The 144,179-nt window shown below is 38.9% G+C and overlaps 1 protein-coding gene across 1 annotated transcript; it reads left to right on the top strand.

The window, feature by feature from the left end:
* Window positions 1–24,806: 24,806 nt before the first annotated feature.
* UNC5D (unc-5 netrin receptor D) lies at window positions 24,807–87,552 on the top strand. The gene is made up of 16 exons (XM_010167177.2): window positions 24,807–25,083; window positions 30,082–30,225; window positions 33,160–33,263; window positions 54,726–54,906; window positions 55,169–55,336; window positions 55,573–55,737; window positions 59,371–59,403; window positions 65,247–65,432; window positions 67,367–67,744; window positions 69,759–69,843; window positions 72,585–72,753; window positions 74,444–74,671; window positions 78,159–78,308; window positions 83,423–83,587; window positions 85,368–85,546; window positions 87,348–87,552. The coding sequence occupies exons 1-16, from the start codon at window positions 24,807–24,809 to the stop codon at window positions 87,550–87,552; spliced, it is 2,817 nt and encodes a 938-aa protein (XP_010165479.2).
* Window positions 87,553–144,179: the final 56,627 nt, after the last annotated feature.

Genomic DNA, 144,179 nt, shown 5'->3' with positions numbered 1-144,179 from the left:
ATTATGAAAGGAATACTAATTCCTTTTAAGTGGATTTAAAGTAGACTTAGAACCTCTTATTTAATAGCCATGGGAGGATAATAAAGCTGTATTTTTCACCCTGAGGAGGTTTGTTCTTTTTCTGCAGTTGCAGTCCGGTCATTAGATCTGCAAGAACAACTGCATGATTTTTTTATGAAATCTATAATTGGCATTATGATGACAAAATTTAGTGATCAGTTTGCCCAGGAAGAAACATGTTAGGGGAGCAAGGATCCCCTGCTGCCAGATAGATACTGTCCTACCAAACACTAAGAAATACATATCTGAGAATTCCTGTATGTATTGGATTTGGTTCTCCCTTCTAAATCTTCCTTAGTGCCTTGCAGCGAGATCCTGCTGTCATGGAAATAGAGGGTTGTACACAACTCCCTTAGACCTCTCCGTACCCCAATTATACATTGACCAATGTCCTGAATTTAAGGAGAGAAATGGAGATGCAGGGAACAATAATTTGCCACAGTAGGTGCATTGCAACTTCCACTGAACTTGCTTATTAGAGCACTGGAAGTACCGAGCTGCTTATCCATCTGCGACAGTGTTCGTGTGTGTCTGGGATAATCAGAAACAGAAGGAACCAAGAAAGCTAAAACACCATCAGCTCTACTGGCCCTCCTTTCTAGAAGACATTTGAAGAAGAGTTGTATAAACAGTATGGTACAACAGAGGGCACAACAGGAGATAGAATCATTAGAACAAAAGTGACCTGAGCACACAAACTCCTCGGGAAGAGAAAACCTTCAGGCCATGGAAGCTGCCTTTCTAGAAGACATTTGAAGAAGAGTTGTATTTTATACAGTATGGTACAACAGAGGGCACAACAGGAGATAGAATCATTAGAACAAAAGTGACCTGAGCACACAAACTCCTCAGGAAGATAAAACCTTCAGGCCATGGAAGCTGAAATAAGCGTTAAGGAGAATGTTTTTTTAGTGAAGGGATGGGAGACACGTAGTTCTTTTTGGCTGATAAACTGGAGAGAATAGCTTTCTGTGTGTTTGTGAAGTTCTGACAGGTCATTAATTCTGGAGAAATTGCTCCAAAGCTGCTGATGTGTGGATGCCATTTCCAGATATCTCATTAACTTCTTTACTGTCTAGGTTAAATGCTGATGTTCACTAGTGTAAATCCAACTATGCAGCTGGTGAATATAATTGGTTTGTAATGTGTTTTAGCTGGTATGTTAGTCTGAGTAGGGGCGGGGGGAAGGAATGATTTTTCAGTGGAACAATTGTAATTTCAATACCACATTCTGAAGTATAAAATAAATAGCTCCTAGTCGAAGAGGAGGATGGTGAAGTATCCATCTGGTAGAGGCATACTATTGAGAAATGCTCACTAACCACTTTGGCCATTAATTTTGTGGATGGACACATAGAAATAATTATTGTTTAGTTTTATTGTATTGCTACCTTTTTTTCCCATTGCTGGAAAAGAGGGAGATGTGGGGCACCCCTTCCCCATGACAGAGAGGAAGAGGTAAATCCTAGAACTCCAGAACTGAAGCAATAAAGAAAGAACTGTCTAATCATGCTGGCTACCAAAATGACCTTCCACTACTTAGATCTCCATACTGGGTCTTTTGCTAGTTGCAAGCAGCAGCAGTGTCTAGGAGTGCATTTATTTCTGGGATAAGAACTTAAAAAAAAAAAAAAAGTATTGTGTTAATAGTGTGAAAAATAATAGAAAGTTTCCAAACTGTTGTTCAGTTCATTGTATGCTAGTTGGACCCCAGAGAACTCCACTATCTCCTTCAGCTGATTATGCAAATATGAATAAATATGTGAATACCTATTCCTACTTTTTATCCTCTGTAATCTAATGTCTCCCCTGACACACTACTCTCAAATTATCTTCAGTGAGTAATGACTTGCATTTAGCATTTTATACCAAACTGTCATATAGATCATTTTCTGTAATACTTTACATAAATTAGGAATCCTCCCCCATGGAATGTGTATGGCTGCCAGAGAGTTTTTACAAGATTAAAAGTGCAAACAACACAATTCCGGTGTAATTTGGAAACACATGAACAGAATAAAATGTTAAAGTTGGAGGTTACAGTAAATTACAGTGTCATTAGTCAAAACCACTCAGGAAGTCATTTGGCTTTCCCAAAATACGATTATTTTCTTTGGTGTTGTAAACTGGTAACTCCTAGTCCTTATTCTGATAATTGTTATTCAGTAGCCTTTATAGGTCTGTCTGGAACCTCATAGTCAGATGACCTCGCTACACAAAATACAGATGTGAGCACTGGTTTGTCTGGGGGCAGATGTGATAGTTAAAGAGGATGGAAAGGCTGCAGTCATGGCACACTGCTGAGAAAGTCTCCTGAGGCCGAGGTGAGCAGCGCGGAGCTCCTGTGCTGAACAACAAGTGCACCACTTACCCATAGGAGTACTGTCTGGAAATAGGACACCAGCACTCAATATTTTCCTGTACAGATAAAGGTGTCTGAATCATGTGTTCCTCTGAGAGCAAGTTTTTGTTTCACATAATTACAATTCTAGCAACTTTCAGTGCTAGGCTAAACTTTATTGCTCATTTTCTCTGCTGGAAGTTGAGTGTACAAAATGGGACACACACACACGACACCTTTAATTCCATATTTTCCAAACCTTCAAATCTCTGAAGTATTATGAGCTAATTTTCAATTGTTCTGTACTCTTTACATTTATAGGATCCATTTTCACAGCACAAATACAAGTTGGGGCAGGGTGGGATTGTACTTCATTGTGGAATAAATTATATAATTGATTGCCATGTCCTGGATTAGGAAAAGTACATGAAATCTGGAAGTGTCCAGAGTATGTTTTGCTCAAAAGGCTGCTATTTACACTCATTATGAAATGTGAAAAATCTGAGAATTTGATGTCTGCAGGTACTTTATTCCCATGAATAGCAGACTGATGACAAATGCTGGGAACTGAGAAATTTTTTGTCTGAATAAACTTTTAATAGTAGGAGATCAATGGTTTCCATTTCTAAGAAACTCCAAAGGCTTTGGTGATTTTTGAGGCTGGATAAAATGCTGAGTGATAGGGAGACTTCAAGGTACAAAGTACAGGGTTTTTTTTAAACACATAGCAAAATGCTAATTTTTCTTTGACTCTAAACAAAGTGCAATTTAAATATGCTCATAGTAACTGTAATACATTAGAGAGTGTTGCTGATAATATGTGGAGTTGGTTTTATTGCCATCCAGTGTTTTTCAGATGTAAGGTCAACATAAAGCTGGTACTGAACAGCAGGTGATTTGTGCATGCAGCTGACTGAGAGCTTTCAAGAATGAAATTTGGCCTTCTAATTCTTGACCTGAGCTGGTGACCTTGGTTTTTCTCCAATTAATAGTGTGATGTCTTTAAAATAAAGACATAACACTTACCCAGTTGTAAATAATAGGGCAACATAAAATGAGGAAGATCATGCCAAGATAAAAATAAATCTGTACTCTAATATACCTGGTAATGTGCCTGAGCTAGACAGAATATAATTTCCAGGCAGGTCATATTTTGCATTTGCCAGCAGATCACTGAAAGCAATGATAGATAAAGTCTGAATCCTGCTAGAAGGCTTAAAGTGTCTGTTCTGTGCTTCTACTAAACATTAGCATCCCACAATGGAATCAGTAGAAATGAAAGCGTGCCAGCTCTAAAAAATATACTTCCTAACTCGATGTCTGAAGTTAGGGCTTCAGCAGGTCCATGATGACAGATTACAGCAGAAGAGTCTAGTCCCATTTCCTCCCGTCCTTTCTGTCCTTCTGGCAGATGTTGCCATTCCACAGGTGGGAAAATCAGATTTCTTCATGAGTAAGTCCTTTGGCATACGTGGGAAGACATTGCTTCTAAACCAGATGACAGGGACATGAAATGGCCCATGAAATCAAAGAAGAGTTAGTAAGAGGTGTAGAAAAATAGTTACAACATTGATATTTAGAAAAGGAAAATAATAAGGAAAGAAGATGGCAAAACCAATTAGAACTATTTTTTGTGTGCTGCAAGCAGAACTATTCATGTCTTGGAAAGGAAACCTGTATAAAATGGTGAGAAACTGTCTTGATCTATAAGCAGTAGCTATCACAAGCCACTTGAAAACCTGTAACACTTTTATGTGCAATAGAATATAATTTCAAATTAGTTGTTTCCTTTTAAGAAACTCTTTTATTCAAGGGAGAGAATTCAGGTTTTTTACCTAGCATTAAATGGCAGGTTTCAAAATTTTAATCAAGCACATGGACTCTAGGAAAAATATTACTCTAGGGCATACATTCAGATGTAGATAGCGAAGCTGAGCATTGTGTTGGCCTTTCCTCCTAATCCTGGTATAATAAAGTTCTGACTCATTGCACTTGGAGGCTCCTCATACTGGGGAAGGTATCAGGAGAGGGAGATTTCTGATAGCTGTTTCAATGCATCCTTAGAAAAGAAGCTTTGAACAAGGACTTGGTAGGATTTGTGGTACCTGGCACTCCAAAGAGAAGCATGTGAGAAGGAGGTTCTAGCAGGCTCTCTTGCCATCAGCTCCTCCTCTTTATTACATTGCATTTATTTTCCCTTCTATCACTTCTGTTCTGTTGCTCACACTCCGTGGCCCTATCAGTCCATTCAGAAGCAATCTCAGGATTTTGGTATGGCCCTAGCAAAGTTGCTGTCACAGACCTGCCTGCTACTGGCAGCAGTTTCACAGAACTGTGGATTATTTAATTCCAGGTGCGTCGTGGCTTGTCAGAAGTTTGAAGTTTGAAAAATTTATGAAGTTTGAAATATTTATGAAGTTTGAAAAATGCCTTTATGTGCCTCAATTTTGTCATAATGAATATTAAAAGGCAGCAATTCTTGCATGCTTTTTCTGTCTTGCACTCCCATCCCTTCTATGTCCTCTGTTTTTCAATAGCTCCCAACTGTTATCCTGGCAATCGGAGGGGGTTTATTACCTGCTGTGTCATCAGCAGGAGGTGATATTTCACAGTGATAATATAGTTCCCATAAAATGTGACTTTTGGGAAACAAACTGGGCCAGGCCATCTGAATTCTCCTAAGAGCATCTATGTTTAGCTTTTCCTGTTTATATCACTACAGAGAAAGTGGTAAAAATTTATATTGCTTTTAAAATGAGATTAAAAGTCCAGTGAGTGTGACTGCTTTCCAGGGGACAAGGAAGAGAGGGAATTATAAGAGTTTTAGGTGATGGAAGAACCAACAGTAGGCAAAGAGGAAGGTTCTGTGGAACAGCAGGAGAGGAGGAACAGTTCAAGGGAGCATCAGGAAAGGAGGTGTTGAGGGAGGGAAAGAACTAGTGTGTATGGGGAAAAATCTGTCATCCAACTGCATGTGCAGCTGCTGAGCCTGTATTGCTGAATCACGTCTGAGAGGGGTATTTGCCTTGTGTAGTGGGAAGCAACGAATCTTGGTTTAAGTGCAAAAAATACTTGATAACTATCAACTCTCTTTTGCTTGGCCTGAACTGCCTGGCACTTGGCAGGATCACAGCAGTGTCTAGAGGGCTCTGTCTGAGATTGTGTTAGAAACCAACAGCATAAAAAGCCACACGATCACTGCAACACAGCGAGGAGTTCAGGGGCTGGGATATCGTCCTGCATTGTGGAGAGGTTGAATTTATCTCCTACTTGCCTCACCTGGAATAGCCTCCTCTTTCTCTTGTTCAATTTGTGTTTCATTAACCACGTAATATAGAACAAGTTCAACGGGAACAGGTCCAACAGGTGAGGGGAAAGAAGAGCAAATTCTTGACCCAACAGTTGCAGCTTCAATTCAATAAATTAGCATTTTCAGAAAGAAATTCCCCAGCAAATGGATGTGCACTTTATAGTTTCTGGCCCCCAGTGACTCAAGGGACAGGGACACATCTTACAACCTCTGTCGCGTTTCATAGCCTCAGCTATTCGCTTGACGTGTCCTTTGAAAAGCAGAGTAAGTGCCTGCTCCATAGTTTTATAGGCAAGCTGATCAAAATTCAGAAGTTTACTCAGCCAGGAGACTGGGATTATAGTCCTCCTTTTTATTCTTTTTTGTCTTTGAAGTACACGTCTCTGTCCACAGAAGATGCCGCTGCCAGTTAGAAAGTTGTACTCTGGTGAAAATTTCTGTTTTTAAACCAGGAAGGAAGAGCAAATAGGAGTGTGACTGTCTCAATTCCAAACATAAGACTAATTTAAAATTCAGAACTCCAAATTGAAATGTAATAAAAATGAGAAAGACGGGATTTGATACTGAAATTACTCTTTGACATCAAAATCACTTGCAAAAGTAACAGTATATTGTTACCTTAAAAAACTGAGGTTTGATCAAGTTTCTATTTGAGGATTTTTAATTAAAAAAAATAAATAAATAAATAGAATTTCCCTGCCTTGCTCTCAGAAGCTTCGGCTGGAGACCAGAAGGACCTCATTAAAGACAGCTGAACATTTTTTTCTCATTTTGCTACTTCCCTACTGATACTTTTATTACTTTTCCCTGTGGTGCTTGACAATGCGTGTGTTTTGTGTAGTGCATTACTAAGCATAATAGGAAAGCATGTGGGGAATAAAAAGGAGTTATTCTTGAAGCATCCATAACATCAGCTAATTTATGTATGAAATCTGCCAGCAATATAAAGAAACTAAGCAGTTGTATGTTTTCAAAGACACTTGTGCATTTTGATTATGCAATTCCAGAAAGAAATCTTTCATCTCTTTGCTTGGCAGGGCCAGAAGCATCTGCAGTGTGATAGGAAGGAGGACGGGAAGAACACTTATACTGTGGTGGGTGATGCTAATCAACTGTAGAAATCCCTTAGATAAATCCCTGTCTTGATCGTGTTGCTGCCTCCTCCTTTGGCCTCTTTCTTTGGCGTCCTGTGTTGTGCTGTACTGAGTGCCCTTGCCTGATGGATAAATGCTGATACGCTCTCCTAGGGCATATAGTCCTATTGGCTAATATTAAACCCCACACTGAATTGCCACCTCCACCCTGTGGAAATTAGAATGTATTAATGCAAGTAAATGTTTCTACCCGAGGAACAGGTTGTAGTTATGCTGTTTAATGTCAGGAGAAAATAAGGACTAAGTCTACCCTTTTGCCCAGTCCTTGCAAGCAAATCCTAAAAGTTACTTCTCACCTCTGTAAAAATCTCAATTGAAGAACTGACCTAGATAATGAACTTCTTTTGTGCCCAGAAACAAAGTGAAATAGTGCATTCTATCCTCCTCTGTGCAATTTTTTTTCCTGTTCTTACAATAGTTTGAGCCCTGTACCTGTGGCTTTCAAGAGATCTAACCTCATCTTGGCCTCTCTTCCCGAGCGTGCATTGTGGTGCATTCTGCCATTGAAATAGCGTTTGCACAGACTTTAGGCATTGTGATTAATAATTCAGTATTATGCCAGATATGGATTAGAGGCAAACATTAGTAAAAATAGGAAAGGTCGTTTAAACGGCAGGCAACGAGATTCTACAAATAGCATATGTCTGGCAGCTTTGCTAAGCCCCATCTCAGAATAAATTGGTGTTAAAAGCCCACTGGGTGTCCATCAAAATCTGTGAATTCACTGTGAAAATCCCTCATTGGCTACGTGTGCATTGTCACTGTGTGTTGACTTTACATGATGGCCTGTATTTCTTCTGAAGTGCAGTGTTATATTAGAAATGATCACATGCATCTATTAAAAGAGATGCTTTGATTTGTCAGCGTCTCCCCTTTACCTGTACTTACTGAATTTGGGCTTACATAGAAATAAATTCTTCTCCCTTAACCTTCCTGTCTCCACCATCATTTCCACAGTCAGAGAAATCATTTCACTTGAGAGACTGTACTTGCTGGTTTGTTTTCATAGATGGAGGTTAAAGTGAATTTTCTCTTTCCCATTTTCCATTTTAATTTCTGGGCTTCTCTGCTGCTCTCACTCTCCTGTCACTGATGGCTTCTAGTGTGATCTGAAGGGAGTTCACCACTCCTGTTTATTGCCCTGGAAATGGAAGGAGTGCAGCATTGTTCAGGTCACCAGTCCCTCAGAGAGAGCTAATAACATCAGTCCTCTACCTTGTTAAAATCCTACATTTGCCTAACTGGAAAACACAATTTGTAAAAAATTCAAAAGATCAACACATACAAACATTTTTACAATTCAGTTGACCAAAGTCTGCAGAGGTTTCGTGACCACAGCAGCCACATTGACAGCATTGATTTCATTTACTGGCCTAAATATTCAGAATTGTGGTTGTTCATTACCAGGCTCTTGGCTGGTTTGTTCCAAATATTGCATATTCCTGACACAATAAGTTGTGTATTGGTTGGTTTTTTTCAAAGTTAATACTGAGTTCTTCTGAAATTAAGCTATGAGCATAGAAGCTGAACACTTCTGAAAATCAAATCTTAGTGCATCCTTTTTCCTCTTTTACTTTGTTTTATGGACAGAGTACGAGATTTTATATCAACATAATAATAACTTATTAAATATTCACTGTCTAGTATGCATTACTTTAAAAACAGATCAATAAAAAGGTGACCAGAATGAAAAAAACCTGAATGATGTAAGTTTTGCAAGGGAAAGCCCCTTTTCTTGCCCACACTGCTTAATTCATACATGTTGATTTCATGGTGATTTTTTTCCCTTGATATTATTCTTAATTAAGCCTCAAAAAAGAGACAGAATGTGCCTTTGGGGGCTAAACTCGATTTAATTAACAATATATTCTACCAGATTTCTTGGGATATTATTACACTTTTGCTTCTTGCCTCTAAGACACACATTTCTTGTTTGTGTAGTTAACAGATTAAATAAAACTATAAAAAGGGTTGTATTTTTAACTCCAGAGTTTTCTTACCCCCACATGCACCTTTTAATGTTTGAAATTAAGCAGCAGGGAGATTTGGGCTGAACGTTTCAAGGCCATTACAGTTAGCTATACCTCTGAGATCCATTCGGCAGCGCAATGCTAACAGAGCACTTAATCTGCGTCACGGCAAAGACTCCAGGGTGCGTGCCCAACGGAAGGCATTTCTTTACCAAATTAAAAGCACAGCAAGTAAAGGCCTGGGTGGTATTTAAGCATATTTTATCGACTCCTATTCTGCTTCTATTTACTAAAGTTCTCACTGATGGAAGATGATGGATGAGCTGATTGCTTGGCTTTTGAAAAGGTGAAATACATCTTCTCTGATTTATTCTCCTCGCATTGACAAAACAGCTTTTGGTGTAGTTGGAGAGTGTCCAAGTCCAGCTAGATACCTAGAGTCCTGGCAGCTTCTCTCACTGCTGTATTGCACTCAAGCTTGTGTATGGCTCATAATGGAGATTATGACAGATTTCAGATTTAATGTCAAGTCCAGTGTTAAAGCCAATTATAGATGTATATAAATCTATAAGCCTGTCTGTGGATAATAGAAAGATTTGTGTATTCGGTTCTTGACTTAAATGAAGTTATGCAACTTGGTACCAGAGAGGGATCTGGCCCGTAATTTCTGTGCTTACGTGAAATAGTTATGTACACAAATAGGTTACCAAATTTTACCTAAACATTATTTAAGAGTACCCAATATGTTACACTCCTTTGTATATGTGAATTGACTTTTGTGTGTTGTGAATGTACTGAAGCTGTTTTATTTGCTTTTGGTTAGACCCTGGTTTAGTTGAATGGTGATGGGCTTGGCTGTGCCCATAGTTCAGATTTCTCACAATATACTATGGAGTTTTCTGATTAAGAAAATTACTTAAAATATGACTTAATATAGCACTGTGAAAATGAGATAAGGTTAATCATATCAAGGGCTTATTTTCCAAACTCATGTATTTAAAATTCAGCCTAAGGTAGCACCACTAATTTTACTACACTGGAAAGAGTAAAGACTGTATCTTACCTTTTACACTTTATATCTGTGTCTCATTTGTACCTGTGGACTTTTCAAAATCTAGATGGAATTTAGATGTATATATGTTCTATAAAACCTATAAAGTAGATGTTAAACACGTGTGAGATCTAGCATTTCAGTGTTCCATAATGCTTTCATATCTTCTTAGTGAGTCCTTTTTTATGGAAATGCAGATTTTTATCTAGATCTCTACATTGTCTCCTTCTCTTTTCAAATACCACACTTTACCATGATTTTGGCTATTTCCTACAGCTCATGATTTTGCAAATTCCTTTTCATACACTGATGTTCACTGCAAGGCTACATCAGAGCTGTCAGACTTGACAAATAAATCTTCTAGTCTTGGAACAAAAGGGCTTTCAATCACAGAGCTGGTGATAAACATACGAGGTTAATAATACTGCTTTTCTTAGGGAGAAGATGACTCAAACAGCAAAGAGTTTATCATCTCGCAGACATGAAAAGGATATTGTTCATAGAGCATTTGAACATAGTTCTTGAATAATTCCACATTCTTTTCAGTGCCTTTCATCAAAGATAAGGGAAGATGTTCTCAACATAGCTGATAGGGCTTGAGGCAGTCCAAAACCAGTTTGTGATCACTTACTGGATCCAAGTGTCAGGTTCAGTGCGTATGTGTGCGTGTTCTTAAATATGTGAAGGTAATAGTAGGCTGGCAGATTCTAATGGAAGTGTTAAGTGTCAATTAGAAATCTGTCTGTAGATTCCCAGCTTTAAAAAAAAAACAACAACAAAACCACAACACCAACAACAACCACAATAAAAATCTCCACTCAAATCCTTCTTTTTCAGAATATGCACTTTTTGCACTTCTACCTGTTATTTGTTCTGTTGTCTTTGTGGTGCTCATTTCCTTTCTTACAGCTATAATGGTGTTCCTATTCGGTATGCTGTAGTTTCCAAACATAACTAAATTACAGGATGCTGTGTTAAGCAGCACAAGTCATTGTACTGACAAGAGAGAGCTTTACTGTGAAGAGGTTGCAAGATAAAAAGCACATGGAGTGAAGGAAGAGAAGTGCCACTTTACAGATCAGAAACTGAAGCTCAGAAACAAGTTACTTGCTCAAACTCAGATTCACCTTCTCTTTGGCAGAAACTGAAGCCCAACCTCTTTGCCTTATACAAGAGGCCACTGGTGGGTAAAATTTTTAATTTTTTTCTGAAATAATTTTAAAATATTGATTTATACATATTTATGGAGGTTTCCAACATTGGGAAATAGAGAAAGAAGCAAATGTTACTGAAGCTTACAGGGAAAATCATATTGTATAGAAATCAGTCCACAGATTTAAAGAAGTTAAATGATTTGTTTTCTTCACTGTCTTAGAAAACTCTGTGATGTTAAGGTAAAAAAAAAAATCTGATCAGGGTCCCAGTGGGATTTTTTTTTTTAATACACATAGCATTCAATTAATTTCTTTTTCTTCTAGTTTCATGACTGTCGTCTTAAGAATGTGCTGCTTGCTGAATAGAGGGATTTATAGTTATTTTAATTCCTTTTTTCTTCTTAAAAATGAATAATAATAGTCAGGCTTGCGTCCTGCTGCCAGAATGGTAAGAGGGAAATTTCACTGCAGTCATTGTTTTGGAAGGTAGTCAGATCCCACGTTATTGGACACTACGTAAATGAATAGATGGATGTAAACACTGTGTTGGGGATTAGTTGTCAATGTCATCTCTTACGACTTAGTTCAGTGACTCATGTATCTGTGGCAATATGTTTTTATTCACCAGCATTTGCTTATTAAAGATAAGCCAACAGTAGCATTTGCAAGACTTTTTAGGATCAGTTGGCATTTAGAAGGGAAGATAAAAACCTGTACACTTTGTTCAGCTTTTAAAAAAAGAAGATTGCAAATGCCTTTGTCTCTGACAGGCTGGCTAAGATTTGAGCAAAGGTTTTGTACATTATTAATAAAGAGATTGTTAGCAGTATAATGTGTTTCTATTCTCAGTTCCCAACGTGAAATATGTGAGTGCTTGTTGATTTAGCAGAGCTAATTCCATGTGTGTGACAAACTTGCTGAGGTTTTTAAGCATCACAATAGATTTACTATGCTTTTGTAATAAGTATTTGTCTTTTTGAATGTATTGTGTATTATATATTGTATTGTGTCTCACTTTGTTTCCTATGATGTAGACCAATGGGATCAAGCTGGGAAGCAATAGGAACTTTGAGTGTTACAGCACAGACAGGTTGCAGGGAGTCTGTTTTGTCTGTCCAATATTCCATGCTGCTGGTCCTAAGTGTTTTAAGGGGAGGTGTATAGAGGAGTGATACTGACTCGAACTCTCATTCATGTATCTAAATAAAATCCTATTTAAGAGTTAAATATTCTGTCATAAATTGATACCAGCTTTTCGGAGGTCAGATGTATCAATCAATTCTTCAGATTAACTAGACTTAGCAAATGAGTGAAGCATAAGTTGTAAGTCAAGCATGTGCTCAGATCTCATTGACTTTTTAAAAGCAATATGAGTGCTGATGTGTGCTAAATTGGAAACTTAATGCTGTTTCACTGTCATCAGTTTGAATTTATTTTTAGCTGTTCATACAGCATCAGGAAAAGAAAGTTCTAGACACTTAGTGTCGTCATAACAATGAGGAAACTAACCCAGGCTCTAAGATCGTTGTGCTGATATTCCTCTTGGAAGTGTAGCATCTTTTCTCCTTTTGCAAACTGATCATTAGAGGTCATCAAATAAATAGTAATGGAATAGAAAGACAGAGTTTGCAGGGTATAAATATGTGCTACTGCTTTAAATGGTAAATGAGGGGAGTGTTGTTGGATTAAATAAACTAGGGGAGTGTTGTTGGATTAAATTCCTGGTTTTTATGGTGTCCCTGACCAGGACGTCTCTTTACCTGCCAATGAAAGGCTTGGCAGGTGAGGCATGACAAAACCCCAACTGTGCTGGGCTTCAGTGGGGACAGCTGTCAATGTCGTTGGTATCTTATCCATCAAATTGCTAACTGAAAGTTGGCATTTATTATAGCTAATAAAGTACCATGTCTCTTGACATCGAGAAATTGAACTTAAATATCATGTTTGTGGGGTTTGAAGGAGATGGATTTTAATGTCATACTCTATCATTTTTCACATGCTAGGGAAAAAGACAAGTGTTCTGGGGTGTTATTGCTGCTTTTTGTTTTGGGAGTGGCTCTTGAGTTATGAGTGGAAAAAGGTGGCCATGTATCCCTCTTCCCCTCCTCTTTTAGGGGAAAAAAAAGAAAGTAGTTTGTTATCAGGTATGGTTTTGAGCTATGGGTTATACATACCTATCATGGGCATTATAAAAATCTACAGCATTCAGTACCAGAGTCTGCTTCTGACCTATTCCTGTTTTAGTTTAGTACTTCAGGTTGCATCTAGTTTGTAGGTTGCATTACCTGTAACGACACTGCCTCTCAAGCCATAAAGTAGCCTCCACTTCAAAATTGAAATAGCCCAGCTCATAATGGCGTGAATAACCTGGCACAATGGGTGCTTTGTTGATTTAGTCATTTGGCTTGTTCAACATAAAAATTACTAGCAATTTTAGGATAAGTTATTAAGAATGTAATGCCTTGTAATGTTGGACGAGAAATATAGGTTAGAAAAATTGAATTGTGGATTGGAATGTGAAGGAACTGTATTGTCCTCTGCAGGAAACACAGTCCTTACCAAGACTTAAGGAAAATCACTGCTCTCTGTTAGAGCCTTTTATCTGGCAGCAAAACTATTCGGGTCATGGTGGTTCTTTTTCCATGGAGAAAAAAAATATGGGTAGTTAATTGAGCAATAGCAGACAAAGTTCTAATTTCATGGAATCCCAAAAAAGGAAAAAGCAAAAATACTCCTTTCAAAATCAACTGGAAATCCCACCCCAAAGTTTCTTCCAGTCTTGTTTAGAGGATAAATGAGGTACGTTCTCAGGATGCTGGCCTGGCACTTCCTGAAATGCTGAAACTAAGAGGGCTCATGCTTCCTTACCCAAACCACAGGAATTTTTAACGTCAATAAATGGTCTGGATTTCAGAGCTTGCGTTAAAGAGCAATCAGCTGTAGGCTTCTTTACGAAGCATTCTGCACTGTAAAAGATTGGAAAGTAGAGCATTTACTAAAATTGCTTGAAACCACATGTTGAAAAAGTTGAAAACTATGAAATTCATGCAAGGGTAACACTGGTGATTAACTCATTTGAGCAAACAAGGGGAGAAGGGTGGATGAGCTTTGTCCCTTCAAGGAGTGTATGTACCAGTGTAAAGATTTCAGTACCAGAGGATGCAGTTGATGCACAGAAATGGATAATCTATTCAAACAGAGGTTGCCAGTCTCACCCAAAAGTGCTTGTTTGCAGCATGAACAACTTTGCTTCAGAGCCAACAGCTGTTTAACATGACAAAAGCAGTCAAAACCTCAAATGCCTTTCTCCTTGAAAAGCACCATGGAACAGGATATAGAAAAGGTTTTTCACAAAGTAGCGTGTGATTCAGATGGAAAATGTCGGGGTTTAAAAGTTATTAATCTTTGTGCTACACAGAACTATCAGCTGTAGGGGCGTTTGGTGTAGAAGGCTCTTGAGAGAGAGCATTTTCAAATAGAATTTTTTTTTTTTCTCTTTTGCTTTGTTTTGGGGTTCTTTTAATTCTTCCCCCACCTTAAGATTCTGCAATCCTGTATGAAAATGATGTTTCAAGGCTTTTCTCATTGTAATACTACAGGTTTTATCTAAATATTAAGTACAAGGGAATAAACTGGCTTTTTAACTTTGGTTCAGCACAAACCCTGAAATTTCCATGCTCTTTCTCAAAGAAATAGGAGATAAACAATAGTATTTATTAATACAAAACTTCTAATATGAAGGCATCCACTTCCAGAATACTTTTAAATACTTTTAAAATCTCAAGTAGAATCTCCATACATTTTTGTAAAAGAACATTATTTTTTCTCTGAATTTAGAAACAATAAGACTTACTGTTAATGTTTGCATATCTAGAAACTCTGTCTTGAGTTGTCTTGTAGCTGAAGACAAACCCTACTTTATTCATGCAAGTAGGGTTCATTTGTCTTTGGACAAATCAGGTTCCCCTGGTCTTTCTGATTTTCTGTTTCAAAGCTGTTGTAGGCTCCTTCCTGTTCTTGGCTCTAGGCAATCCTCTGCCCTCAGTATTTGAGAATATCAATGTATTGGTACCTTTCTTGCTGGAATGCAGGGATTTGAGGAGTTTAAATGGACAGGCTGGGAAAAGTTTCTGCTGGGATTATAGGCAAAAATGTTGACGTGCTTTGTTATGCAACATCTGTTATCAAGAATTGTATGTGTTATCAGTCGGTGGTGGAGGAAGAAAGGTGGGGTTTTTTTCCCCTCCAGCATTTACAAAAGCAATTAAACTGACATTTGCCTGCAGAACAGCTTTGATGCTGCAGTAGTTTTAAGAGGAGCAGATTGGTATATGTGTGGGTTATTTTTGCCCCCTCTTTTTTAATACATTATCAGTAGTTGTACAGCAGCCTTATTACTTGCTTGCAAACAAAACAAAGACTTGTCTGGAGCCCAGTTTGAAGCAGGATGTGAATAGCTCTGCAGTAAGCATCTCCTCCAGCACTTGAATTGGTAGTTGGGCACATCAACGCCTTTAGCCTTAATAACGACAATTGATTTGTGAATTAAGTTGGAGGAAAGAGCTCCGTGGCTCATTCAGTAAATAAAATGCTGCTGTAGCTAAGAATAAGCATTGTACCACAGGCACAACTGTGAACTGGTTTTGAATTCATTATAGTTATTATTGCTTTGTTGCTGAGCTAGAAGTCCTTGCTTCAGCAGGTACTCTGTTTTGGCCCAGGGTTTGATAAGCAGATACGTTGGGAGAAATCCTAGTTTACACTCATCATTTGTAGACTAATTGGAGTTTTTAGTTTACCTCAGGTTAGTTTTTCCTCTGGAAGTTAATCTCTGATCCAAATGATAATTACAGTCTTGCCAGTCTAGGGAGAGCAATCGAGATGGAGTGTCTTTCGAGCAGTGCTAGCAGCTGAAGAATCCTGTCCTCATAATTTCAAAGCTGCTTTCAATCTTTGGGAGGTGGGAACATGGAAGGGAGGGCAGCAGATTAAAACTGTTAGTGTGTATTTGATTAGGTTTGGCCTCAAATATATTCTGCAAATTGCTGGGCTCTAATAAAAATGAGTTGGTGATATTTAAAATCAAGGTAGTTACATTATGATCATTTCCCCTTGACTTTTACGTTAATAAGCACGTTAACTTTATCTGAACATAATTCACTTTCTGTGGGTGAATTATTTGTTATCCTTGAAAGGAATCCAAGCAGTTACATACTTTATTTGCTGCACTCTTAGTATCATTATAAAATAATCATTTGGTGTTTTTTTCCCTAATATTCTCACAGATGGAAAAATATCCACTATTTTTCCTTCATCACTGAGGATCAAAATGAGCATTTTAACCTTGCTGTAGTTTGATTTTAATTAATTCCCTTTCTGGGTCATGGGCACTTGAAGTTCAAAGCTATTTTTTTGTATGTAAACTGAAAATTTAATTTAAAAATTCTAAAAATGTCCTTTGGTTTAAAAAAACAAAAAAAACACAAACACAAACCAAACCTTAAGTTTAGACTTTAGCAAGACAGTTTATTTGCCTTTGTGTGGCAAAGACCAGTCTACTAAAGATATAGGTATTGCTATCAATGTAAATGTGAGGTATCATGTAAATATACAGAAAATCCAAGCAGAGCACTCCAGAGAAGCCTTCCCTCACTTTCACCTTGTGCTTGTGTGTGAAGTTGTAGTAGTCACTTCCTCCAGCTGCCTGCAAGAGCTGCTCCATGGTGTAGAAACTGTGAGTAAAGATCTGACTTTGTAATGGCAGCCGCTGTAGCTGGCAGCCCTCTGAGGCACGCGGGGCGTCCGTTAGTGAAACGATACTGGTTAATTTATTCACAGTTCATTTCTTGTCACCTTAAACAGGCCAAGTATCCTAGGCAACAACAAAGCTTGATCTTCAAGGCAATTTGTTGATCCCAAAGGGGATCAACCCCGAAGGTGACACATCTGGTGGTCTTATTACACCATCTGGAAATGCATGGCTGCGCAGTAAAATAGTAAAGCTTCCCTCTTCTCTCCCTACAACCACCCGATAAATATGATGTATTTCCAGGAAACCGTTATTAAAATCTGTATAACTAATGCTATTGCCAGTTAAGAAAAACCCTGCGTAGTCAGCATGTGATTGTAGGTATTTGATATGTACTGAGAATTTTAGGGGTTTTTTGAGGTTATTCAATAATCTATTGAGGCCTTTTCAGTCCTGTTTGTTAGCTAAACATACAATTCTTGTCCTCATCCATTGATTCTCTGTACATGCTAAAGTCTGGTATAATCAGATATTTTCTCATCAGATATTTTCTCATAGCATTTTTAAAGTAATTTTTTTTTCTTCTGATTTGATACTTTTCCCACATTGCATTTGGGAAGATTTTTTGGTACAAATTCATCTATTTAGAATGCAGGATAATCTTTTTGCCTTTAATGATTTATATTCCTTGCATACTGCTTAAAGAAAAAAAATCTAGGTGTTAAATAAATGTATGAATGATTCTTCAAGTTTGTAATCCACTTAATATTTAATAAATGCAATATATCATTTTTATAAATATATATAACTTAGATATAGATAGATTTAGAATACATAACGGATTACAATAGGATAACTCATTCATCTCTGTTGGCATAGAAAAGACCGCTAATGTTTTATGAACTTATTAATCATCGTTGGTGAAAATAAGTGCCCTACCCTCCTGCAACCCATTAACAATGTGGTTTATGGAAAGTTTCTTTTACAAATTAATTGAACTGTAAGTTTCTTGTGCAGTGGCTGCAGAGAGGGCACAACAATGTCATCCCAGTAATTAAATTCTAGAGGGAAAGTGTTGCTAAGTGAAAAGGGCTTTTTTCTTTTCCTTTTTTTTTTCTTCTTTTTATAAGAAGGACCCACTCGAGCTGTGTCAATGGGAGCTGATCTCCATGTACCTCTGTTTCCTTGGTTGCTCTGCTGAGACTGCTCACTGACCCCACTGGGAGGTGGGGTGATAGGTTCTGGTCAGGGTTAAGAGGGGGTGGAGATGGTGAAAGGTGACTGCTTTCCTTCTTGATCTGTGTAGGGGATGTGATCAGTCGTAGAACTGGTATGAATTTTGTCTTAGTCACTTAAACATCTGAAAATGCAGCCCTGTGTAGAGCTGCAGAAGTCCTTTTTGCTTGGGTTATTGGCTAAAGAGTCAGAGAAGAATTAAGGCTGGAATTTGTGGATAAAGGTGTGATGCTTTTAAACTTTATTCCATTTTATATAAGTAAATATATGTAACTAAATTGTGCTTTCTGCCACGTGCACAGAGATTAAACAAGGACTGTGAGCTTTAAGGAAAGTATACAGCCCTTAGCTAAAGCTCATAAGATGTTAAAAGGGAAAGAAGATGGAATAAATGCGGATTGGGAAAATGGCCTTACTCATATTTGTGTAAAGATCCTTTCAGTGGAGGAAGTCCTGCTCACTAGAGGAATAGTATCTCATATTTTTAAAGAACACTGCCACAGCAAAATTTTGTTGACATCATAGGGTATTTCTCAAATGGATTCTGTGTGAGAAGACATTTGGATGATAATGTTGCTGTTGTTTGGTGAAAAGTGTGTGTGGGGGGAAAGTGTTTGTTCAGAGAAATAGAAGAAATGGGAATGTTTTAGGGAAGCAGAGCTTTCCTGCTCAGTTCCAGTTCAGGGACTCCATGTGTGCTCCTTGTCAGGGAGAACAGGTGGTTCAGACCAACATGTTGACTTGCCTTTTCATGGCCAAGTCATATGCACATGGTTGGCTATCGTGGTGCTTTGGACAAGGAGCAGTGGGTCATTAAAGCAGGCTCACTCAGCTGCTTACAACTGTGGCGGGTCAGTCAGTCATTCTCCAGACAGTTCCACTTGTCAGTTTGTGGGTAGTCTTTCGTGCACTGGCCTTTCTGTTGTACTGCTGTTGAAAAAGCTTTTAACCTTTTACAGCCTCACAGACATAAAGTTCCGTAGGAAAGGGCTGCTGAAGAGGTGTTTAAAAGTATGTGTACTGTACTTCACAGCTGTCGATTTTTAATCCTATTAAGACAACTTTTTTCCTTGATTATATATTGACTGTCACTCTCCTTTCCTGATAACAAGCTGCAGACAATGTCACGCAGAACCTTCTAAATAACAGAGGAATGGTGTGTGCAGCTCTGCATGGTTTTACTAAGTACTGGAACACAGCTCTGTGCTGTTTGCTTCCTAGTTTCATGGCTTGCTCTTATTCACATAATTCATTTTCAGACTGACTGCTTACCCTTCTGTAAAATGTAATTGATAATAGGTGCTTCCCAGATTTGTTGTCAGACTTACTTGATGCATACAAAAAAAAAGAGTAATGATCAAAGAAGCCACAGTGCATTTCAAAGCAAAGCAAAATGGAAAAAACCAGATGTATAACAGTTCAAGTATAAGCATCCAGCTTAATATCTAGTCCTGTGCACACAGAGGAAGAAATGAGATTCTTTAAAATTCAGATAAGCAGGGTTAGTTTGCAGCTGAAGATTCTGAGCACACTGCTTTTGTGTGATAATATTTTAGATTTATTTCCACAACTTATTGCACATTCATTTTTTGGAGTTTTCATTGCAGAAAATTGCCAGGAGGAATGGATTTTGTCTTCCTTAGCTGGCAGAACAATTTTCCACCTGTCGCCCAAATATTTGATGAGAAGGATTATGGTACAGCTGCTGGAAGTTTATACTTTATATCCATAGGAAGCAGGAGGGTCTGATGAAACTAATAGACTGATATCAGGAGTTGGCTTGCTGAGATGTATATACAGCACTTGTGACTTTCAACTTGTGCTGAAAATGTAGGCGACCCTATCAGCTAAGATGTGAAATACAAAAATGATTATGGGTTTATAGTACGTTTTTAAGCAATCCTTGATTTCCCACCAGTGCTCCCTTTTTTCAAAGGAACACCTCTCCTTTTAAGTGTCTGACTTGGTTCCTGTGGCATGGGGGTTTTCACTTCCACAGTCAAGTTTTTCAAGTACTGATAGGTCTCTGATTTCATCAGCACAGCAAGAGGAGTTTGAAGGGGTCCAGTCGTTGTAGCTTTTACTTCAACTTTCCCACAAGATGGCATCTCATGAGATGTCAGTTTTTTAAGAGAGTATCTTAAACACATAAGTGGCAACAGCCTCAAAAGTGTAAATTAAAAGCAGGAGAAGTTCTCCCTTCTTGTAGGGTAGATGAATAGCCAGTAAAAAAAAAAAAAAAAAAAAAAATCAGAGCTTTGTAGAATTCTCTGAAACTGATAACATTGTGTTATTGGTCTTCTGTACTCCTGGGTATAAAAACACCATCGCAGAGAGTTCCTCACAAGCTTTTTTGGTAGGTACTTAACACTTAAGCCATGAGTTTTGCTGTGAGGTTCAGTCCATTATGGAAACTGAGTAGAAATAATTTAGCTGTAATATGATTTTACCAGCTTAGAATCTTCAGTGTGATATCAGTAATTTTTTTTTAATAAAGCAAAGTTGGTCATGGAAGATGATTCTTCCATGCAGCACAGGAAGTAATTTAAGTTTAAAATATCAAAGATTAGTTTTCCTAATCCCCAATCAAGTTAATTAAATATTTAGTTCTTTGCCTTTACTAGTCTTATGAAGTTTTTCTTGAATTTGCTCAAAATTACGTGTTTGGCAAAGAGGAGGACCAACAGCTTGTGTGGTGGTTTTCCATTTGTGAGCAATTATGTGCCAGGTTACACAGGTAAAATGGGTTGTATTGAAAGAAATATGTAATGTATACAACAAATGTAGTATCAGCATAGTAGTGATCATAGTATGTGGATGATATCTCTAGAATTGCTGCAGGTGTTGGAGGTGCATGCAGATGTGTTCATTAGTAAAACTAGATTTCTTCTGGTTGTCCAGTAGCCAGAAGAAACCAGGAATTCAATTTAAAACATTAACAAAAATAACATATTTCTCTAAGTTTACAAGTTATATCTTTGGGGAATATACTGAAGTAGAAAAAGCCAGAAACACTGACTCTGAGGTTGCAGAGTCGGGAACAGAACATCAGTCAGTGCCACTCCGCTTGTCCACAGATCGGGATCGCACACGGGTACGGATTGGGCAAGTGAAAATGGCTGTGCAGTAGGTGCTCTGTTGGTCACACCAATTAAGCGGTCCTGTGTCGTTTACCAGGAGTGCTGAATAAGTGCTAATTGGATTCCCCTTCAATGTATAGAGTTTAAAGAAAAATCATGCAGTGAAGCTCATCAGCATGCATGTTTTATTAGTGACCATTCTCACTGTCCCTGTGCTGTCGCTCTTTGCTAATACCATGTCCCTATAGGCTTTAGCAAATCCGTGTACTAGAGGAAATAACAAAGGCATTAAAGGATTTCATGTGGGCAACAAAATCTCGTATTTCCATAAATATCTGAGTGACTTCCATAAAAACCCACATTGTTGCATATGGGACAGAGTCTCTGATTAAAAGTCCCTATTGGACTGGTGTTCAGAACATGAAACAGAAAGCACTTCCTGAAAGGTAATTTTCCAGGAATGAAAAATACAAGAATTGTGTTTGATACTTTGGTCTTCTGTCATTCACTGTTGCTTTAAAACAGCCCTTTTTCTATAACTATGAAAGGCCTGAATCTTGAAAACTGACAGTTATACATGAAAAATCTTAATAATTTCAAATCAAAACCCTTGCAAAGTTCCAGTAGGATTTCAGAATAATTTGAATACAAGTTAGGGTACAAAAAAGATGATGCACGAAATAAAGATGCATTAAGTTAAAAAATCCAAGTATTAAGTGCAATTTAAGAGACTTTGCTTTGGTCAGCAGCTACTGTAGTTATCTCAGCTAAAATATTATTTATCCTGAAGTGCATGTATATTATATAACATCAGTAATACCCTTCTGAACAATATTTTTTGGGACTTGACCCTGGGATTTGTTCTGCTTGATTAAGAATGGGCAGAATCTGGTTCTTAGAATGAGGGAACATCAGTCTGGGCATTATCTTCCTACAATTTAATTAGCACTGGTGTGATTAAGGACTGCGACAGCTCCTGTTATTTACATAACTTATTGTATGTATGCATATATTCCTGGAGACATAAATATAGTCTCTTTATTTTATATTCTGGGATGCTGGGATTCGGTAGTGCACTCCTAGAAGCACACTTGTGAGAACAAGGAATTGCATTCAGTTCAGGTGACCAGGGAGGGAGCTGAGTCTCGTGATACAGATTTGGCTGGCTCAGTACATCTTCCTGTTTCAGCAAAGTACATCTGGATTGTTTTTAGAGAGAGTTTAAATGCCTCATAATAATTTGTCTAATCTTGCTTTGCTATCGATTGCAGTAGCCAAATTGCTTAGGACTTGAAAATGAACTAACGTTTTGGGACAAATACTCCTTTCTTTAGTCTCTTTGTTCACATAACAACGCTTGTACAAGGCTGTTGCATGACCCGTGATTCATGTAGCATCGAGATGAGCAGTGAGATAGACACTGCCATCTGAAATCAAGGGTCTAGATGTTGCTGTGGTCGGGAGGAAATGGCCCATAAGCTTAAAAAAGCAATAGTATGTCAGAAGTCATCCTCCAACAGTTGCAAAAATACAGGGAGAAGGATGTAGCAAATATGAATTTTATTGATACTGCAATATGGTTGAAAGAACTTCAGTGTACTGGGAGGTACTTTTAGGTTTAATGTAACCCACCAACTAGCAGAATCAGAGTAGTGTCTCCTAGAAAAGGAAAATTTAAGTTTTTCAGCTCTGTCAGATGCATGCACATATGGAGTCTGATACAGAAAACCCTTCCTCTTTTCCTCTGCTGTGATCTTTGTTTGGTTCTCAAGGACACTTAATGTAGTTACAGATACACCTCGACTTACCTCTTTGTGTTAAATGTTTTCTTCAGGAGTGAGCCAGTTCCACAGCCCAAATCCACTCTGCTGGTGATAGCATAGGGTATTTTGTGCTTCACTCAATTTATCTGTTGGTGAGGTGAGCTGGACAAGAGCATGGCAGTCCCGTAAGAGGTGGAGAATCTGTTGTTTCAGGGGCTCAGCAGTAACACCCAGCAAGAATGTAGAGCCTTATCATTAAATCCAGATGCCACTTGTGAGAATAATTGTGCCTTTAATTTCAGTGGGGCTGGGATTTCATCCTTAGTGTCTTACCCTAAATAGCAAATTTAGTGGAATAACAATGGGTTATTCTACATTCTCTAGCTGAATGTTCCTGGTAAAATTGGCCACTATTCTTCCTCAACAAGGCACGTTGCTGCCTTGTGAAGCACTCAAAGCATTGATGGGAGCATGGGATTTCCAGTCCTCCCCAAAATCTTATAATGACATTTTTGTTATTTCCTATAAAGCATGGATTTAATAAAGCCTGCAGGGACGCAGTATTACTGCAGATTGACAAGATGGAAATTGGCATAAATGTTCAGTAGTAAAGCACTAAAAAATATGATAATATTTTATAAAGTGCACTGTGAATGTAGTTTAAAACATTGAGCTCATTTAAGAACTATAATGATCTCACAGGACATACACAGTGTATATTTTCACAGGTAGATATACTGAGTGCTAAGACAGAGATACGTATTTTTAATAGAAATAAAGACAAGGTATGTTCTCATAATTCTGTAATCTACTAGACCTGTGAAGATTTTTAGACCTACTTCACGTCATCATAATTTACCTTTAATCTGACTTAATTTCATTGGTTTTGGTTAAATCACATATATGTTGCCCTCAGCTGTTCCTCTTCCTCTGATACTGTATTTCCTTCATCTGCATATGGACTATGTTCTCCTCTGTCATCATCTGGCTACACTGTATGTGTTCAGTACTTCCTAATCTTCCTTCATAAACTGATCCCTTCCGACTTATTTTTGTGGCTGTTCTTTGAATTTTCTCACAAAACTGACAAGCTACTGAAATAAATCCCAGTGTTGCTAAAAATCAATGGGAATTTCCCAATTTTGACAGCAGCAACTAGGATTTTACTCAATTAGAAGTGTTGTAGCAAGGAAAAGCTGGTGTCCCAGTGCTCTATGTTCTATGTCTAAGCACAGGAATTCAGAAAATGAGGCACCTGGGCTTATATATTGGTGACTGAATGTCCCTGGCTCCACTGTCTGTGACAGAAGCTGAGGAAGCTCGCTATCTTGCAGTTTCTGGCCCTACAGAAACTACTTTTCCACTTTTATGTCACCTTAAAGGGGCTGCAGTAAATGGGAACAGTGTAAAGGCATATTGAAAATTTCCTCTGAGTGGGTATGAAATCACAGGTTGCTTGTTCCACCGTTGGAGCGCTGCAGTAATGGCGTTCATATCAATGTATTTCTCTGTGGTTAACACTCTGATCCCTGTTAAATCTGCAGCAGCTGTCTAAAGAAAATTAAATTCAGTTGAAAGAAAGGAAGTTTTGGTAGTTAAGGCACTGGGCTGTCACTCAAGAGAATGAGGTTTAGTTTCTACTTCTTCTACAGACTTTGTGAATGTCCTTAGGTGACTCATTTAATCTTTCTGTGCCTTAGTTCCCCATCTATAAAATTGACAATCCTGACGATCCAGTTTTCTGATAATTCTGATGCTTCTTTTCTGTAAGTTTTCTGGACAGTTCTTACACTTAAATTACTTGATTATTTGTGTGTGTGTTTGTGTGTCAAATTCATTGCAAAGCATAATTCTGACAGCTACTGAGTTCTCCAGGTGTTTCTCTAGTAAAGTTAGCTTTTAATTAAGTCCAAAACAGTATTTAATCAATGAAATGAGATGATACAAAAACTACAACAACATGAAAAATGTGTATTTTCCTTTCTTTCTCTTTCAGGAAATGATAACAGTGAAGCCCTTCCAGAGTCTATCCCATCTGCTCCTGGAACACTGCCTCATTTTATGGAGGAACCAGATGATGCCTACATTATAAAAAGCAACCCCATTGTCTTACGCTGTAAAGCTATGCCAGCTATGCAGATTTTCTTCAAGTGCAATGGAGAATGGGTCCATCAGAATGAACACGTGTCTGAGGAAAGCATGGATGAGACGACAGGTAAGAGCTCACGGGTCCTTACAAAGGGAGTTAAAATGACTGTAGATGTGGGAGGCGTTAACCCAGAGACAGCACCACCAACATTTCCAAGTGGAGACGTAGGGCCTGGTCAAACACTAACCTAGACAGTGAGCTTTCTGAAGGAGGATAACAGTTCTGGGAGGAACAGTAGTTCTGTGTATTTCAGCGACATCATTTGCAGTGGGAACTAGAAACAGAGAAAGATAAACTTTTGTGAAATTCCTGTCAGGATGAACCCTGAAAAACCGCCGATGTGGTGGCTGAAATCTTTCTCCAGCCTCGAGCAGTCGTAGGTATTTAGTAGGTAATAAAGTTAAATTGGAGAAATCCACTGTGTAAAAGTGTGTATCTAAGAGAATGAGGAGGGAGAAGAAAATGATCAACAGATTTTATCATGCTCCCAGCACACCCTCTATCTTTTCTCATTTAGAAGCATCTTGATAAGTATTGCAAACCAATTTAATGCTACACCATCTTGTAATTTCACAATTCTGTTTTGTTATTGCTTTCCTCCTCTTTTTAAATTCCAAGATTGCTAGGCAACTCCATGTCTTGGAAATAGCAGTGTATGCATAACATCTTCTCTATCAATACAAGAAATTCTTCTTTAGAGGAAAAAATGCCATTTAAAAATAAGCTACATCTCCTAAAGTGGTGTTTGGCATTCTTTTTAAGTGACACATTCTGAAGAAATTTCATCCTAAAGACTTTGTAAATGCTAATCTGGATGAATTTTAATTTTTACAGTTACCTTTTCGAAAATAATTTAATAGGCATAACCTTTACTTCTAAAGGCATTGCTGAATCAATAGAGAAGAAATGTCGTCCCTAAATGTTTTTCTTCCATATGGTTAATGAAAATCTGTCTTGTGAATACTGCAATTATGTTTTCTAAGCCTTGGATTAATAACAGAATAAAAAAAGATAAAGTAACATTAGGTGGGTTTTTTTTTTTTTAAATAACACCAATAACATTGAGGTTCAAGACACGGAGGCAGAGGTTCAGAAATGGGATCTGGAATATGAATGTTGCAGGTTTGAATTTAGCCCAGGGACAGAGCTAGCCATGAAAGTATTGTTCTCTGAACATAAGTGTGGTCCAGACAGTTCAGCGTGTCTGTGTGTTCCAAGAAGTACCATAATGTCCTTAGGACACAACAATGCAAGTGAAGGCTGTATATAGGGTAATATGGAAGGGCAGGCATGGATGTTCTCTCGCCATGATGTATCCATATCCATGTATTATTTTGGAACTCAGCCTTCAGTAAACAGGAGACTATTGGGTTTGGGGGTTTTTTAGAATTAATGTGCAGTGCCCTCGTTTCTGGAGTCAAATCTGGGACATAAACGTGTCTGTTACCGAGCCTGCACAGTGTTGTGTGTGCTGCCCGGGCTCCATCTGGGAAAACCTGGACCAGAATTTTTGCCAAGAGCGGTGCCTCTGGTTAAAGGGTGTGATTCTGGGGTGCTCACTAAAGGGAGGTTATACTGCATAAAAATGGGTCTGAACTTTACTTTCTCTGTGTATTCTGCCTCATAAAGATGAGAGCTTGAGCTAGTAGATGCTAATATGATAAAAATGTAATAATTACAGTTTGATTAATTTCCTTCTGCTTTATTTTTCTTGCCTGAATATTGCAGCATGCACCTCAGAATTAGTTTACAAATATTTCAACTTGTAGTTTCACCAGAGGATCAGACCTGCTAAGAGTAACTAGAGTTTTCTTGTCTGATAAATAAAAGGATTACAGCAATAACTGCTGTCAGTGTTTTTTCTCATTTAAACAAATAAAGCTGACAAATGCTGAAGTTCTGTGCAGCTCTGTTATGTTTAGTACATGGAGAGCAATTATTCATCTGCTGCCAGCATTAGTCTATCTGCAGCTAAACCATCCAACAGTGCAGAGAGCTTATTAGCATATCAGTACCATACTCATAATTTTATATTCTGTACGGCTGTGCTGTGTAACAAAAGATGATGGTTATAATTTGCACAATAATTTAAAGGGTTGGACTTGCAGGGCTTGTTAGAGTTACACAAGTCACAGGTAAAATGTTGTTCTTGTTTGTTAAGTGCCTGGTTTTATTTGCTTGGATTTTTTGTTCCGTGTCATTTCCTATTAAAATTTTTTCTGGCGTTTCTTGAGGTGCAAAGGGCAGGTGAGTGTATTTGTTGGGGAAATATAGTGATGATAAATGAGGAATATATACCTCTGTTCCCCGTGGGTTTACTTGCTGTAGTTTGTAAACCAAATGGAAATAGGAGTATTTTCTCCATAAACAAAACTTTCCCCAAATACTTTATGTTCTCCAGAGGTTCCTTCCAACCACAACAGTTCTGTGATTCTGCTGTTTTGGATGCATTTATTTTGTCTATTGGCAAATTGGGACTCCTTTAAAAGGACCTGAATTCCTTCCTGTCCCATTCTCAAAATGCTGAATCAGCTTCTCAAAATCATGTGCTGTTTATTTGTCTGATTCAACCCACATTAAATGTTGCTTCAGAAAATATAGGCTGATATATAAATTAATTAAATAATCTGTCAGTGAAAGGAAGAGCTGGGCTGGAGAATGTTCTGTCATAATAAATCTGAAGCTGTAAATGCCTGTATCGCTGACGACTGCTCAGAATTTTACACTAGCAATGAGCCTAGAAATGGTTCTGCATCTCAAAAAAAAATCATCATCATGTGCTGAGTTTTCTCTTTGGTATCAGTGAAAGTTCTGTAGCGCTGCAGTTAATGGCCAGTGACAGGGATGATTCTCTTCCCCAGCAAGGTGCTACTTAGAGGCCATGGTGGGAATAAGCTGACTGTGGGACAGGAGGGCAGGTGGAGATACTGAGGTACAGGAGGAGGCTGTACCTTCCCTGCAGCACCCAGAGCAGCACTGTGCACAGGGGCAGCACAGACATGCAGGCAGGTGCAGTGTACACGGCTGCAGTCAGCTCACTGAGCGCTGGGTGAGCGATTGCTGACGGGGGACAGGACGTCTGGAAAGGTCAATATTTGTCAAGGACTGAACCATTTTACACCCTTGTTGAAGAAGTCTTTAAGTAGATGGGCTGCAACCTGGTTGGACATGGCTGCAAATTAGCTTGGCTTTGGAGGCTCTGGAGCTTTGATGCTTTGTAGCTTGAGTTGAGATCGTTCAGGGACTGCACACAGCTTGATTTGCAACAGGTCAGTAACGAGAAAGTGTCTGTCTGGCAGTGTCGTGTGGGACACCAAATCATCAGCTAGTTTAAGACCTGCTGTGCCAGGTCACCAGGACTCAGACGCTCTCTAATGGAAGTGACTGTAGCTGCTCTTGTCTTTAACCTGTAAAGATCCCGCTGCAAAAGGGTTGTGTGACTGAGAATCCAAGGACATGTGGCTGGAAACACTGGATGTTTAAATTGAGCTGGTGCACTTTGATCATGGATTTTACAGTCAGTATGTCAGCAGGGAGAGGAGTTTCTGACAGAACTGCTGGGTTCCATGGGCTGTGTTTACTTCATTCTGGCTTGTCTTCACCATGACAGGAAATAAAGGATGTTTTGTAAACGGTTTTACTAAAAATTGCATCAACATATTTAAAAAAAAAAACCACACAAATAAAAATGACCAGGAAACCTTGGTTTGTTTATTACAGAGTGAATAAATATTTGAGTGACTAAAATGATTATTGAGACAACTTCAGAAGCTATCACAGGTTTGTCCGTGTCTCCAGGTATCTGTGAAATGTGGCAAACCAAACAGGCTACATGAAAAGAAGCAAAGTTGCCTATTGCTGGAAAAGTAGCAAAAATTTTGTATTACTTCCTAGTATTTAAAGCTTGTCTGACCTTCCCTGCCCATCTTCACCGAGCATCCTCTGTGGGCCTCATCTCTCCTGTTTACCAAAGGAACACGTTGACTTCTCAGTGCCTTTCAGAAGTGAAATACCCAGCTGTTAATGGTGCCTGAGATTAAGTGGAAGCCAATTTTTATGGAGTTTGGGTTTAAAAATTTCTTGCTTTATAAACTTCACAGGTATGAAATATTTTAAAACTGAGTTGTCATTCATTTCCAGTGAAGGGGAAATTAGTATCTTGGGACTGCACAGGAGGGGAAAGAAGAAAGTAGTAGGCATGAATGTTTTCTATTTTCAGATTGCTGTTTTTCTGGCTAGCTCTCTCACATGATTCCTAATGCCTTTTAACCCAGATTTGGATTATATTCTCTCTTCCCCAAGGTTGTCATGCAGAGGTAGTTGCAGATACAGCGAACGTCCCCAGCGTGTAAAATAAGGTGTCAGGTTTACAAGGCTTCTTGATGCCTTGTATTTACTTTCAAGCTTTGTCTGAAGCAAATGCTTCTGGTCTGAAGGGCAACGCTGCTGAATTTCAGCTGTGCCCAGGAGGTTATGAAACGAGTAGCAGGCTAAGGAGAAACACAGGGCTCTTCCCATCTTTACTCCTGGCTGACCTTGATTATTCTCTTAGATCCTTTTCTCAGCTCTTTAGGTGTAACTGATTCCTACCTCAGGTAAAGAGGTAGTAGTGGCTGGAACAGGCTGGAATTCAGTGGGCACTTGATTATTCCTGTCATACATACATAGTTCTGGCTGTTTGACTTGGTTGAGGGCCCACCAGGGCACTTCAGAACGGTTTTCAAGGGCACTGAGATGTTAGATGGGAACACAATTTTATTGTATATTATATTATAAAATTCCAGATAAACATTCTGGGTGAAAAAGGCACAAGAGAGAAGGTTTCTGAGGGAGGTGTTATATTCTTGCAAAGACCACAGTGAAGGGGTAATTCTTGTAACTCGATGCATTGTGACTTATTCAGCTTTTAGAATTTAATTAGTGGCAATATATTAGTGTCAAAGCAATTAAAGCTTTTCCTTAATTAAAAATGGAATTGTTTAATTACAAGAAAACGTTGGCTAACCTTACTTTTATGCCCAAGATAGCCTGTATCAACTAATCTTCTGTATCTTTCTCTTTCAGGATTGAAAGTTCGAGAGGTGTTCATCAATGTGACGAGACAGCAGGTGGAGGATTTTCATGGGCCAGAAGATTACTGGTGCCAGTGTGTTGCATGGAGCCATCTAGGGACCTCCAAGAGCAGGAAGGCGTCTGTCCGCATAGCTTGTGAGTAGAGTAAATGTTCTGCTATTCCAGGTTCTGTAAGGTACAGAAACACAATATTCTTTTAGGGTTAAATATAAATGGATACTGACAATTGTTAAATTTTAAATAACAACACTCTAGGTTAATGAAGAGTTATGGGGGAAGGAAGGTCATTTGTTTTAGTCTCTTTTGGCATAGAAGATGCATTCTAAGATTTTTAATACAGAGGACAACCATTGTGCTCAGATAGGAAGTGTTGAGTTTATCTCTGTTCTTCATATCTGGACTAGTGTGCTGTTGTGTTATAACTCACAATCAACAGATCATTATTGGAAAGGCACAAAAAATGAAAAATGCAATAAATGCCATCACAGCAAGAGGGACATAAAAAAGATAGAACCCAAATACAATTGTTACTGTGAGACTGTGGAGGAATTCAAAACCTCATCCAATTTTTACCTTGCAATTAGATCTGCTACATGGTTCTAACAGAATCAGAGCCTGAAGCCACCCTTTTACAGCAGTGCTGCTAGCAGAGAATTCAGGAAATTCCTGTCCCCCAGTCTGTTGTGAACTCTCTTCCTTTAAATCACCAGTTCAGGGCTTTAAAGACCTAGTGCCAGGAAATGATGGCAACAGGCTGCGAAGAGCTGGGAGAAATGTTTCTTTGGAGGAGATGAGGGCAAGAGGAATGGATTAGGGAGGCTCAGGCAAGAAACTCTGAATGGTAACTTTACCAGGTAGTGTTGTAGCAATTATTGATAAATCTTTTTCTCTAAGATTATTCTCTTTTAACAGGTAAACTTAAAATAAACATTCGAGATAAGGAACAGGACAATGTAACAACTCCTTGGTTTTATAAATTACAGATTTTTTGTTTAGTTTGAATGTGTAAATATGTGTAAATTCAATTTTTTTATTTTATTGCATTAACTGTCATAACACTGAATGAGCTAATAATTCCCCTGTATCGCTAAGCTGCAAAAGACTGTTATTCTGAATTGAATTTTTATTGACTTTTCTCCGCACTGTGATTTCCCAACCCCATAATATGGCAATATGAGTAAAAATTAGAATGAGCAGAAGCAGGTGGAGCCGTGTGTTGGGACTTGTAAAGCCAGCACTGTGGTACCAGTTCTGCAGACCCCATCCCCAGCTGCCATCCGTAACTGCAGGGATGACGTGAACCGAGCAGGCGCTCCAGGGAGTGCTCTTCATTTCGGCTTTATGTAACGCCCTGAGTGTGGCTGAATGTTTCGCCTGAGAACTGTGTTCCTGTACTGGCCATTTGCTGAGCTGCTTTTACTTGAAGCCACGGGTTTTTGTGAAAAGAACAGCAATTCCTGAGTGCAGAGATGATGGGGCTTGTTAGTTGTCCAGACAGAAAAAGTGAAGAGCTGCCAAGAGACGTCTATAAACCGCCCGCTATTAGTGTCCCGGGCTCACCCCTTCATGGACCTGTGTCATCCTGTCTGGTGAACAACCAAGCTACTTAATTGGGGCATGGATGTCTAACTTGGGGAATACCTTGTAGAGGACTAAAGATGAGAATGTGCAGGTCCAATTTGTGATGGCACACACAGCCCGGAGCTTTTTCACAGCACCTGTCACTGTGATGCGCAGTGTCGTAGCGTCACCTCCTTCTTTCTTTCTTTCTTTCCTTTTTTCTATTTTTTGCCCTTAAAGCCTAGAGATTCTGAATTAGGTGTCAAGTCCAAAGCATTACAGCACTTTATATTTCTCTGGAAAAGCAGGTAAGTATTTCTTTATGATAGTGTGGAACGCAGAGAAAATGAGAAGATGGCTCTTACTCCATTTTTCATCCTAATAAAGGCATTTGTAGGCACAACTGCAGCCTAACTGTTAATGAATGACTTTTTAAGTAGGGTACTGGAAAAAATAATGGTTATCTGTGGAAAAAAAAAAATCAACATTAACAAAGACTAATAGAAAGGAGGATACATGCACTGTGTGAATCTTTCTCTAGTGATCAGCTTGCTAAAATAAGTCTTAATGTATTTTATAAAATATATTAAAGTGTAACTGATTTGGAGCCTCTGCTGTTTAAGGGGATGTATTTCATGAAGTGTAAGCAATGGAGAAAATTAAATCAGTAAATCCACACTGTGGAATTTACAACAAGGTTTGAAGAAAATGAGTATGTTTGTAATGGAAACATCCTAACTCTCAAAGCACATGTTGTAAGTAACATTCCTTCCATTTAATCTTCATTTCACAGCACGCAAAACTTTACATATTGATGGGGAATATCTGGATTAGGCCAGTGCCACTGGATACAGGTTTCCTTTGTGTCTGTTCTGGTTTTTCCAGACACAAGTGCTGCAGCCGCATCAGTGTGACTCCAAGATAATATGTCCTGTTTCTTGCCCTGAATTATTAGCTGGGCTATGGGATCTGAAATGAAGCCATCTTCTAATCAGCCAGTTTGGAATATGTGGAATTGCTCTCAGTCCTTTCCTTCCTTCCCCTACAGCTTGCAGCATGTGGGCAATCTGAACAAAACATGTAGCTTAGAATATTTTATAAAATACCCAGGCACTCATCTGAAGTAGCACGTAGTAGGAAAATTATTCACCCAGTCTTGGTTTCATTCAGTTGGTTGCACAGCACCCTAACAAGAAATACCACCTTGTTCTTGCATTTAATTCTCCTGTTTTGGAAAGGCAATGGCTTGAGAGATGGAATGCACAACTGAAGTTGAGTGTCTCTGCAGTCACACACAGATCATTTCTTAAAGGCGGAGAAATGGAAACACAACTAAAGATGATAGGATCTCTCTGCCTCTCATCTGGGGAACAATTAGCAGCTCTTGGTTGTCCATTGCTTTATACACACTCTTAAGACTATGACAAAGCGGTATTGCTGCTCACTTCTTCAGCCTGCATAGTGCTGTTTGGGGAGGAATGTAATGAATTATTGCATTAAACTCTGCAGATTTACGGAAGAACTTTGAGCAAGACCCCCAAGGGAAGGAGGTTCCTATCGAGGGGATGATCGTTCTCCACTGTCGGCCACCCGAGGGAGTCCCTGCAGCTGAGGTGAGGCTTTGTGCAGTGTCACTGCTGGTGGCTGATGCTTCTGGGCTGGTGAGACATGGGGAGAAGCAAAAAGGGCAAAAAATGGTTTTCAGGTCTAGTGTTGGTTGCAGTGTTCTTCTCTCACAGACTGCTTTAAATACGTATTTTTTTATTATGTAAGTTTTTAAAAAGTATGAATTTTTATCAGAATTCAGGAATGTTTGCTGAAAAATCCCTAGTAAATAATTGGGGAGGGGGGGGGGTTGCTTAGGGGTTTAAACTACTGTTTAAAGCTCTGGTGTTCCTGGGTGAGCTGCGGTCACCACGTTCAGGCTGCGGTGTAGGCTCAGCTGCTGTGGAGCAGCCCCGGTAATACCGTGCTGCGTTTCCAACTGCATGCTCTGCAGCGTGCTCCTTAGCATCTTTTGGTGAATAAGAAAAAAGGAAAACGAGTTAGAAATAAGAATGTTGAGTAGATTAACTTGTATCTAGACATCTAATGTGCATTTCTCTGTCATTAAAATTTCTGCTACAACATCCTCCTCAGTTGTGCGTTATTTTTACTCATGTTTAGTGTTACTAGAAAAATGGATCCTGTGTTACAAAAAATTGCCCATATTATTGAAATGTGTATTCTGGTAAATGTATCTATGTTGTAGACAGAACAAACTTCCAAAGGTATAATTGCCTAAACATCCTTGGTGTGTGAGGGACCCATACTCTCTGCAGAAGGGATGGTAATTGCTGCCTCCAGAAATTCCCCAAAGACACCAGCTGGCAACCTCGGTGACCTTTTTCTCTCAGCGTGCTCTGTAAACCAGGTTTCCTGACTGTGTCCCTCCAGATTGTCGGTGTATCCTGTCTCAGAGAGATTTGCTGTCTCCATGGTAAAAATTTCCACTTTGCTTATTCCTTTCACCCTTGTTCCACAAAAAAAGACAGACTTTATAGTAAGACAAGTGAATGTTTATTAATAAAATGCCCAAAATCAAGTGCAGAGTTACCGGAAAAAGGCTGGAAACAGGCAATTACAAAGTGAAATGAAGTGTGATGTAGCAACTACTTGACAGCAAAATATCTTTCCTAACTGTGGAAATATATCAGACCTGCAGTTGTGGGGGTATGTGTCAGCTTGGGAGCCCAGTTTTCATGGAGGAACTCTGCCTTGCCCAGTGCCTTCAAATTCTGGTTGTCTTCCACTTCCTTCCCTTCCTCTTTTACTCTCCATCAATTTTTTTTCATTTGTTCAATTACCTGTATACTCCCTCAAAACTTTGTAGGCTCCAGTACTCTGTGTCCTGCATTACACTGTTCACTGACGGAGGGTTCTTTAATGCAGTAAGGATGCTAGTGCCTCCCTTAGGAGATCACGGGGCGCTTTTCTGTGTTGACTGTTTTCATAGGCTGAAGAGAATGCTGCCAGGTAAGTCAGTTTGGTTTTGTTACCAGTTCTAAACAGGTGGTGTTTAAAGGTGAGCAAAGAGTTTTCAAGTGAAAAACTATAGAAAATCTATGTGTTTTCTTTGAGACTAAAAGAAAAAAAATATCACAGTACGTATGGTTTGCTGAACTGGCTGCATACATTTGACTGCTCTCCAGTTTCTGTGTAGTTAAATAGCCAAAATACTATCCTTGTTGGAATTCAGCCATTTGGGAAAAAATGGTGATTCTCAGTCAACACCATTTGAATTTTACTGAGAAATTTAGGATTATTTGAACTACACTGCTTTACACTCAACAATTAAACAGGATATCGGTCTTTTATTAAGTTAGGAATTATATCCAATGCAAACCTGACATTTTAATTTCTTTCTACAGGTAAAAATTGTAGAATTTTCAATAAACCCTGATTTACTGATGTTGATTGTAAAATTGTTATTGCTGCTAATAAAGCCTGTAAATCTTAACAGGTCATATTTGCTTTGGACAATAAAATTTCACATAAAGGTTCAGGATTTAAGGCTAATGCTGTGCTCATCAAGGTAAACAGTCTAATGGAATAGTTCAGTGTCTTTATAAACTGGGCACCAGATTCACATAAGTAATGGCACTGGTTTGTGGCAGTAAGCTTGATGTTATAAACTCTTTTGGTATTTTCAAGTTAAACACGACCTGCCCTGTTAAACATGTGGATAAGAAGTAGCTGTGATAGCCAGTAAGTCTGCTCAATAATTGTTATGTGGGTACTGAGAAGTGTGGAAGGTTTCAAAACCCAGTTGTTTGCTGGCAACAAATCTGTGGTTCTGATCCAAGAATTTATTTCGTTAGAGTTTGGATGAAGCTCTAGATGAAAACATAAGGCTTGAAATAACTATGGACAAAAAGCTTGTCTTCTGTTTCATTAGATGCAAAATAGATGCTAATTGTGGCATTGTTGAGTTTTGTTTGTGTGTTTGGTTTTTTTAATCTGTACTCTGCATGGACCTGGAAATGCAAACTGAAAACAAAATGGGTAGGAGACTCCAGCCCCTTTCACATTACCCTGCCAATATCTGTGTGAATACCTTGGGAAGATTTAGATTATTCCAAGTGCAAAAGTTCAGGAACATTATTTTCCCAAAGAGCACACATTTCCTGTGCTTGCCATAGTCACAAGTTAATTTAGGTATTTATTTCTGACAATGGCTATGAATGACCGGAATACTCAAACCTCTAATCATGCAGTGCAGCTCAATAAGAGGCAGACACTTTACCACTGGAATGAAATTTAAGTTCAGCTCAATTATTTATGTGAGCCTACCCCATTATCATGAATATAAATCTTCATCTCTAGAGTTGTTTTTCTGCAGTTTAGAGGTGCTGAAGATTCCTTAAATCTGATAGAACCATTAAAGGTAAATGTTCTTGATCTGCACCACAGCTTAATCTGAAAAGTCCTGTCATTAGTCCTGTGAGAAGTGGAAAGCAGGAGTAGTTTTTAGTGGTGGCTGACATCATAGGTTGCTTGGAATTAGCAGGAGGGAGATCCTTTCTTTTCCTACTATTCCTTTCCACGTTTCCAGTCACTCCTCAAGTGTTTTCACCCAGGTGATTTTAGCCACTGCTGATGTTTCCTTGTATAAAACTGGGTGAGGGGATCTTGGCAGTTCTTGGTAGGCAGAGGTACTTGTTACTAAATATATTGGCATCTCCCAGGCATGTCTATGCCATCATGTGCCATCAGAGGCAACCCCTTACTGTGCTTTTGTACAGGAAAAAGCGTTTAACCGAGCAGCAGCATTGGGGGTCCACGTCTGAGCGTTCCTGAGCTGTCATCACAGTCAACATCTCTGCCAATGGGGCCTCTCAGTACTAATCCTTTCTTTTTAAATTTAATTTTGGGGTGGGACAGTAGGAATGACACACATGCAGAGATCAGGGCCAAGCCTCACAGAGAGGTTCTCTAGAGAGAATTCCTCTAGATCAAGTTTAGTTTTGTTGGGAGAAATTTGTGTTTCTACCATCTGTTCCAGAATGAGTAAGGCTTCCATATCTCATCACTAGTAGCAAGGAAAAAACCCAGATTAAGTTTGCTTATATGTGTAAAAGGAGTTAGGAGGATATGGATTTAAGGTTTGGATCCATAGTTTAAATGTATTGAAACTGTATATGACTTAAAACTTGGCTTGTATAAATTAATTTACAAATAATGAAAGCTCATGTGACATTGTCAATGCTCTGCGTGCTCATACAGTATTTAGTAAATAGTCTTTAAGCTGAATAACACATTAGTGAAAGCAAACAATCAAGGAGGATTACAAATAAAGAACAGCAGTATTCTAATTCGGCTTTAATGTTATACAGACGTGAATCAGGAGCACCAAATCCTGCTGAGGCAAGCACTGACTGTAATGCTGCTTTGAAATGTGCTGCACTGTCTTGATTCATTTAGCAGCAAATTTCAGTTGCTTGTGTCAGCTGGGTCTTGTGTAAAAGACATATACGGGAGCATCTCTCTAAATCTGCATTTTCTTACAAGAATTTGATTACACTCTTCACGGAGCTGGTCCATCTCTTGTGCATGAAATACTACTGAATGTGCCTGGTTTTACTAACAATAAAACCTCATGTGGCAACAGCAGCCAAGGGGACAGTAACTGAGGTATTACCTGTTGTTTTACCCTCTCACATAATTTAGACAGCCCTGGCAAATTATGAAACCATTTTGAACTCTGTATGGGCAGGAGAGGTGCCTGCCTCTGACTGTGGTAATACCAGGTGCCATCTCCTGGAGCCCCTGCCTTGCAGTGCCCATGCAGGTCCAGGCCAGCTGCCTTCACTCACCCCGTAGCCCACCCTGTCACTGCAGCCTTTGTTTGCAGATTTCCCATCTCCAGAGTTTGCCTCTGTGAAGAAGGGAACATGAGAAAATTCTGCACCTCTCTGCTTTGGGAGGTTGCTGAGGGTTCGGGGCATTCTGGGTACATTGCCACAGCAGTAAGAGAGTAAGAAAACCCAAATCCTGATGCTAGGCAGAGTGGGAAAAGATTTTAAATGCTCTCTTCTCGTGCATTAACATGGCAAACAGACAGAGCTGGCGAGCAGCTACGCTTGCAGGCATCAGCACCCAACCCAAATAAATTCAGTTTTTTATGAGTTAAACATCAAAATAAGAAAAGAAAATCCAACATTCAAGTAGAGCATCTGATAATCCCCTGCTGTGGCAAATGTTGATTTAAATATAACAGAGTCTCTGCTGGCACAGGCGTGATGGGCCCAGAGCCATTTCTTTCACTATTGATGCAGAGTTGGCCTAGGAAAGAGACAGTTCTGGCTTTCAATTCCCACAACAGATTCTCCCTATAGATATGTTTATTAATTGTGTGCAATAGAGGCCTCATTTAGCTTGGAGTGTTGCAATGAGGCAGTTGTTGTGTAGTACAAGAATCAGCCAAACTCTGATGAATCCTTGTCAGTGTATTTGACAGTGAGATAATACCTGATGCATTTCTTTGAGCTGCATCATCTGCTGGTCTGACCTACTGATACCTTAGAAGGAAAAAACTTTCCCACAGGTGCAACAAATACGGGGCCTGGTGCAGAGCTTAGCTGAGGTACCACACGCCTTTTCAGTCATGGTGGCACCTTGGACTAGTGCCCGGCTACATGCCAGGCTCTGTGAGCTCAGGTAGCCCATCGATTCAGCTCTAAAAATATTTCCGATAGATCTGCAGATCCTTGTCCTGGTGAGCAGCCAGCCCCAAGTGTGACTACCCTCAGCTGTTATTAAAAATTCATCATACTTGGGCTGTATTATTATTTTTTCCCAGAGCACAGTGCTGTGGTTTCTGTATATGTGTTTTGTGCTTGTTTATTGTTGTTGTGTAAGTTTATTTTATTACTTTGCATTATTCCTATGAAGACACAACAGTTACTCCTGGAGCACTCCTTTTCTCACACAAAGAAAATATTACAGTGGTTTTAGATGACTTTTAGAGCATATCCTTAACGTATAGCTGTGCCTAAAATATAATCTTCGTTCAGTTTAAGCCAAGGCTCTTAAGTCCTGTGTGTGTCTTATAAATGGCTACAGTTCAGCCTTGAAAACATGAAATGAAGACTGGCTGGAGCAAATGAGGCATAGCTTAGCCCATTTTAAAAGAGAGAGAATGTGTTGCACAGTGCCTAATGGAGTTCAGCAGTCTCTCTGTTTCCTTCCCCACCTCTGCTTCTCAAGCTCTCAGACATTTTCTCTTCATTCATCCTAGTCCTGGAAAAAGGTTTATCAAGAGGCAATTGCACAGTCCATCTTGGGATCATGCAGGCAGTAATGGGCTGGAGCCAGAGCTTCAGTGTGTGGTTCAGTCAACAAGTGGTATAGTGGGATTTTGTAAAGCAGTGCTCCACTGTATAGAGTATAATATATAAGCTCTTTTATTTCTTCTCCTATACATTTTCTGAAGTGAATTTCCTGACATATTCTTTCCTTATCAACTGGCCTTTACTTTTATTCTTTCTTTAAATATTTTTTTCTCTAGTTTGCATTCTCTTTGGTTTCTTGAAACTCTTCTTTTTGGGGTGTGCAAGGGGGAAGATATCAAAAATAGATTCTCCTTTTTTGCTGCATTTGAGAAGCTTGCAGCTCTTTGTGTATATGCTGAGTATTAGAATTTTCAGTCTCTCCTTCATTCTGTTTAAACTTTCCCCTCCTTCATCCTTCTGCATTTCAATAATTCTTCTCCAAAGCATAAACTCTTTGAGGTTCTTTTTTCCCCCAGTTGCTCTTTGCAAATCTCAGCTTTAAATCGATACACAAAGTGCAAAGCAATGGAGATGCAAGCTGTGAGTTTCTAAATAGGTATTAAGCCCTCATCCTTTAGAAATACATGTTGTACTGCTGTTTTCTCTGTATTACCATCCTGCCATTAACATGATATACTGCTGCTCATACCTATTACCTTGACTATATAAAGCAACTTTGGTAAGATTTCACATCCATAATGCTGGCAGGCTGGTAACCCTAATCATATGTAAGTGTTTTCCTGTGCTCTTGCCAAAGGATATTTTTCTTTCTATTAATTTTAAGGACATACTGAGCACTGGAGTCACTGCTTGAGTGACACAATCATTTACTTTCAAAGTGAAGCAATGAAGAATGTGGACAACTTGATTCTGTCATTTTATGCAGCTCTGGACCAGCTTAGATGTAGCATCTGGAATCAATACGACTAATAGATCCTGGTGGTTTGCGACAGAGTCGGCAAACAGAATAAATTATATCCTCTCTAGTTCTCTGATGGTAATTCCTTCTTACTGTCTGGTTCTTGATAGTCATGATGTTGCACTCAGTGACTGTTGTCAAATCAGTCTTGAACTGGAACCTGGAAAATATTTGTTCAATATCCATTTAATTAAGTTTAGGATCATCGCTCTTCTGTATGTTCTACCTTATTAGCACTTCAGAGAGTAAAATATTAATTGGGTTTGGTACAGGAGCAAAAAAAGTGCTTGCTTTTGTAGCTGGTAATCTTCTTAGACAACTAGTTTTAAGTTCCTTTCACTGTTTTGGACAGGTGTTGTGGTATGTTGGAGGTACTTTACTACCGAATCTTCCACCAGTGCCAAAAGGGCTCTAAATGTCTCCAGCTGTCATAGATTGTTCCTGTTTAATTCAGTGGACGTGATAATCAGGTTTTTAAATGTTTCTCTAATTGGACAGCAAGCTTCTGTATTCTGTACTGACAGTAACCATCAGAAGGAGTTTCTGTCACTTGAGACTTGGGTTTAAGGTGAACTTGGTGTGTCTTAAATTTGAATAAGGGTGTGAAACTGATAGTCCTGTAAAACGGAACACCTTGTAAAGCTGCCATTGCACGCGGTTGGCCTGTGGTGGATTTAAGACATTCTATCGTTGGTAGTTACTATAGATTTATACTGTTTCTTAAAAATGTCAGTCCTTTGTATGGAAGTGCCATATAAACCATGATATTAGAGATAAGTGTTTATAAACCTCAGGCTTTCAAATAAATAAAAACAAAGCAACCAAATCTTTAGCTTACTAGACTCTGCTCATCTTCACTAGAGCAGTGCTGTTACGCTGTCAGATGTGAGACCTGCAGTTTTGTGTTGAATGTGGTATTAGCTCAGGGGAGCCAGTTCCCAACTGGAAATGCCTGACAGGTAACGCTATTGAAATCCATTTTGATGCATGAGGTGTAAATCTGAGCAGAAGTTGACCTTAAAATTTATTCTAAATCCCTTTTATTATAAACAAATACTCTGTGAGACTAAATCTCTGAATAGCTCATATTTGAGCATCAGCACCAACTTGCAGCGCTTTCTGAATCTGCTGTCTGATTTTGGTTTGGGGTTTTTTTTTGTAATAAAAGGGCAGCTGTTGTGCTAAACTGTTACTGATGAGTGTAAACTTGTGTTGAGTGCTCTGCAGAGGCTTGTGGAATACTCTAAAATACCTTTATCATTTAATATATGCATATATTTAAGTTTTAAATGTGCTGTATCCAGTGCTACTTTTTCAAATGTTTAACACAGATTTTTGACATTTTAATGGACTGCTGTAGATGTTCCAGTGAATATCTGCATGAGTTCTGATGGTTTATTTACCGCTATAGCTTTTAATGGAAATGTAAAATCATTTCTCTTCTGGGCAGTACATATTCCATTGCAAACACATCAACAAAATGTGAAACCCACATAAAATTCAAAAGCGGCGAGTGTTCCAAAAGTAGAGTCATTGCTGCCTGTTTTACATAGGCTTGTGTATTTATGGGACCTGAACACATACAGTAAAATGTAATATGGCAGGATAATGGTATTGTAGTAAAACACTATGGCTAAAAAGGCTGGTGAGTTATAGTCTTCAATGAATCTTGTTTCTAGTTACAGAAAACAGAGTATGATTACTAAATGCAAACAGCGTGCATTTTATACAGTTAGCTATAGATCTTGCATCTTGTGTCTGGAATATCAATATTTACTTTACTTTTAAGGTACATTAGTTACAAATACAATGAATGTGTTTCATTTTTCACCGAAGACATTTCACTTTCAAGACTAAGCGTGGGTATGTGCAGTATGTCTCAGTGATTATTTATCTACATGTAAGCTCTTCCTATAGACTGGTTTTACTTTTAAGTAACCACTACAGCCAACATTCACATTTTTAAAATCAAAAGTTATGGGAAGCTGTAAGAAATTAAAAAGTTAACTTAGACATTACAAAATTAGATGACATTGCATTTGGAACAGTGAAATAAATTCCTTTTGCTTTGTGAAGGAATTGGGCAAATTCTTAACTCTTCCCGTTAGTAATGACAAGGAGGTTTCAACGTTTCAGAACCCCTGTGTTTCTCTGTAGTTGGTTGGTAGCACATATGCCATTAACACTTCTCCCCCTCTGCGGGAGGGAATGTTGTCTTACAGTTCAGATCTGCAGCCTACTACTGAAGCATTACTCCAGACTGTTGATGAGGAGTATTGTTTCTGGAAAATAAATTTGTCATATACAAATACAAGTTTAATGGTAATTGCTAATGTCTCCAAACAGATACATTCACCTTGAAATAGTCCAGGCTTGTATTATGATGGTTAGCAGGTCAGACTTCTAAGATATAAAGGTATTAAAATGATTAATAAGGTCTTCTGAGGTGCTACGCTTACAGCAGGGCATATGTGACCATCATCTTATCTGGATGACAGCCAGCTGGCAAATACAAGATCTTAAAATTCTGGTTGAATTGGTATGTGCACTCTGTGGTATTGCTGTTTATGAATTCTACCTTTAAAATACTGACATTTCAGGGGAAAAAAATCCCCTATTCTAGAAAGCAACATTTTAATGACATTTGATAGAGATACCCCACATAATCTGGAGATGTTAAGAGTTGCACAAATATCTAATTTAGAGTGTTTTCCACATAGAATTGTATATAAGATCAGTTTTGGCACAAAGCAGTAAAGAATTATGAAGTACAGATACCACTTTGGAAGTCAGTACAGACATGAATGCAAGAAGAATTTCCAGGGTCAAGTAACATTGTGTGATTCCTTGAACAGATGATGATTTTTCATAGACTTAATTGTCTGTCTTTGGTGAGTGAAGGTTCTGTTAACTACAGCATCACTTGCTGACTGAGGACCAATTATTCATTTAGCTGGAGAACATACATATTTCTTCCAGGTAAGTGCATCGTTACTGCTTTTTTTTCCTGTTACTCCTCCAAGAATCCAAAGCAACTCAGATTTATTTATTAGACGCTATCCAGCACTGTACGTATGGATTAGAGCAGCAGTTACTGGGCTAATGACACTGAAAGGTTGTGTGTGTGGACAAGGCAGTTTTGAACCCACTTAGAAAATAAAAATCTATTGAAGAGTCCTTACAGACTTTAGAAGAGTCAAATGACCTTCCCTTTAATCTCTGCCTGTCAGTTCTCAGCGTACCCTACCGAATGAACCAGAACAACCTCTAAATGTTGATTGTTCTGAAACCATGTGACAGTTACTCATAACTCACTTGGTTATTCTAGTAAATTCTTCTTCAGTTTGCTCTGCGTTTTAAAATTCTGCCATTTCTGTCCCTTGCACACAAACACACCCAGACACACAGATATGCCCCGTTCAGGTCAGATTTTTAGCTGCTTTTAAGAGCAACTTCGTCACTTTCATTTTTCACACTTTCACATCTAGCAAAGACTGAGCATTGTGCAGTTATTGTGGATAATACACGACATGCTGGTCTGGACTGACTGTGTTCAGGACACAACAATCTTGTTTAATAATATGTAGGGCCTCTCTATTCTACGAAACTTCTGCTCAATGAAAGCCTTTTCTTTAAGCCTGTGACTGCTTCATAGAACCATGGGCAACACAAAAAACAGCATCAAGATCGAGTTTATTTTATATGCTGTTTCATCTTTGGTCAAATCTAGTTTGTACTAATTCATTCCTTGCCCTTCCTCACCTGTTGTCTTTGACAGAAATGTCTGCTTCGCTGTTACCTTTCTGCCTTTTTTCCTACAGTGCTTCATCTTCAATGCCCTGAACATTTATTTTTATTATTTATTTTTTTTTAACTCAGCCTAGATCATGGATTAGGTATTACAACAGCAGTTGTAATACACAGAGAACAGAGCCTGGAGTAATACTCTGTAGAGGTTCAAACAAAGAACATGTTTCAAAGGCAAAAAAGGGCTTGTGATTATCAGTGCTTGTAAAAAAACACTTTAATGCTATTGCTCAATATGCTAAAATAAAAAGCCTGAGATTTCAGTTAGTCTGTGTAAGTGGAGAATAAAAAGGACATGGTTCTGCACAGAAGTTGTAGTGTTTTAAACATGTTACAGACATTTGAGTGGGTTTTGTTAGCTGTGAGCATTTCAGGGCAGCACAAGGAGTTACATAAATTGGGATAGCTGGTTGTGCAACTTAGCTTAATGGTGAGTTAATTTTTTTTCTTTTTGCTTCATTGCAATCACTTTAAAACCCCTATTTCTAAGCTATTTAACGCTGAACTGGGTATATTTTGGATGCTCTTTTTTGGACATTTGCAACTCCAAAATGCTATGGAGAGCCCATGTTGTCAACGCAAAGTGAAAAAATAATTAAGTTCCAGGTAAGCATGTTCTGTGATTTATCTTGGGAATGAAGCTCAGAGGTATTTAGCATGGCTTCAACTTCGCTTTAGTGTGAGGATGCAGAACCCTACCAGGCTGCCATGGAGAGCTGTTCCTTTAGTTAGAAGCCGCTACAGCTTTTTCATTCCCATTTAGACCAGCAGCTAGAGAGAGGAGGAACACTTAGGCTGTATTTGTTGCCTTCTGTCATCCTAATATGTGATTTAAGATTATACTCCTCGCTTCATTATTCTGCCACTGCGCGCTCTTTGAATGCGTTAAATCTGTCACTTCATTTTTTACCTGTACCCTTTTTTTACCTGTACCAATTATTTGAAACAAAGGCATTTGTCAGCTCCCTTCTTGTCTCTTTTATGATATCTCCAGGTGCCTCTTTTGCTGATTTTGTACATTTTGCAGCCATTGGAAGCATCTTAGTTCCTGCACATATACCCTTTATTTGAAAAAGCCCTTAGATGTTCTCTCCAAAATGAGTGTACGTGCTGGATTTCACGCCAGCAAGTGAACCCTGTACTGCGTTTTCCTCCAGTAGGGAAAAAAAAAGTTTCTTTCCTCCTGGGATTTGACTTGCTCTGAGTAGATCTGTACACCCAGGAGCTGTGCTGAGGTCGTGAAATAGAATGCTGGAGCAAAACCACTTCTGAATTAGATTGCTAAAATGGGGGGACAGGGGAGGGGGATGACACGCAAATAACTTTGTAGTTTCCCTGAATAGATAATTCCTTTTTATAAAGACATGTGCTTCAGGGCTTTTCTTTTTTTGATGTGCTGTTTTGCAGTAGCTCATGTTTTTCTGGTCCTATGTCCTATTTTCAGAAATGTTCTTAATTGTGAATGCTTGAACATGCAAGGGTAAGTTATAAGACTTTATCATTATGTTTATAATTATATGTAATAACAGTAATTGTGTAAAAGAGACCTACAAGGATTCGGAAATTGTGGTATGTGTTTGACCCAGCGAGATAGTCAGAGGCTTTCGCAATACTGGCCTGGTCTGGGCAGCAGGAAGAATGACTGTTGTGGTTATTTACCAGTGCTGTGTTAGTGCCTAGAGGTCTGGTTTGTTTTTTCTGTCCTTGATTCCCAAAGGTCAGATCTTCAGCGTGTTTGGCAATCTGTCCTGATACTTACAACTTTATAATACAATGAACCTGCGGTATTTCTGAGTCTGTGAAGAGCTGAGAGCACTTTTGCACAATACTTTCATGTGCAGCTGCTTTTATTCTCTTTTCAGTGGGATTCAAACTTGTGAATTTGAATGCTGAAAGCAAAGGTGTGTGAGCAGGAGGATCAAATCTATTGAGCAGAAGGCTGTATTATCCTGTGATTGTTGGTGTATTTATTATATGTTCACAAAGAGCTGACAAAGTCACATGGGCAACTGGAATTCAGAAATGTCATATCTATTGCTCAGGGAGTGGGCTAAGGTGGAAAGATGTAGAGAGACATGTATATGTGTGCGTACGTTATGTAGTTCAATGCAGTTGGATTAACCTTGATGTGTATCACAATGGGACAAAGGGAAAGCAATCCCATCTAATGGTTCTATGATGTTCTGTCCTACTGCACTTATTGGGAGCTCCACTTAGAGATACAAATGGAAGCTTCTAAGAAGAAAAATTACCCTCTTACAGATAGATTTCTTAACTTCACAGGAAGGGGAAAACTTACATCTGTTTTTTTTTATTTTATTTTTTTTTTTAAAAAAAGCACATTATGCTGTTTCAGAGGTGAAAGGATTGTTGATAGTTTCAAACATTCAACCTACCCAACCAACCTGGTATGAGAATACACCCACTGGTAGATACCAACGTCAGGATCTTTAACAACTTCAAAGTAGCAGTCGTATTTGTTACTGCACTTCGTAGTTGTGTCTCTTTTTACAACGTGCCTTCTGTGTCTATAGTGAGGGTTCTGTCTATTCACATTCTGCTGATGCAATGTAATTGTGCTGGTCCTTTTCTAGTCTGGAATAAATATCATGAGAGTACTGTGAAACTGAAATGCTGTAGCATTAGTGTTTTACCTCTCTGGACATAGATCATGCCTTTTTTAATTGCAAACAGTGTTACAAGAGAAAGCAGTAAGTTGTGAATCTGGTGCTCAGTTGCATCTCATGCACATCTAGTGACACGACATAAAAGTTACACATTTATTAACAATTGTATTTTTTAAATATAGACAGAGAGTTTCAGTTTAAATACTTTTTCCAATATGTAGATGACGATTTGTTAATGGATCGTATTCACACGTACTGGTGTGCTGTCTGAGCACTACTCCCTGACATTCCATTCTCAAAGACTTGGACCGACCTTCTAAGTTTTCTGGAGAACAATAATCTGAAGCATGGGTGGAGATGCTACTGGGTTTTTCTGACTCCATGCAGTGATGTTCAATCAGAAGCAGTTAGAAATGCAAGCGCAGAGATCTCTTTATTGGTACTCTTTGTTTTCAATTACTGTAAGCTTTCTGGGATGATTTTCTTATCTCTAAGAATTTGCTATAAATGTGATACTGCCTATCAGGATGCCATGTTAGCAAAACACTGTGAGGATAATTTCCACTCTTATCTAAAAATGGGTTTTTAGTGTCAACTGCACTTATAATTACTTTTGAAATGTCTGTGCATTGAAAAACAAATAAAACCTCACTAGTGTGGCACCACAGACGCCATCCCTGGAGCCTTTAGCTGTTTGTTTTGATCTTACCATCCTAATTCACAATACTGAGGAACATACAGTGTGCATTGCATCCTTCCGAAACAAGAACTGTGGATTACTGTATATCCTTAGACTCTGAGTTATTTAGAAAAATAAAAGCTCTAGATGAGTCTCATCTGCTCACGTATATTGCTGAGCTTTATAGTCAAGGGATTAGGATTTGAGTTTCAACTAGATCATTTATTTCTGCCTACCATAAAATAATTGAAGTCAAGTCATTTGTGTGCACTGCCCCACTGGAAACTACCATATAAGCCCACATAATAACCTGTAGGTTTATTAATGCTGATTCATTCATAATGTTTGCATGCAGGTAAAAAACAGTATTCCAATTAATGTTAGATCCTTATTCCTCAAAAAATAGGAATAAAGAGAAATTTATTTGGGGATCTGATTATATCTTTAACAACCAGACAATGTACCATTAGCAATGGCATATTTAGCAATGTATCTTTATAAGTGTGTTTTAAAATAGCGTGTCTGAGTCAACTCCTTGCCCACCTTTAGCATTACAAATTGAGATATACGTACAGGCTGTCACCTTTCCAATTATATTTACTCAAAGGCGTATTTTAATTTCGTTTTGACTCACCCCCTCCCATTTTTGCCTTTGTTCCCCTCCTCTGGATTTTTCAGCAATATGAATTTTTGGTTTAAAGCACGCAAACAAAAATGCTCACTTCATTGCAAACTGGACGTAGCTCAGAGTATGAGCTATGGTGTGTAGAGTGCCATGACTAGCATCTCTCGTTTCCCTTGCTATTGGGGATTTCTGTAGCAAATACACTAGCTGCATGCCACATCAAGTGAAATAATAAGAAAGAAAACGTGCATTAGCAGCATGCAACATTTGAGTTTTCCGATGATCCCTCTTGCAACAGCTGAGTGCATCTCTTCAAAGAGAAGATTCCTGTGCTGCTTCCCACGGTACAGCCAACAAAAGACCAGGCTGATTTATGAGTTAGTCAGTGTGTCAGATTTATGTAATGAGATTATATATTCAATCTAATGAAGGGAAAGTACACTTACCAGAACAGCATGACAGCGCTGTGATTAAACGATTCGGTAACAGTCTTCCCTCTGTGGATTAATTTAAAAAAATGCAGCAGGTACAGCTGACCTGCTTCCTGTGTGTTGCTAGCGATAGGCTCCTAGCAAGGAAGATGAATTGGTTTTGATTGTGTTGATAAAATAACTATGTGATCATAAAGGTAGATATGAATAGTTTGTATCTAGCAAACTGGCCTTTGTTTTTTATTAATCTCCCACAATGATTTATGCTGATGGAGGCTTCTCCTACTTATTTGTTTAAGTCTTAGGGTAGAAAGCAAAATAAAACTGTGACAAGATACGCTGCCATCTTAATGCATCACTGTAATTGGAGCACCTGCCCTGCCTAGACTCATCCATTCTAACTGTAACATTAAGGAAGATTTCTCCAGCTTAGACACACTTGAATTTTTAGAAACAGGAGTTTCATGGTAGACCTGAAAGGAATTGAAAGGAATGTATCTTGCGCTCTTCCACTAAACATTACATTATATTATTGCAGGGCACTGAAAAAGCCATAAGGCTTTTAAAGATTGGGGAATATGAGACCTAAATCAATGATAAGGTAGAAAGAACTTTTTCTAGCCAGAGGCCTGAGCTGATTAGTATGAGAGGGAATATTCAGAAAAGCTAACGTTAGCCGAGCGATACAGCTCCCTAGGCTTGCTCTAGAGTCAGTGTGGAAAGTGCCTGATAGTCCTGCTGTTAATCATCATGTGCAGGAGAATCTATTACAAATGTTTTCTATTAAACTATTTTGTAGAAAAGAAATCAGCTTCAACATGTTTTCTTCTCCAGGTAAAAAAAAGCTTTCAGCTAGAAATTAGATATTCTGAGTTGTAGGAGTTCTAAGCCTTTTTCTTTCTTTTTTAAAGCAAAGTTGGGTTCTAGAAGGAAAATATGGAATTGCCTAGTTCTTTTGTAGATATAACAGTGTTATTTTTGTTCTTAGGGAGCTAAGAGCTCAAGTAGCGATACCTTCTGTATTATTTATATTGAATTAATTAAGTACCTTTCATGAGCAACAGCAAAAATGGTATTGGAATCAGCTTCAAGATAATGTTCGCTGCTCTGCAGTTGTCATTACAGCAGTGCAAGAAGAATTAGGATGCAGAGAGATGTCTCTAGATCTATTTTAATGACTGTCAGCTTGGATAGCTTGGCTTTGTCAGGTCAAAACTTCATGTGCAAACTTTATTCTTCTCTATTGAAAGTTAGGGGGGAGGATTGTTTAGATAAAACACAGACGATGGATATGTCAGAGGTATTATGGACAACGCACACAGACATAAAAATGCACCTACACACCAGATTATTTCTTGTTACATTTTCTTTAAATGGTCTATGCATCAAGACATCTGTCTTTTTTTTCCCTTTCCCCAACACGCTTTTTTTGTCCTCTGTATCACAGGAATCTTTACATCTATTTTTAACATATAAAGGTATTTTTAACAGCTTCACACTGAAGACATTTTTTTTATAATATCTATTACCAGATACAGGGTTCTGACTCTTGCAAAGTTAGAGCTAATGTTAGCAATGGCAAGACAATGGGCACCTCCAGCTACAGTAGGCAGATGTATGGAGGAGGAGAAATTTGAGAATAAAGAAATTGGAACAAAAAAATGCTTGAGAAATATAGGAGCCACTGACAGAACGTGGAGTTACACAACACTTCATCTCACAACACTGGTTTTCAATTAACGTCTAGTCAGGTGTGGCCAAATATCTGAGAAATACCATCACTGTCACTTGTAAACTTGCTGTTTGGTCACACTCCTTGCTGTGCTACTTGTGGTTTTGTGTGGTTCACAAACAGACAGTCTCTGCCTCGCTACAAGGGAATTGTAAGGTGTCGGAGAAGAGGGATATAGTTAGTGTAGTTATCTGCAATCTCATGAGCAGTACTATACCTATGTATTCATTGCGTTCTCTACTATACTTTCTAAACACCAGCCTGTTGGACTCACTTTGAAAATATTAAGTGAATCTGGGAGTAACAAAACAGTTTTATTCAAAACATACAAATATTGGCTTGTTCTCTAAGAACATAATGAACAGTGGTATTGGCTTAAAGGACGGTTAAGGATGTGTTTACTACTTTCTCCATCTGAGAGAGAGAATATTTAAAATCTGTACATTGACTGTGCTATAAGAAACATCTGTGCTGCCTTAAGTCGTGTTGACCTTTCCCATCTTAAAATCATGAAGCGTTTATCTTGCACTGAGGAAGCAACTTGATTCTCTCTTCAAGAGAAGTTGACATTCTAACTATATTGTCTTTGATATATATGTACTCTGGTCATTGACCACACAAGAAAGTCAGATGTTGTGTTTAAAGGGCAGGAGAGTATAATCTAAAAGCAGGAGCACCAAGGTCTTTTCTCTTCTGACCTACCAAAGTGTCACGTGTGCCCACAAGAACTCAGAGTTGTATTGTTCCTGTTGGGTATTAAATCTCTTTAGAGTCTCAAACAAGATACAGTAGAAAAAACAGAAAATTCAGTCATGGGCAACCAGCTCTCAGGTTACATTAAGCAATTGATGAAGAACTCTTGGGGCATCACATCATTTAAGGCCTGTAACTGATATCTGACCTACTCCATTCTTCAAGGTTTAAATAATAAATTTGGTATTAAAAACAAACAGAAAAGTAATCTCTGTTACTGCAAATAAGAATGTTCTTTAGTCTTACAGGAGATTTAAGAGCCTTACAGCCTCCCTCTCCAATTTGGCAAAGGAGGAGTAATGCTTAGCCGGAAGAATGTTATTTCCTCGTCTAGGGTTAGTCAGCTTTTCTCCTTGAGTTACACAGGTGATGTCTGTGTAAAGGTGTAACACAGTGCCTGTCAAAGTGAAAGAAAAAGTTCCCAGTGACAAGCAGCTGAGATTTTGGGGCATAACATTCTGTTCCCGTAGAAGCCACAACTACAACCTGTAAAATGGGCAGAGTTTTAAGGGGACCTTAAACGTAGCAACTTTTGCTCGAGCTTTCCTGCAGTCTAACTCAGCTGTGCCTCCATCAATATTCTCATGGATATTTGTGAGTCCCCAGCGTGTTTGAGTTTGCTCTGTGGTGACTGGAAAATGTATGTCCGTAGTATCTGCATGGATACATACACAAATAAGGCTGACATGCATACATTATTTATTTTGCACATGCTAAGCACAGTGAGACTCCATCACCTGCAGCAACTCAAACAGCAGTTGTGCTCCTGTGATGTGGAGCTGACAGGCTGTCCTAGTGTCACATATAGTAGACAGAAATATGGATGAGGTGGGATAAGCTTTATTTTTAAATAGAAACAGTTCACTAACTCCTGTTGTAATCTACCTAGGATATGATGTATTTAACTGATTTTACTTTGATAATGCTGTAAGCCTGTGTTTGATAATTGCTGTCTGTAATTGGAATAAATTTATGATTATGCTAATTCATCTGCTGCCACCCAATATGTAGTAGCTGAGTTAATCCGTATCTGCCCCTGCATTTCTTTTGTAGATCATTACATGATTAGCCTTTGTTAGAAATTGATTGGGGTGTTTGAATTCTGAGCAGATTTAATTTCAGGGGGGAAAAAATCAGATATCTTTAAATAAACTTATGGCATATTATAGCAGTTTTTTCATCTAGTTCAAAATAGAAATGTTTAAGATCATCAGACAGACTAATTCTTAAAACAAATGTATTTCATTGTGTTACAAGCAACTGTATGACCTCTGGTGATGATACAGTGAGGAAGTTAAATGCTAATGAGTTTTGAGTCTACTCTTCAGGCATTGCAGGTTGGCAATTCAGAACACCGTGCCTCATTTCTGAATGGAGCTATCGCAGATTTCTTTGTCGGCTTTATTTTGCCTGGTCGTTTTGTGTGTGTGTATATGTGTGTGTGCTGAATTTCTCCAAAGGATGTATCACTGCAAGTAACAACAACCTTTTGTCATCATGACTCCTTTAAATTTATCAGTTTATCCTATAAATTCATCCCTTAGTTCTCCATCTTTGAAAGCATTTGTCTGCTGAGGCAAAGGCAGTGAATGAGTTTGAATAAGTCTGATTTTACTTCAAGGGAGGGGGAGGCTGGAATTAGAGATGAGTATTTGCAGCGTCATCAAGCCTCCTGATAAGAAGCAAAAGGCAATGCATGCCCTCAGTTACAAATCATCCTTTGATCGCACATCTCTCAACACTCTGCTGTTTATGTTCCGTCTGTTTAATGTTCTCCCTTCACCATGGTCATCATTCTTTTAAATGCTTTGCACTAATGTAAATGTTTTTCATTCACCAAGCCTTGCAGCCCTGCACTCAGCAAACAGTGGATCAGTGTGGACTCACTGCTGGAAAAGTTGTCTGCAGCAAAAATAGCCTGAAGTGCTAGTGTGACTGTAATGGGGACCTTGAACCCTCCTGTGCTCCCCCTCATCGCCCCGCAAAAGCCCCTGACCTGACGAGAGTCAAAATGCACAATTTTATAGCTACACTTGTGAAATAATGAACTCCAGTAATACTGGATGTGTTTGTCATTTCTTTGAGTGTTGCTATGTTTGTCATTTCACTGCCCATAAAGTGAGTTTAATTCTGACTGCGACCATTGAATTTCTGTCACTTGATTTATGCTAGTGCTGCTGTTCCATAATTTAAATTGCATTTCTAGTTTCTTTGCAGAAACCCCCTCTGATAATTAGTATTAAAGTTAACTGCAGAAGGGAGACTGAATAGTAAATGGATTACTTGATTGTTGCTTGTCTCACTCAGACCAAGGGGAAATATAAGACATTCAAAGAGATGTTATTAAGGGAAGAGTTCAGCATTCCTGGAGTTAGTAAGGCTGTTTGATTCCTGCTCCAGAGCTTTTAACTCCTTTCTGTATGAGACATCTAATGTATTTCATACTCAGGTAATGCCACTTTTGACAGATGTGTAAAATAATCACTTTATTTAATGCCATAGTCACCATGTAGGATAACAGTGCCACAGACCTAGATCCTTTCCAAGGTACGTTCCCAGCTGACTGCGGTGGTGCAGGGACATGAGAAGCCATGGAAGTGTCAGTCACACACCTTCTGTCCCCAGCTAACCAAAATGACTGATGCTGCTGGAAGGGGAACCTGCTGTCTGGCATGAGATCTAATTGGCTCTGACGGTCAGCTTTTGCACATTTGTTTATAAACTGGAAAATCTACAAATTGCAGACCATCTGCACAGAACAGTGTGCTAATGAATGCCTGTAGCTAGCAAATCCATAAGCTCATTACCACCAAGTTCCAAGTCCTTCTACAAGTTCCTAAACGAGGTTATTCATCTGAACTGAGACGAGAAGGATATTTGACTTCAGGGTACAGCCAGACCTCCTTCAGGTCTAGAAAAGCTATTAAAATAACTCATATTTATTCAGTCTTTTAATAGAATCTGTTGGTTCTGCTTCTATTTTTAATTTTTCACTTCTGTAACAGCAGATTACCATGCCTTAAATATATAAATATATATTTATTAGTATTATTTTTTGATGTATCAAGTAGAGAAATGCCTTGTAGGTAATTACTGGATCTACTCAGAGATATGTTGGTTGGTGAACTAAAGATGATGTATTGAAATATATTATACTCGGCATTTCCTGTATTTATGTACCTTGACAACAAATACTAATGGCCTCTGGTTCAAGAATGTTTATGTGAATTGGGAATCTGTGATGATGACTTGGCTCTTCCACTCTGTGTGATGTCAAGTGATTTCATCCTTCTGTCTCTCAAAAAAAAATGAAATTAATAATACTTATTACATGTCATCCCAGAGTATTATGAAGCTTAAGTGATCATTGTCGAATCGTTTGCACATGTAAAGCACTGTATATCAAGAGTGGTATTTTTAAACATTTCTTATTCTTTCTTGGTTGAGATTTTCTTCCATTTTCTTTGACTAAAAATCAGCCTTTCTAATTTACTAGGGGTCTCCTAAATAGGACAATAATTGAATAAATGAATAGTCACAATAAAACCAAAATGTACAGTATAGATTCAAGAACAAACAGAGAGGAAATAATAAGATGCAATTATTTAAGAAAATTATTTCAGGTTCAAGCTCTAATACTTATGATGAAGAGAACCAGGAGGTAAATGAAGGTAAATGAAATGTATTCAACTAGAATGATCCAGTATTTTTCATCATCACTTCTTGATTCCTTGGATTAAATATTAAAGCCTCCTAACTAACCTAATACCACAAGGAAAAGTGTGATTAATTGTTCTCTGTTTTTTTTCTCCTCTCATCTTTCCTTCCTCATCTCCCCGTAGAATGAAAATAACATTTCCTTTTTAAATCCACACCCCTGCAACTCTGAATCAGCTCTTTGCCAATTTCTTTTCTTGTTTGTTATTTTATGATGCCCTAGTATTTTATTTCATTTGGTGTGCCTTCGTTTAAGCTCTAGGGTCTTCAGAATAGGAATAGTTTCTTTTCTGAATTTGTGACTGTCTGCCTTTTTGGGAATCCCATCCTAGCTTCATTTTTGTCTTAATGTTTATAATAAAGATCACAGTGATATTTATGAATGAAATTGTTGAAATATAATTTTGCAGATTTCCTGCTTCCATATTTTCTTTTCCTGCTTCATGTTCTTCTCTGCTCCATCCCTCTCCAGGTGGAATGGCTAAAGAATGAGGAGCCCATAGATTCCAACCTGGATGAGAACATTGACACTAGAGCAGACCACAACCTCATCATTCGACAGGCCCGTCTGTCTGACTCGGGGAACTACACCTGCATGGCTGCCAACATCGTTGCCAAGAGAAGGAGCATGTCTGCAACAGTTGTGGTGTACGGTCAGTGAAAACATTATGATTATGGAAAAACTTAGAGGCGTGTGCTTTTATTGCTGCAGAACTTTATATTGTTAACATACAACTGGTTCTAAATCAAAGGGCTCATTTCATTCCTGTTAGGATGCATTTTAGTTCTGTCGCTCAAGGCTGAGATCATGCCTGCTTTTAGAGTGGTTAGAATGATGAGGTTTTTGTTTGTGATGGATTCCCAGACATCTCTTAGCACATCTACCACAACCTTAAGCATGTTTGTGTTTTGCAGTTAATGGAGGCTGGTCATCATGGACTGAGTGGTCAAACTGCAATGCACGGTGCGGTCGGGGCTGGCAGAAGCGATCACGGACCTGTACCAACCCTGCTCCACTCAATGGAGGTGCCTTTTGTGAAGGAATGTCCGTGCAGAAAATTACCTGCACTTCTCTTTGCCCTGGTGAGATATGCACACGCCACTAAGGAAGAGCTTTAAATGTCACACTTACAGGAGAGCTTTTTAGTCTGGATTTGAACTTCACCTCTGATAAAACTATATTTATTTCTCCTGAGAATTATACTTTGTTTACTTGCTGTGACAAGAGGAGAGATAAGAAACAAGTATTGTTGGTAGGACCTCTTAACTACAGTCTGATATGCAGTGATGTTGTTTGTTTTTTCTTCCTCCCCATTCAGTGGATGGAAACTGGGAGGTGTGGAGCGAGTGGTCTGTGTGCAGTCCAGAATGTGAGCATTTGAGAGTTCGGGAATGCATCGCACCACCTCCAAGAAATGGAGGGAAGTACTGCGAGGGCTTGAGTCAAGAGTCAGAGAATTGCACTGAAGGGCTTTGCATTCAAGGTGAGTGACAGTCGGCCGTTAATTGGATTTAGGAGCTATGGCCTAAAACGTGCACTGTAACACAGGTAACTAGCGTGTCTGCCACACACCCGCGTCAGTAGAACTCTGCTGGCTGAATATTACTGTGAAAAACTGGCTTGTTTTCAGAGAGATGCATATGTGAAGTTTGAAATCCACAGCTGTTTCTGAGTCACTGGATTTGTGTAGCACATAATTTACCTATGAATTATCAGATGATTCTAAAAATCCAAATACAGGTTTTTTGCAATGTCTGGAATAGCAAAAGCTTTGTTTCTTTCAGAAGCAAATCACTTTTCTACACAAGTGACTTAAAATGCTCTTAATAGACTTAAAATGTTCTTAACACACTATGTGTAAAGAACTTGCCTTCTTTAAAAAAAAAATGGGTCATTACGGGTAAAAAGATACAAAAATAAATTTTTAAAATATGGGCAAATTTAGTACAGATTTAATCAACTCGGTGTCAGCTGTGAAACGCAAAGTCTGTAAAATACAACTTCGATGTTGAAAATGAATTATCAAAATAATTTTACAAAGGATAAGTGGCGTAAGCAATAAACCACAAATTTTATTAATGAAATGAGAAGCCATTTAAAATCTAAGCTTACTAGGGATGCATGTGTTGACATCAAAGCAATACTATTTAAAGTTAACAAAACTGAGTTCTCAACTTATGCTGAGTATTGGGGGTTGGGGGAAAATCTGCTGCTGCTGGATTTTCCATGGAGAAATCTCCTTGGGTGAACAATTTCTGTTCCTTTTAGAAGGTGAGATGGCAGTTAGGGAAACTGTGAACTAACAATACTCTAAAATTAATTCAAAGACAAATATAGTGGAAGATTTCACTCTGCTGTACACAGCAGAATTTTTCACCTAATATTGGGATCAGAAACTGATCTCCAGGTATTTTGTGGGGAAAAAATCTACTCCAGTGTAATTTGGAGTTGAGCGTGTTGTCAGTATTATCCCTCATATAGAACAATACTTCACTGGAACGGAATAAGCTAAGTCATGAAAGAGGAAGCTAAAGCGTAGTGATCCAAGAGCTGTTCCTGGTCAGTGCTGAGTGGAGCCGTGACCAGCCCTGGCCTACGTGTTCTTTGTGTTTTAAACAAGCTCGTCCCCTCGTTTTGATGTGATGGACAGGACCAGGGAGTGTGCGTTGGTTCCTAAAGTTGAATTTCCATATGCCTTCAAATAAACTGAAGTATTAAGTGTCTCTTGTTTCTTTCATCTCAGACTGTGATACTGCTACTCTTTTATGGGCTGTGCAGTAAGTATATACTGGTGTCAAATTATTTTTAGGACTGTAATTGCTTTTCAGCTAATAGGAATTGATGCAATTACCCTATTTTTTTTAAATCTTTTTCCCCTGTTCATCTTCCAATATGTGCCTTTTCTGCTCTGCTTTTCATCCCACGGGGAATTGTGAAGGAAATGCAGTACTGTGCTACAGAAAACTAATCTCTTGGAGGTTATTTATCAGGCACAACTTGTTAACTTCCTTCCTTTCGTGAGGCAAAAATAGAAATGAAACATTTCTTTGGTTAACAAAAAAGAACTTAAATGAAAGAAAGCAAGGGTGAGAACATAAGATGCCAGGAAGGGCAGAGGTCTGATTGTGAACTGTCAGAAAAAATACTAATCCTTAGCATGAATTTTCAGATTTGGAGTCAGTAAATGAAATGGTGATAAAACAGAGTCTGCTCTCCGGTTCTTTATTCAGTCCTGACAGCAGAGGCTGGGAATAGCGCACACACAACAGGGAACAGCCTTGTTCTCGTTGTGGTTTTTGTTTTTCTGGATGGATCCATGGATCCAGTCCTTAACTGAGGAGAGACTGAATGTGCTTTTCTTTCAGGGAATTTCCTCTAGGACTTGTAACAATTGAATCAATATAAAATTATACACAGAAGAAAGGTGGAATTATTTTTTGTTTTGATGTATATGAAAGATTGCCACGCCTGCCAAGCTGGGAGAAAACCAGAGATTGACTCTGTCTGAATGCAGAGGTCACTTTCACTCAAAATAGTCCTAATAACTTACTAGTTTCTTGCATATTTGTTCCTTCATTGTTTATTCCCTACCAGTACTCTCAGTAATATACATTTCCATGGTGGATTTCTCTCTGTCTTACAGAGGTGAATGCTTTATCTTTGCTTAATAAAAGAGAGGGTTTTGTAGAGTTTTTTGTTTTACTTTTGTCTATTTGCTTTAAAGTTATTTTCTATAGCTTTGAAAACTATTGATTTCTTTTCCCAGTGCCCACAAAAAACCCAAACAAGTAGGCTACAAGCAGATGAACTGCAAACATGTTTTTCCTAATGCATCATAAAAATGTTTGTTTCCATTGCAAAGCTCAAGTCTGACACTCTTCATTTGGTGTTAGCGTACATCATTTCCTAGCAAAAATAGAAACAACCTCAAGAATAAAAAACCCCACGCACCTAACTTTTTGGCAAAGCCAAAATCCAAGGATCTTTTGGGTTAAGTATTATTAAACTGATCATCAAAGGGAATTTCCTTACAATGCAAAGCCCCTCCAAAATTGACATAGTCTAACCTGCTTCAGGATTGATATCCTGTGTTTTATTCCGTTAGATGAGTCTAAGTCTGCTGAACTGATAGCCTCTGTCAAATTTTATAGAAATAGGTAAGTTACATGTTGTGTTTTGTTGTTTGCTTCAGAAAACCTTTCAACAAAAGGTATCAGAATAGTTGCTTAGGCCAGGCAGACTGCCCATAAACTAAGGGGTGGCAGAACTGATCTGCAGACTGTATTTATAGAGTGCAGAGGGCACGTGCTGGCAGCCCCATGCAGGACAGGGACTCGTGAGCAGGGTCCTGGAAATGACAGACGTGTTCCCTCTGGCCCGCGGCGCTGGGACTGGTGTGGCTGGTGCATTGTTCTTGCCGCGTGCGCCTGTGGAGTCTGCGCTCGTGCAGTGTGGGTGCAGCACAAGCTCAAGTCTCCCGTTTGCTAAAGATTACTGTTTCAGGTGTGAGGTTCTAAAGGATAACTCAAATGCTTATTACGAGGGAGACAGAGAAGCCTCATTTTTAAGAGAGATGCACTACTCTATAAAACCTATTTTATCACGTATTTGCGTATGCACGGCAGGACATTGATTCTGTATGTTCTTTACAAACACATATAGATGTCATCATTGGTGTATATTTCGGTACATAAATGTGAATGTCTTGTACATTTTTATGTTTTAGAAATTACTTTTTAAAATGTCCATCACTAACCTTTCCATACATCAAACGTACAAAGAAATAATTCTTAACTGACTCTGATTGCCAAGTGATCCGCTTCAATGTATTGAACTTCCTTATTGCTGAGATGTATAATATTCTAAACAAATGCATCCAGTAAAGCTAACAAATACTTGAATTAACTAAGTGAGAAATTACTGCAAAGAAACATCTTGAAAGAGATTTAGGAAAAGAAAAAAAAAGGAGGAAAAATATGGACAACATAAAATATTCATATTGTCAGCAAACAAGGAGAAAATGTTTCATTTATAGAACTAGACAGAAGCGATATAGGAAATAGAGATGCTCCATGTAAATTTATTAAGTGCAACTTTCTCTCTCTCTCTCTCTCAGATAAAAAACCTCTTCATGAAATAAAATCCCAAAGTAAGTTATTTTTTTTTCTTGTAAATATGATTTTTCTCATCTTCTCTGCCATTCTGTTTTATTTGTTTAGGAGCTAAATAAAACTGAAGGTTTTACGAAAGGCTTTCACATCTACTGAAACCATCTTTTTTGCAACTTTGTGATCATAGGTTTTAGACTAAAAATAGGAAAATGTCCATTCTTTAGTAGTTTGTGTCTGACTGGGAGCCCTTTCTACAGGAATGCTCATCTTGAAATTGATCTCCTGAGGACTTGTAATTAGAAAAAAATAAATTAATATAAGAGTTTGGCTTTCTTGGTTCAAATGTGGTTCCAATACTGGCTCTGTCTGGTCTTGTTTAGCTCACTTTTCCATTGATTTATCAACTGCTAAAGGGTGTTTATATACTTTACTCTTTACAGAGTATATAGATCTCATTAATATACTGCTCTGAGGGTCTTCTATCCTGCACTCTCTATTTCTTAGTCTTCTGTTGATTTCAGTGGCATTTTAAGTTACAGCAGCACATTTGGAATGAGTTGACTAACTGAAAGATTTCATTAAAGTCTTGAGGATTTTTGACTGCTTAATTTTCAACAAAAAAGTTTAATGTTTACAAATAGATTAATAAACACATTTTTGGCTTAATTCCTTTGAAGGACTTAAAATAAGAATCCACCTGTACTGAGAAGTAATGCGTGCAATTGTTTATATTGTTTTTGAAGACAGATTCCTCTATTATGTACTACAGAATACATGGGTTTTAAGTCTGAATATTCCTTCAGGATATAAGGGCATAGGGTGATTACCTGAAATTTTGTGGAACTTGGGCCCTAAATCATTAGGAAAATATTTGGAAATCCTAACCTTTGAGCTCACATACTCTAGACTGCAATGTCAAAACATTCTGCAGCAAAATTTCTTGCTGGCTGGAAGGAAACCTGTTTGGTTATCAGATCCCAGAGTATTCCCCTGTGATAAAAGAAGAGTTTTAATGGAACTGGTCAAGTTCAAATCCATGTTATCCACAGACAACTTTGTACCTATTTACAAAGGAACGTAACTAAATTGCAACAAAAGGTGATGCAATAAAAATAATAATTATAGAGGAGCACAGGTATTGTCCAAGATGGCTACAGCTCTTCGTGAGTGAAAGGTGTTGGGTTTTTTAAAAGCTCTCAGTTTTTAATATGGTGCATGACAGCCACCCAGCTTCACCATTGAATGGTTCTGCATGCGTAGAAAGTTTGCATGAGAATATTTCTCCTTTATATTTCTGGTTCTTAAGTAATTCTAAGGATACACAAAATCAAATTTAGGTAGTTCAAAAACATGCTGTGGTTGCCTTGGCTGCTTAAGCCTTTTTAATTTTGTCTTTGTCTCATGGAATCATCTAATTGGTCACGTGCAGTTGGTCTGTGTCATAACTTAGCTCAGGCAATTGATATGTTTTTGTTTATCTGTGCAGCTCCCATTTAATTAGAGAATCTTGAAAGAATATCAGTCAAATTGCTTTATTTTCTGATTTATTAAAAAAATAACTTCAATAGAATTGATTTTAGCATATAAGATATGTAGGAGAATTAAAGAGCTTCTTTATAGCTGTGCAGTCAGAAACATCTAATACAGCTTGTTGCTATTCAGCAAAGGAGGAACTTAGTTTAAGACTGAACAAATCATCGTTGATGCAAAATCAAAGTCAATTATGAGGATAATTGAGAAACAACTTGTGCTACTAAATAAATGACTTTTGATCCTTGTTCTCAAAGACTGTCTCTATGACAAAATGGACTTCAAGTTGCTAAGAGTTACCAAAAGTGAGAGAGATGGAAAACTCGGGGAGGATGGGAGGCTGGAAAAATCTTTGAGATCTCCTCGCAAACTGATGGTAGATGGGGGGAAATGTCTGCCCTGCACAGCTCCTGGAAAGCACTTACTGTAAATGAGATAATTTAATCAATTACGTTTCCTAATGTACTAAACCAAATGTTTCATTTTCTGCTCCTGCACATCTTAAATTATCTTCAGGTGCCTTATGAAACTTAATCATAGTTAATAGAAACTTCATTACCATCAAATGTGCTTTCAATAAATGTTGTGTAACAGTGTCAGGAGGTGGAGTGAAATATAGGCTACAATTACCACAAACATGCATCCTGTAACTGAAATGTATAAAAATTGTGGTGCTTTACGAGAGTCCCTACCTCCTCTGGGCTGGGAGGATGCACTTCGTTAAATTATAATCGGTTGGCTATAGATGTTATTTGGGTTTTGGTTTGGTTTTTTGTTTGTTTGTTTTTCACTTTGTTCCCTTCCGGGAAAAAAATAAAAGCGGAAAATCACCCCATTGCCCACATTTGCTATTTTCTTTAATCTCCCTTAAAATGAAAATTTCCTCCCATAAGGAAAGAAAGAAATGCAGAAGAGATTAAAATTACTTTAAAAAAACAATATGTGTTTCTAGAGAAATACTACATCTTAAATACAAATGAAAGTCCTCTTTTTTAAGCAGTTGTGTTCCATAGGAACAATTGCAAGGAATACCATGTCACTCTTGTTTTACTCTTTTAAGATAAAGCTATTTAAAAATCTACTAAGTTCTGAAAAGGGCATCCATTTCATTTCCCCTGAACTCTGTGTTAGTCACTTCGGGTTTGCGGGTTGCAATGGAATAGTTACTGAACACCTGAATAACTCTTCCAGGTCTTCTATTAAACAAAACAATGACCATTTATTAAAGAGAAGGAAATTCAGAAAGAATAACTGTTAGAGTTTTTAATCAGGCAATTTATGGAAAAGTGTCAAATACAAGTTCTAGGGATACTTAAAAGCGTTCACTGAAAACAAAATTCTTCTCTCCAGAAAAATTTTGCTTGAGTCAAACTCTTCTCATATTTTTAAATTATGTATTCTTGCTCTCTTCTTTAACCCCGTGTCCAACAGTCTTGTGCAGTTATAAAAGTATAAAGCTTGAATTACCTGACAACTGAATTGATTGAAAAGAAGCAGCTAAGTTATTTAAGTAGATTTAGAGTAATAAATTTGAGTTACAGGTGAGAACTTATGGTGTGTTTTATAGTCCGGGTTTTGATGGTAAAAGATCGACTCCTATATTTGCTACCTGTTGCCATTATGTAATTTTTTACTGATAGGTTATTTTTGCATGTTTCAGACTTTATTATTTATTATTCCAAGAAAGTGGAAGAGGTAATTTCTGCACTTTTCTGTTTTAAAGTAATTATCAAAATGGAAGACTTAAAGATGCTCTGTGGTGAAATAACTACCAGCTCACTATGGTTCTCTAGAAAGGGAAAGAACCCCCCTGCTGTTAGGTTTCTTCTTCCACTGGAGACATACAGCATTCCTTCTCTTGGCTTATTCATTGTACTAATTACCCACCAAAATTAAGTCAACAAGAGAGTTTCTTAATGAATTCCCTGTAACAATAAAAGAGCTTGGCAAAAGAAAATTGGAAGAAGTAGAAATGTAATTAGTTTCTGTACTTTTCTTTCTGCGCTTGATACTAGAGAATAAAATGGAGGTAAACCAGGATGTGATGAAGGCGTTGGATTGGGATTCAGGTTGTCTTGGTTTGATTTGAGGTATTTCCAGTCTTCCTTTGTGACCTTGTGCTTTTGTATTTACTTTTGCCATCTGGCACCTCCCATTGTTTGTCTAATACATTTACATTGTCAGCTAGCAGCTTACTTTCTAGAATTCCTAACTCTGAACCCAAAATTTACAGTGTTTTTCACAGGGGCATCTCATGGAAAAAATGGGAAATAAGGCTTCAGAAAAAAAAATCTTTTTCTCTAGTAATTTATTTGGTGGAACTGTGCAGCACTTGTAATGTTCTAAGAAGTTCGATAAGAGCTACTTACAAGTTTATTCAGTTGTGATTACTTGTTGTGACATGCCATAGAAGATGGATTTATTATGAAAGCTATTTGCATGGAAAATTTGTGATTTTTTTTTTTTCTTCTCAGCAAGTTCTCAATGTGTTAAAATCCAAAACCTTTTTCAGTATGAGGTTATTTGACAATGCAACAGCTAGAGAAGTATTTTCTGAGCTAAATAGTTGTTCATAGTAAAACTGATTTCAAAACGTTTATTTTAGGATGGATGGGATGTGGGAATGTTGTATTTGGGGTTGACTTGGAGCTGTTTGAGAATAAGGATGGAAAGGGTGTTTTCTATTAAGGATGTTTGAGCCAAACAGTTTATTTTACTTCTGATTCAACTGCCCAACTGAAAAATCAGTTACACTGCCTCATTCACAGCAACTCTCCCATGTGCTCCAGCCCACTTAAAGCTGTGTTTACATACGTGGTTTCCTGGCTGCTGCACTTCACTTGTGTTGGAGAACAGTCAGTCCTCAGCTCTGCGCTTGGCAGCTGATGTGCCTTCCCAGGAAGCTGAGCTGCTTGTAGTGTTGGTTGTCAGACATTTAGTTTACATAAGAAACTGGTGAGCCAGGAAAACGAGCTTTTCTGATGCTGCCCAGAGCTACTAATTTCTTTCATCTTAATGATCTGAAGTTTCATGTTAATTTTAAAAATTCAGCTAAAATAAAGTTACCTGACTTTCTACAGAAAAATATATGCACAACAGAAGCCTCCTACCAAATACTAATTAAGTAATTTCAGTAATTGACTATTTATTAAATGCTGAATTTAATTTCCTGCTCTATTTCAGTACGTTGCAGTTTATTTACTGATAGTGAGTAGTTTGGGATTTTCCTAGCTATTTTTTGTCACTGACATTTTTTATAAATCAATGCACTTTCCATACCAAGTGCTTCTCACTTGACAGCAGATGCATGACAGTAGGATAACAGATGATGTATAGGGTGAATACATTATTATCTCTTCCTCTAAACTGGAGTTTAGCATTAAGGCAACTATCTAGGACCCACTAAGTGTACTTGCCAAGTAATTTAATTTCATGGTACATGGTCCCAAATCCCAGAAGATCTAGAATAGCAGGACTGGATAATTCAATTACATAATATTGCAGGTTTCATTTGCGTTCATTCTTTCCAAGCAATGAATTCTTCTTCTCTGCTGTAGAAGTCTGAAGTCTTAGGTTGTAAGTTTGATGTGTGGGTGTGATCATAGTTTTTAAAGACTGAAGATGCTTGCAGGAGTTCAAGATCATCTGTGGGATCTCCTCAGCCCTCTATGAGCTGTGAGAGGATGTACTGTTCCTTCTTATACTAAAGCTCACACAGAAAATAAAGAGGGTGGAAGGGGCAATCTTCACTAAGATTTTTTCAGAGGATTCATGACTTCCTGCATTATTTCCAGCATTAAAACCTAAAACTTACTTGTCCCTGGAAGCTAGCAATAGATGAGACTCATGCTGATACCTAAAGCAGCCCTCCCTAGCTGCAGTTGTGCCACATCCTCCCTTTGAGGGTTGTATTACCATACCTTGATGATCTCTACTGGGCTGGAATGGGAAGTGATGGCATATCTCAGCAAGGAGCCCAGGCTAGCAGTGTGTGCTGATGAGAGAGAAGGCTGTTTAGTGGTAAGCACTCTGCCTCTGACTGTGATGAGTCCAACTCTCCCATTTAAAAAAAAACACTGTAAAGACCACGATGCAATCTCTAAAACAATGTAAGCTCAACTATATGGAGCAATGCAGCAGGAAATGTGCTCGTGCTCCCAAATGCTTGTTTTTCAGTGTTCCTCTGTGCTCCACTCTCCTGCTGTGATCTGCTCCACATTGATGTCTCAAGCTCTACCTCCCTGGCCATGTGGCTGTGGCCTCATATAATCCCTTTGCTCATGGTCACCAACGCCAGTCAGAACATTTCCACGAGTGCTGCTGACTTGGTACTCACTTCTTCTCCTTTCAGATATTGAGACAGCCAGTGACATTGCCTTGTACTCCGGCCTGGGAGCAGCAGTCATTGCTGTAGCTGTGCTGGTGGTTGGCGTTACCCTTTACAGACGGAGTCAGAGTGAGTACGGCGTGGATGTGATTGATTCATCTGCACTGACAGGAGGCTTCCAGACATTTAATTTTAAAACAGTCAGACAAGGTTAGTGTTGATTTCATTTTCTTCTCTCCAGAGCTCCTACTGCAAAGAGATACTAAGATCATACTCAGCGACTGGCTGTGGGAGGGCATCCTGGCTTATTGCTGAGCAGATGTGGTGAAAGCCAGGGCAGGGCAGGGCAGCAGCTCTGCAAGGGACAGGATCTGTGGGGACAATGTCTCTGGCAACTTGGACAAATACTTGATCTTTCTTGGCCACACACTAGGTGCTTTACAAGTACTGTCACTAGCTTCTACACTGACAAAAAGTCCAAACCAAACCCAGAAAGCCATGTCTGTAGTTCCTTCCTTTTCAGTTACAGCTCTTCTATTTTCTCTACTCCAGTAAAAGTGATTAGCTTTTACTGTAAATTTGAGAAACCCAACTTTAAGTATTTTTATAAGCTGCTGTTAGCATGCAAACATCCACATTCTGAGGTATGTGGAAAGTAAATGTGTGTAAACATGTATTGATTTAGAAAAAACCCAAAAAACTTAAAGCCACCAAAACAATAAAATACAGAATAAATATTTGCTTTTACTGAAAGCAGCACTCAGATGTTTTCTGGAATGTTATTTCCTTTGGACAGAGAAGTGGGGAGGAATACAAATGGGGTTTACTTTAAGAAAGTTAATTTCTTTAATTATGTGCTGACATTCTAACATAGAGACCTGCCTTATTGTGAGTGGGTGGGTGTGTTGGTGGCGTGTGAAAGTAGCCTCGTGTTTCACAGTTTGGTCTTGGTTTTGTTTTCTTTGTTGTTGTTTTTACAGTTACTTTGTTTTCTGGGAGACATTCCTCATCTACCATAAATTGCAAGAAATTGGAAAAAGGGTTTGGTAGACAAGGATGTTTGAAGGATGTTTACTCCTTCATTTATAAATCCAAGCCTTTAATTAGAGTCATGTCATTCTCAATGCCTGTCTCAAGGAGTAACTTTTTCCTCTGTTGTTCAGTTTGGCATGAAAGTCTTGTTTTGAGTCTGGGGAATTGTTTGACTTCATGTTTCAAAAACATTAGTTCTTGATGCTCTGAAAATGAGCGAGCCAATTTCTCCTGTGCCAAGATGCAATTAGTTCGGTTTTAGTTACTTTGGGTTCTCTGTCTGGGGGGTTTTTAAATAAGAGCATTTGTAAACTAAACAATTCAAATGGAAAACAGTTCTCTGTTCAGTTTGCTGAGAGAAGAGAGCACAATACTGACATACAGACAACAGATTAGTGTGATCCAAATTTATAGTGTTAGCAACCCAACCTGCAGTCCCTTAAAGCGATCACATTTTCAAGGATGCAGTACAGATGATTTCCAGAAAATTACTTTGGAAAAAATTCATTTACTAAAAACCAAACAAAGAGAAAAAAAAAAAAAACCACAAACCAGCTAAAGGATTCAGGCTCTACATCTATCCATTCCTTCTCTTTTTTCAGAGTTTTCTGAGCTAAAATGCTCCTAAATTAATAACTGTGATATTTTTCCATACATTACTCTTGTCCCACTTTCTTTTTAACCCAGTTTCCCTCAGGCATGAAGCTATTGTTTTGTATAAACTCATGGAACAGGTCTGCAGGAAAATGTGTTTTCACCCAATGGGTTTTAATGGTTTTTTTGGTTTGGTTTTGTTTTGTTTTTTATTAAGAGAGAGAGAGAGAAAAGGCATACACACAAACCTGAATCCACACCAAAAAGGAAGTCCCTTCTTGGATTCATGCACTCACTCTGGAGTTGCCCGAAGTGCAGAAAACATAGTAATCAAGTGCCTGTTAGATCTATTGCATCATTTCATCTGGTTTTTAACATTACCTCATGGGATCTTGAGCTCTGAGAGTATCAGGAAGGAAGAGCAAGTCAAAAAGGAAATGGTGGAGAGATCAGGAAGAGATTTCTGGTTTAACGTCTTAATACACTAACTAACTCCCTGATCTGCTTCGTTCTACCAGGTAACTCCCTGCTTTTGAACTCAGCCATGCAGCCTGACTTGACAGTGAGCAGAACGTACAGTGGACCAATCTGCCTGCAAGATCCCATGGACAAGGAGCTAATGACAGAGTCTTCACTGTTCAACCCCCTGTCAGACATCAAAGTCAAAGTTCAGAGCTCATTCATGGTGTCCCTAGGGGTGACAGAGAGGGCTGAGTATCACGGAAAGGCACATTCTGGGACTTTTCCTCATGGGAATAATAGAGCTTTTGGTACAATACAGGCTAGAAACAAGGCTACATATATTCAGAACCTGTCTTCTATTTCAACAAGAAGTGAACTGAAGACAACTGCCTTTTTTGGACACCTGGGTGGCCGTTTAGTGGTTCCAAACACAGGTGGGTAGATTCTTTCTCATCAAAAGCATATAAAATAATTTTAGATTACATTTGCCTGATGTTTAATTTAGTTCTTTAACTAAATTAAAAATAGAAAAGGGAAAGAAAAGTAGAGGCTCCCTTAATTCAAATTCTGGGAAGTAGAGCATGTTGCCCACACAGGGGATGACTGATCAGAACAAAGCTTGGGATGAGTAGTAAAGAGGCATTATGCCTGTTTGAACTGTTATAAATTACTGCCTCTCTTGATTTCTTCAGCATGAAAGGCATATTAATCAAAGCTATCGCTTACTTGGATCCTGATCCAAAAGAAGGGCTCCCCAGGAAGGAGGTCGATATTGGATCAGCATGTTATATAATGGGGTTGTATTCAAAGCAGAATCTACAAGCATCAACATCTGACTGCGTTAACATTGTCAGACTTCATTATCTTATTGACGTCTGCAGCATGTAACAAACAGACGTCTCTGGAGAATCGCTTCCACTCTCGATGAAAACTCCAGCCTGGTTTTCATTAGCATTTACTCCTGCCTTTCTGGTTTTCTCTTTCTTTTAGCTTAATAGCTTGACAGATTTCCATAGTGGGGCACTTCAAAGTCAACTGGCATTTCAGGATTGGGATATGCACTGAAACATAGCAGCAGAGATGCTCAGCTTGCATTGTTTCAGTAGAGTTTGTTTTGTGACCTCCGAGTTACACAGGATGTATTTTAGACTTAAGAAATTGTTTGTTAAATTAGCTGAACACATACAGCACCAAATTAGAATCACATAAAGGATGATAAAATCACAGTCCTGCAGTATGTTGCACTACATCACTATGTTCGTACCATACTGAATAAAATTCCTTACGTTGGATACTTTCTTTTACAAAATGGCAAATGCAGCAGAAATAGCCAGATCCCACCATTGCTGGCTAAGAGGATATCTTTCAAACTCTGGTGATCTTTGTTCACTTTAAATTCCACTTTGTTTTCACTTGACTAATGCGTCCAGGCTTATCTCTTAATATCTACTTGAACTGAATGATTTAGAGCTGTATCCTTCATGTTTCGTAAAATGGGTACTTTAAAGATTACCATAGTGGTCTGTATTTAGCAAAGACTGATAACAGTTTATAATGCAGGAATAAAATATTTAGGGTACAATCAAGTACAACACATGAAATGTATTTATTTCTTCACAGATTGTATTTATGTTCAGGAATGAGTACTACAAACGCAGAGGCACTAAGTCAGTTAAGTCATAAATGAAGAAGTCGCTCATACTAGGCAGATGACAAGATGTGCACCACTAGAGGCATTTTGGCAAATAAGAGTGAGAGTCAACAAATGATTAAAATCTTTCATAACTGGCTTGCCTTAACCACCCTGCAGAAACTGGCAAAGACTAACTTAAAAGTTACTAAAGGCACACGTACTTTTGACTATATTTATTATTTAAAAAGAAAAAGGAAAAGAACATAGGGAATTTAAAAGAGATTGTTCTGTTTCTGCATCAGATAAAAGCCTGTCAGAGTCACAAGACAATCAGAATGACTGGGATTACAACCTGCTCTTGCTGGAAGTCTTAAGGAAACAGCTGATGGTACCTTTGGTTTCCATAAATTATTCCCTTTCGTGTAAGTGGTGAAGTAGACAAAGAAGTCTGCCTGTACCCAAGGGTGAAGAGAAGCCTTCAGCCTCATCTGGACTATGGATCCAGTGGCATTTAGTGACACAAAGCAATGGGAAGTCAACTATTTAAGAGCTCCGTTGGAGCAAGATGCTTTTAGGCATATGAGTCTATATAATTTCAGGCTCTAAGACAGTTAAATGACAATAGCTATGTGGATCATATTAATAATGTATTTTCCTTTCATCTGATAATGTCATAGTCAAAACCACTATTTCAGGGGAGCATTCTGCTCTAGTAGATGGCCTTTCTAGGACTTGGAAATCAGAGGCCAGGTGTGCATTGTTCTTAACATCCAGTGCCTTTCCCAAAGATAAGTTCTGCCTTTGTTCTTTTGTAGGAGTCAGTTTGTTGATACCACATGGAGCTATTCCTGAAGAGAGTTCATGGGAAATCTATCTTGCTGTCACTCAAAAGGAGTCCAGGTAAGAAGTATCTAAGACTAAACAAAACTTCTCAGCTCCTGCTGTCACTAAAGGTATGTAATGTTGGTGTTAAAGAAAAAAAAAATCATTAACCCCCAAGTCTTTCCCCATTTAAACCTAGAGGTACATCTAGGTACCTGATGGCAACTTCTAAAGTAGTGAGATGTTGTGTGTCCTTAAACTGTCACGTGCTACTCTGCCACACTTCTGAACGACCTCGTTGCAGCCATGGACAAAGCAATCTCTCCACTGCCCTTCCCTGGAGGATAAATGACTGCTACGTCTTTTGAGATTGTCAGATGAAAAGTGACAGGGATAATCAAATTTTATTTAATTGAAACGAGCTATTGAAAGCACTCTACAGTCCCCATTTTTGAGTTGTTGCCAGAAGTCAGCTGCTGCATCTTGTGTGCGTCTTTATTGTCCTACCTTCATATCTAGTCTTATAAATCACAGTCAGGCACTCCAAACACTGGTTTGCTTTTTTTGTTTTGGTTTGGGTTTTTTTTGCAAAAAAGTTCTTAAATAACTTCCTTAGCTTTCTCAAACTACCCTTTCATAATTTACATTCCAAACAGAGCTAAGTGAATAATCTGTAGTGTATACTTTAATTGATTAATTTAAGGATAATTTCAGGAGACATTGGTCCCCAGTGAAGAGTGGTTCACTGATTAAGCCTCATTTCAAGTGCTTGTGAGAGGGATGATTTTTAGAAGCAGTAATCAGGGGCAGGTTTGTACAGCTGGAGACAGGAGAGTCGGTTATAGTTATTTACAGCAGTTATTTCTCTTATCTACCTCACCTTAAATATACATTCAGCTAAAAGCACTGAAAAATTGGTGGGTGTATTTGAGGAGACGTGGAAAGAAGAAAATAACTGCATATACCATAAATATTTACTTACAATAACTTATAGCCAAATGATTGCTGGAATTTTCCTTTAAGAAATGAAAGACACAGAGCTGCCTATCCATTTTGAAGCCTAGAAATATTTTTCAAAACTTAGAGAAATATATTTTTTTTTCTCCTCTGACATCTAAACTGCTTTGTGAAAACTTTAATATTCCATCCCCATCTGCTGTCATATGTTTTGATAATTTTCAATGAAAAATTAAGATATGTAAAAGGAAGAAAGGGAAAAAAAAAAAACAAAACCAAAACCCAACAAACGCCAGCTGTTTTATCTACAAGATTTCTGCAGAATTGAGTTAAAATAGGTTAGTCAAAAACGATAACATTTTGCCTACTGTCTTCCTTTCTTGTGGGCAGAAGCAGCAAACCAAATCAAAGGCGATTTTTCCTTCCTTCTTCTTTAAAGTGAAATTATATAAAGTGAGACAAAAGCAAACTTCCCCCCCCCCCCCCCCCCCCCCAAAAAACCGAACTTTTTTTCTGAGACTGATGTATCTTTCACCCATCTGAACTGTGGAATAAACCAGACATTTCTAGCAGCTGCAGATTGCACTGACATGCAGGGAGCCTTTGCTTTTATTGTCCATGGGCTTCCCTGTTCCCAGGGTGGAGGAAACGGCAGCAGTTCAGGATTGGCACCTGATCTGTATGGAGGATGGCTCAGCACAGGCAGTAGGGGATGGCTGGTTGTTGCCATGCTGCTACCACAAAGCTCTAAGGGCAGTGCTGTTAGCTTGTGACATAGTGGTGGAGGTATATCAGGGCTTTTCCCCTTACTTATATCTTGGTTTTATTATTATATCTCTTAATCATATCTTAGTTGAGGTTCTTCCCCTTATTTTTATCTTGGAAACACCATTTACTTTAAGAGTGAACAACATGTCTGGTAATTTAGAATCATACAACCTAGATGAAGGATTACAGTGGAAAAACAAAGACAAAACAAATAAAAATAATTAAAAAAAAAAACCACACCAAGGTAAGATGTTTCAATTGCTACCTGCAATGTCTAAGTGAGTCTCATCTTTGTCACTGGTTCTGCACAGGTGTTTATTATAAGAGGCATGGAGAACACATTTGTGTCTGAAAGGGTGAAATTTAGGTTTTAATGAAGGAGAAGGAAAGCAGATTCTTGTCAGATACTTCATCTTTATAACTTAGCAAGCAGTTAATCTGCACAAACATAGGTAATTACGTTCAGATTAGATGAGTCCCTAGACTTGAGCTGTGCTGATGGGACCTCGGTTGACTGTAATGGAGCCCATGTGCACATACCTACTTTGCAGAGTTCTAAATTTAAGCACAGAAGTTCTGTCCCTGCTGTAAGTCACCTGCCTTGTTCATTCTGCTGAATATAAATGTGTTTTCAAACCAGGGAAATCACGCTCAATCTGGAAAAATTTATGCAACTGTGTTTTTTAAACCATAATTTTCTTTATCTTCACTACTGTGAAAATATTGTTGACAACAGTCTTTGAAAGCAGAATTAGATGGTGACACTACCAGCTGGTGCACAAAGCGTGGCTTACTTGCATAGAGCAATTTCAGTGTTGTATTTGGTTTAAGCAAATTTAAATGTATTTTAAAGGCTGGAATCCTAAACTGACCAGCCAATGATTTGAGTAGATGTGGCCTAATACTTTTGTTTCACCTCCAGCTACTGCTTCTACATGAAAATTAGCACAGTAACTGGCTTGCTTATCCTTTTCTGTAACTGAGGAATGAAGTACTTAGATTTCATCTAAAATATTTTAAAATTTGCACTTAAATTTTCACTCCTTATTAAAAAGAGCTTGACAAATGTTATTGTCTTTTCCCCCCACACAAAGCCTACAGCCAGAAGGCACAGATGTTCTTCTAGGACCAGAAGTAACTTGTGGGCCCTCAGATTTGTCTGTCAGCACTCCATTTGCCTTGACAATCCCACACTGTGCAGAAGTAAATTCAGAGCACTGGAATATTCACTTGAAAAAAAGGACACAGCAAGGAAAATGGGAGGTAAGTTTAGACTTTTGTTCCCACTTAAAAGGTTGTACTAACGACAGAAACATGATTATTCATGTTGCTTATTCATTCAGGCACAGGACAAAGATAAAGTGATAGAAACAGACATCTTAAAGATTTTTTTTAAAGGATTTTGCATTTTGTTAAGAAGTAATAGCTAAACTATCTTCAACTATTTTACCAAGGCATGCAAAAAAGGGTCAGCTTTATGATCTAGCCCATGTGGCACAAGAAAGTAATTCAGATCACTTAGTAATGGAGCCAATAGCCATTTATTTTAAAAACATTGTTTTGATAGATCCTAGCTCCAAAATACACATCAGGACAGATCATGAGATCCACACAAGGATTTATCAGGACACAAAGTATGGAACTGGTTAAAAATGTACACTTCAAGTTTAATTTTTTTTTAAATGTAGAAAGATCCTCCCAATTTAAAAATCTTGTCTCTTTGTACATGTAGTTTTAATGGGCACTCAGTGATCACCCTGTGCTCACTGAGGAGGATTTGTGTACATTAAATGAAATATTTTGCTTTTTTAGTTGAACATGTATTTTCTAATCCTGATTTACTGGGGAAATTAAGCTTTGTGCATTTGTGACATGGGCATTTGATCATTTCTGTCTGTCCACCTGCATTTTTTAAGCCTGCTGGCCACCTTCAACTGAAGCTGCTTGGCAGGCAGCAGTCTCAAACATATTAAACTTTCTGCATTATTTGGGGAGACAGCCTACTAATACTCCTCCTGAAGGGATGGCTAAAGCATAATCCAAACTGTTATTCAACGTTACAGAAACCTACACAGGATAGAAAGGTGCTGAATTTCCCAGCTATAAAGTGTTCACTGTACGTGTTACTAGAACCCAGTAATTAAACACAAATCCACAGTCAATCAGATTTTATTGCACCGCTGCTCATGGAACTCGTTAGTTCATTGCATTGTGAGGGGGGAAAAAACCTTCATGGACACTATAACTCACACTGTCCTTTTCCTCCTCTAAACCACTCTGCTGTTTGCTGCTCTCGTTTAAACCATTTCAAGTTCAGCTTAGTTTTCCTACTTTAGATGCGCTCAGTATTTAGTCAGCTCTGTCAGTGTTGGTTACAAACACCCTGGAATTAATCAGGAGTGTAACACCAGACTGTGGACTGCTCGAATACCTCATCTAATCATGCTGTAATGAAGAACTGAGCAGGAAAGGCAAAAGAGGGGGATAGGGAGTTTTTTGATGAAGGTAAACATAACTGTAATGGATGTTCTGAAAGGAAGTCAAATACCAACTATTGTTCATGGTTTGCTTATTGACTTTAATCTTCAAGGTAATTTCTTAACTTGACATTGGGAAAAAAATTAGCTAGAAAGTCAAGAGCACTTAAAAAAAGATGCTAAAAATGCTTATGCATCACCTTTGTTTTTATATGCTGTACGTACTGAATTCTGCACAATATATTGCCATAAATCCTACTGCTGACTCAGGGATAAATTGGGAGTATTTACTCATACAGGTAGCCTACCTTCTCCCCTTCCCTGAGGTCAACATGAGTAAACAGTGTGCCCTGGCTCTCAGAAATACTTTACATTCCAGTAGAATAAAAATGAGCAAATAATGTCATGACTCCTATTGTCAAGGCCTATTGATTTTATTTTTTTATTTTTTTTTAAACCTGAATTTCATTTTGCAGGAAGTGATGTCTGTGGAAGAGGAAACTACTTCTTGCTACTGCCTGTTGGATCCTTATGCCTGTCACATTCTCTTAAACAGCTTTGGAACTTATGCTCTTATTGGAGAACCGATCTCTGAGTGCGCCATTCGACAGCTGAAAGTAGCGGTTTTTGGCTGCCTGTCTTGCAATTCTCTGGATTACAATCTGAGAGTATATTGTATGGATAACACACCTTGTGCGTTTCAGGTAAATGGTTTCACTTTGTTAAGTTGGTTTTAGTTATTTTTCCATAGCACACTAACATGTCTTTATTCCTGGGGATAGTCCAGAACTCAAACGAATGAGAATAGTGTAATTTTTAATGCCACTGCTGCAGGACTTAGAATAATTCCCTTCATTTCTCTGCACTTTGGATTTACACTACAAGAGCTTTAGGACAGCCAAACTGTCTTTTCAATTTTTGCCAGGCAGATGGAAACCCACTCTGCCCACATTCTAGATGAACTAAAAATGGTGTAGCCATGGTTAACACAGCACAAAGCTCCAGCTGATAAGCAGAGTGTTAGGCTGGGCTCAGTGCCTTGGCTACTGCATGGCACAGGCAGAGCTTGTTTGTGTCTGGAGCTGAGAGCTACTCCACTACAAGCAGAAAATGTAAGTCATTATCATTTGATATATAGCATTTGTCACGCTTATTACCCTTACACTGTCATTAGTCAGTGCAGGATTTCCCCTCCTTTTTACAATTTGAGCAAGAAGAAAGAGATTGGCTCAGCATCATTTAAACAAAAGTTAAATTATAATTGTGCATTTCCCCTGTTTAAAAAAAAAACCACACCGCACAAAACAATCCCTAGGTAGCAATTAAAATTAGCATGACTTTTCTACATGGTATTCCAAGACAAAACATTGAAAATTCACTTTTTGTAGCCTTAGTAAGTTCAGAAGCTTTAACAAAATGGTTTTCTTTTGGGAACTGAAATGAAGACAGTTGTGACAGATGAATTTTTGTTTCCTTTTCCTATGTACAGAATAGAAACATGAATCTTAATGAAGCACGCACTAATGTCTATGTGCTTCTAATAAAAGCAAAGCCACTGAAAGGATTGTTGAAGACTTACAATAGCTCTGTAATTATACCTTTAGAACACTTACCCAATTCATGACCTACCAGTATTTTCCCGGATGAGTCTGCCTGAAATTCAGAGGCCCAAATTCCTTCTTGGGCATTTGTGAACACGTATCAGTAGCTGTGAGTCATACATTCAGTTAATATAAACCCATAATATCTGATGCCTGTAGCAACTCTGTACTGGCTGTGCCCTGCCTCTATCCATTTAGTATTGTGCAGGAGGTTTATAGAAATGTATAAAAACCTGTGGAACTTTTAAATACAGAGGAAAAAACCTCCCACAAAATTGTGCAAAACAACTATGAAAACGGCCCACAAGAGGGAAATGAAATTAATCTTATTCAGAGCAACCCTTTTTTTTCCCCCCTCCCACATTGCTTCATACAGCATGGTACAGTCTCTTCCAGAAATTCATTCATGCTGAATTTTAACTTCAGTATATTAAATAAAAATTTTAAAAAGTAATAATAAAAAACTCTCTTCCCATAGCAGCCTGATTTGGCTCTACCATTTTGTTTCTCAGATTATTGTGACATTCAGCAAAACAATGAAGGAGTCTGGCTTATTTTTTTTCTTAATGCACATTAAAACAAATAAGATTTCAAAGTTACTTGTTGCTTTTCTGTACAAAATTAATAGTATTAATTAAATTAGTATTAATTAGTATTAATTACCAGTTTTTGCATTCACAGAAGTTAGAACAGGGTGTTTGCACATAATGAGACAACTGCGTATTTATGAAATTATACTTCCCTTAAAAGCATGCACACCAACTTCATGATAGTGTAAATATTACATTGTAAACACGGAAAGTACAGATGTTTTTTGGCTAAAGTATTGGAGTTGGGCTTCCCAGTTTGACACTGTTAACCCTTCCCAGTGTAGTGCCATATGAGATACAAAGCGCCTTGATTTGTCACTGTGTCCCTGTGTGAAAACTTACCTTACTTTTCTGACAGATGACTTTGTCCTTTATGCAATTCCCAGTGTGTTGGGAAACTCTTGGCTATCAAAAAATAAGAGAACCAATTTCTTTGTATTTTGTATTTGGCCATAGTCCTGCTGATGCTTGTGGAATTAAGGACCACATGCATTATTAAAGGTAGAGCAGTATTTGTACAACTATGGTATTAAAAAAAAGATTCCAACACATTCAGGGAAATTCAGTTGAAAAATCAAAAAGTTTAGTCTCCCTTCTTATTTCTTCTTTCATCTAAACCCAGCCATCAGGAGTTAAATCAAATTGAATGCCTGTAAATTGGTTTATAATAGAAATCCATTATTATAGTTTCAGAAAGCTCTGGCAGTCATTATGAAGGTCACAATGACTCCAGTAGCTCTTCTAACAATAACTTTGCTACTGACAAGCACTAAACCTCTTTGCTGTATGCGGTTTTTACATAATGATGTGGATGGAAAGAAAAAAGGTAATTTTGGAAGACTGCTTGCTAGCTGATTTTTAAAAACTTCTGCAGGATTTCCTCCCTCACTAGTACTTTTACTGTAATAGTACAGGAATAAACATTGTGTAAGTACACGCAGGGCTGATTTTTTTACTATTGTGTTTTAAATTCAAATTATAGAAAATTTAGGCTGGAACAGACCTCTAGAGGGCTGTAGTCCAAATTCCTGCTCAAAGTCAGCCCTTCCAAGATTGAGCAGCGTCTTGTCCAGTAATTCTGAAAATGTCCAAGAGGGAAGAAATGAAACTGAAGCTTTTTGTCTAATGTGTGCATTTGGTGTGTTTCTTTCAGTGCTTTTTGAAATCGTGAGAGTACTTTCTCACCAAAAGTGCTCTTGGCTTAAGCTGGACTATTCACCAAGCGTTCCTTAATGTTGATCTTCCTTTTAGTCTTTTAGGTAAATATCTCGCTGAGCTTTATATGTCAAGTGTTTAAGGAATAACAGACACAACCTGTAGGAGTTTTTTATTCAAAAGCTTAATTAAAATACCAAGGATAGTTGTGTTCTTCCAGAAGAGGAGGAGGACTAAATTAGAATGATGTCACAGTTTAACCGGTTTCCATTTATCTCTGTGGAGAAAAATTGCTTTACCTGGAAATGGGCTGACAGAGTCTCGCGTCTGTCTTCATGCTGATGTGAGAGAGCCCTCTGGGTACTGAGCTGCTGGTGAACTTCTCATTTCTAATGGCGATCCTGTGGGATGCAATGAAATAGGAACAATCAAACATGAGTAACTTGCAATAAAAAAGAAAACTGGCTGGCTTCGACCTGAAACCCCAAAACTTGAAGACAGCCACTACTGCGTTGCAAAACCCTTCAAGTCTCCTTCTCAAGCACGGCACTCCTATTCTGAAGTTACGTGGGCGTTGTTGCTGAGGTAGCCAACAAGAAAACTCAGTGTCACAAGTACCACCGTTACGTACACGGAAGTAGAGCTGCCAGTGCCCAACCATCCTTTTAACTCCAGTGGTAAAATATAAATGCCAATGCTCATCATCTGGCCACGAGAGGAATACTCCAGTGCTGTACCCTGATATGCTGGTGCTGAACAAGGCACCTTTCATAAAGATGAATTTTCATTAGATTTGGTGTTTGTTCCTAATACTAAAAAAATTCTTTCCTCCTCTGCCATTGCAGGAAGTGGTTTCGGATGAAAGACTCCAAGGAGGACAATTACTAGAGGAACCAAAACTTTTGCATTTCAAAGGGAACACCTTCAGTCTTCAGATATCTGTCCTGGACATCCCTCCTTTCCTTTGGAGAATTAAACCATTTACTGCATGTCAGGTACTTGTTGATTTTATTTGTTTGCATTTTGATTCAGAGGAAGTAAGAATTTTCACTGGTATAGGCATAACCCAAATGAGACCATGGTCCCTTTTATTTTTGAAAGGTGTGGTTTTAGTCTCTTGAGTATACAACAAAAATGCATTGCCTTATGATTTTGACAAATACAGATTTCATATAGAACAGACAGAATGCTTTAAATCTTTCCTTTTACAAAAATGCAAGGTTGTACTTTCCCTCAGTTCAATTACCGCCAACGGAAGACCTATATTCTTGTTAAAATTTATCACTCATGAAGATGTTTTTGTATCTTTGTCATTCCAATTTCAATATAACTATGAATATATGACTGAAAATGACATTTAAATGTAAGCATTTAAATGTCATTAGCTGAAATTACAGCACGTAGATACTAAGAATTAGAACTGAGGAAGAGCAAATTATTTTTTCTGTAGTACATTAATTAAAGAGGCTGTTGAAGACAGGAAAGTAAAAATCAAAACAAAAGAAGAATTTCTAAGTATATTGGTTACTGGAAATTATAAGTGATGTACTGGCACATAGAGTGGGCTGGTCTTTTAAAATGCAGAACTTAATTAGACTATATAATCCCTCTTTTCCCAGAAAAAGGGGGAGAGAGACAGTAGAGAGTGTAGAGAGACAGTTATCTATCATTAAGTATTTTGGCAAAAAACATGTTTTAAATATATTGCCCTGTTCTCCAAATCATGAGTGTAATGAGCTCTGAAACTTGTAATGAAACTCTGAAACCTGATCTATATCCAAACAAATTCTTCTATCATCAAGAATATAAGGATAATTTATGCTACAACTGAAATTAAAGAAACCCTATCATTTTCAGCTTCATATGAAGAACAGCCTCCTTTTCAGCGCTTTGTTTATTCTACTCGCTTAGTTGCATTTTAAAAGACAAACCAATCGGTGCTGGGATGCCCCATCACTGTATCAAACACCTATCAAAACCAGTACCTTCCTGAGCAGTTTAAAAAAAAAAAGGGAGGGGGGGAATTTTCTCTTAATACGACAAATGGAGTTTGGTGTCACAGCATATTATAGACACAGCTCCATGCTTGGATTAATTTATTGTCTCTTGATCCCTTGTCCAATCCTGGAGAATGAATCTGCATGACAGACTAAAATTCAACCTCAAAGTGCTATTTAGAAAGAGTCTGTTTTCTGAAAACTGCTTTCTAATAACCATTTGGTAGATTTGAACTAAATACATGTAGCATTATGTTATGGCAATCTCTTCTGACTGCTTTAGAAGGCAGCTAAGACACCTTCCACAGCTGCATCATGCAGAACGTGTACTAGTTAAACGTCCAGAGTGCAAGGGAGTTTTAATTGAACTTGTCTTGCCATGATGACTGCTTGAAAAACACATTACTTGGGTGAAAAAATCCCCTAGACTTTTCTTGCAGCAAAGCAACTTCTTTAAATGGCTCTAGTAATAGAATATAAAACTGATGAGAGATGAACACTTGCACTCTTCTGTATTGGACACAGTAGAAATTACTGTTTGTGCTGTTTACCAAGACAGTCACAGAAAGACGTGAGGAGGAAGAGACCCTAAGAACCCAAAACACACTGTGGTGTGTTAAATTGGAAAAATGGCCTGCAGAAAACAATACTTACTGTGCTCTCTGCAAACCACTTTGCTGATAACCAAAGGAGGAGGGTTTGCTACTCTCACCTCCATGTTTCTTTGTAGTTAAGAATTTGGGGAGGATTATTTCTGCCTGAAAATTTCTGCAAAGTTGTTATTTCTTTGGGGCATTCTCTTCTTTGCTGGTGGTGAGTCCCTGGTGTACACAAAGTTCTGAGAGTGACTCAGATGCCTCAAAATATTTTGTGTGCAGTTCAGCATTTTTCTTAATGCTGTGTACAGCTTCTATGAATAAATATATTGCTTATGGTATATTAAACTGAGGTATTTTTGTTCTCTGTTGGCAAGTAATAAGTCTAGAGTTTCCTGTTAAAACTAAACTGCAGGGTGCCGTTAAAACAAGACATGATAGCCAACGCAAATTTCTCTACATCAATCTTCACATGTTACAAGGACCTCACTTTGCTGAATGTAATACAAGTGGCACAGTCCAAAGTAGCTATTAAATTTATTGCTGCATGATAAAAACAAAAAATAAAAAGTCAGAGAGGGAGCCATAACCCACAGAAGAAGGGTGAACTGCCATGCCTGCTTTAATTTAAGGAAGGAACAGAATGGCAGAGCTGCTGCAGATTTTGATCATAGCAGGCGCATTTCCCATTCTCTCATTAGCCACTCAGGGTTAAAAAGCAGCATGTGCAAAACCTCTGCTGACAGAATGGTCTGACAGAGGCTGATACTGAAGCCAAATACATATTTACATTTTATAATTGAGTTATAATAGTTTGGATGACTTGGACAGCTGAGAACTGTAACAATTGTTTCTAACAGAAACTGCAGAACAGCTTACACTGGCTTTGGATTTCCCTCTCAGTTAAATGTTTTGTGAAGTGTCCCAGCTCTGTTGACAGCTCTGATTTGGTTCCAGCCTCTTTATATATAAGAGAATCTATTTCTTCATGTGGAGTTTGTTCCAGTGTTTACTTGTTTTCTCTCCTATGTACCGCACTTCAAAAACAAGCTGGCTGTTCTGGTGGTTGAGAACTGAAAAGAGCCGATTGCATAATTGTCTGTTTGGTCCACCCAATGAAACCATTATCAGATAGTACAACGTGGAAAGATTTATCTTAATGATTTCTCAGATAAGCAAAGATCCTGCTTCAAGGCTTGAACAGATGAATAAACCATCATGTAGAACTGTGGCATGAAAGCAGTTAATGGCAGGTGGTACTCAGCATTTCTCTAGTCTGTGCTAAGTGTATTTGTTTGTCCTGGCCATCCTGCCAGAGCAGATGCTGAGTGCTTGGCTTCCTTCCCACCCTCTTCACAAGTAACTGGGGGAACCCTTAAAAACCAGTTGGGTGTTAGAGCAGGAAGAGGCTGTGACAAGCGTGTTAAGAAGCCAGACAGGGACCTTTGAGGGTTAAAAGCAGCTGCCTTCCTAGCATCTTGTGTCTCTTGGAGGATCCAGCGTCTGTCTAGCTATCAGGTGATTTACATTCCCTCTGTCTGCTGGGAACTTAATTATAAAGGGAGAATAAAACTGAAAGCATTTCTGGAATACTTTAAACACTCATCATTCCACCATGCTTTGCCCCCCTGTATTATGTTTCATATAATTCTTTTCAGCTGAGTGATTCTTCCACTCTGAATGAAAGCAGAGATGATTACTCTGGAAAAATCTAATTACAGTTGCTCCACTTCTAATATTTTGCTAATGTTTTCTTTATCGTGGTTGGTATCTTGCTACTGCTACTAACTCAGCATCTAAACACAGAGCTTATCGTTATCACTTAGTGCATCATTACAGGGAGCCCGAGCAGTGTATCAGCTGTGGGTACAACGATATTCTCCCTAGTTTGGTCTTGACTGTACTTTAGGGTGAGGCTGATCTTGAAGCTGGACATTCTCAGCAGTGCGCAGCTAATTCCTTCAGGGACATAGAAAAGATCACAACCAAATCCAACAACAGTTGCTTGTAGGAAGGCAAAAATGAAGAAATGGATGTTTTCTGAGCTGTAAGTTCTTAGGTGAGCTTCCATATATAAATGGATCATAAGAGTTAAGTGCATGGTTTACTTGATTTAAACAGCTAATTATGACAAGCGACTAGTTGCCAGGTCACTCAGTTATAACCATCAGTATTAAATACTGAAGGAATTATAGCTGCCTATAGGCAGCACATTTTATGTCCTTATCAGTGCCATCTATTAACCCTTTATAAAGCTCTGAAAAATGCAAGTAGAATGCATGCGCAGGTTAAATTTGCATATAGTAATTATAGTATTTTCTTTGAAGGATCAGCTTCACATACCATTAAAATCAAAATGGACAGAGTAATCTGAAAATTCATAACTATCTTCTAGAAAAACTACTGTAAATCTTTAAACTAGTTTTCTCATGTTAGAATAATTGCTCATTGAAGCTGTTTAATGCTGTCCCATAATCATATGGATGAATGCTAAGATATAATAGAGTGAAATATTCATATCAGCTTTTTTCCCCTTTTACATTATTCTCCAGATTACTAATTCGACAATATTTTCTAATATTTTGAAATTAATAGAGAACATGTTTGGTTTAATTGTTTTTAATATTTACATGTCTTCATGGCTACAGTGTAGAACACCGTAGTGAGTTTATAGCTGTTCAAATTATAGAAATTAAAAAAAAAAAAAACAAACCACGAAAAAAACAACCAAACAAACAAAAAACCATAAAGAGAGGAGACCAGTAACAGAACTTTGGTATTTAGAAAGTAATAATTTTAAAACAGAAGTTAGCTGCCCCCTATGTACTTCTCCTGTCTATTTCCGTACATTTTTAGGAACTCAAAGCAACCAGAGATGCCAGAAATCTCTGATGATTAATTGCTGCAGTTGTCTATGTAGCATTTGATGAGGGCTTTCATCCCATAAACTGTCCCTGGCTGAAGTAGAGGAGTCACTGAAAGTAGTCACAGAATATAACAGGATGAAACTAAGAAGTAAAACTGAGCCTGACCAATGCTGTGCAGTGGGCTGCACGTGACTACCCAGGCAGGTGGGTGTTTTTAAATTTGGATGGAACATCAATATAGAAAATAAGCTGTCATGCTCTCTGCTGCCTTAACTCACAGAGCAAGTACAGGTCTTGGTGGGAAGGTCCATTTTTTGGATTCTGTAGTACAAGGTGATGGCAAGGAGACACAGATTAGAGTTGTGATGCCTGCCTAGTAAGTCAAGTGCATCTTTCTTAAGTTTAATTTTAGATGAGAGTCTCTCATCATTTGCATCACTGAACGCAATCTGAGCTTTCAGTAAATGTAACATCTTAGTTATCAACTGAATGGTCACTTACTAGTTGTGTCCTACGGAGAGTGTGTAGGGACATTAGTAAAAAGGCAACTGCAGAGAAAAGCTCATGGATTTTTTCCCTATTTTGTGATTGTCACAAGTTCTCTCTCTCCCGCCTGCTCCCCGTTCCGGGGGATGCGTTTCTCTGGCAGGAAGTCCCGTTCTCTCGCGTGTGGTGCAGCAGCCAGAAGCCGCTGCACTGTGCCTTCTCCCTGGAGCGCTACACGCCCGCCACTACCCAGCTGTCCTGCAAGATCTGCGTCCGACAAGTCAAGGGCCATGAGCAAATCCTGCAGATCCAGACATCCATTCTAGAGGTAAAGTCTTCTCTCTCCTTTGTGTTTTGTTAAGCTGCTGTGTAGCATGAGACATGATCCCTTCACGTTTTTGTCCTTTCTCTCTGTAGTTTCTTACACCCCGTTCTAAACTGTAACTGTATAAAGCCTTACAGAGTCCATTTCCAGCAGAAACCAAAGCATAGAGGTTCTACAACACAAAAAATAATTTATATTTGAGTTGGTGGTAACAGTTTTCTTGCAAACAGTTTTTGAATAGTTTACAGAGCACTGAGAGTTGAAAATAGATGGGTTGTCCATACGCTGTTAGGCCACTGACCACTCACTCAGAGCATTTTTGTATCTGCAGAATGTCTTGCAAGGACTGTAGCTCTCTGCTCACAGGGGAAAGAAATCAAACATGGACTCAAGTGAGCTGGTGGCATGTCCTACAGCAATGAAAACTTCAGCTGCTTTTTTTAGATTATTATTTTTTATTAGTACTTCTGGATTAAAGATGCACTATACAGAGAACACAGCAACTAACTAAGAAAACCACAAACATCATTCTGTATGAAAACATCCTCAGAATACAGCCAAGTGTTTTCCTTGTTCTTTATTATTATTTCATGGTATCATTCTATATGTCTTAACGCAATGTTGCTGCTGCCTATCTTTTTCCTCTTTCTCTTTTTTTTTAAAGGGATCTATCTGTCCACAAGTCCCCAGAGCATGTTACAATTCTGTCTTCAAATGGGTTTGCTAGTGTGGAAGGCTTTCTCACGCCTATCTCAAAAAGTGATTGAAGAGTGAGGATAATTCAACTGTAAAATAAATATATAAATAACAACTGAATCCTTGAATTGCTCATTGCTTTATAATTCCCTGAACTAACCAGGTAGCAGTAGCTTATCTCACACGTGCAGGGTATGAAAATCTACTATTGTTCTGCATATTTAATTTAAACAGTCAGACCATGCGATATACCTACAGCACCACTATTACTGTGCATGAGTGACTTTTGGGATGTGTCATAAATGTTATATGAAGAGACTGTAGCATCATTGTTACTGAATATTTATGCTGCATTGCACTGAAACGAATAATGCATGGAAATGTGACTATTGAACAAGACTGGTATAATTTAATAGGAAAAGAATGGGCCAGATCTACAAAAGAACCTGGATTCCAAAGAGATTTTTAGTATGGAAGAACTGAGGTACTTATGGAATTTGAGTGGGGTTTTTTTAAAATAATCACAAATGAGATATTTATGTGTCCATATTTTAGGCTTCGGTAATTAAAGATTTAGAAACACAATATGCTTTTGTGCCATTCCATCTACCATCACTGCTCTATTTATTGGACTTCATATGTAACACAAAAATAAACAAAAAGAGGAAACTTGAAGGAAAATGACACTATTTTAAATGCACAAGTGCTTGTGATGTTCTAGGAGTTCTTTCACAAATAGAAAAATACCTCTTAGCTATTTAATCTTTTGTTGTCAATTCTACAAACTAGAGCTGGAATCTCAGGGCAGGTTTGACTCTTCCTGCCTCCAAAAGCTGACTTGATACAGGCTCACTGCGGGTAGATCCCTGCACGACAGGCAGCAGGAAGAGCACAGACCTGTCTGCACTGGCGGCTGCTCTCACGCTGCAGAGACTGTGCAGAGCTCCCTGGTTCCCCATTTCTGACCAGGAGTGTGTGTCAGGGCTCTCTGAGTTCCTCTTGCTGTGCTAAAGAGCCACCTACAGACCCAAGGGAGAGGGAAAGCCTAACACCCTAACCAGCTGCTTTGTGTTTATATTCTCTCTAGAATGAAAGAGAAACCATGGCTTTCTTTGCACATGATGACAGCAACTTCCCTGCACAGATGGGCCCAAAAGCGTTCAAAATCCCCCACTCTATCAGACAACGGATCTGCGCCACGTTTGACACACCCAATGCCAAAGGCAAAGACTGGCAGATGCTGGCACAAAAAAACAGCATTAACAGGTAATGGAAAGCAGTTTGAAAGGTGAACATTTGCATATGCAACGGGAATAATCTGCTGCTGTTATGGGGGTTTTTTGTTTGTTTGCTGGTACTAAAGATGTGTGCATAGCAATTACCATACTTGCTCTCAAGAACAGACTGTAGTTCCTACAATCTTTTACGTGACCAGCTACTGAAAACAGGAGCTGCTTCCTCCTCAGATACACCTGTGTGCCCTGTCCTACCTGATGTTGGCTTCTAAGGTCAGTTTCTTTCTTCTGGACTGGACTTTTTCTTTGTGCACCCCCAAGAGTGGGGTCTTGGTAAAGTACAAGACTAGAAGGAATTGGGCATGGTTGTGTACTATGAAAGCAGCGGTTTAAAAGACTTAGGAAGCTGCATGTTCTCACAAAAAAATCACATGGCCTGTTGTCTCAGCTTCCACCTACGTGATTTGTATTCCAAAATGCTTTACACATTTTTCAGGGGTTTTTTGGGGTTTTTTTGGAAAAGGCATATTTAAAAAAGAAAGTCGTGCTCTACCATTAGGAGTAATAATATTATGATTATTGAAACTGAAAGATGCTGTAAAAACTAATTACTACTTATTTTGCTTCTTCAGCTAAATTAAATTGGTGGAGGCAGTTTACTCACAAAAATACTTTCTGGTTGTGACAAACGCCATGAATATATTCCCAACAGGATAGAGGAATACTTAAATCAAGCAAATAACTTTTCATTGACTTGTTGCTTTGCATGGGAATGTCAACAAACCACATCGGAACCAAAAAAACCCCCTAATTTATAGTCTTGCAGCAGTGACAGAGTCAGAAAATTCTGCTTTTCTTATCAGTGTCTATTGTCAGGCACTTTAATCTCCCCTGGTTCCATTGCTTATGCACAGAAGAAGCTGGAGGAGATTTCTTCTTAGGAAACTGAGAGACAGTGTACAGGGAGATTACACCGACTTGTGTTGTGAAGCCCTTTAACTTCTGATTCTGTGCTGGGGACACCTGTTAAGGCCTTTGCAATATCTATTTTCATAATCAAATCTGCCCCTTTTTTACTGATGAGTAACAGTCCAAAAATGGTCAGTAGCAAATATTTAATTATCTTGGAGCTGGTTTAAAAAAAACCCAAACAGTAGCATTCGAGTCCAAATTTCCTTTCCTGTGCTGCATGTTTATGTTTCTTCCTGTATTTATAGATCTGTACCTATATGTAATACAAATGCTATAAATAACATTTGTGTTTGTGAATGGGAAGTTAATGTAATTAATCAGATGATTATGTCCAAAGCCCATAAACAGAAGGAGTTACAGGGTGTTCTGTTTAAGCTAAACACTTAGTTTTACCAAATTCTTTCCAAATATAACCCCTGCAAAGTTCTAAAAACTACATATTTAAAAAAAAAAAATAATTACAAATTAAAAGAAGTCATTTCTTCATGTAATCACAAGCATCAATTTAAGTGATACAGTTCCTCTCCCTGGCAAATACCTGCTAAGTTTACTAATGATGCTTTCCAAACTGACTTGTGTTCTAGCTTACCTAGGATGGTACTGCTGGCCAGCGTTTTGTACCTCAGAATATACAAGCCCCTTGTTCATTCTCCTTCCCCTGAACTGAGCAAGTGAAATCTGAAGAATACACCAGTGTGTGTTCTCTTGAGGGTTCCCTCCACTCAGCTTATCTGGGTCTTGCTGAAGGTCTTTTGGTTTTTAAACACATCACAGCAGAGGGCCCTTTCTCATTCATGGTAGCTACAGCAAAGGCTGTTCCTCATCCTTTTTATTTCACCTTTTCCCCCCCCTCCTTTTAGGAATCTCTCCTACTTTGCGACACAAACCAGTCCGTCTGCCGTCATTCTGGACCTCTGGGAAGCCCGACATCAACATGATGGTGACCTTGACTCCCTAGCCTGTGCCCTGGAAGAAATAGGAAGGACACACTCCAAAATCTCAGACATAACAGAAACTGAGATTGAAGAGCCTGACTTCAACTACAGCAGACAAAATGGACTTTAGCCACTTGTGTCCATTCAAGAACCGATGGCCAGCTTTGACTATGACACTAGAGATTCTCTTTGGCAGGGAGGAAATAAGGGTTTCTGCACAGTGTGTATGGAAAGACACTCATTTCCACAAAGCAGTTTTCAGTTGGAGGAGCAGAAGCAGCCCTGTTAAAAATCATCTCGGTAATAAGGAAAACACAAGCTTCTCCCTGTCCTCTCATTTAAAATTCATGTTTCATTGTCAAAAACAAAACTACACTTCTGTTATTCCTGGGGCAGGAAGGAGTGAGATACAGAGCCATAAAAGGTAAATATGATGACATAATGTATTTAGGAAACAGTAATGGTAATATAATGCCTACTGAAAATCAACAAATATGATACTGAATATTTAGAGCCACTACAGGTTAATCCGAGTTTAAAGGTTTATCCTCTTGGGGCCTTGAGTCCCCTTTTTCCTCCATTTCAAACTTACCACTCTTAAAGATTGGGTTTAAAATGTCATTTGATAGCATCATGTTGTCACTTTGTAGGAATTAGATGATCTCATAATTATTTAATTGATACCTCCTGTGTTCCAAACTTATTGCTGTTAAAAATTCCATCACTTAATGAATGTACATTTGCTGCTGAGCTTTCCTGCCTGTTCTGTCAGCAGAACAAAACCTTTCTCTGTGAAATGAGGGTGAGTGCGTGCGTGAGAGAAATTTTCTGAAGTTCTCAGCCTGCAAACTTTTACTTAGTCAAAAAAAGGTTCTTTGGGGGTGGATTTAAAGAAGCAAATAAAATGCAGGAAATTGCCAGCCCTATTTTAGCCAGTTTACTTGCTTACAATGCTACTTACATTTTTTTTTTTATTACCTAATGTTCTGGGGCTAAACTAAAAAGTAAAGGTGAAGTCAGTCAGCACAGCCTAATTTTGGTTTAGTTTGAGTGAAACAATAAACCCCACATGGTACTGGCAAAAACTGGCTTGCTTGCATTGTCCCAAATTTAACTATTATTTTTACTAATATATCCTTTAAAATGAGCCCAGGTGCTCGTTAGCTCTGGCCCTAGGCTGTCACTTTTGGTGACAGGAACACGAGCAGTATATAAACCAGGAGTGCAACCGAGAGTTTAGGAGCTTTATGGAAACACAAGAAATGGAAAACAAACATTCTGAGGGGGTTTTTACCCCCATATTTAGCCGAGAGCAGCATGAGAGGCCACAGAGTAGGTACTTAGTGTGCAAATCTATAATAATCTGAAGCTATTTCTTTACCCAGGATTCCAGTTCTGACAAGTATGATGAACAACTCTTGATATGAGATTTTGCTTGTTCTTGCTGATCTGAAATTGCAAATTTCATTGCTTTCCCAGCGCAGGAGGCTGGAATATTCTTAGACTTCCCCAAACATTTTCTGCGCTTTAGTAGTTCATGCAGCCTGACATGAGAGTTCTTGTTTGCAATGGGAAATGATAATGGCTGCAAGCATATTTAACACTGAGACAAAAATACCAGCTTATTTGGCAGCAAGCTGTCACTGTTTTCAGCAGCACATGGTTCTATCTGTGTTTGAATTATATTTCTAGTGACTTCCAGTCCTCCTCCTCAGAAACCTGTTCTTCATTGGACAAAATGTCATGAATTTTAAAAAAATAGGAAATGGCATCCACAGAAAAGCGATGGAGTTTTAGTGAGCTGTCGTTGTCTGGGAAACCAGCTACACTCACTCTCTCCAGCAGTTAATTTGTTCTCAGCTTCTCCTCAGATGCAGTTTTAATTATCAAACTAGCTTAGGTTAGCTGCCACAACAAAGACCCGAGTACTACCCTGCAGGTGCTGTAACATATTCATGTTATTTTGAAGAGCTGTATGTGTTTTCTCCTCTTGTTTTCCAAATATATACGAGCTACACGCAGCATATGGGGTCAAAAAGAGCTGCATTGGGGAGCTCTGACCTTAAAGCTTTTTCTCAGGAAATGCACAGTGTTTACTTTCAAGTCTTGGGTAGCTTTGAAAAACCTCTATGTACAGCAACTCCCAGCTCTGCCTACTGAACACTCAGTAACGCCTAGAGAGAGAGAAACCAGAAGCAGTTTAGACTGACTCCCTCCAAAGTTCACCTGAAAGGGCCTTCAGACTGAAGGGACCTGGGTTGTGCACCAAAACCCAGTGAAGCCCAGTGTCTGCGTTATGTGCTGAAAAGGAATGAATGTCACAGTTCCTTACCATGGCAGAACCATTCTGGTTTGGGCTGAGGTAAGAATTCCATTTTACCTTGCACAGTAGCGTATCGTTGTTTCCCTTTAGGTTTCATTTCCTGGTTTTTCTTCACTTTTGCTAAAGCAGCTTCTTTGTTACTGATCTTACTTTTGTGAATCTGAATCAGGAGCTCTTGACTTTCTCTAACCTATTATTGTTTTGATGGGCTTGTACTGTTCAAGTGGACTAGAAATGCCACAATACCTGTTTATTTCCCTTTCTCCCACCGAAATGCTCACTCCCTGCTCTTTGTCAGCGCCAGGGGATGGTTTTAGCAGCACTCAGCACTTTCACTGTTGGAGGCTCCTGCCAGTTCTCCCTTTCTTTAATGCACAGTCCCAGTTTTAGAGACGGAAAAATTAAAATGGTTTTTAGGTAAATGTGTCTGTTACTGTATAAATGAGGCAGCCACGTGGATGTTGTTACCATTGACAAACAGCAAAACAATACAAGTAAAAAAGTTAAATGTTTGCTTCTTATTTTCTACAGTAGAAAGCAGCTGACTTTTGTCAGCTCCCCCACAAGCCTGCTGTAAATGTGCTTTCTGATACAGTGTTCTTGGTATGATAATTTAGAATTTGTATGCAAATGCTACATAAAGAGATACATTGAACATTATTAGCAATCTGAAAATTCCAGAAGCACATTTTTAAAATCTGCGTTAAAAAGATTTTTGGACATCTGTATACAGATATATACGATTTAATTCAAAACACAGATGTAAAGGAGCATCTGAAGCAATTTAGAGGCCAGAAATTAATAATTTATTCCTTTCCTCTATTTTATAAATTATGACTTTTGAAAAATAATTTTTAAAATCTCTTCACAAACTAGAAAGTAAAAGAAATGGAATCTTACACACTTAAGATTCCATCTAGCTGCCCCGAGTCTGAGCTGGTGAAATAGCCATTTGGATTTTACATCACCAAAGAATCTGCTCTAGTCTATTTCCATCTTCGTAAGCACTTTTCCCAGATATTTCTGTGCTGTGAGTCATTTAAAACTAATAGTTGCATTTTAAAAATGACTTACAATTTTGTCACCAAAATGGTGCACTTCACAGCTCTGCCAGACTGCAGCATCGTAAAGCTAATTTACAGTTTTTACAACACCACTTTTGCAGTCTTACTAGTTTACATTAAAACCCTTTAAGCCACAAGGAAAGGAGCCCTGGCTCTGTAGATTTAAATTCAAACTTCATTTACCAGTGCAAGTCCCATAAAACCAAGATGTACTCCCGCAAAAATTTTACTGGGCTTTTTGTAATAGATTAAAAGATAGCGACACCATTCTCTTAAAGACAGGGAACTATTTTTGTTATTACTTTTCTCTCTGGCAACAGCTGGTCTCCTCCTCTCTGGGGCTGTGCTCAGCTGCTTTCAGCAGGTTAAGAGAGAAGCTTATTCAGCGTAAATCACTAAAACAGGGATCCTGTCCTAGGACTCCGTGGTATTAACATCATACTAAAGGTCCAGTCTTTTTTTCTTTTTTTTTTCCACTTGAAAGATAGTGCTATGTAAGAGTTTTAAAACAGTCAGTAACTGATCGATTCCAGATAATATTTTCAACTACAAAAAATATAGTTTATGTATACAGTGCAGCTAAAATAAGTGAGGACTGTTGTGGACTTCTGGTCATAATTTGAAATTTTATTTTTATTTTTTTTTTAATTTAAGCAAAGGGCTGCATTATTTCTTGGATGGTAATTATCTGAGTGGAAAACAGGAAATTATTTCTAAGTCCTTAACAACTGTGAATGATCTGAAGATCTGTCTTTCTAGCCTTTCTTTTACTAATTGGAATTACACCTAGGAAGTTCTCCCGCTTTTTACCCAGCAGTGGAGGTGGTTAACATTATTAACTGAGAGCCTTTTTCATGTTAAACCTGCTGAAGAGTGTTTTCTAGGGTTGTTCATTTGCGGTATATGCTTTGGTAAATTACTCCCTTGACACTATTCCTGCTTCAGAAGAGGCTGGCAGCTTTTCTGCAGCAGCGTGTAAAATGGCACGTATATCCTTTCTGGGATATATAATGATTGTCTAGTTAAAATTACTGAAAACATAAAGGATTTCTGAGAAAATATAGTAACTTAAAATACTAGGTATATAACACACAACACCTGTAGCAACAAATGAAACTCAATATGCTGGCAAAAGATCATGGATCATTTTGTAGGAACGCACAGCCTAGCTCTTCTCTCATTGCCAACCCATAGCACAAACGGTAGCAAAAATCTCCAACATGGACAAAAATACCTAAGTCACTCGTAGATTAAAGAATCACTTAGAGAATCATTTGGTAGTAACAGTGTCCGCAATGCAGAAAACAGAACTGATGTTCTACTCATCGCCACAAGTAAAAGAGAAATCTGTCAGTATCCATGTTCACTGTTCTGTCCAAAACTAAAATAAATGTCTAGGAATTTGCCAGTATATTTTTTGTATTAGAGGTGAATAGTACAGATTCTACTAGTGTTTCTTGTCTGGGGCTTGGGTGGGTAGGGGTGTATTGTAATTTTCAAGCTATTGCAAAAGCTGCTTTTAAATAAGCTGTTCGGTTGTATTGACTAACTGGTTTGTGCTTTACAAGGGAATCCAGGCGAGCCAGGATTCAATGGGCAGCCTCCTTGCCTTGCTGTCACAGGGTAACTAGAGCTGAAGTCACTTGTGAAAATTTAGCTAAGGGATAGGGAGATTAGAAGACCCATCCCTGATCTGTGATGTAGTGTGCTGTAATCTGATGAGATTAGACACTCACCTACTGTAGAACCGTGGTTTTGTCAGCAGCTACTTAGTTTGTCTGCCCCTGGTGTGATAACCTTGGTTGAGAATGTACTTCTGCAGATTTAAAAAGATGTCAAACCCCTGTGTTATCTGGTCTCTGTATATAAATCTTATTGTTTAATCCCAAAAGGAAATGTGTAGCACAAAATGAAGTTAAGGGTGTTCTGCACCAAGCCTGGTTAAAGTTTTTTCTGATACAGCAGGAGGGGGAAGACACGGATCTAACAGCAAGTGTATTTGCTACAGAAAACAAGACTGTTTCCTCACAAATCCTCACTTAGAACTGACTGAAGCTTTGTTCTTGCAGTTTAAAAAAATGTAAGTACTGGTACTTAAATACTGAAATTTGGAATATTAGCTTTATGGTGATGTTATCTTTTCAAGCAATTCCTTCAGTTTTCCCCCATTTGTGCATTGCAGTTGGAGGAGGAGGAAGGACTATTTTTATATGAAACTGTAAACTTGCATTCTTTCCACTTTCAGTCTAAAACCCAGATGCCATTAGCACTACTGAACCTCACAAAGGCCCTGATGCATCAGTAAGCAGTACCACACACACACACACACACACACACACACACGTATATGTGCCTCGCTGGGGATGTGGCATATATATATATTTGGGAACAGCAATCTGACATGTAATTTGTGATCTGGGTGACGTAGCTGCCTCCTCCTACCTGTTAATCAAATGATGCCCACTGTGACTGCTGATCTCAGCTTGGATGTGGGTACACAAGGGTTAAGTGTACACCCTTTGCTCATTGGGATGAGGTAAAAGGTGATGCTGGTCAGTCTGGTGAGACTTAAAACAGTGTCATGCACGACCAGAGCTAACTGAACAATTTCCATTGCATTTTCAACTCCCAAAACTTTTGACCAGCCTTGTGGTGAAAAGGAGAGGGGGAACTTTAACCTAATCAAATACAAAATAAATAATAATTTTTTAAAAGATAAAAAACCCCACAAGTATTCCTCTAGGGAGACCTATTTTCTCTTCTGCTCCTTTATTTTCACAATGAATAGGTTCTGAAAATGTTGGTTCTTGCTCATTTGACTGAGCATTTTTCCCTCTCCCTGCTTCTCCCCACAGTTTCAGTGTGTTTAGAACTGAAAAAAGAGCAGAGGGTTGAATGCTTTCTTTAGTATGAAGCTGAAGGAGTATGGAAGAGATAAAGGAGAACATTAAATAAAAAGCATGGCCTTGGCTTCATACCACACTTTCTGTGCCTTGTTCTATCAATGTAAATTCTGAATGTTGTACAGTAAAATATTTGGGAAAGACTCCTTGGAAAAGGCTGCACTGGCTTCTTTTTTCAGCACATGTACATATATAAATATATATACATATATATATTTGGTAATGCCAAACAGCTGTGTTATATTGTACTGAAAAAGTAATAATGGACAGTTTGGATGTTTTATGTAGAGTTTGCAAAAATTGTATGGCTATAGCCTTTTGAAGATAAATGTACAGACGTAAATTACTGCATATCAGTTATTTATTAATAAAGAGTCTTTTATGACATCTTAAATTACTGCATGAGTGGCACATTAATTCCTGTGATAAAACCAGATGCTCTGATATAAGCACTTTGAGATGCTTCACTCCTTTTATAATGAGCCTTCTGTGGGAATTTATCTTGGAAAACTGTGTGCTGGACACCTTTTTCCAGAAAACCTGAAAAATCTACAGGAATGGGACCAGAACTCAAGTTTACTCTTTACTGACAACATCAAAACAATTCTAGATACCAGCCTGTTTTCATACTAGTCTGAGCTACAACCCAAAGAATGCCAATTACCTTACATCACCTTTCAGGTAGAATATATTTCACTAAAAATGCCTTATTTATTTGTCTGAACATATGTACAAGCCCCACTCCAAGTCGAGGACAGCTGTGGTCCTTTGCACTGCAAAAGCAACAGGTACTGTTCTGCTTTTTGCAAGATGGAAGATGCATAACCTCTCTGTGTATGTAGATTCACTGACAGCTCCCTGTAAAACACAGATAGCTCCATTGCTACCTTCAATAGGTGGTTGTACCTTGAATCCTGTATCAGTAGAACAAAGACACGTTGCAATCTGACGCGTGGATACAAGAGTCACCTGGGCCAACCCTCGTCATATGCATAGACATCTGCCCGTCACCAGTGTGGGGAGAAGACGCAGGGAAGGATGGGGGCCCCTTGGATTAAGCCACTGCAACACTGTGGGGTTTGGGTTTGGTTTTTGTTTTTAATAATTTAGCTACTGTTGGCCTTACTTCACTGTCTCAGCCACAGTGACACATACCCTCTTAAGATCCTTACCACAGCCAGCCTAGCCAGATGGTATCTTTACATAAACAAAGATTAAAGGTGATGCAAAACCTTCAGCTTTCTGCCAGACATAGTACACAGCCCTTTTCTGGGTGGATTTGATCCACAGTGTCACGCTAACACATACAATTACACATCAGCTACAAACATGCTGTCAGCCTGACAAAGTGAGAGGCTGGATGCGGCACTCACCTTAAGCGAGATGTTATAAAATATATTATTAATACATATATAGCAGGGGATGCCAGGACAAGCTGTTCAGAATCAAGATACCCTTCAAGCATTTTATTACATGCATTTAAGTTGTTATCAGCCAAGCTATCATACCCCATATAATGTAATGGCCCCCCTTTATAATAAATGGGACTATCATGTTAACTGCCTTTGACATTCATTGGAAAATTATTCATGATTAATTATTTTTTGCAGAGAAATAACATATGTTACTGTAAGAAGTTCATTGCATTGTGATTTAATGAACAGCCACTTAGAAATTATACTGCAAGTAGAGGCTGCTGTCAGATTATTTCAAAACAGAATGATGGTTTCCACTGAACACAGAAGCACGGTGGTGTTCTCGTTGTTTCTGTGGCGCGTTCCCTCACACATGCACAGCTCCCATGTCCTGCTGCTCTCAGGTCCCTCAGGAATGGAGGCAGTACCCAAATATACAAGGGCATTTTGCATTAATGAAATTAGTTTGCTTTTTTACTCTGATTATTGCTATAATAAGATATGGCTCCTTTGGTCTTGGTGGACAAATTAAATTGCTTTCCTTCCTTCACAAAGTTAGATTATTTGGGAACCAGACTATCACTATCCTCCATTTTATCCACCTTCTCTGTACAGAGCTACAGCACAAAGCAGGAGGGAGCACCGAGCCTGACAGAGCCCTTAAGCTTGAAAAAAAACACAATCAAACAAGCAAAAAAAACCAACAAACCACCACCAAACTTTGCACTAGTGCAATTGACTGCTTAGGACATTGTGCAACTGCAAGTTCTCCCCTGCCCCCAAAACCTCTTTCCTGCCCTTGATGAACCCCGAGATTAGCAATGAACCTCAATATTACTGTTACCATATTGAGACTAATTCATTTTCTTTTTACCTGTCAGCTACCTAACCTGCTGTTACTATCAGTATCTTCCCCCTGCCAGAGTCAGGAGTAATCTATACTGATGCAATTAAAATGATAATTGCTCTCATTTCCCTCTTCTTGTACATACTTAGGGATTTTGTAACAATTAAGGCTTATTAAAACACCTGCTATTTGTAGATACCTTTTGAGCACAGGTAGAATGCCAGCTCACAAGCTCAAGTGTAATAAAGCATTGATCTGTCTTTGAAGATAGTGAGGGCTGGGTGACACTGCTGGAAGGAGATAAAACCTAAAGCTGAAAGAAGGTGGAGATCTAAACTGTAATGCAAACAAGTGATACGGGTTATTTAATACGGTGAGTGTCCCATCTATGCTGATTTTGGTCTCCAAAACCAAATAGTCTGGCTTAGAATGAGTTTTGTAACGCACTGCAGAGAGATGTCCTTTCAGGCCATTTGGTCAAAACCACGTGGCTCTCAAGTTCAGATGAGGAAGACCAAGAAGAAGAGAGGAATTTATACAGCCACTGTACATACCAAAGTTTGTTAATGGAGCTAATACAGAATACATGGCAAGAGGGATGGCTTTGGTTGGTAGATAAGAGAAAAGGCAAGGAGAGAACGGGATTCGCTCCCTGCATGTGTTTATTTTTTGTTTTGTTTTAAGGCCATTTGGTTGCTTACTCAAATCCTCGAACCCTTCTGTTGTGACAGCAGGCAACACTGGAGAGAACTACTCCTGGTTACAAACACCACAGACTAATTTAAACTAAACTGAATAAATCCCAATCTGTCCTCTGCTAAGGAGGTTTGTGCTTTTTTGATTTTTTTTTCTCTTCTACTTGTGACACATGGGTTTGATTTTATGGAGCTAGCATTCCAATATTTACCACAGCTTCAAGGCTATTTTCCCTTAGTTTGTTTTTTGTTTCTTTGATTACACTTTTTTCCCTGTCAGCCTTATTTACTAAAAACAGCAGCCCCTAGCAAATCTCAAGTAGTGGTCAATGTCTAAAGTCCTACAGAAAGCTTTGTTAGTAAAACCAGAAAGAAAAACAACAACAAAAAAACAACTGCAAAAAGCAATTACCCAGCAATTTGACATCCTCGCATTTCCCACGCTGGAAGCATCTGTAATGCCACGTTTCTTCCCACAACAGGAAGGAAAGAAAACATCACTGCAGACTTTTACCCATTTTAATTAAAACTTTAATAATGCACTTGGAAGCACTAGCCTCGAGAAACCCAGGAGAGCTGTCAGAGTCCCTGTGCTTCACCTCTAAAGAACAGATCAGCTGGCCAGGAATCCTTACAATCAGCTTCACACTTAATGTGGCATCGAAACTATCTGCCCTGGAGTAACTTCATTGTGTTATTCAAGTGTGGGAGAATCTCTCACAAGTGTTAGAAAATCAGATAGGCTTTATAAAAGACGCAGCCCCACCACCATCACATCGGCAAGTCCTACTCTGACGCCAGGAGCTGTGTTGAAAATATTCAGCACATTGGTTAGTGTTTGATCGAGACACTCTGTCCTCTCAAAGGAGAAAGTACTACATGGTGAAACATCAACTCTGCTACAACGAGTTGCTTGGCTCCTACCCTTGATTTCAAAATATGTGATTGATAATATAAAGAAAACAACACTCCTTCTCTACGGTCTCCCCACCCCGCTTCAAAGCACACCATGTAATATCGAAGAGATCAAAGAGGAGGGACCTGGAGGGCTGATCAGATGGCACATCTCCAGCGCTTTGAACTCCTGCGTTCTCTGCTGTTTTCTGTCGTGGGGAATTGCTGGAAGACAATACTTTACTGAATACAACACTTCACTGGTGGCTGCAAAGTGACAACTGTGCAATGGTTAATTCCCCAGTGGAATGGTATTACACTGCTAACCTAGAAAAGTAGGATGACCTTGCTTAAGGTAATAAAACCTACTGGAAAAGAGAGAATAAGAGAAAAACAATACAAACACACTCAACTGGAACTCAGGACAGCTGAGCATAATTCTGTGCTATATTTTGTGTGACATCAGTTATCTGATTTTGGGATCCTCAGATTTCTCTCTCAACTGAATACAGCAATACTTCCAACTCCTGTACCCTCCAAAAGACCAAAAAAACACAAAATCAAACTCTCTCTTGGTATTTTAACTCTTCAAAGCACAGAAAAACTGTTTACACAGTGGCTACAGATCCTCAGGGGTTGGATCTGTAACAGTAATATAATTATCAACTTATTATTTGCCCACACTGCTATGCCAGGCACACTGTAAAAACTATAGAGGGCTGAGGTGGCTGAAAAAAACCCAATAAAGCTAAGACAGTTTTGTGATTGTATTTATAAGATAGGACCGCATGACAACTGCCTCTATAGTGTGGCAATGAGTTGTGTATTGTAAAAGGCAAACCACATTATTAGCATGGCTATTCTACATATGAATAAATCAATAGCTCTTAAAAAATGCCTTCTGGGGAATCCAGAGTTCAAAATAAGCTTTAAAGTAGGCTCTTTAAAAAGTTTGGTTCCTTATATTAGAAATATTAAAAGTGTTTTGTTTTGAACTACCTAGTAATAAGGCATACTTCGCTGTGAACGAGGGCTCTCAGTTCTTAATCATGCCCGCAACAAGGATAAATCTTCTACAGAATTAATGAGCAGAGTAGCTGAAGAGTAACTACTGAAATCAGTGCAAGAGCTAAGACATTCTCATGATGGAAAAAAGGAACACAGGCTTCCTGGGTGTATATAAAAATAAAACATTGTCATTTACTGAAGTTTTTTAGTCTCACTGTACCTTTGTAGAGAGAGCATGAGTCTTGTTGTGCCTGCAGACTCAGACATTTCTGTACCGGGTTGACTGTAGAGGCAGAAACATCACGCTAATAAGGAGAGAGACTGCCCGTGGGGTACAGGTGTGTACGTGCACACACACACCCCCTGCCCCTCCACTCTTGCCTTGGTAAGCAGGTATGTCTTGTGCCAAAAATCCCTGGGATATGCAGGATGACAGTATTTCCCTCCCTCTTTAGTGCAATAACCAGCTCATTAAATCATAACATGAAGGTTATTTTATTATGAAGTGACAGATCTAAAGATTTACTTCCCCATACTTCACCTGCCTTCTCCCTCCTGCTCATTCCTTTGTATTTGTTAATGGCTTTTCTCTTGTTATATAATCCTGTCAAGAATGTAAAAATATCTCTCGGGACTGCTCATTTGGTCTAAATCATTCAGCCTGTACTGGTGACAAGAGAAAGTGTACATGCCACAGCTGATGCAGAGAAGAAGTTCTGTCCTATACTCCAGTAATTGTCACTGCATGATAAGAAAGTGTAAGATTTAATAAGGTCATAAAATAGACTGGCATGAGATAGTGTGATGGGTATTTTTTTCATTAACATTCAGAAAATCTGGATTCAGCAGGACAATAAATTACAGCAATCGAGCAGAAATGACCCATTTGATTGTTCAACAATTTCCAGCAAAGCAGAGGAAGCGGCAGGGCTGGGAGCACCTCTACCATCACAACAGCACAAGTAAGCAGCTCCAGTAGCGTTAAAGCCATTACTGCCCATGCCACCAACGTGCCTCCAGTGATTGCAAGAACTACAATTGGATTCTAAAGTAGTAAGAAAAGTGAGTCTTTGCAGCTAGCTTAGTTTTGAATGTAACGGATGAAGTGAAAACAAATATTTGTATAAAACATGATGTGCATCCACTTTCAAGAGCTGAGTACTGACTATTGGCTGTCAGGTTACGGCAAGTTTCCAATGCAGATGCCTCAATCAACGCTAGGGTAAAGTAAAAATAATTAAAAAAAAGAAAAAGAAAGATACTTAAGTGGATTTTTCCTTTCACCCATTTCCAACTCAATAACACAATCCCCTCAGAGAGCTCCATGTACCAATGCTGGTGATTACAGGACTGGAGTTAAAAATCCTTAGTCAGAGTAGAAAAGAAGCTGATGAACTGAAGACACACAGAAATTCCTAAGTAGACACACCTAAATCTATTATTGTTCATTAATACCTTTACTGTCAGCTTTTCAGCTATCTCTGCTGAAGATTATTGAAAGGAGAAGTAAAAATGAAAATGTCATTTTATATCATGCTTCTTGTAATGAAATAAAAATATAAAAAGAAAATTATCATTTAAATAAAATATGAATGGAAAAGTCATTATTCTATATAACAGCACATAAAGATGGATATACATTATATAAACCATGTAACTCCCAGAGAGGGAGGACAGGTTTATACTGAAGTTACAGACCTAGGAATATGAAGATCGAATCAATTCTCAAGTCCATGATACATGGAATAGTCAGTTTCCTTGCACTCTTTCCCTATTTTTTCTACATGAGACTATTGTATTTCCCTAATGCAGATATCCCAGAAAGAGAAGCCCCCTACAAACCATGGCATTTTCACTCTCACAATCACACCGTTATTTCCCTCCTCCTGTTCTCTCTATTTCCTTGGCTAGTCAGGCATCACCTTTCTCGACCAGCTCTGCTCTGATTTTACCTTTTCCCCTAAAGCAAACTTCTTTCAAGAACTGCAAATGCTCAGTCTCTTCTATTTGCTGCTGATGCATCCAGAGTGGTCACACTCCCTTAAAACAAAGTAAAACCAAAACCATTTTACACTTTTGCCCCAACATTCCCTTCCCCACACAAATATTCCTCTCGTTAAAGCAGTCACAACTAGACTGCTACAACTGCCTTTATTTTATCCTATCACAACATCAAAGCTGTGTGCAGCCCCTGAAGCAATTCACAACTAGAAAGATATGAACAGACCTTAAAACCACACTCACTTCCCCCCTTTATGAAAATACAGCTTTCACCAACACCCCATGAGGTACATATGACATCCCTTCCAAAAGCAGAGCATCCAAGTGTTCCTCCATCAGACATACGTAACTGAAAAATAGATAAGCAATGATTATCACTCTTGTGAGGAATGGGAGTTGCTGGGACTCACACATCTCTTGCAAAATCTGATTTTTTTTAAAGTTCTAACTAGAAGCTGAGGTCTTTTGAGAAATGTCATACTATTTGTGGGTGATGAACACTTTTGAAAGTAGGATCCTCAATTTCTTTATCCCTACGTCATATATAGATATATTTTTCCCTCTCATTACCTGGAAACATTTAGTATTGTTTCTAAGCAGCTTGCCCACGTCTAGCAATTATTTACTACTCATTATCACGATCTTCTGCTTATCACAGCATCTACAAAAGTGTCAGATTCAGGGAACTGGAACTCAGTGGGAAATAAGCAACAGAGATCTTGGTTTTATGAAAACACCAATAATATTAAAATTGAAGGGAAGAAAAAGTACACTAAGCTTAGGCTTGATTTACAGACTTTTAGAGGAAGCAACAGTTGTTCTTGAGAGGATGTACGATGATCAAACTAATTTACGGGACTGTAACAGAGTAGTGAAACCTCTGTACTTAACATTTATAGGGGAAAAGAATTTAGCAGTTTCACTGCATACAAATTCAATTAAAATTTGACTGAGGAAAAGGCGCTGTGATTTTTTTTTCTTTGCATTTTGTCCTTCACTAATTACTTTCTCTTTGTAATACTCTCTGCCATCTAATACACTTGGAGAAAGATCTTTGCAAATAGCAGCCTCATTAAAACCCTGCAGTACAGTTTGTACAGATGTGTACAAAAAATGGCTGTTGGTCTTTAAGAAGTGCATTTTTCCCCCCAAAACTCCTTGAAGAGTAAGTTACACACTGAACAGACTGGCACTTTTCTGAACAGGTGAGGAAACCAATAGAAAGTATCCTAGACAACCATGCACCATTTTTATCCATGCTTATTTTAATCCCGCAGCACACGGTGCTATTATGCATGCAAGAAGGTAATGAGGCAGGCAAAGGTCATTACTAGGGACACCACTGGAATGATAAGGGGCTGCCAATGCAGGAGACTAACCTCAGGCTATCTGAAATTGAAATTTTTGGTTAAATTAATAACTCAACATGAGACCAGACGGTAATGCTGTCTGTCCCCTGCAGGGCTGAAAATGTCTTTTGACATTAATAAAAAAAAAAGGGAGGGGTGTTACCTGTGAAGACATATAGAGAGGCAATCCACCGAGCTGTATCGATGCCACAGAAATGTGGGAGGTGGGAAACAAATGGAATAAGACCATGCCCTTCCTTGACTACTTGACAAGCTAAGTGAATGCTCCTGCTGACTGTGGGTAAGTTGCACGAAGAAGTGAATAACTCCCTCCATCCTTCCCAATACTTTCAGATATTTTTTTTTTTATCACTAACAAGGGAAATTGCCTCATTATCCTCATTATTATTCATAATGGCACCAGAAATTTTCTGAGGTATTTTACAGAGCAGTTTAAAAACAAAAAAGCCCTGCTCCTAGATCTGAAAAGTTTACAGTCTAATTTACACATTCAGCTCTAGGTCAGAGGTACAAACAGCATCTACGAAGATGGGTGAGGAAAGACAAAGATCAGAGTAATAACATCACACAGTTAATTTGCTGTTTCTAGGTGCAACGCTTGGCTGAACTGGTGATATCTAGACACCCAAGACAGCCCTCTCTCTTCTTGAAGGAAGGGAAAAGGAGGGGAGGGGAAGGGAGAGAAGGAATATATTAATAAACAACATGGATAAATACTATTGCAATATTAAGCTGGCAGCAATTCTAAACTGACCAACACTTGCAAAATCTGTTGGTTTACACAAAGTCCTCTGTCCAGTGAAAGAGAGTGAATGATTCAGCACACAGACATCAGGAAGGACAGACTTCTGGACAATAAGAGCACAACTGAAACAGGTTTTCTTTTTTAAAGAGGAAAAATGAGAAACAAAGAGAGGACTATAATAACTCATAGTGAATGTCAGAAGACCATGATATAGCTAAAGATCCATCCACTGGAGCAAATGCAAGAAGCCAGGAGAAAACTAGATGAGAAACTACTGGCTGAGTGACAGGAGGAGGGAGTCACTGCGAGAAGGTGTCTTGCTTCCTATTCATTTTCTTTTGGAAGAAAGCTGTGGGAAAATCTACCTTGTCTTGTGTTGGTCAGACTGGTCCCCAGGTTGTGCACGGCCATGTCTGCACTAACACAGCCCATTGCTACTACAATTGTCCCTTAGAACTGTCTAGAACATACTAGCAAAAATCTGGCTGTAGATATTTGAAGGTAACTTAGCAACTTGCACCTCTGAGTCTTTATCTTGGCGAAAGTCAGGACACATTCTCTCCATAGATGGCAAAGGGTTTGCTGCTTTACAGACGCTCCGCTGCTGCTTGTGTATTTCAGTATTACGAAGTAGCCTGTTGCTTTAGCGTCCAGGTTGTGTGCATGGTCTGGGAAGTCTCACTCATTAATCTATTAGACTTTAACGGCGTTCATAGGTTGTTTAGGATTAATGAGGCAAAAGTCCTCAATCAAAAAGCAATTTAAGAGTACACTGCTAATTCCACAGACTTCTGTAAATGAACTAATCTATACGAGTTGGCCTTTTTATTTTGGGGGATGGTTTGTGTCTGTATTTTCCCTGAGAGGTGCCCTTAGAGCAGTGACAATCTGGAAGGGCATTTCTGGCCCAATGACTGAAATCAAGCACATTATAAGTAAGATGAACACACAAGTCAGGAGCAATACACTTTAAAAATGTACTGGCATGCAGCCCAGTGGTATGAGGACTGTGGCAGCGTCTCTCTGTATAAGTAAGGAACACAGTTCCTTTAGATGGGCAGAATGAAAGGCAGAACAACCCAACTGATTCATTTCTGAGTCGTAAGATGGTGTGTCAAGAATGTTCTGAGATGGTTCATTCTTGATTAGTGTTGAGAGGTTCTGTCCTATTGTAATAGTTGGGAGAAGTGGGCAGCGTTCGGACCCTGGCCCTTTTCATTATGCCTTGGGGCATGGCAATGGCAAGTGTGTGAGGCAGGCACACTGTTCTGAAAATGGACAGAGAACTTACAGAACCTTATTTGTCATATGCTGAATAGAACTTATCAGAAAATCAAAACAATGAGGTAAATACTTTAAACTCTGCACTACAGCTACATGCTACTGCTAAAAAAAATAATAATAATAAAAAAAGATGACGCAAGTAATAATGTGAGTTAGACTGAAAAAACACTTGGATTTGGAGAAACCTTTTTGCTACAGTATAACACTGTGAAGCGAGGTCAGATGTAAGGAACTGCTGCGTACTGACATCCCCAGCAGTATATTCACCCTCACATGAAGGTGAGAAGGACAGAAAAGAACAAAACAAGCCCCGGAAAGAACTGTTGTTAAGAAGCTTAGGGAAGCAATAGTTTAATCTGAAATGACTCTCTTATTCTCTGTGTTTCTCACTGTAATTAAGATGGGATCTGCTGAAATAATGGCAATGGATAACCAGCATTTGTGTTAGTTTCCAAGAATACAAGGCAGATTATTGCTTTGTTCACATTTACTTCTTCTTACAATAGTGGTGAGGTTGTGAATTAACAAACACAATTAGGGCTTCTCCTTCCTTTATTCTTTTTTTAATATGATAAAGCTCTACAAACATTCATTATTCTGTTAGCAGAAGGTTGCTAATTTTACTCTAAATTAATGTATTCCTGTTGTGATGTGGATTGTGTTTTACAGTGCAATTTAGCTAGCTTTCTTCTTCCCTCCTTCACGCATTAATTTCAACAGCCTTTGTGGATATTGTCATTCAAGTAAGTAATAAACAGTAAGATTGTGCAATATGCACTTCTCCCTACTGACAAACATTTACCTTTATGTCTTTATTTCTCATTTAACAACCAGAAAGCCAAAGCTTAAATATGGGGTTCCATTCCGTAGACCTAACACCTTTTCAGGGTTGGTACCAGTGCTAAGCAGCTGCAAACACTGGCTGGCTGGTGTTTGAGACACAGAGGAAAACCAGGAGAGTTCATCTACTAGTAAGGATCTTAAAATCTTACTAACGTGAACTGAAATTTACAGTGGCAGGGAGTGCAAAGACAGTTCATGTCTTCTAGCTCCAGAAAATATACATTATACCAACCAAGCAACTTCTCAAGAGAATTCTTACTGAGCAGCGACCCTCAAAGCACCAAGTGACTCCACTCAAAACCAACGGTTCAGTCCCACTTTTGTGGTGCTTTATACTAATGTGTTTTCACCTCTGATTTCTAATTCTTGGAACACACGACTGTGCTTCATTATTGTCAGTCAGCCTGCAAATGGCAGCTTGCAAAGCCATTGCAACTTAATGGCTTGCAACAGTCCTGCCTGAAAGCAAGATTAGATGGTATCTTCTGGCCACAAGAGCATATTATTGAGGGGGAGTGAAGGAAGGTGAAAAGGGAAGAAATTCAAAGTGTAATCACACATCACTTTTGTAATGTAAAAGCTGCTCTGGAAGTGCTAGTTTATAAACTCAGTGGTAAACTAGAAAAGTAAAAATAACGTGTATCTTATTAACTCATGAAGAACAGACAAATCTTGGAAATGCTGGAATAAAACCACTACACAATAGGCAAGCTCACTTAAGTGAAGTTTTTTAGTTGCCCAGATAATTGCTCTAATCAATATTACCATAGTTTATACCTAGATCAAAGCCACACTTCCCACAATGCTTCTAAGAGACGTACGATCTGGGTGCAGTGCTGAATGGGAGAAACATGGAGAGCAACAGAGCTGCAGGGAACATCTGAGTAAGTGGAGATGTGTAGGGCATGGGAGCAGCGAAAGTAGAGGAGAGGTTTCCTTACGGTTAAAGAACAGGATTGAACTAGAAAAATGGAGAGCAAAAAAGTTATAGCAACACCTTAAACAAGTTCAAAAATAAAGCAGTGCCCTGCCTTGAGGAAGAGATGTGAAACTAAAGACAAAACTTAGTGCTGGAACTCGCCTTAACTTACCCAATCTTGTCAGTTATCTCTGTCGTCCCTGACAAATGCCCTTAAATATCTGAGGTACACTGTTGATACCCTTCCTTATAACAGAAATAGTAATACCTGAACACTAAAGTATATTTTAGTACCATTTCACACAATTGCCTAATAAAGAGGAAAAAAACAAGCTCCTACTTCAAGACATACCATCTACTGGATGAGTCGACAGAGGCACGAGATTGCATTTTTTTAAAATTACAAGCACTTTCCCAGGAATTTTACCTGTAAATTAAATGTTAAATCAGATGTAAAATCCCATGACAAATGAAAATTAATGCACCAGAATAGTAGTGGTAGGTAACACAAAGACTCTGGCCACCAATCTGCTGTTAATGACCCTTAAGATCCCAACTGGGGCAACTCTAGATAAGTAGATATACAGTAGGTCTTTCTCAAACTCTCCTTCTTTCCCTGACCTCCAAGAGTGGCACCCTGATGTCAGTCAGCCCTATTGATTCCTGCTTCCTGCTGCAGGCACAAGCAGGGAAAATCCTAGAGCTGAGAGATGGCTCCTCTGAACAATCTAACATCTCGGATTAAATTGAAGACAATTTCACAGGAAAAGGAAGAGCGCCCTGTGTAAAATGTCAAAGAAGAAAAGAGATGTTCAGGAAGCTCCAAGTACAGTAATCATACTGCAGAATCATACTGGTTTTCCCAGTAAGTGGTTAAGTGTAGCTGACTTTTATGTATTTCCTTGCCTTGCAAACATTTTCCATTGTTTCAGCTGAAAAGCTTATACAGTTTGTACTTAGTCTGTGAAACTCAGTAGATCAAAAAACATTTTTAAATTGAGAGGAGATTTTAAAGCTATTAACCATGTTTTTCTTTCTTTTTACAAGACAAAATACATTTAATGTCATGTTTCACAGCCTAAGTGATTGTGGGCTGGAATGGGAAGAATTGTTGGCCTATCCCTTTATTCACATTTACACAGCTGGACAAACAAACCTGTAAGAGCCACGTGAAGAAAATTCACAGGAACTAGGACTCAAAATACATTATTTCTAATCCCAGTTCAGCTACAGAACATGTGAGTGACCCGAGTAACTTTATTCTAAAAGAGAGGACATTATCCTACATCACAACATTTTAACAAGCCAAGACAGTTATCTTACCTCGTCTCATATGTATATAAAACAATAACTATACATCCCTCCTTTCATGCAAAGCTTAAATTAGGTTAAATGCACTTACTACTTCAGAACTTTTCTGCTCATCCATCAGGCTCAAAATATAGAGAAAAGACTAAATGTTTTACTTGTTCATAGTTATGTTCTCTGGGAAGCCTTTATTAGGCTTAACTCGAGGACAGCCTCTTGCAATACAGTCACATCAGATCACTACTCCTCGAAGACTCAGGTAATGAAATGGACACATCTCCTTCTGCTTTCACTCTATGTTCTTGCTTTAATCACACACATTGTCTGTTATGAAACCTTGTCATGTTGTCACAAGTGGCCTTTGTGCTGAACTTTGCCTTGTCAAGATAGCTTTATCATTCATAAATATTTCAATGAGAATCAAAGACTGCTTATGAAAGATTGATTTCTTACAGTTCACTGACCCTTCCTTCGAGGCCTTTTATTAAAATTAGAGTAAACTCATCCTAGAAATCTGAGCATTAATTGTTAGTATTACAGGCTACTGAAACGGAGTCCTCAAGGAAGAGATACACTGCTGGCTTAAAGTGACACATCATTGTAGAAATTAAAGGCAATCAACAGAGTTTAAATACATTAATTTTCACATTCAGAACCAAACTGAGGTCTTTAATGGACTTTAAATCAAATCAGGCAGGTTGAGTGCTTTGGAGGCCTCTTGTCAAAATTTGGTTTGGAAAATTGAACATCAACCAGTTAGATGCTTGGGCACCCAGGAGATTTGTCTGAGTCATCAGCGGCTGCCTGCTGTGTTGTCCAGATCCCTCAGTTAACCCTACCACTGGAAATTTAGTCTCTGCCTTTGAATCAGCCAGAGGCACAAGATTAGGAACTGGAAGCAGTGCAGGTAGATCCTCACCAAGATCTGACTTTTAACAGCTGTTTCTGTTCTTATCTGGCTGGTACCTCATGTATTTCAGCATTTTAGGAAGCTGCAACTTAAGCAAGGGAGCGTGGGTGAAATTATTTCCAGAGGTTAATTTACTGCAGAGATAAAATAAAACAAAAAAGGAAAAGGAAGGAAAAAGAAAGGCCAACAGGAGGCTCTCAAGTTTGTGAGAGTGTCAGACCCAGGGTTCTGTCTTCCAAATTGCACTGTGCATACAGGTGATGGTACATAAATAACTGATCAAAAGCACAACAGCAGCAAAGGTCTGCCTCTTTTCTTCACATTAATAACATCTTGATAATATCATGGCTCTATTTCTCCAGGACATTTTCCTTTTCCAAGAAAACCTCTGTTATCATCCTAAGAATATGCACACACCCCAAGGACAAGCCTCAGCAACATAGACTTATATGTCTTCTTTTGGGTATATTTCTCATCTATTGGGACATATTTATGATCATCAACTGATCCCCCTTTTTATTTCATATCAGTAAACACAACAAGGAGTTTCAGTAAGGGCATTCAGTGTTGTATTTATAATTTGTGTGCCACATCCAAGGAGGATACATAAACTACAAATTAATCTTATATTACCATGTTCTAGACATCATATTTCATCATTGTAGGGGCAATTGCTAATTTACATAAAATGCTATCAAGAATCTAAATCCAAATGATCAATTACTTGTAATCCTTCATTGTTAAAGTGGGGTTAGCGAAAGACAGGGACATCATTACCAGTTTAAATGTCTTTTATTTACCTAAAGTCACACTTTAATGCAATTTTGTCCAGAAAGCAGACCTGTCCTTGTAGTCAGTCTTGTCTGCTACAGATACAGATACAGCCATGTACGCCAGTGTGCTCAGCTGTAGGAACTAAAGACAGCAGGGGTGAGAATTTTCTGCCCACTTTCACCTTGAAAAAAGAGTTAAGTGTCAGCCACCCAATTCCAGACAGGATACCAAACAACTACGGGAAAAAGCTTCCAGGTGCTTTGCTTGTCAGCAAATAGAAAAATTCATAAATCAAATGAAGAATGGTGGGCAAGTATTTTTGCTTCTGCTCTAATTCCAATCTACCCTATGGCAGAAAAATCAAAATCTCCACACTGTATTTACAGTTGCCTTTTTTTATCTTATTACCTCCCGAGCCTGTGTTCCACTTTTTTCTTTTTCCAATGTTTCATTCAACAAGGTTAAAAAAAAAACCCAAAAACCCAAACCACAAAAATCCCCACAGCAAACACTCCCAGCAATTAACCAAGGATGTTGTTGAAAAATAGATCTTACAAATCTCCAGATTTACTTGCAATACTCATGTTTAACTTTGTGCAAGAAATAAAACTATATTTAACATACTGATTACTACATACTAATTTCATCAACAAAAAGCCTCAGCTTTGAGGGGAAGGTTAAGCTACACATGGCACTGAACCTGTCAGCTTTGACTTTTGAAATCTAGATGAATGCAAACAGACTCATTTTTTTTTCCTTTCGGTTTTAAATCATATATTGTAACTTTTCGACCTGGACCAGAAGTTTCCTTTCAGGTGCATAAACAAACAGGGACACTTCCCACCTCTCAATTACTCATGCACAAAATATCATTTCCAGAGGAACTGTGAAGCCCTGAGCTTTTATGATGAGAAGCAAATTGATGCTTGAAAGTCCTGATTATGGTGAAGTTCTGATTTCACAGAGAGAATATAAATAAATTGCACAGCCCAACGTTGTTTAGTAAGTAGGAAATCTCAGGGGAAAAGATTGCACCATGAAGATAAATCTGAGTTGCACTCCAAGGCTTTAGCCCTCCTGTAGGGGAACCTGATCGTCTGATTAGTGAACCTGAACACTGAGCATCACAGCAAGAAATTTAGGACAAGCATTTAAACACCACCCCCCCCCCCAAAAAAAAAAAAAAATCTTACAATATGTTAATGCTGTTAATTGCAATAGGGCCTTTTCTCACCATTTTCTTCTTAGACTAAGACAGACATAAAACACCTTCTGTCTCTTTGGTGCACCGTCCACAGAACACATTAATTAAATTACTATGGGGGCTTCTTGTGAATTCTGGGCACAGTTTATTAGCACAGGGCTGCACACAGTTCACTGTCCGCTGGCATATTAAGGACATTTCCTACCTCTGAACTTCTATTACACCCTGTCATAAGCACATCACAAATATGAGTTAATTGAACTTTGCTAACCTGGACAGTAGGGCCACCAGATGAATGATCCAACAGTTAAAGTGCTAATTTGAGACCTGGATAATCTATTTTCATGTCCTTGCTCCCTCTTGTCTCATGCTTGTTTTATTAACTACTAAGCAAGTTACAAGGCCTTTCATTAGCTCTGCAAAACAGGAGCATCACAGGTGAGCTTCCACGGTAAATATACTTCAAATGATACACGGCATTGCCAGTTGCTCAGAGTGGGTCATATCAACAGTAATTTAAATATTTCAGCTAGCTAGTTACTACATATGTCTTTGCAGACAGTGATCTCAAACAGGAAGATACTAAAATGATTTGCCAAAGGTCACACAGGAAGTACCAATTGTAACTAGCAGCAGAAACCCCTTCTCCTGACTCCCATTGCAAAAAATAAATAAAAAGCACACAATTCAGGGTGGGAGTACATATGCTTCTCTAGAAAAAAAGAAAAAAATTCCATAAACCAAAAAAAAAATTAAATTTATGGCAAAAAATAAAATACACAGTATCTGACTTCTCATCATTTTTAGAAGTGTCTCTTAATTACATGGTGTAGTTGCAAACTACAAAAGATATAGAAAAAAAATAAGACAAAGCCCTTGCAAATTCCAGGGGTCTCAGCAGGTGATGTTTCATCATTTCAGTCCCAGTTAAAACTCTGCTGCAAGACCCCTGGAACCAATGCACTCAGCATTTTCCAGTATTGCAATTAATTCAACTGAGTGAACTTCAAAAGGTATATTAAATTGTAATGACTTGGGTCATTAACTTTAACAATGTCAGTGCACTCACACCATCATATTTACTATAATTAGCATGTATATTATTTAATAGTACACTACACACAAAGAGAAGTCTTTCAATCTACAGTCAACAGCACAATCCTGGCAATTATCAGTGATTCAAAGTCACTACCTGTACAATACTTCCCCCACAAACACATATAAAATAACTCTTCTAAACTGCACGCTAGTCTCCCTCCTTTTGGGGGAGGTGAAAAAAGCAGCAGAGCTTTAGAAAACAGGCTCCTCGGAAGTTAAAGAGGGTGTTTTTAACAGAAATGACAAACTCTTGAGAAGTATCATTTGAAGACAACTCCGCTGTCTATCGCACGTGCAAACTCTGTTACCTAAACGCTGCGCTGTCACATCCTCTCCCTCACTCCTTTTCTGACCAGGATCCTTAGCACTAAGTACTGTCACTGCAGCAAGACCACGGGTAGCCAATCACCTCTATTGTTAGAGCTTAACCTCTAAAACTACGGGGGTTTATAACTAGGAAAGCTAAGTTTAGCTAAGGAAATAACCCTCACAGTGGGATCTATACACAAGTAGATCTTTTTTCTCTGACTTGGAGCAATTTCAAGAAGGAACATCACACTCAGGCTGAGCTACTAGGACTAGCAGCAGACAGATCCCAGAGGGAGAACAGGACAAGTACTAATATAAAGAACCCTGAAGGAGACAGCAGAGGTTACAGATTATTACCTTTTTTCTGGTTGATTGACCTTGGTATCTATGTGAATATCTATACACACTACTCTGCATGACCGACCCAGCACCCTGAACCTGAGACATCAAGCCCCATACCTTCTTATATAAACATCAACTATCCATGAGTTAAAAGTGTTCTTTGAAACATATTTCATCAGTGTCCTCATGTTCCAGCATCTCCCATTTGCCTGCTGGTGTTCTCCAAAGGCCACTGCTGCTCAGAGCTCTTACATTGCCTTAAATTCCTAAATTGTGTGGTGGCTGAACACATGGAACAAACCCAGGGCATTGCTGTGGGTGAAGTTTCAGAGTTATTTCCCTGCATAGGAAAGTGCTACGATGCTGCAGAACGAGAACAACATCAAGAACATCACCCCCAATGTGGTCATTAATTGCCTGGATCTGAGGAAAGAATCGTATATTGCAAAATGGCTTAAGCTGAGTCAAGGCAGTGAATCGACACGTTCCCTGCAGACACAGAGCAGCTGGCAGAGCGAGCTCACTGCTGTCTTTGCCCACAGCACTCCATGGTTATCTTGTCAGCAGCGCAAGAGTAACAAATTGCATCTGCTTATTTCTGCTGTTGTCTTTAAGGTGGCTGCAGATTATTGTTTAAACCTGAATCCTCTCCTCCCTGCAAGTATATGTGAGCACGCTTTGGGTCTGTATTTGCAAGGACCTTTGCCACCGTAAAACATATTATGGATGCCATGACAAATCAAACAGGATTCCCTCAAGCCACCTATGAAGGCAACTAACAACTGTTGAGCAGATATCATAGTTTCACAGTCTCAGTTTGCTGTATTTTCCTTTGTGACTTTAAAAGTGTAAAGTTTACTTAATTTTTTATTTTAATCAATCTATTCAATGGTTATTAAATCACTGCCCCTCCTACCAAATCGGAAAGTGGCTTCACTCAAAGACATGACTTTCAGCTCAAGTCCGTAGGCTACATCTTAAATGGAAGAGAACAAGAACACTATAATATGCTTTTAATCTGTCAGTGAGAAGGTTACATGTTTAAAGAATCCAAAAAGAATAGCCAAGGACTAGGAATGGCAGAGAAATTTGGAACAGCTTAAGTGGCACGTGCTGAACTCCTGATCCTGGAGGAGACAGACTTGGGTCAAGTTAAAGAACAGGCAATAAACTCACAACTGCACGAGATCCTTGTTACAGTGACTGTCAATGAAGTGGACAGATCCATTCAAAGAAAAATGCATCAAGATTCATTTACTACGGATTAATTTACCACAAGCCACTAATCACCTATGACAGGTTATATACATCAGCAATTGGACAAGATTTTAGCTGGTGACTAACAGGCAAAATAATCGTACAAAGAGCCCCTGACCAAACTGTCTTTCTGCTCTGGGTTCCTGTTTGCTGCCCACTGATTAGCTTGTTTCACAGTCATGAGGAAAAGCAACATAAAACATGTTGAGGGATTTTTTTTCCTTTTCCCAAAGTAGCAAGTAGTTGACACCCATTTAAATATTCAACAGTGCAAGTGTTCTGCCATTTAGTCTCATCACGTTGCTACACTGTGAAAACACTGGCTCAGTTCACCTCCTAGATTTCCCAGCAGAAATAACACAAGTCTGGTGTGAACTGAACATTTGTGATAAGCAAACTTCCTCCTGCTGTTCACGAACTGAAACCTGAACACAGTCAGCAATGCACAGCCTCCTCATCTTTCCAAATGGCTGTTGCTTCCATGCCTTTGCAGAGATCAAAAGCTTAATGCCAAAACACTTGCTCTGTCATTTCCTAAATTCTACTCCTTAAAGCTGCTAAGGAATACCTCAAGAATACCCATTACATTAGACTTGCAACCAGAAGTTGGACTGAGGCATGGGGCAGAAGGCAGGAAAGTTATTTCTAACTAGTCCAAATGCCAAGGAACAAAGAAAATCTCTGAGACCTAGAGCAAGAAACAGTGCTCCTGTTTATACACAAGTACAGGAAAGGACCATTTCTGCTCTTAGAAACATTTATCACTTCAAGCCTCAGCAGCAGGGATTGTTATTGCTGCATTAGGCTGACATCTGGCAGAGAGGTTGGGATAAAGGAGAAATGGAGAAGAGCCGAGTGAGAAGTTGCCAAGAAAACATAATAAATTCATTTCTCTGACACAGGATCAAGGCTTGTCATTAAATGTCAAGTGCTAGATTAACAGCTGTAGGGGACCAAATCTGTTTCAACCTCTAGGCTCTCAGCGATATACGGTACAAACCCTCCCCCCGACACACTGCCTCTAAATGGCAAAGTGTTTTTGCTCTGGTTTCAGTTCTGAGCTGGACTGACAGTGCACTCGCAGATAATCTCATGCTGCTGTTGCCCAGAGCAGCTATGCAGAGCAGAGTTGGAAATAGCAGTTTGCACTCTGACAAGTATGAACCAAAATAATGCAGTATGTCACCAGCAGCTAACTTATGAAACAAAGTAAGACCTGGCTTCAGATGCCAAATCAGGCATTCCCGATTTGGGTATGAAGTATCCAAACCTAAAGCCTGCCCCTGATCAGTCCTAGATCAATCCTTTTGGTCTTAAATTGGGAAAAGAAAATCAGAAAGGAAAATTCGCAATTGAATGAGCCAATAAAAGGCTAAAGGAGATAGCACCTGGAAGTGAACACGTAAAGGATTTCCCCCGTATTTTAGAGATCCTATCACCACCCCGTCCCATTAAATTCAGGTAAAAATTTTGCCCATTGTCCTACAGAGAGTCAGATGTGTCCCTTCTATCTTTGTTCCTTCCCTGTCATTGTATTTTCTTCTAGGTGAAATGAATAAACAGTTTAGGAACACGTTAATTTTGCAGAATCTGTCTTCCTATTCATAGTCCAGACACCGAGGCCAGCCTGAGGCAACGCTCCTGAACATGCAGCAAATGCCAAGAAAATTAACATTAACTTTTCTTTCTTTCTTTCTTCCTTAATTTTTTTTTTCCAACAAGATTCTCCATTGAAATTCAACATACATTTTCGTGAAGCACTCTGATGCTGAGTGACCTTTGTGTGACATTTTCTTTGCATATGTGCACCGGGAGAGACCAATCCACCCTTTAACAACTCCATAATATAGCAACATGGCCATGGCAGGGAATGATAAAGACTGCTGAGTGCTAATTCTTGTGGTATTGGAAGGCTCCTTAAATCAAAGCACTGAAATTGAGAAGTGAGGTGCATAACTACAAGGTTTATTGATCATTCGTTACTACACAAGCATAATTCTAGCCCGAGAGAACTCCACAAAGTCCCTGTATTTATGGTATCAGGGCACCTGCCAGTTGTTACCAAATAAAGGTAACAACTTTTTAGCACAGTTGGCAAAAAGAGACAGGAAGAGTTAACCTTATAGTCTACTAGTGTTGCATATTTAATATACTTCACATATACCTTAGTATTCGACTTCCAAACTAGCCTTAATGCTAACGAGCAAGTGATTCCCCTGGTTAAAGCAGAAAGGAGGTGAAATACAGAGGCAGAGAAGACTGGTACAGCAAACCTCAGCATATCCATCTATGAAACAGCAGAGACAATAATTACAAAGAATCCAGTTGCCAAAACTATTATAAGTCATAAATGGGTCACTTTGGATAAGTTCTGCAGGATTCTTGATTTTTAAAAATGTTAGAAAACTAAAGCTTCACAGCCAGCTCTTACAGTTTGTTTGGGTGGTTTTTTCAATTTTTTTTTAATACTTTTGTGAGTAGAATTATCTGGTTCAGAGACATTAAACCCACCAGCAGAGAATCTTGTGCATTACCACATTGTGAACATCTGACCTCCAGCACTGGGAACTAATGAAAAATTAATGGATCCAGATGTGCCAATCCTGCCAATGGGCAGATGTTCATTTTACACACCATTTAGAAATCCCCAGTGCATTTGACTAGATGATGATAAAATTACTAAATAATAGGAAGAAATTGAACAGTACTTAGAAAGCGAATTTTGCACTTTTCCAATAGATGGAAATGCACAGAGACAGGCAGGCAAAGGACTACACTAAGAACAAAATTAAAGCAGCAGCTTTAATTCAGGAATTTCTAAGAGGACAATTAGAAATTGCCACTGTTAGAGACAGCCCTAACAACTCCATCAAAGCCATACCTAAAGATTCCAGCATAAAAGAAGAAGTGATAAATAATTTGAAGAAACACAAAACACACTCAAAAATCATCCCTCCTTTAGATATTTGACCAGCTTGAATCTGTTTCTCTGCCTTTAACTAACATCTTTTATTCCCCTCTTGCTTCTAGAGCTCTTCTGTCTTCTTGGAGATTTTTTTTTTCCTATTATGCTTGTCCAACACGACACTGACCCTTTAATGAGATACAGATAAAACTGTCCCTTGTCAGTCGGTGCTTGTCATGCCTAGAAAGGGTTTTACTACATCATAAACCCACAAAATGCCTCAGTATTTAAAAGAAAGCTATCATTCTACCACTGTGTCATTCAGGTTCTGCACACAGTTCTGTGCAATACAACAAGAGATCCCTGAGCAGAAAAGCAGTGGAAATAGCTGCCGTGTCGCATGTTCATGTGTGTTTCAAACTTCTACATGAATTACTGAACACTGATAGTTTATCACTGGCTACCACTGCAGAGAGTGAGAGCTTTCACTTAACTGTTGCTGTGGGGTCTGATTTGGAGCCTGCACACCCTGCACAGTATTTAAGTGCCAGTTGGGTGAGGTCAATGCGACTACCCAGTGATTGCTGCTCCACCTGGGATTCCTGACACCCTCCACCTACATTTGCAGCCGCCACCACCTCTCATCCTCATTGGGGAAGCTTTCAGTCTGCAAATGAGCATCTGTTTATGTGATACTGAGCAATTTGTTACATTAGATTCTGAAATCATTTTACTAAGGAGCTTATTTATGCTCAGTGCTTTGATAATGAATTCTGATGAACAAAATTCCAGGAGCAGAGAGAGAAAATGGAAGTTGATGGTGTTTGAACATAATTTCAATGCTGACTGCACAAAGCCCAACCTTTCAGTGCAATTCTGCCTTTGTTCCTTTGATTTTACAAACATTTGACAAAGGCATTTCTATTGACCAGGCAGATTTGATTAAAATACTGTACTAAAATGTTCTATGGGGCTCTCAGTTACACTGTCCTTCGCCTATAGGGTTCCTCTACCTCAGATAGTACAGATCCATCTTAGTAACTGAAATATAGACCAACTCCTTGCTGTATCTTGTTTACTATCCATCTTGTCTCTCATGTTGATTGGTTCCAAGTACTTCAAAGACAGAAGGTGTAAGCAAGCTCCCAAAATAATCTCTCAGCTGCTAGTGCAAAGGAATTACACATATCGGACCACAAATAACACACACAGGCAAGTTTCTCTTCAGTCCAACAGAGCCAGTGATTGCCTATCAGAGTGAAAAACGGGAGGAGCAATATTGCCATTGAAATGAAGTCTGATTTCAGTGGTTTGAAAGGGATACTACTAAGACTCACACGTTTCATTTTCAGTTCTAAGTGCAAATTACAGGGGAAATGTCTTGTCTTGCTGTATATAATTTCCCTCCTTTGTAAAATGGAATCCATAATAAATATCTAAAAGCAGGGTATCTGCCCAGACAAGGTCATGTGCTTACATTACTTCCATTATCAGTGCCACTGCCTTAAGATTTCAGATGCATCTTTACATTAAAAACACAGCACCAGAGAATTAATTCCCTGATGTCTGGTACCTTTTAAACTTTCACAATAATGCAGAGTGAAAATAAAAAAGACTCAAGCCCCTTCTCATTAGGCAGTGACTTACATCTAAAACTGCTCAGCTGTCTACAACAGTGTAAGCTGTTGGGTAGTAAAGAATCTGATCCTGCATTAAACAGAAGTGGTGCTTCTGTACAAACAGTGCTGATATGCAAATTTTTCTTTGGGGGGAGGGGATTAATAGCTATTAACAACATCGACCTACAGAACAAGCCAATCAGTTCTGCTGTTGATAGACCCAGGAGGAAAAATATAGAAAAAACCTTGTACAAGAACATGCAATTTAACAAACAACAGAAAAAAAAAGCCTTGTATTTTCTGGTCTTTCAATTTCCTTTCCTTATCACACATGAAACCTGCAGCTCTCCACATCTGAGCAGTGACTCTCCTTAGAAGCATCACCTTCACCTTGTCCACGCTTCCTGCTGTACTCACTTACCACATTGCTTCTGCCTAATGCTTATAGCTGAAAAAATAACCACTTCTAGTGGAAAGGGAAAGTTCCCTTCCCTCCAGAAAGTGGAGATCAGGAAAGATGACTCGCTGGCAGGCCTTGGTTAATAGAATGCCTCCCTCTTCTTCTTTTAAATCTTAGAGAATGAACCTTCCAATTGTTGACAACAGCCCATAAAAGATGCAGAACTTGCACACCACCTTTAGAGGTAATCAGTCTGTTACTGATGGACTCATGGCTCTGTTGTCACTCATTCCACACTGACAGGAAGTGCAGCTAGCTAGGACCATGGGACAATCACAATTCCCTTGTCCAAGGTCATACATCTGGCTTGTGGAAGAGCAGGGAACAGACTGACAAGGAGTTACCATGGCTTATTTTGTTAGAGTGGAACTGCAGATGGATAAGACAGAAGAATAAGCAGTGTGTGCATGTTATGTTACCAGAGGATGTAAGAGAAGATATGTGTGGGCAGTGGCCCAGTTTGCTGTCCTCACAGCCCTGAAAATACTCACTCCCCAGAAGAGTACCATGCTATGCCCCTCACTTTGCATTCACTAGGTCTTCAGTGGACATCAACTGCAAAGACTTATTTACACAGTTTATGGGGAATAAAACAATGATTTATCAGTCCTCAAAAGAAAAAAAAATATGTCCAATTTCTCAGCTGAGATTGGAAGAGAAAAAGAGGGAAGGGGCAAATCCTTTGAGCATAAACAGATTGCACTATTTATACATGAAAATGTTTTCTGCATCTATAAACTTACCATGCCCAAGTACTTTAATTAATCGCAGCAGTTGCTATGGTAACCTTCCTAACTCAATTATCTACAAAGAGGTGCAGTGTATTTATGACAGACAAGCAGGTAACTCTTTTGCTGAAACTGAAGTAGAGAGCGGATATCACAGCAATAAAAACACTGTGCCATCACTGTCAGAAGGTACATGATGGATTCAATGGATTTTTGCTTAACCACATCTGACCCCCGATGTTGTCTCTATCAACTTAAATTATCCCATGTTTCTACCCACTCTCTAACCTCCTGAGGGATGATACACCATGGGATCATCACCAACAGATTTGTGCCAAAGTAACTGACTAAGCAAAGCTGATTTCACTGGCTCCATCCCGAGCTGAGCAGAACGGCAACATGACAGGTGGAAATGAAAAAGATTGTGGTGGGAAAACTGTAGCTTTTAACAAGATAAGTGAACTCCTAGGGCCTCCAGCTACAGGGGAACACAGCTTTCACAGGAGGCTGAACAGCGTGACCTTAACAGGTACAGCTCAAGTACCTGACCCTAAAGAGAGCATTCTGCTCTACTACAGATTTCCCCCTGACACTGCAAAAGTCACAGTCTCTGTTGCTTGTACCTCAGTTCCCCATCTGTAAAATAAGAACTGTGCTTCCTGATTCATAAACAGCTCAGAGTCAAAAATTACCATCAGCTGCTCCAACTCAAGAATGGATAAGGTCTGTTTTAAAGTTTCTCTCAGATTAATGATGTTAAAGATTGATGATTTATTGCCAGTTTTCTCTCCCACCAAGTACTCTATGAGTTACTGTTCAGCTGCAGAGGCTGGGCACTAGAGAAGACCTAATTATTTTCCTGGGTTAGAGGAGACAAACAGTCTGCATCACAATCAGTATTGCGTCTCCAGTAGCGATGCAGATGTTTCAAGAGTGGATGTAATGTTCTTTATTTGTGCCACAGCACTAAGCAATCAAAAGAAAAGGAAAGGTAGGAAAAAAGAAGTGAGAAGGAAAAAGGTATTTCCTTTTAGCCTTACCACCTGAAATCTGAGGACTGATAACCTTTACATCTATTATGAAAAATCAGCTTGCCATGTGAACTGGCTTCCATTCTCTTCCATACCTGCATTGCTCCTTTCTTCATTTCTCTGGCATCTTTTTCAGGAATGGACTCACATGACAAAAGAGACATTACTTCTCCAGCTCATGTGTCTGTCATCCATTGTCCTAGATGTGACTTTTAGTCACTGTGGCAAGATATTTTTTTGCCCCTCTACAGATCCTGTCACTTACATTAAGTGTCCTTTTCTCCCACTTTAGATGAAATGCCTTGTTAGATATTTCTAAAGGTGCCTTTAGTGTAACACAGTGATATTTCTTACCCTCTCTGCCCCTGTCCTTCAAGGTCACAGACAGAGACTTCAGCTTGTTTCTTAAAGGTTAAATGGAAGTTCCAGAAGAGCAACTTGAACTTTGGAGAGCTAAAGCAGAAAAAACTCACAATTTCAGAGAATACAGCATCATTAGGTGAGAAGTAGTGAATATGAATGATAAAGTAGCAGTTGGAGAAGCTGGAGAGAAAACAGCAGCTCCCTTTCTGAACAACAGCTTTATCTGTCTTTGCAAACCAACTGCTACTTTTCCATACATTTTTTTCAGCCCTGCCCTGCTCTGAAGAACATTGCAGTCTGCAGAGCAGGAGGTTGCCAGAGGCTTTATATTTCAGCAAAGCCCCCCACCAGCAGTGACTGCACTCCCTGAGGGATATACCATGTTAACTCTTCAGAGATGGGTATTTGCCAGTCTGTCAGGAAAATAGCTGCTCACTCAAAGTCAGTGCTCAGAGGTTGAACAAATTTTGCTCTCCTCTTCAACAGGCACTTTAAATCATAATTTCCAGCTCAGCTTTCTGATATACTCATACTACTCTCTTAGTGCTGAAATTAACCCAATTCAAAGGATCTTATCCTTTAGGATTTTATTTTTTCATTCTCTAATTTTTTCTGTGCCCATCATTTTTGCACTGGTCTTTCCAATTTACTGGGCTTATGACAGATAACTGCATAAATTGATATGGCTTGCATACACACTACACACTGGAATTCAGACTAGGTGATATTATAATATCTGCTGGTCTTCAACTCATTCAACTGCCACAGCACATAGCTCAGCAGTGCAATGCCTGTGCTTCAAACTTCTGCAGGAAAACCTGAATCTCAATCCAGACTCAGAAAATCAGAACCTCAGTCCAATGCATTTATCCTGCGCTCGCTGTGATCACTGACAGGAATTTGTCAGTTCTGTATCAACTTCTCTTGTCAGGATCTTATTTCACAGTTGTAAAACACACTGAAAATTAGACCTACCAGGGTCTAGGTGGCTGCTGGGCAGCCACTCTTCCTTCTAGCATACCTGACCTGCAAAACTGGTTGTTCCAGTTAAGTCTCCACTGTTTGGACCCGTGTTCTCAAGGCACAAAACAAAGTGGAAACTACTTGAAAAACTACTTTCATTTTGAGTCTCACAACTGAAAGTGTATTTTCCCCAAGACCACACTGCTTGGGGAAAACCCTGCTGTATTAGGTCAACCTATTTCATGTTCTACTTTGAGGAAATGCCATCTGTAGTCTCATTTTATTATAGCTGGATCATACTCATGCAAATGCCCAATAAAATGAGAATCTGAAACAACAAAAATCACAAGCTTCTGTTAAATCATTAAGAAAACAACAGGCTTTATAGTGAGAAATTGGTCAAACAGCTTTAAGTAATGTAGTATCACAAGAGGGCTGCAGTAAATTTAGAATCATAGAATCATAGATTGGTTTGGGTGGGAAGGGACCTTAAAGCTCATCCAGTCCCAACCCCCCTGCCAGCAGCAGGGACACCTTCCACTAGACCAGGTTGCTCAAAGCCTCATCCAGCCTGACCTTCAACACTTCCAGGGAGGAGCAGCCACAACTTCCTTGGGCAACCTGTTCCAGTGTCTGACCACCCTCACAGTGAAGAAGTTTAGGCTGGGTTTATATACATTCAGAATTGTCTTCAATCTATCAAGGCTTCATCTTCAAAAGTATTTTTTTTGGTTTTTGGCTTTTGTACTCATACAGTTCTGGCAATTGGACGTGGTTTTTACCGTGGCAGCATTTGTGGAAGCAGAGTCTGATAGGGAATTAATCCATGCCTCACCAGCAGAGTAGCAGTCTCTAAGGGCCTGGATTATCAGGGCTAGTTTAGCAGCCAGCTCTGCTATCGCACATTGTACATGACTGGACATCTCCAAGGGCCAGACAGCACTGCTGAGGAATTCCAACAACATCTTACTGGAAAGCACAGCAAGAGAAAGGCATTCCATTTTCTTCATCACAATATGGTTTAAGCAATTAAAGACAGAGCAAACCTGTTGTAGGTGTCAACTATGGTATGCAGTTATTTTTGCAAGTTCAGGGATGGCTACAGGTTTAGAAATTTTATTACACTACGTGACATTTCTCCTTAAGCAGCAAATTGATGACTGCATTAGGATCACCAATGGAAAGAGTTGTAGACACTGGGAGCTTTCTATATATAATTTATAGATATATTTATATGTATAAAAGAGACACTGGGTTAAAATATGTAAGAAAATGGTAGATCAGATGCTTCCGTTTCCAATTCTCATTATTCAAGAGCAAGGGAGATCAGCGGACCAGAAACAAAGAAAACTTATAAAATCTAGGAAATGTTCTGTCATGCCATGTGCCATTTGCTGAGAAGCACAAAACAGATATTGAAATTGTAAACAGGACAAAAAAGCAAAATCAAGCTACATAACATATACACAATGAGAAAATTCACAGATTTAAGAAAAGAAAAGAAAAACTGACCTTGCTTCAAGGCATAAATTGACCTCTAATGGATTAGGATTTTTCCTGTAAGCTGATCTTAATTACATAGTGCACCAAATCACTTTGCAATATAATTGTTAGCAGTAGCCACTACTGGAGAGGTTATTAAATTAAAGTACTACTAGAACTGATAGTGCCATATGGTCATTCCCATGCCAGTAAATAAAGAATTTTACACATCCAGAATGTAAATCGATCACAGTACCTGGTTGCTATTCTGTCCAGGAAAAAAAAACCAAACCAAAACCCACCTAACTACCCTCTCCATGTATTCTCCATGGAAACTGGCACTCTCAGAACTAGCTAGAACTGTGCAGTCCATAGAATTATACAAATAAGTAATGAAGGGATGCAAGAGACACATAATGGAAGCAGCTGTAAGGCTTGGTTTGAAACCAAACCCAGATATTCATGTGATTTAAGAGTGATCCTTGCTACCCAACACTATGGCTACAGATTTAACAACAGACATACAGGCAGTGCACCAAGAAGCCCAGATACAATTGTTTCTACTGTTCACACTTGATTTTTTCACATTTCCTCTCTTCCTATTGCTCTAGTTCTTCTCCCAAGGGATACAAGATGTGGAAAACAGCAGGCTAACCTTTAACACTGCTCTAACACTTCACCTTCTTCAAGTCCTTTACAAAACAGCTAATTAAACTTATTGCTCCCCCCACTACAGTACAGAAAGCACCATTCCTAGCACCAGGATCCAATTCTGCTCCTAGTTGCATCCTGTACAGCACACTGTAACAGGCCAGACTATCTAAATCAGCACTGCTCCACTGAAGCGAAAGGAGCTTTGCCAGTTTACGCCAGATGAGGTCGTGGCTGTATTGGGTCAAAGGTGTTCCCTGAAGTAGGTACAAAATTACTGGGACCATTGCTATATGAAGTACTGAATACCTTTCATATTTACCAGGAAACTTCCAGAAGCAAATATAGAGATACTGAGAATCCACCTAATGCCACTAGACAAAGGTCGTACAGGAAGTTGGAGATCACAGCCCATGGCGGGGTTATTCCTCTTCCATCTCCATTTCAGTTCTGGTTTTCAAAAAACAAAAGCCGTGGAAACTTGAAGCTTAATACTTGATGTAAAGGTAGAAGCTCACCTACATCAACACCACTGCCTTTATAGTATCAATCTTTGAATATAAACCTCTGTGTGAACCTAACGTTTGATCCCACACTTTTATTTAGCAGATACTTACATGCACAGCATCATCTGCAGATTTAAACAGGTTCTGTAAAGGGATTTTAAGCAAAGTCAATAAACAGCTACGCAGAAATTGTCTAAAACTCAGGTAAAACAAAAGCTTGTGTTGCTAAGATCCTCTATCAAATGCTAATAACCAGGGGAGTATTTGCCCTGTATGAGTTGACCTTATTACATACAAACAGTTCATCCATAATGCATTTAACTCAAGTTCTTCCTGTTCTAATGAATTAACTGCACTCCAGTGGACTGCCACTGAGAACTTGTTTGGGAAAATAGCTCCAATAAAAATCACATCAATAATAACACCTCCAAACCATTTAACAGTCGGGAAATGCTTAAACAATGATTTTCTTTCCCTTCTCCTGTCAGAAGGTCTTCAGAGGATATAAACAGTCCATGATAATCTTTTGTAAATTGAGTGCATTTTAACATTTAATTCCTCTTTCATAGGCTGTTATATTTCAGAAAGCATATGTGGCTCCTATTCCCTTTAAGAGAGTGGGATTGTGCCAATATGAAAAGAATAGGAGAGAAGAATCAGACCAAAGGAGTTCAGGAAATTCAAATGTAAAGTTAAAGAGAACAGTTTGACAATTACACAACAAGGGTTGAAATTACAATTATTTTCTTGGTATCCTTGCATCTGCTGAGTATGCCATTATTCTAAGGATTACTTATTCTTCCACAAATGGTTTTCTTCCTTCCTCTGACTTGATTTTCACTGCGCAGCAGAAGATTTTAGAATGACCCAGTTTCATTTTTCACAAGTAATCAGTTAGCATGGATATTTTTTACACAAGAGCAGTTTCTCATTTTTATATACAGCATTTTCCTATATCACCCAAACCACAAGCCATGACAGGAAAAGTAAAACCTGACCATGGGGGTGGGAGGGGCAAGGAAAGGGTGATGGGGAATTGATCTGTGATCAAGCCACACAGACACATAGTAGATAATGAATCAAAAGACATGGACACGGCTTTATCTTGAGTCACTAAACACCTCAGAATTCTCTCTTTTGTTCTCAAATCTTTAATCGCCTTTAAAAAAATAATTCGTAATTCATATTTCATAATTCAGCCTTAATTCTTTTATCATTTTCATAAAGTTAACTTTTATTTTTTTGTTGAAAAATGAAATAATTTTGCTCTTAGAAATGACGTGAATCGGTCCAAATGGTTTTTTTTATTTGTTTTTATCAGGAGTTTACTGCAGCAAAGTGGTACATTTCAGTTGTAACTCAATAAGCCTCTTTCAGGCTGCGAATAAACACTGCACTAGGAACAAATAAGAAAACCCCATCTCACACTTGGCTTTCTTATCGAGGTTACTCTGAAGTGTTGTACAGTAAAGAGGTACCAGCAGCACAACAATCACGGCCAGACAAACACGACATCCTTCGCGTCATATGCTGTATAGCTCATGCCCAGCCTCACGCATTAGAAACTGCTCTTATGAGGTGAGTGAATGCTGAGCAACGATGAAGAGGGGCAGGGAACTTTGCACACTCTTTGCACGAGCAAGGAAGCGTGTAAAATCACCAGCTTTACCCAGGCTTCTAGAAGGACACTGCACCTATCTCACTATGGTCATAAAAAGCATCCCCACTGCCCATTCTGTGCGGTAGCCACATGCTGCTCTGCACAGTTCTCACCAGTTCTAGCTCTTTACAATTGCAAAGCAGTATCACACTTAGGAGCATCCGTCTCTCTGCTTGGAATGAGAAGATAAACTTTTCCTTCCTGCCTCTGGCAATGTGTCGTCTAATTGGATGTTATCCAAGGAAAAGGCACTTTAGAGGTGCTACGAAATTATGAAAAATAACCCAGGAACTGTATTTAGGCAGGCAGAGACACAAAAGCTTCACTGACTTGCATCTTATACTCTTGAGATGGACTCTTGCACACAATGTCAGTTCCTGAAGTACCATGAAGCCTGCAGGATTGGGCTGAAACCTCCTCCCCACTGTCCATCTGCTACTTCATTTGCTTCTTGTGCAGCAGAGAAATCAGGAGGGGTTCTGGGTGGGCTCACTAGGGAGTAGCTGTTTAAGGCATCAGACAACAGATCTGTGTATTGGCTCCTACCAGGCATGAGACCCACCCACCACCATGGGCTACACGGTAATCACACTGCTGCCTGTATGGAGAACGACATCAGTAGCCAGCTGTTCAGGATTTCTTGCCCAAATCTGGGGAATATGTGAATTCTCACCAGCACTCATAAAATACCTGCCCAAAAGAACATTTTCCTCAAAGCGCTAGCACAAGAGAAGCAAAATTAAGCGGATGATCATGGCTCCTTACCACAATTTACTGACTCTTGTTCAGTTTCATCCAGACTGATGAAGTGAAAGAGCAAACAGTAAAGCGAGATCACCGTTAGATACTAAAAGGAATTAAATGCAATGCACAAACCCGCAGGGATGGGGGTGGAAGAGCAACTGGTGAATAAACTTGGCAAGAACAGACATAGATTTCATAGTTATTCCTCATCTCTCTAACACACACCCACCCCAAAGCTGGGTGATTACAGAAACAGATGTAGAGTTCTAGAAAGCCAATGAATCAATATACAGTTAAATTACACAACCCATAAAAATCAATGGAACCACAAGATGTAACACTGTGATATAAAAATCCTGCAAACAATAAATAAAGCAAAGCCATATTTAGGGACTGTCTTGCTATCTATGTCTAAAGTAGAGCTTGGGCACATTGTCAGCACCTTAGCAAATTACTATCAAAAAATAAAAGCCTACAAACAATGTAGCTGTCTAGATCTCACATGCTCCAATTTTCTCCTTAAATGCAAAATATCCCACAATTTACAGCCATTTCCTTTATATACCTTAATATTTCTGAATGCAGCACACACACCTTATTCGTTTTCCCCAGAAAGGCCACTGTAGCACAACTACCATTTCCACTGGGATCAGCATTTGAGAGGACTGGATGTGTCTGGCCATCAAATCACCCCATACTCAAAAGATGCATGCACTTTTATCTGTAACATCTCAAATATTTCAGAATTATTATTTTAAATTCTGCTTTTTCTTTGTTCCCACTTATTTTTCAAGACAAAGGGAGAGAAAAGAGAACTGCAGTCCAGTGAATGTGCATTTACAGAATGCTTTGATTACACTGTTTGCTAATACTGTTTCTAGAAACCAAAATCAGACCCTACGTTCTGAAGGGACTCAATTTCCTCTTCACTGATTCCCCTGTAAGAGGTTATTTAACTGTTTCTGAGCATCTCTGTGGTTGCAATGACTGCAGTGGGACAACTTATTTATTTTCACATACATTCATTCTTGTCTTCCTCTCAGTGCTACTAGAGAAGCCACGAGTTTCCTACATGACATTTGAAAAGATTTTCTTATATTCTTCTTCGAGAAGCTAATATTCAGAACTCACTGAAGTCCTGTCCTGTAACGGGAAGGTAGCAGAGGAGGATCACAATTTTCTTTGGCTGCTAAGACTAAGGCCAGTAAACATTTTGTAAAATACAAAACTGAAGAGTTAAAGATTAGTAACACTGAATGGCCCCGATACCTATATTCACCTCCTGGAAATCTTTCTACTCCTTCCACAAAGTTTCCCTTTGTATTTATTGCACATACACATCCATACTCCTATATACAGCCATGTGCCCTTTGTGTGCCCTCAGACACTGGAACAGGTTGCCCAAGGAAGTTGTGGATGCCCCCTCCCTGGAAGTGTTGAAGGCCAGGCTGGATAAGGCTTTGAGCAACCTGGTCTAGTGGAAGGTGTCCCTGCTGATGGCAGGGGGGTTGGGACTGGATGAGCTTTAAGGTCCCTTCCAACCCAAACCATTCTATGATTCATTCTATAAACACAACAGAAATTCTGGATCTTTTTCTCATTATCTTTTCATAAGTTGCAGGATTTAAGGCTTGTTTGTGTTACAGCTGCTGATGTTAAAGTAACACTTACCCTGAAGCTTTCATAAAATTTTCAGGACTGCTATTATTTTTAACCTACTGCCAGAGGCAAATCTTCCAGCAGAACACAGTTATAAGAGGTCATCCATTTCCTCCAAGTAAGCAAACTCAATTTCCTTATCAGGATAATAAATATTACCACCAATAATAAAAGTGCAAAACAGTTCCCACTTCCATTGCCACCATGGCAGCACATTGTTCCAATGATGATTTAGTCAAAACTGCACTTACCCCTACCACCCTCAGTTTTTAAGGAAAAAGAAATTACAGCAAAATTAAACAGCTTCCCATTCAACAGGGGGAATTTTTTTACATACATTCAAGGTTAACACCTCCTGTTCTTCTTCCGAGCTACACTCAAATCCTCCAAATGCATCATTTAATTCAAACTGGTCTACAGAAATAGCAGGTTCTTTTGAAGGCTGTAATATAAGATCATTAAAACATACAAAAGACTTTATCTGTTGGGGGAAAAAAATATGTATACAGAGGAGGGGGGAAGAGGAGATTTCAGACACAGGAAAATGACAGTATTTTCTACCTTAACCTCTCCAGCTATAGTTGCTAAGTAACCATGACACACCACTGGGTATTCTCTGCAGTGTCTGGGCTACAGCCTGACAGTTTGATTAATTCTTCTGAGTACCAAACCTGCATGGTGAATATTCCAAATGCTTAATCATTTGGGGTTGGGGGGGGGAACACAACAGAAAAAAAACCCCAAACCCTCTATGATTTATAAATTAAGTTTTATTACTAGGCTGCCATATTTAGATGAGAAACTAAAATCCTCTTCCAGCAGAGGAAAAGGTGATATATGTAGTGGTTTCTTCCTCTAACATTTTTGCCTCACATACCAGCAAATATATTTCTCTGTTCTCAAAAGCATGCATGTTTAATTACAGATCCCGTGTATCAATGTTTGTAAAGAAACAGCAAAAGATAAAAACCCTACAACATCATTGCATTATCCCCTAAGTGTCCAAATTTCTACATGGAGAAGTTCAAAAAAATCAACAAATACTACTGTCAGTGTAGACACAAAGCAAAACTCAGGATGTTTACTGTTTATACCAACTCTAGCTTCAAGATTTCCATACTTTATATTACAGCTGATCAGGAAATTAAATAATAGCAATTTAAAAAATAATTTTACCCCTAAATGTTTCAAGCATTTATGAAATTGTACCTGCCTTCCCCACTCATTTCCACTTGTTCAAACTGTTTTGGGAAACATAAAGGGAGAAGAAGTGCAGGACTGGCTTAGAGAAGCTCTTTTAATTGTGAGCATAACACCACGCAAGCCATCGCTACACCAACTACCTGGAAGACAGCCAGTGCTGGGGTGAGGTATGACAGAAAGGCACGGCCATATACAGAATAGTGTCAGAAGGAACCTCTGTCCATCTGAAAACACAGGGGGGATTTACAAAGCCAGAAATTAATTGTTTTCAAACTAGAGTTCAAGCAGGGAACTGGGACTGAAGCAGGTGTCTTGGCTCCATCTTCAACAAAGGAGACTCTTTGGATGACTAACGGCACAGACAACTGCCACAGGTCATAAGGTATTTGCTCTTCTCCTTTGTTGCCAGGGGTTCTATCCAACATTGGGCAGACAGAGCAGTAATAAAATATTCTTTTCCATGATAGTCCACTATTTAAAGAAATCATGAATGGATAGAAAAGACATTCACAAAACAAACCTTTTGCTAACTAATGCAGCCAATACAAAAGAACTATTTGAGAACTCCCACCTCATATTTTCCAAAGAAACCACCAGGTTTCATCTGAGCCACTGACCTGTATGGTAATAAAAACTGAATTCCCTTTGTGTTTCCATTACAATGTAATTTTGTCATGCTTGCTAAATACAATTTGACTTGATTGACTAATTAGGCACTGCAGATTAACAGTCTTAGAGCAATCAATCTGTCTGGTTGCATAAAATATTCCCTCTTTCAACTCTAAGGAACTTTATAGAAACTGGAGTGCATCCTCCACCAGCAGGAAATGCTTTCCTAATAGAGGACTTCAAATGCACCATTGGATTTGCTAAAAACAAGCAGAGATCTTTGTGCATTCTTACCAGAAATATTCTCTGCTAGAAGGATAATACTCCTGTTAGGATGCTTCCTGGAAATGTTTTGTCCTATCTTTTGCTCCAGCAATTATCCTACTCCATTGCCTCAGACATCTCCTCTAAATATTGACAAAATTTAAAACACTGGATTAAAATGTGATCAAAATTACATTTTTGGTCTATTCATATTGTATTTTGTCTCTCTATCAGAACAACTTAATAGTATCTGCTGAAAGGAGGAAAGCCTAATGCATATGTAACTATAGCTAGAAATCTACCCTTTGATATTACAGGAGGCCCAGAAGCAGAAACACTATCTCTATCAGAGACTGTTCATTAACAGAACAATATAAATAGAGAGAACTAATATTATGTGTCTTAGCTACACACTAAAACATCTGATATCAAATAGTATTTCCTGACTATATCGGATCTCTACCAAATAACCAGAGCCTCCTGCAGCTAGGCTTGTACAGAGTCTGCAGATTTCCCCCTCCAGCGTGCATACGTGGCTGCGTGTTCCTCTCCCAGGACCACACTCTACCAGCCGCAGTCACTTTGTTGCTCAGACCTGGCAGCTCTTGTACACAGTCATGTCTTCTCCTCCAGGAGCTTTCACAGGGAGAGAAATGAAAGTGAATTTAAACCCCTAGGAAGACCTCAGAATCCCAATTTAAATAAAATAGTCTCTACTGCTTTATATCCATATGTACTCTTCACATCTACAAGAGAACGAGGAGCTTCTATATATGCAAACAGAAAAATTTCAATGTATAGGAACCCTTGGAAGCAGGCAAACAAACACAGCTGGGATCATGAGCTACTGACAAACTCTTCATTGTGCTAGAGGACAGGCTCCCACCATATCGTATCTGTGCAGGTCTGTGCTCAGGCTTGGACTGGTTTCCACTCCCTAACACATATATTTACAGAGAATTTTTGGTTTGCTGAGCAACAACATTTAGTCCTATTACATCCATGGTTATAACGTAGGAGAGTTCCAGTGCCGTGAGTATTCCTTTTTTGTTTGTTTGTGCTCATTTTTATCCCATTCTCGAAAAGATTCCTCCTGATCCAGCAGCTAGTCAACAGAACATAGAACATGCTGCCCAGTCATTTTTCCTTAGCCCTTCATTTTTCCCTTGTGGCTGCCTGGTGGTGGGTTTCACTTTAATCAATAAAGGCAACTTTACAGAAAGTTTATTTTATCAGCTAAACATGCAATGTCTCTTTTTCACTTGTACATTACTGGCAGTGAGAACTTCCTTGCCTATTCCTAGTTAGGAGCCTTTATTAAACTGCAATTTAGGGACCTTTTTATGAACTAAGTTATAAACTGAGTTCTAGCTGTACCATAACTTTTTGCTCATTATCTGCTTTGCAAGCATCCTAGAATTACACTTGCATTGCAGTTTTTACTCCTACTAGCTCTGCTCTGCATTTCATAAACATTTCTCCGGCACAACTTCATGCTTCAGCTTCAAATCCATCTCCAAAATTGAGTGTTTCGAACTCGGTTTCTTATTATTGAAAAGAATACTTTTCATTTATGTCACTTTGCAAACACCAAACTACACAGTAGCTGTTCGAGATTATTACCAATCTTCTGAAGATTAATAAACTGAGTTTAAAGGCTTGGTACGTCCTGCACAGCAAGGGTTAGAGCGCACATTTTCTTTACTATGTTCTATTTGTATATGACCCTCGGTCACAAATCAAGATTCCATTATGTTTGGTGGCACACAAACACAAATTAAAACCAGGCAACTACTGTTCCTCTGCTCCCAAAGTTGAATGTCTAAACATTATTCAGGATACAACTGTAGAAAGGGATAAGGATGTGTGGGCATAAGCACTAATAAAGTTTAATTCAAATTAAACACTTTTAGCATTTAGTAAGCCTTAACTTCAGCCTCTTGAGTTGAAGACACTTTTCTCAATGAACAAGCATGTAAATCCCTGTGAAGGATTTGTTAAGGGAAGTATTTGAGCTTTATCATTGAATTCCAAAAATAACTTGCCAGTGTACTGCAATTTCAGTCCAGTTAGTGTCAAGTGTTTAACTTCTGTCCGTTAACCTGTTGAGCAGAACACTCCACGTTCTTGTGTTACCTTTCTTTGATCAAAGCATGACTTTGTGTCTGCTTTTGTAACTGCATGTTAAATTATTAATAACTTACTGGCTTCACTATGGCTTAATGCATCAGAGCTGATGACATTTATGAAAAGTGACACATTTAAATGCACGTAACTTTGAGTTCTTCTTTCCTCTTTAAAGGGATCATGATGAAGGCATCTGTTGTGCCAGGCAGAGAATTACTTTAGCATGACATGATCAAAAGCTGTGGAAGAACACAAAGCCAGAGTCTAGAGGTCTCCAAGGAAAAATAAAACTAATAGCTTTGTAGGCAGATTGATCTCCTGACTATTGTTAGCAGCCTACTCCAAAGAAAGGGGATGTTACAGATACCATATGATCTTTACTTGTTCTTGTAAAACATACAATCAGAGCAGCTGAGGCGATGTTATCCACCTTTCCTCAGTCTTTTCTCTCTGGCACCTATGGACTGCTTCCTACGGCTGCAGCTGAGCTGGTGTGGACACCTCACTTCATCTCTGTAATATCTCATTTCCCTCTCTGTCAACTTCAGACTGAATAGTCACAGCCACCTTAAAATCATCTTTCTAGACTAAAAATTGACCTTCTGGCTTGCTTTATTGTGTAATTAGAATGAATGGATGAATACTTAACCTGCTGTATGCATTACTCTGCTTGCTCTCCCTCAACACATGCTTTGCAGTTCTTTTCACACGGTGAAGGTGCTTTGCAATTATGTTGGAAGTAAGTGGATCTCAATGATTACTCTCCTGTAAGCATTTCTTTTTCATTGACTTTTTGGCACAATGGGCTTCCCTTTCCTCTCCAGCTGAGGTCTGATCTCCCTTCACGTCTGGGAGGAGGTCAGCTATCAGCACTGCAAAAGCCACTGCTTATACTGTGAGTTGTTCCAAACTTTGTCTGTGAGACTGGCATAAACAAAGCATTGCTACAGTGCTTTGTCGCCTCTCTTTTCTGGTTAGTAACACTTCTACCAGTGGCAATTGTGTTATTGTATGTCTTTAGAATGCTTTTTAAGCAGATGATAGTTTGCACTCCCATATGCTGAGAAACTTCAGGCTTGTTTCAATGAGGACCGTGGTGGATTCATGATGCACAAACACAACCACAAGACCTGTTGGTAGCTCAGATTGAGGGAAGAGCAAGCACAAGTCACTCCATGAATTAGCATGTAGACAGATTCTGTGATTGCATACTGACCTCTTTTATTATTATTTATTTAGATCCTCTTATCTAAAAAAGTGAGAAGTCACTCATACCACATTTTCATTCTTTCCTCAGTGTTTGCTCTTAAGTCAGAAACTAGCAATTAAAAAAAAAACCCTTTTAAATGTTCTGAACCACTGTATTTTTCACCTAGACTGGCAGTAATTCTTCAAGCAGTTGGTAAGCAAATGTCTTTTGGTTCTTGCAGGTATACATCTATCCATAGTGCCTGTTCTGTCCAGAATTAATATGAAAAAGGTTGAAAAAAACCCCCTGTACTTCCATCTACAGGTTGTGAAGTGTTTACAGATAATGGGAACATTATCAAAATAATCATAAGAAACAGACACAGAAAGAGTGTTTTGTCAGGATTATGTACCTAATGAAACAGAACCTCACCCCTTCACTGTCCCGTCACATTTCCAAAGCCAGTTTGATTAATCAAGTACATCACCAGTAAACAGAAATTTCACTGTAAATTTCAATTGCATAAAGTGGGGATTATCAACATGTAGTTTTATTCCAAGCAATTGACAAGATCAGTGATGAATGCCATTCATGCTGGAGCATCATGCTAATATGCTCCTCTGATTAATGAGGTGACAGATTTATGCTGTGAAACAGCAAAAGGACTTGACAAGACTCACAGTTTAGCTCATTGACTCTAACAGCTGGAATGATGTTTCCTAACATTCTCTCAAGGTTTGTCAGTAATATATTGTCCTTGTCACAATCTTATGCGAATGGATTCTCACCTAGCAGCAGCAAGGTGAACTCCAGCAAAGCAAGAGAAAGCAGAACTGGAGATACGCTCAGCCAGAGCGCATCTTGGGCGTTAATTGCTGTGTGTGCTGTGCCACAACATCCACTACTTTCAGTATCTGCTTCTATCTTCTCCCTCATATTTTTTTTTGCTTCTGATGTCATGAATTCTCAACATCAAAATTGAGAGGAAAGCAAACACATAAATAATAATAATTTTTAAAAACCCTGATTAACAGTTGTCTGAGTCAATGGTACTGGAAACGGCTGTGGCTTCTTGCTGCTGGTTTGAGCAGGAAATAAGAGCAACAGCTTCTTAGTAGCCAGGCATCCCTACAAAGTATTGCAACAGAAGTGATTCTTCACTGCTCTGAACCCTGTCAAGCGCCAGGAATGAGTACAAATGCTGCTGAAGCATCACAAAAGAAAAAAAGAAATGCCTGTATTGGTATTTTACACTATCCTTGTAAGGAATAAACAGACATAAAAAAAATAACATGGAAATGAGGGGGTGAAAAGTTTCAATCAGTTTTTCAGTGCAAAGAAGCATCTGAAACATCACATTTCATTTAAAGAGATGGTAATTACATCTCTGGCTGAAGGCAAATTTAACCCTAAAGTTGCATATCAGTGTTTTGGCCATGAGGACAGTTCCATTGAAAGGAAGTGATTACAAATGTAAATTTCAAACCCTGTGGAACTGGCCCACAGAGAGGAATTCCCAAGCTTGGCGATGTTTTGTAGTAATTATCTACATCCAGGCACAGTTTCCATTTCAGTGGGGAAGGAACCTGGCAGCCATTACAAAAGGACTCAGAACAGACCGTATCCTTTCATAAGGACTACAAATATCTGTTTACAAGGACTTCAACATTAATGAAGTCAGTTGCCTATTATCCTCTTCCTGTGGCACCAGGGAAAAAAACAACACTGAAGACTGAAGTTGTACCTGGCTTTCTGAGGGGAATTTGTCAGGTAAAACCTGAGGGTTCCTTACAGCTCCCAAATGATCACAGTGTGCACCAAAATAAACACACAAACCAGCATGCTGAGAATGATTCTAATCTAGATGAAACAAAGAAGAGAGGCTAATTAAAAGAAACAAGTTCTTAATGATTAAGTCAGTCCAAATTAGAGAAGCAGAATGTTTCATTCTAGTCACTCAGGTAATGGTTAATTCAGTAGTGGAATTCAGTATTTCATACTCTAAATTACATTTTTTCCCCATCCCCCAAATAAACTACTGAGAAATCAGCAGAGCACTGTGTGTGATTGGTCTCATTCACCAGCATTTAGAAGGGATAGAGAAGGAGAAAAAGCTCTGGGCAAGACTTTGGTCTAGTTATGACAGTTGCCACCCAGGTAGCCCATGGCGCTTCCCTCTTTGGGTAAATTTGAGCTAGTGTGAGAAGAACTAGGCTCTGTTTGTTAGGCAGATATTTAACTAGGGGAAGTGAGCTCTTGGAAGCTTCAAGCTTTATTTACCTTAGCGGCACAGCAAGTGATGCAGAGTTCTAACACCAAAGTGTTAAGTTTGGCTTCAAAATAGTCAATGTTTGCTTCAGAAAAAGTCACACTAAGAATTCCAAAGGATATGCCTGAAACTTCATTGAATCAAGACCCAAAGTCAAAAGCTTCACTACAAGGCGTGGAACACATATGAGCCACAGTTCTTGTTTCAGTTCTGAAGAGCATTGAAGAATTTTTTCCAAACATGACAAGTAAATCCATATAACTCAACGTCACCGGTTACTGCAGGGCTAAAAGTGTACAGAGGTTCATTAACAGAGCAGTTTTATTCAGTGGTATTAATAGCTATTCATCAATAACTATTAAATAATAGCTTTGAAGTCCATCAGTCAGACATGAGAGATCTAGATGAGCTTACCAGAGTATGAACACATACGTATATGTTGTACATTTTACATGGAGTTGAAGCCAGAAGATGAGACAGCACAGAGCTGTGATCCAGTCTCATTCAGTATGGCAGTTCATCTTCCAGATGAAACAGAGTGTATGAACTGATATTGAAAATAAAATAGCTGTTAAAGCAAACCCTGTCTGTAGCACCACAGTGAACTACCTTTAGCTGAGCTACTGAAGCAATGTGCGAGTGACAAGAGCCTTGAAAGACTTCTGCATGAGAAAACATTAACAAAATTATCATCAGCCATTTCAGATAGAAGATAGGTGGGAAAAAGCATAGCAAGGAACATGACAGAAGTGGCACATTACTTGGCAAAATAAAGCTTGTTTACCCATTTTTATTCTCAAATTGCATGTAGAGGGGGACATAGTTTTTAAAAGACATTTAAAGATTATTAATAAACATTTATGCATAGAACAATCTGTATAATTCAGGACATAAGGCATCACAAAGTTCATGCTAGGATTACCCAAAGAAGGGCTACACATCTGTGTGTGTGAGAAACAGCATTTTATTAGATTCAGCAACAACAGGTAAAACCTTTGGGCTGCAAGGCAGAAAAGCACCTACAAACTGACAGAGATTAGGGCAGATCTAAGATTATTTTAACACTGCCACCATATTACAATAACAACAAGCAATAGAGATACTCAACACTGACGTCTTGAACTCAAATCGTTTAATCACTCGTACATTTAAAAATGAGATGCAGCACTTCATAGGAGAAGAAACAACCCTGAGGGGAAGGGTGATACTTGGACTGCACGTACGTAAAGTCTGCGTGTCACCCGGCACAGCAAGGGCTCAACCTGCTTGAGGTACTTCCACGTGACAAAGTTGTTGCTACCAAGAAACAGTTATCACCAGGAGACATTCTCACATCTTGTTAGTGAACTTGTGAACTTCAAAGCTTAACTACATAAATTTCCTACTTTTCAATTTGCACCAAATATGCACAAAACCCAACAAAAATATTGTCCTATTATTTCTCACTCTAAGTACACTGCTTAGCTGAAAGGTTTCCAACTAATTAATCTAATGCCTTACACTTGTTTTTACTGATGCCCCCCAATGTTCTATCCTTGAAAACACAGAGTACATTATATTAAACCTTAACCACAGATGCTGCAAATCATCTTAGCTCCAGTGTGTTCCTGTGCATTTCCTCAGGGTAATGAAGGTAGCTTAGAAAATAAGTACTAATTCATTTACAACAGCTGCAGGTGAAAACCACAAGGTGCCTTTAACTAAGAAGAGCTGGAGGTACATACAGGTAGCAAACTGCGTAGTGTCGAATATGCTGCAGTCCTTGACTTCTTTAATGTTAAATGAATTAATCAAAGTATAATTAAACATCCCGGACATACTTCTGTTCAATAAGTGGGACATGCTTAGTTTTCCTACACATGAATTCCTACTGATGAAGCACTTTGTGCTGCGACACAGAAATAAAACCATGTCTCTTGGTGATTCAATGCAGAACCAGCAATTAATTCCACTTCTCTGGGATTTTGTTTAAGAAGTCCAGTTTTTATGAAAAAAAAAAAAAATCTTAATTTAAATCTCTGTGCAATAACTGATAATGATTTTCTTCTAGTCCCACTGGGGCAGGATGGTGAATGTATTTTAGGAGAAAACCAGAGTAGTTAATCTAAATAGCTTCAGTGCTTAAATTCCTTTTATGAAGGCTGCAGATGTATTGAGGGAACGACTGCCTCCTGTATATACCCTTTCACCTCTGCCTCAATCAGCTTCCTGACTGGGTTCCTGATTGTTGCAGAGTTGCTCACAGTTTCTGTGCTGTGTGAACACTTCTGTTTTCTTCACTACTCTAACAGTTCCTATACATGCATCTTCTTTTTTTTCTGGATTAAAAAAGGTAAAAGCTGCAAACCAGGTAAGCATAATTGGAGAGAAATCTAGCTCAAAGTTTATGATCAGAGTCGATTAAGAACAGTTGGATGAGGGAAAGGAATGTAAAATAACCAAATTAACAGGATGTTTCAGCCCAGTCACCTGCATGAGCTTTTGCTAATCAGTAGGTGGAATGAACACTACCAGAATTCACCAGCGACAGTTGCTCATATGCCATAAAAGATAAGGCACAGATGATTTTTATGTGGCAGATTTGTGACTACTAACTATGTTGAAGACTGTCATAAAAGGTAACCAGAGATGTCATAGAGGGTAACCAGGAAGGGGAAACACCCTTCTGTTGCATCTGCTTTCCATTACTACCAGATTTAAGCCTCTTGGCCCACGAGAGCCAATACCATTGTGAGGAACAGACAACAGGGAATTGTGTGTGTTTTTGCACATGCTATTCATTTTTTTGCCCTCCCTCTTCCTTGGCTCCCCCTGCATGGGCCAGAGCAGTACAGACTCAAGCTGCCCTAGACCAAAGGATCTATATACAACAGCTTCTAAAAGAAAATGGATTCTCTCCAAAGAACAAAAAGCAAGCACAATCCAAGACTGTGTGCATTAGATTTTGCCTAAATAACTAGTTAACCAGCCACCAGCAAGCACTGTTTTTTGTTTTTTTTTTACTGCTGCAGTAAAGAATTAAGTATTTAGAAACTTTAACCTTTCCCCTCTCCTTCACAATAATAAAAGCTTTTCAGTCTGAGGAAATTCAGCTTCATCCTCCCCTAAAAATGAACAAAGACTCTCCCTATCTCTGCAGGAAAGCTTTTACAGACTTTGCACTGTGAGGTAAACACACAGTTGTGACTTTCAGGAAGAGATGTGCTATTGCAGCAATAGCTGCTTCATTTCATACAAGGTCAGATTTGTATAAATGGTTGGTTGTGGGTCGATTTTTTAGCTACTTACTTCCTAGCAACAATTAAACGAGTAAAAATCCTGTAGGACTACACAGAATTATTCATCTAAGACAAGGTGTTTCTTCAGATACTTGATATTTTTTCCAGTACTTAATGAACAAGTTACCTTCAATGCAGTAACACCAGGATGAATAGACAAACCCACCTGCATTCCATTCAGTCCCATGGCCCCATTTTCCTTGATATCTATTGTAAAGACACACATACTGTAAATAGAAAAGCTTATAAAGTGTGTCGAGAACGGCAATGAAAGTAATTAGGTGATTTTTTTCATTAAACACTTGACGCAGCCAAAGTGATAATTATGTTCCTTTCTGCAGAAAGCAACTTTGTTTTATTTGTTACAGAGTGCAGGGACCTCAGGTTTCTGGTAACAAGCTGCAGTACCTGGCAGCATTTAAGGCCTGTAAACAGCATCAGGAACAGGGGTGGATGAATTCAAATGGTTAAAGGGTTCCAAAGGTTGAAAGAACATCTCAAAGCCATGGAGAGCTCTGACTATTACTACAGACTGGCAGTCAAGATTCCTGGCTTCATGTAAATACTGTGTGCTGTAGATTCTCCATCTGTACAGGGGGTTTATAGTAACAATAAATGTACCTAACAGATGTATGAAGTGTATATGCAAAGTAATTACAAAGCTTCATCCACACAGTAGATGCATAATATAAAAACTAGTGCTGTTAATTTGACCTGGCAGAGGAAAAAAAAAAAATATAAGTTTCTTCACCTCAGACATGGGACATCTTAAAGCACAATACCACTGGCCACCAATCCCTACTCAAAGCACTGCACAAACGAGCAGAGCGTGACTGGGTTAAAGTTCAGCCCCCAAAACCAAACGCTGCTCCCGTTTCTGCCTTGTGGATGGCAGCACTTCACACACTGGCACACACAGTAACACCAGCCTTCCACGATTTCATACTTAATGTTTTTGGATGGCCATTCTGCATGTAGGTTACAAAGCATATTTCAACTGAAGGTCACTTATGAGTGAGGAAATATCTCCTAGTTAATGGTGGAATTCTGACTGAAATTCTTTTTAATTACTGTTAGGGAAACAAAGGGGAAAACAAGAGACAGGGAGAAGGATGGTTATTTTAGATGAGAAGATATCATGGTATGGTTGGAGTTTTCAGGCAAAAAGAACCAGACAGCAGGGCAAAAACTACTCCTACTTATACAGACAAGAAGGATTCTACTGAACAGTTAGCATTATTCATATTTTACTGAGGCATTTGGGGAAAGGGGGAGGGCAGGAGAGGAAAGCTTCATCCAGTAAGCACTGCCAGTACATTCTAACACCTCTCCCTGTGAAAGAAATTTAGTCTGGATATCCATTTGTTCCAGTCTGTGCTCCGCTATGATCACCATTTCCCAGAATCATAGTGTGCTCATTATGAAATAAGCCCGGACATCAGCTTTATTATAATCATAAGTCTCCATATTAGCTTCTCTAACCAGTTCCTATTTTTCAATTTCAGGTTCTGTCATTCCCTCTGGTTATTAGAAACAAAGCTTCAGATACAACTGTCTATTGCTAGAAGCCAAGAAAATACTCTATTTCCCCTAATTCTTTCCATCCACATCTACTTCTTGCAGTTGCAAGAGTCAAGATACTGGCTGGAAGAGACCTCTGATCTGATCTAGTAACATTTTACAGAATGAGAAAAACGAATATCTGAACGGAACTTCAAAAAGTCATTTTCAGAAGCATCTAAAGCACCTAACTTGAGGCTTGATCAGCTCTCCCTGTGTGTGCTCGTCTGGTTATCAAAGCTCTCCACTGTTGGACATGCCACAGCTCCTCCAGGAAATATCCCCTTACAGGTAGAAGTTTAATCTTCATTTCTAAACCAAATTTCTGTTTGATTAAATTTAAATCTGCTACTTCTTTTGCTGGTTACCAAAGATAATTAATTATTGAGTTTACTTCTGAAGAAGCCTTTTGTGTATTGGAAGACCCATCACAACTCACACCACCCCTCCCCAGTGCCCTTCAAGATCTCTGTCAGACCCAGTTATCTCAAGTCACTCAGTGTTTCCTTGTAGCTCATGTTTCCTGGATCTCTATGTTCTACAGCCTCTCAGAATTAAGTGCAGCCATATGCAGCAAGGCAAGCACACATATATGAAAGAAGGAGTTGATTCATTCTGCCTAAATTACTTTGTGGATCCATATGCAAGTGTTTACATTGCACATACGTATAGATGTACATATAAAAAATTGGATACACGTGGCTAAATCACAGTTAAGCTATTTTTTGATCAGTAAACACTTTTGAATCAGTACTTTTGCTCTGGTATATAAAAATAGTAAACAAAACATGCTCAGAACACATAGTTCAGAAGCCTTTAAGCTGAGGCAGTTTCAGAAAAATCTAATGCATATGCAATCCTTTTAGCTGGCTACATAGTTCCAGATTTATCATTCAAAAAGAAAAGAAAAAAATATTTTCAGTTCCAACAGGGAAAAAGGGCAGAGAAAAATAAAAGGTATTGCTCTAAGTCAAGGAAGCGTGGGCAGCTGTATCAGAAACACCAAAACAAGAAGACTCGCCTTGCACTGCATTTGTGTAATAACAAAGGCAAAAGAATGAATATCCATATACAGGGTGCTGCTTAATAGGCTGTTACAGGATGTTCTGCGAGTTGTCACTGAGATGGCAAGTTTGAAACCTACTGTATTTATAACTGTTGAGTCTCACTCACACAGCTGAGGAACCCTCCTGCTGGTGCTAACGGGAGGGACAAAAACCTTTCAAGATCCTGACAGCATGAGAAACATTTGAACCCCTGCATTTGTTTCCTCTATTGTCACGTCTGTATTAAAGCAGCACTGTGCTTTGGAAAACACGGGCTTTGCCACAGGATGTTGCTGACATGAAGCTCTGTTTCAAGATGTAAAACATTTGTATGACCAAACTGGCTCTGCAGGGGTGGCCTGTGGCTTGGAGTTAAAGCTGCAACACCCTTTCTGAAGACAAGAGAGCACCAGTGACAGCCTTACCTTATTAAATCAAAGCACCTCTGAGAGCCCAATTAGAACCTCACAGGTCAATCAGTGACTAATCACAGATAACACTGAAGGCAGAGGAATTGTCACTTGATCTTTTGTGTCTAATTTGGCAAATGACCTCAGCAGAATTAAGGATGCACAGACTGGATCAAGAACTTAGATGGAAGGACCTCCAATAGGAGAAAAAAAAAAATTTAAAAAAATCTTTACACTGTAGCCAGTGAATCATCACCAATCCACGTGCTGACATTTTTCCTTCCACAACAGCAGTTTGTCAACACCAACGTGTGGCACCATGCTCTGCTATACACAAAAAGTGATTTCTCAGTTCATCTCAAACTATAGCAGCTTGGCACCTCAGCAGCTCTCAGCATGTAACTGGACACCTGTGAAACTCCTAACTTAGCACTTCACGTAGTCATTACTACAACCAAACAGCCTGACAAAAAGTCTACTATAGTGACCAGTAATTTATTGTTTCCACAAGAAACAGGACAGCAGGAAAGGGATACTCATGTTTACTATCAGCATAATCACAAAAGGCCATAAGAGCCAGAAAAACAGCAGAAAACATTAATTTAGGCTAATCACAAAAACATTCTATGCACTCAAAACTCCAGATTATCAGGACAAGTGCTGGAGCAGCTAATGCACGAGGAGGCTCAATTAACCCTAATTAGTTCAAAGTCATGCTACAAAAGACTTAATTAGTAGTTAGTAGATACATCTAAGAAAAGAAGTATAAATAACATTTGGTTGCAAGCTGTATTTAAGAATCCCACGACTGACACTAAAAGAAGAGGGGAAAAGGAAATTAACCGTTACTTTGTGGGGACCAAAGAGGAACCAGCACAAGTCTGTCTTTGGTGTCTCTTACAGGTGCCTGTTTTACAAAGAAAAAGAGGAGGAAACACCAAACATCACCAGTTTGCAACATTAAAAACAAGGATGTTTTTCTAAAGCAGAGCATACTGCTTGTAAAATCCTTCCAGCCTCAGAAGATCCTCTCTTCTGCATGAGCATAGCCTGACCTGCTATACTGGTTTCCTGCACATTCACCCACCTGAGCCCACATTTCCTATTACCTTATATTAAGCTGTCTGAACATAATTTTAAGGTATAAAAAGCTTTTCATAAGAGGGAGAGATGCCATCTGCAAAACCCCTCGCTGATATGGCTGTACTCTGTTCATCTTGATGCCCTTTCCTTAATCCTATTCAAGGCTTCTGCAGATCTTCTGAAGGCACTAAATGAAGGATTTTAATGAGATAAATTTGCTTTTATCAGCTTTAGATTTCAGCCTAATCTTTTCTGCCTCTTTTCTGGAGTTTTAAATGCTGAAGTACAACGCATGCTTGCTAACCATCAGGAAGCTTTGCCCTGTGGCAATCTTCCTTTCAACATTTTTGACGTTCAGGGGTCTTCTTTTACAGGACTCCTCAGTGCACACTTGGCAGATGGCTAGTTTGAAATTTCTTTAGACCCACACTTGAGCTTGATAACCAATGGCCGTCAAATGACACACTGCTCCAGATTCCTCTCTGTTTTTACATGCAGAAGCCCTCTGATTTTTTTACCCACAGAATTTTAAGCATTAAGGTCCAGAACAACATCAAAATTATAGACCTGTAATTTTCTTGTTAAACTGATCTAGAGTACTAAAGAAGTGGTAACAAACTAGCATCAGCTTAAAGGAGTTCCTCTAGTTCCCTGCAACATTGCTGAAAAATAGATCAGCTACAACATAGTGTCTGCCTACTTTTCAAACCTCCCTAAAAACAGGAGTTTCCTGAAGAATACTCATGTATTTCTGGCTCTGATTTGTTCTGTGCGCTCTCCATTGTTGAAATCCCATGCACAGGTAGAGAGGAGTGAAAATTTTGCATTTTGTCTGAGCCAGGATGCAGAAAATGAAGCTGGCTGTAGAGAATAAGGAAATCATTCCACTGTTTACTGTGTTCAGCTAATACTGAGGAGGTCTCCAATGCAGAGAGACTGGTAAATGTCACAGCTGGATCAGGTGTTAGAAACTCCCATCTACCTGAATCTTATGCAAGCGAAGTTCAGTAAATGGCTGTCAGCATTTACCTGTGTATAACCAACACTGTTGTAATTCTGCTCAATTCTACAAGTCCTTCTTCTGCGGAATAGTGAGAACTCTGGAATTTGTGGAGTCCCACTTGGCCGAGAACAGCATGAGATACCAGGACAGCCCATTCCATCAGTCAGCTAAACTCAGCAATACTCCCCGGCCTCCTGCAGCCAAGGTATAGAACTGAGCAGGCACTGCTTGTTTGTTTGTGCACGTATGTGTGCGTACACACAACTCCTCCCCATTAGACATTTCCCTTTCTGCACTGTAAAGAGACTGACATAAAAAACACTAATTTGTGGGAATACTGCAAGGCCTATGTGCAAAGCAACTAACTACCTCGGATGAGGAGATACCCTTCAGACTTTTATTGGCTTGTATGTCACTGTCGTCCTGGGACAA

The sequence above is a fragment of the Antrostomus carolinensis genome, unplaced genomic scaffold (genome assembly GCF_000700745.2).
Source record: "Antrostomus carolinensis isolate BGI_N321 unplaced genomic scaffold, ASM70074v2 scaffold14124, whole genome shotgun sequence".
NCBI classification, from domain to species: domain Eukaryota; kingdom Metazoa; phylum Chordata; class Aves; order Caprimulgiformes; family Caprimulgidae; genus Antrostomus; species Antrostomus carolinensis.
The sequence above is the reverse complement of the archived record's forward strand: the minus strand, read 5'-3'. Positions and strand labels throughout refer to the sequence as shown.

Bases quoted from the DNA above. Each gene is read 5' to 3' on its own strand.
- UNC5D (XM_010167177.2), top strand. From the start codon at position 24,807: ATGATACAAAAACTACAACAACATGAAAAATGTGTATTTTCCTTTCTT. The intron at 30,226-33,159 runs GTGAGTAGAGTA...TAAACTCTGCAG, and splicing joins GGCGTCTGTCCGCATAGCTT to ATTTACGGAAGAACTTTGAG. The intron at 55,738-59,370 runs GTGAGTGACAGT...TCTCTCTCTCAG, and splicing joins TGAAGGGCTTTGCATTCAAG to ATAAAAAACCTCTTCATGAA.